The 144,179-nt window shown below is 42.3% G+C and overlaps 2 protein-coding genes across 2 annotated transcripts in view; both read left to right on the plus strand.

Annotated features, from left to right (window-relative positions):
* Positions 1-20,732: 20,732 nt before the first annotated feature.
* LOC132229629 (uncharacterized) lies at positions 20,733-114,479 on the plus strand. Its single transcript, XM_059686179.1, has 5 exons — positions 20,733-20,891; positions 29,235-29,582; positions 49,109-49,456; positions 113,228-113,578; positions 114,412-114,479. Exons 1-5 carry the CDS (start codon positions 20,846-20,848, stop codon positions 114,477-114,479), a joined length of 1,161 nt encoding a protein of 386 aa, XP_059542162.1. The 5' UTR covers positions 20,733-20,845.
* Positions 114,480-141,832: 27,353 nt separating this feature from the next.
* The window catches only part of LOC132229630 (leukocyte surface antigen CD47-like), a 6,695-nt gene continuing 4,348 nt past the window's right edge, over positions 141,833-144,179 (plus strand). The window contains exons 1-2 of the mRNA XM_059686180.1: positions 141,833-141,842; positions 143,411-143,518. Coding sequence (XP_059542163.1) covers positions 141,833-141,842; positions 143,411-143,518 — 118 coding nt within the window. The remainder of the gene's footprint in view (positions 141,843-143,410; positions 143,519-144,179) is intronic.

Here is a 144,179-nt window from a genome sequence, read left to right on the forward strand (position 1 = left end):
TTTGGTGTGAGGATGAGGCTGTGCCGGAACTCCTCCCCGTGTTTATTTTGCACATGCTCGCTTCATGCTCAAGCACTCATCCATCACATCAGAGGGAAATGAAGTTTTTAACCCTGAGTTACGGATAATTGGGTGAGGATAATGTTGAAGACAGCACTGCAGACTGCATAGGAGTCAGTGGGTCTAATCATCAGAACTCTAAAGTCTCTTGTTTATTTGCCATTGGACTAGGAGGCAGCAGCTTTTCAGCTCTGAAAATAGGGAGTTGGGGAAGAACGGGTGTCTTTTCCCAATTTGTATAATAAGAAATGCTTGGTAAGGAGTCCAACTGGGAGAGAGATGATTGGCCGGTGTGCACACTGCAGTCTGGTGCAGTCCCGAGGCCGGTTGACGATGTGCAGACTGGCTGGCTGCTGTTCTCTACAGATCTTGCAGCACCATCCCAGGCACTAACTCTGGATCCTCCTCTGAAAATAATCCTGTTTCATCATAAAAAGACAACTACCAATTCGCTTTCTAATTTTCTGTGAGTTGCCTGTGAAATTCCTCAAGGTTAAAGTGACAACATGTAAGCTGGTAGCTTTCCCAACAAATGGATTGTTTGCCAAGTTTAAGTGTATTTGTTCAAGCTCTCTATGTATTTATTTATGTTTCTACTTATTTAGTTTAAATCCATAATAATATCTCAGCCATTTTTATTAAAAAAATTGTTTGGGGTATGACATAGATTTGATGAAGTGAAAGTTTTGCATTTAATACACAAATTGGCTTGGGCTTTTGAAAGATGGAGCAGAAGCAAAAGATACCCAGAAAGAAAGTAGGCTGAAGAGGCTACAGAAGACCACTGGGTGTCCTGAGGTTATTTGTACACAAATGCTATAGCAGAGCAGAAAACAACAGATATAGAGCAGTGGTAGGGTGGTTGGCAGGTGGGAGTAAGCATGTTGAAGCACATGCACCCTTGCCAGAGTTACCTTAAGGGCAGAGGATGAAACAGTCAGCTGCTGAGGTGATGGCAAGATCATTCATTTGCCAGAGCCACCTTGGGTGCTTTAGTTAACTGTTCTTTGAACAATACTCCAATTTCTAACAATAACTGTTGTGGGGCTCTTGCTATTTATTGTCTTGATTTCTACGTGAGTCCTATACAACACTTCTCTGACTTTTCCTCTTAAAGAAATGGATGTGTACCACTAGCAGTCTGGGATTGGCCCAGCAGCTTATCTCAAGTTCAGCATTTCTTTGCGGTCTTATGTCAGTTTTACCTTTAAAATTGCATGAGAAAATTGCACTGTGCTCATTAGGAGATCTGTACTAATTTTTGTATAAAAATTAATGTTTAATCCTTTGATTAAAGTGAACAACTGAGGAAGCTATGGAACATTTTTCTCCCGGTTGTTTACCATAACTCCTGGGTGATATAATTCTCTGAAGTATGGCCTACGTTTGAGAAACATGGCCTTACAATAAACTTACATTACTTGAGGTTAGCTGAGTGATTGTTTCCTGGAGATTTCAGCAAATACCATGGTTTCAGGGAGATATAAATGCGTGTGGTGTATGTGTGTGAGAAAGAGAGGGAGCAGGACCAAGGAAGTAAGAAATTCATCCCACCTATGTCTTTGATTATAATATTTAATCTCCTTTCAATAATAAAAGAATTATGTTAGTACATCACCCAGCCTGGATAACCGTGGAGCTTATTCCTCTTCCACAACTTCAGAAATCCACTGGAGAATGGCAAGTGGACACCCCTGTATTGAATGATCCCTGTTACAATACACATTTTTGGTTTTTAAAAAATTTTTCATTGATTTCAGATAGAAAGGGAAAGGGTGAGATAGAAACATCAATGATGAAAATCATTGATCAGATGTCTCCTGCATGCACCCTAATGGGGATCAAGCTCACAACCCAGGCATGTGTCCTGATTTGAAATCCAACTGTGACCTCCTGGTTTATAGGTTGACCGCTCAACCACTGAGTCACACCAGCCAGGCCAATACACGTTTTTTTAAAACCTCTTTATTGAGGTATGATTGGTATAAAAACATTATACATAATTAACATATATTACTTGATGAGGTTAGAGATAAGTATACATATGTGAAACCGTTACCTCATTTATGCCATAAACGTATCTACCACCTGCAAAAGTTTCCTTCTGCCCTCTTATTTATTACGGGCTTGTAATAGGAACTATTAACATAAGATCTGCCCTCTTAGCAAATTCTAAAGTATATGATACAGGATCGTTAACTACAATCACATTGCTATTGAGCATATCTCTAGGACTTACTCATTTTGTATAACCAAAACTTTTCACCCTTTGATTAATACCTCTCCCCCAATCCCAGCCATCACCATTCTACTCTCTGCCTCTATGAAATTGACTCATTCAGATTTTTCATATGAGTGGTGTCATGTATCATTTGTCCTTCTGTGTCTGGCTATTTTATTTAGCATAATGTCCTCCAGGTTCACCCATGTTGTTGAAAATGGCAGGATTTCCTTCTCTTTAAGGTTGAAAAATATTTTGTATGTATATACCACATATTCTTTATTTATTCACCTGTCCCTGGACATGTGAGTTGCTTCTAGGAATAATGCTGAAATGAATATGGGAGTTCAGATATCACTTTGAGATTCTGATCTTTATTCCTTTGAACATATATCCAGAAGTGGAACTGCTGGACCATATGGCATTCTATTTTTAACATTTTGAGAAACCTCCAAGCTGTTTTCCATAATCACTATACAAATTTACATTCCTCCCAACAGTGTACAAGGATCCCCCTTTCTCCACAACACAGCGCACTGTCAATAAAAGCCTTCACATCGAAGTCCAATTGGATGACTTTCTGTGTTTTGATAGAAGAGGTTCCTTGAGTTCATTTGCATAAAAGCCAATTTTCCTGCTTGTATCTCCTTCTCTGCTTCCTATGCTGGCCAATGGCATCACTATTCACAAGTCCCAGGAAATCTAACTCCAAAACACCAAGCCTGTCTTCTTCCCTTCACTCTATTGTGGCTTCCTCAGTTCCTCTTCATTATTTCTATGTTTAAGCAACATAATTGGAAAAGTCTTCTCATGGAACTCCCTATTCCCTGTGCCTGGCAGAGCTGTCCCACACAATGGCAGAGACCTAACATCTCATACTCTACTCTAAATCCTTTCTCTGTTCTCTACAAAATGAAGTTCAAACAGGGTGGACTAGGTGCTGCCTGTTCTAACCCTGCCCCTTTCTCCAACCTCATCTCTCACCACACAATATATTGTGCTCTGACTATACCAAGTGACTAGTTTCCCAGAAAAAGTCTTCAGGCCTCTATGCCTTCGCCCAGGTAATTCCCTTTGTCTAGGACTTTGCTACTCAAAGTGTGGTCTGTGCATGGACCAGCAACATCAGCATCACCTGGCAGCTCATTAGAAACGTAAGCTGTCAGGCCTCACCCCAGGCTTAATAGGTCAAAATACACATTTTAACAAAACCCTCCAGTGACTTTTCCATACATTAAAATGTTAGAGTACTGTAAATCCTCACTTAACGTCATTCATAGGTTCTGAGACTTTCAGCAAAATCATATATAACAGAACCAATGTTACCATAGGCTAATTGATATAAGAGCCAAGTCTGTACTGCATCTCATTGATATTATCATGAAATCCTGTTATTTGAGGACCTACAATGCTCTTTCCATCTACTTTGCCCATGTCACTAAGTCCTGCCTTAGAGACTCAATGCTCCCTTCGTATATATTAAAAAAAATGTAACCTGCCCTATACTATGTTGAAATAAATGTCAAAGATAACATGTCTACATTCATAACTTCAAAAATCCAATATAATATTCTAACAGTAAGAATAAAAAAGGCAAGTAATATGAGTATAATGTGCACTGTATTTCTGTATGAAAATGCTGAGAGGCAACTGCTCTCAAAGACACCACAAAGTAATGAGATGTTACCTAGAATCACTGGGCATTCAAATATAAATGAAGATCGGTTCAGGGGCATTGTGTTTTGACACAAATACCTTAAGCAATGACACAGCCAGTGACAACACTTTTCAAGATGGTGAATGACTCTCGGCAAAGTTCCAGAGAGAGAAGAACACAGTCTTCCTTTGGCTCATAGGGAGTCAGATTCCTGCAAAATGCAGGTTTTATTAACACTCTGCAAAGCATGCTTTGTGCTTATATGTGACAATAGTTGGGATGGGGCTGAGATTATTCTAATACCTAGATTTTCACCTACATACATGTCCGGAGGGACACCCAGGTGTCAGGTTGGATGCAGGAGGCTCTTTGGTGTGTAGGCTAAGCCATGCATAGCAGGACATCTAGCACCTTGTGCCTTCATCCAGTAAATGCCAGGGCTGTCCTCCCATCCACCACCAGGAATGCCCCCTAGGATTTCCAAACTCCCAGACGGGGCAATGCCTCTCCTGCTGGCTGCCTGACCCACTTAAGTCTTCCTTCATGCCACATTTTACACAGCTCCCCTCTCCATCCCCAGTGCTTCCCTGGACTTTCCTTCCATGGTGCCCTCTTACTTCCCCTGAACCTAGTTCTGGCCCTGTCCCTTGTACTGTAAAAGGGCAGGTTTGTAGGGAAGGACTGTCTCTTAATTACCTTCCTACCTCGCAGGGTATCAGGGTATGTACTGAAACTGAGTACATCTTCAACAAAGGTTGTTGCACAAATGACTTAAAATAATAATAATTTAAAAATAAAACAAACAATTTGGAGAGCTTGTAGATTAGTGATATTGTCATCCATAATAACTGAATGCTTTGTAATATATCTACTTTGCATAGGAAGATAACATGATAAATATGAACCACATTTGGAAATCTTTCTTTTTTATTTGTTATAACAGCAAGCATTTCTGCACAGTCATTATTGTTTCATTTGGTGCATTCAGTGCCAATTGTTTTGTGCACCGGGCAGCACGTTTCTTTGAAGAATTCACAGTGCGTCAGGACAAAGAGCAAAGTGCATAACTTGGTATATTTAAATCTGATGTTAAGTCTCCCTCCTGACACCAAGGAAAGGAGTGATTAGTTCTGACCAGGGGATTTGGAATGACATCTTCGACATAAAATAGAGCAAAGGATCACATATTGGGACTCTTGTATAAAGTCAGTATGAATAAATATATGATTTATTTATTGATGGCACTTCATTAAAAAAAGAACTATCAATGATTCTTTCTCATCATCTGTTTCTATATCTCTCCCTCTCCCTTCCTCTCTGAAATCAATAAAAAGAAAAAAATTTAAAGGCCCGGCTAGTTTAACTCAGTGGGTGAATGGCAACTTACGAACCAGGAATGAGGTTAGGGTTCAATTCCAGGTCAGGGAACATGCCTGGGAGACATGCAGGAGGCAGCTGATCAATGATTCTCTTTCATCATTGATGTTTTTCTCTCTCCCTCTCCCTTTTTCTTTGAAATCTATAAAAAATATATTTAAAAACATAACAAAACCAAAAAAAAAAACCCAAAAAACAGAAGGCGAGCATTTCCCCAAAGGTTTTTGGTATGGATGGGTAAATTATTTCCCCTTTGCTACACGACCTGGGGTCCTTCTACAGGTCTTAGGTCAACTGTTAAAACTGACCTCCTCAATGGGATCGCATGGTCATAGTCCTCTTGTCAAATAGTCAATGTGAAATTAATGTCAGTGGTTTTTCCCCACTGATATATTGAGTTTGATACTTCTGCTCTGAGGAAATTTACCACTAAAAAATATACTTCTTTATTATAAACTAGAGGCCCGGTGCACAAAAATTTGTGCACTCGGGGGGGGGGGAGGGGGGGGTCCCTCAGCCTGGCCTGTGCCCTCTAGCAGTCTGGGACCCCTCGGGAGATAACGACCTGCTGGCTTAGGCCTGCTCCTGGGTGGCAGAGGGCAGGCCCAATCCCTAGGTGCAGCCCCTGGTCGGGCTCAGAGCAGGGCTGATTGGGGAGTTGGGGCGCCGCCCCCTGTCACACTCAAGGCAGGGTCGATGGGGAGGTTGTGGAGCAACCCCCTGTCACACACAGAGCAGGGCCCATCAGGGGGGTTGGGGCTCTGTACCCTGTCACGCACAGAGCAGGGCCCATCAGGGGGTTGGGGTGCTGCCCTCTATCACCCACAGAGCAGGGCGGATCAGGGGGTTGGGGCACCGCCACTCTCACACTCAGAGCAGGGCCGAGGGGGAGGTTATGGCTCTACCCCGTCACACACAGAGCAGGGCCCGTGGGGGGGGCGGGGGAGCTCCCCCCTATCAGGCACAGAGCAGGGCTGATCAGGGGGTTGGGGTACCTTCCCCTGTCACGAACAGAGCAGGGCGGATAGGGAGGTTGTGGCCCCGCCCCCTGTCACACACAGAGCCGCAGGGCGATCAGGGGGTTTGGGCGCTGCCCCCTGTCACGCTGATCCCGGTGCTGGGAGGCATATTTCCCTGTTACTATATAGGGTAGAGGCCTGGTGCACGGGTGGGGCCGGCTGGTTTGCCCTGAAGGGTGTCCTGGATCAGGGTGGGGGTCCCCACTGGGGTGCCTGGCCAGCCTGGGTGAGGGGCTGAGGGCTGTTTTCAGGCTGGGGGTGACTGAAGCTCCCAAACGCTCCTTTTTTCCTTTTTTTTTTTAATTCTGGGCCAGCTTTACCTTGAGGCTTGGCTCCAGCTCTTAGGCCTCCGGATGAAAGTAGGTTTCTGGCCTTTGCATACAATGTTGCGAATCTGCTGGCTGAAGTTGGGCGTATTTGTTACAGAGTTTCTTAAACTGCCAGCTCAGAGGCAGCGGCAGGCGGGGAACGTTGGTTTCCTCCGTCACTGAAGCAACCAAGCCTCATGTTAGTTTCAAGCTGCCTGGCTGCCGGCCGCCATCTTGGCTGACAGTTAATTTGCATATCTCGCTGATTAGCCAATGAAAAGGGTATCGGTCGTACACCAATTACCATGTTTCTCTTTTATTAGATAGAATAGTAAATAGAATAGGTATTAAATATATTTGTACTTTTTGGGGGTAGTGGTGGTTGTGGGGGTGACAGTAAAAAATTAAAACAAAAAATTCTTTTGACAGTTCTAATGTTTAAGAAGTATCTATCAACACTAATAAAAGAGAAAAATGGTAATTGGCGTACGAGCTACCCTTTTCATTGGCTAATCAGGGCTATATGCAAATTAACTGCCAACTAAGATTGGCAGTTAACTGCCAACTAAGATTGGCAGTTAACTGCCAACAAGATGGCGGTTAATTTGCATACATAGGCACAATGCAGGGAGGCGAAAGGGAAAGCAGGAAGAAGCCCCCTGCCACTGACAGTGATCGGAAACCCAGGGGGGAGCTAAGAGCTGGGGGGCAGGGCAAAGGCGGCCAGTGATAGCAGGAAGTAGGGGTGGAGCCAGCGATGGGAGCTGGGCACGGTCAAAGCTGGCAGTCCCAGGAGCTAGGGGTCCCTTGCCTGGGCCTAAAGCGAAGCCCACGATCGTGGGGCCAGTACAGCTGCGGGTCCCCTCTGCCCGGGCCGGACGCCTCAGCCAGAGGCATCCGGCCTGGGCAAGGGGCCGATCCTGCGATTGCAGGGTGATGGGGGTCAACGCCTGAGGGCTCCCAGTGTGTGAGAGGGGGCAGGCTGGGCTGAGGGACACTCCCCCCCACACACACACCCAGTGCATGAATTTCGTGCACCGGGCCCCTAGTATAATATAAAATCCTAAGTGACAGAAAGACTAAATGACCAGTAGACTGGTCGCTATGATGTGCACTGAACACCAGGGGGCAGACGCTTAACACAGGAGCTGCCCCCTGGTGGCCAGTATGCTCCCACAGCAAGAGCCCCACTCAGCTGACCAATGGGTCCCAGATGCTGGGCTCACGGCTGGCAAGAGCAGCTGTGACTGTGCCAGCCTCTCCCCCGTCTGCAGCAGCGCTACTGAATGGAGGCTGCATGCCCAGTGGGGCTGGGATGAATGGGAACATCATGGTGTCGGGCCTGGGCCTGGGCTCCTCCCTGGCTCCCTTCCACTTTGCGCACTACTACATCCCTCAGGGGATGTTGGACTACCCATTCCAGCTGTGGGCAAACTATGGCCCGCAGGCCGGATCCGGCCTGTTTGAAATGAATAAAACTAAAAAAAAAAAAAAGACCATACCTTTTATGTAATGATGTTTACTTTGAATTTATATTAGTTCACACAAACACTCAATCCATGCTTTTGTTCCGGCCCTCCGGTCCAGTTTAAGAACCCATTGTGGCCCTCGAGTCAAAAAGTTTGCCCACCCCTGCATTAGCCCGATCCCCACAGGTAAGTCTGGGGATTGGGCCGATACCGGCAGTCCAACATCCCCCTGCGCGAGGGTGCAGGCCAGGCTGAGGGACCCCACTGGTGCACTAATCTGTGCACCGGGCCTCTAGTAATATATATATTTGCCTGGATCTCCTCTGTCCCAGCGTATTATGCAACTCCTGGTATGTCTGAGGCACACAACAAATAATTGTTGAATGAAATAATGCCTCTCTACATCCATGAAATTGTCTGTATTTCCATTTGTTCTGAACTTCAAAATTTTTATTAAACTTACTAAGCTTTAAAGAAGTAAAAAATGTTAGGGAAAGGGATTGTGAATAGATTTCCTTCCACTCAGGAGTGAATGTGGTCTTTGAGGCATTGAAGACTCTCGGTCCAGGAAGGCTGTGACCTCCCAAACCTGGCACAAAGGTGCCCCTTTTGTTTTCCTCCTCCTCTTCACTGGCTTCAGGAGCTGGTGTCAGCTGGTGGAGATGGTGCCCGCTTCACACTTGAATGAAATACTCCCTGCCCTCGGTGCTGGGAGCTCCACTCTGCTGCCTCCATCTGCTGCTTCTGATAAATGCTCACATTTTAAATATATTCCTATCAGCTCACTCCCAAAGTGGCTTGCCAGCTCTCCACACAGCAAACAGCCCCACTGGCACAGAGCCCCTTCTTGGGTGGAAAGAATTTGGGCAGAGAGAAGACATATCTCCCAGCGAGGAGAGATGAGAGAGGAGAGGGAGGAAATAGCCCAGAGAAGCTGATGCCAAACACCCTGGGGGTCTCCAGGGGCCATCAGGATGAACTCAGGGCTCTGGGCTATCAACACAGAGGGCCGGGCTGGCGGGTCTACAGTGTGGGCACTCTAAGAGCAGAGTGGAGGTGAAGTGGAAGAAGTTGCTCTGCTTTTTCTCAGAAAATGAATGGAATGTTGGATGTTGTTGGCCTGGTTGGTTGACAGCCCTCTGTTATGACTAACCTCCAGGAAACAAAGGTACCCGGGAATGGCCTCCAGCCCACAAGGCCTCCTCGGGCACATGCACCATTTAAGCGGCTCTTCCAAGTCCCCCTGCTAGTTTCAGCTGGCAGTTGCCTTCCTTCCAGTGTTTCTTCTTTCTAGCAACTGATCTCTAGCCAGCAGTTGCCAATTGCATTAAGGAAAGATGAAGGAATACGGAGTGCAAGGTCTCCCCGAAGATCATGATCACAGCAGAAGCCAGCAGGGTACATGTTTATTTTCTCCCAGTCATGGAGACATAGAATATGAGAGCCAGAAGGGGAGTTAGGGAACATCTAATCCAATTCCTTTACCCTAAAGGCAGCTTAAATTTTCATGTCTCCAACTGACTCCTCTTACCCTTCCTCGTACTTCCCCATTAAACCTTGTCTCTCAACTTTTTACCATTTCAGTAACAGTTACTCCATTTCTCCAGTTACTCAGGATAAAAACCTTGGAGTCATCATTACTCCCACAGCCCATCTCTGATGCAACCTCAAATCCTGCAGACTCTACCTTAAAAATATAGCCAGTATCTGACTCTTCTCACCACCTCCACAGCTGGTCCCACCTACTTTCATCTCTCTGGATTATAACAGCCCAAGGATCAGCATGGGCCAAATCTGGCCTGCCACTTGCTTTTGTTAATTGAGCTTTATTGGAACACAGCCGTACTCATGAGTTCACCTTATGCTACAACAGCGGCATCAAGGAGTTACAACTGAGACCTCATGGCCTTCAAAAAATATTTACCATCTCTAATCAACCTCTTCAATAGACTATTCAATTCTAAGTTGAATAATATCTCATCCCTGTTCAAAACCCTATCACTCAGTGTCTAAGCTAAATTCTTTAAGGGTCTGTGTGAACTGGACCACCCCATGATCCTCTGACCTGATCCCCTACTGTTCTCCTGCCTGCTCATGCTCATTGGACCATATTGTCCACTCCCCCTCCCAGGTCCCTCTACCTCCACCCATCCCTGCTCTTGCTCATACAAGCCAGGCATGCTCCTGGTACAGGACCCTGTGTTCACTGTCCCCTCTGCCACAGATGATCTCCACATTGACATCTGCCCAGCTTGCTTAGTCTCCATTCACTTTTCTCTGAAATGTCATTGTCGAGTGAGCCTTTTCTAAGCCCCTTATTTAAAACTAGAGTCCTGGTGCACATAATTCATGCATGGCGGAGGCAGGTCGGGGTGGGGGAGGAAGTGTACAGGCAGTGTCCCTCAGTCTAGCTTGTGCCCTGTCACAATCTGGGACCTCTCTGGTAGAGTCCCTAGGCCTGGCCGGCGATCAGGGCCTATCAGGGCTTTCCTACCCCAAGCTGCCAGCAGTTGGTCCTGCCCTCCACCCCCTGATACCAGTCACTTCCCTCTGCAAGTGACAGGGTGTGATCACTTGGCTGGCATGGGCCTCCCTCTGCAGGGCAATCACTGGTTGACCCTGCACACCCGGTACAGCATCACTAGCTGGTGGCTTGGGCCTCCCTCTGCAGGGAAATTGAATGCGGGGCTCCATGATGGATCGCCCAGTAGAGGGAGGCCCCGTCCACCTTGGCAGAGCTGTGCGATCAATTGCTGAGCAAAGGGTGCCCTGGGCCTCCCCAAAGAGGGGCAATCGTGAAGTCCCCCTCCCTTTGCCCCCATTGACTGCCCTGCCACCCCGGTGGCATGGGCTTCCCTCTGCTGGGCGATCATGGGGCGATGGCAGGGCCCCAACCAATCGCATCGCACCCACCTTGGCTGGCCTGGCGCCAGTGCATGCCATAGCATGGTCGTCTGGATGGTCATTCTGCTGTTCGGATGCTTGGTCAATTTGCATATTACACTTTTATTATTATAATGGCACTCTTGCCAGGCAGGCATGGCTCAGTGGTTGAATGTGTAGCTATGAAGCAGGAAGTCAGGCTAGATTCCCAGTCAGGGCACATATCTGGGTTATGGGCTGGATCCCCAGTAAGATCAATAACTTTTTCAATAAATAAATAAGTTTTTGGAAGGAGTGATTCTACAGCAAATGTGCAATATATCAGTCACTAGGCAACAATTTCTACAAACACATCTGCTTAGGGAAGAATTGCCAAGAGCTCCAGACACAAATGACCTGTGGATTTGGGGAGGCACTTTATTTCCCATCTTCCCTTTTTCCATCGAATTTCTTACCATATAAATGGTATCCCTGTGCTATTCTTCGAGTCTGTGGTTATAGTTTCTGTAGCATTTCAGATCTCACGCTTCCTTTTCTACCCATCATTATTAAAACATATCTCCCTGGCTTCTATTACCAAAAGACTCTGGCCCATTCCCTTCTAAGCTCATAGATTCATTAAAGTCCAAATACTAATGAATAATAATGACTCCACCTCCTAGAAAATAATTTGCATTTAAACAACTTTCAGTGCCTGAATCCAAAGAGGCCAGGGATGTGGGAATTCCCAGAGGGAAAAAGGCCTGGGCCAGCTGGAGTAGCCATGGAGAGGTCTCGGCAGCAAAATCAAACCTCAGCCCATTGGCAGCGGCCCACTGTGCCTCTACAGGGTGAGACCAGCCACGTATATTTCATTCAGTGTTGGAGCACACAGATGCACAGGGTGTCAATTAGAGGCACTGGGAACATCTTAACTGGCATGGAAATGAGCCTGTCACTTATGATACATGTACACGCTTACATGTATTACTATTGATTCCTTTCCTTCATGATTTGATAGCTTTTCATGTGGCTTACAGGTCCACTAGCACAAAGCTACTTCTTGGGAAGGAAAAGGCAGCTGGATAGGAATAGGACTCAGCCTCCAAAGAGGTGAGGGAGGGAAACGGGGGGTGACTATGGGAGCACATAAAAGCACAAGCATGTTCCATTGGCCTGTGGGGCCATACTTCCCACGCTCCAAATGCAGGGAGGGTTCTGGGGAAGAAAAGATTGAGAAGTGCAACCTTTCCTCCAAAAAACAACAACACCCACCCTGAAAAAATCCTGGTTTCTAAGATTCTGTGCTGTGCAAGGAACGCAGTAGACTTTCTCAGTCAATCCAGTACGGCTAGACAAAATTAAGAGAATCACCTGAACTGCTGCAGAAGAGGAATATATCCATCAGCCCATCTGACTGATTTCTGTATCAGGAGCTGTTCTTACATCTTCGAAAAAGCACTCATGCTCTTTCCATGGACAAGGATGCCTCGTTCCAGGACAGAGAAGATTGAGATGAGGCCTTTCCCTGGATTTACCAGAACCAGCTCCAGGCAGACTAGTCCATATGGCTGTCGTAAAGGAATGAATCATTTTTTGGAATTATGATAGAGGATAAGTCGTTTCTCCCCTACTTCACGTACTGCCAACAGAGGTGCCTCTGAATTCGTCATCTGGTAAAATGTGTATTGATCTCTCATTCCTGCAGAAAATATGCTGCTTTCTTTACTTCCTTCCCTAAACAAAGAGACACAATTATTAAAAAATATGAAAGATTTACACATTTTATTAAAATAGCTTCTTGTAAGTGGAAACTCACAAGAGATTAGCAGAGATCGCAGATACTAAGCACCTTGATGGACATACAAAAACATAGTTTGTAACTACAGGGCAACCAGGTCCTTAAACCACTTCTAAAACCAGGACATATCAAACGAAAGAGATCATCAAGCCACTCAGAAGGACACATTGGTTTCTATCAAGACAGAGGTAGGATATGTGCCCCTTCACGTGAGATGGTACAGAATCCCTGCTCCATGTGAGAGCCTTCCCATGGAGCCACAGGACTCTGTGTTCTAGGCGCTGCCCCCACTGCATACCACTCGTCTTCCCTCCCCCCCAAGGAGCTGTGATGGCCATGGTCTATACAAACTGCCCAGTGGTCCAGGAGACAGCCAGGCTTCCCAGGGACCCTCTGTGTATTCAGTTGGGCCTTTCCCACCAGATCAAAGGGACAGGGTTGCTGATGATATTTTTACCAAGATGGATCACCTCCTCACAGACCACCTGGCCTTACACGGGTGGCTCTCAAAGTCCAGTGTGCACCAGAGTCACTGGAAGACTCCCCACCCACAGATGGCCAGGCGCCACTCCAGAGTGTCTGGTTGAAGAGGTGGGAGGTAGGGCCAGGAATGTGGATTTCTAATAAGCTCCCATGTGCTGCAGGTGCCGCATGTCCAGGTACCACACTTTGAGAACCAGCCCTGTAAGCGCAGTGTCTCTCTACCTTTTTACTTCCCTCCCACTGTTGTGGTTCAGGGGCGCAGTTTGGGGAATTAAGTGGTAGGGGCTGCAGCAGCTGGCATGTGGGGGTCCTCAATCCAGGCTTCCATTCAAGACAGACAGGCAAGTGAAGTTAAAGGGACATGGACTCAGGAACCCTTTTTCATGAATTTCTACACTTGTTTTGTTTCCTTTATAGGTCAACTGGGGTTCTGCTTTGCCACATCCTCGCCCCAGGACTCGGGCTGGGGGAGTACCCACTGTCTGGAGCATTGCAGATTTCCATGGGGCGGGCGGGCGGGAGGGAGTGGCAAATTACATGCTGGGTCTTGATGCTTTTGCCCAGAATTAGCACATTTACTGGCTATAGTGGGTTGAATGGTATCCTCCCAAAGTTAATATCTACTCCCAGAATCTCAAAATGTGGCCTTATTTGGAAATAGGATCTTTGCATATGGATTTAGCTAAGGATCTGGAAATAATATTATACTGGATTTAGGGTGGACCCTACATTTAATGACTTGTGTCTTTATAAGAAAAAGAGAGGACATAGAAATAGAGAAGGCAGCCATGTGAAGGTGGAGACAGACTTCGTAGTGTTGCAGCTTAAGCCGAGAAACTCAGGTGATACAGGACAGGGACTGGGCCCAGAGCAGGTCTGCCTCAGCCAGTTGGTAGTGTGTGGGTTCTTGACTTCTTACAGGAAAGATTTCATATCACAAGACCAGGTAATTTTTAAGCTTATGTTTCTTAAAATAGGGACATTGAAACAAAAGAAGAACTTAGGATAGAAGACGCAATAAGAGAGAGCCTAGGCAGGGCTCCTTTGGCTTTTGAGAAATGATATAGAAAATGCATAGCCATGCTGGGCTGCATGAACTCACTGCAAAATAAAAGTCACAGCGATAGCAGTGAGCCAAGGTGGGGATACTGTTAGCTCAGTGGAAAGTCAGAGAAAAAAAGAGGCCTTAGAGACAGGTTCAGGGGGTAAGCCCAAGATGATCTCCGGCTGCCCACTGCTCCCCTGGTTGCAAGTCCTGCAGGGACTCTTAGAGGTTAGGGGAAAGTAGAGACACAAAGTGTAGGAATGCTCTAGGGAGAGTGCTTAGTGGTGCCTTTGTCTTGAGGCTCCTTATCTTTCTTTAGCTGGTGGAAATCCAGGGGAGGTCTCACGGAAGGGGCTTAAGGTAATATAGCTTTCCAGGTGTGTCATTCAATATGTTGATTTATCAAAATGTACATAGAGAGGGATCGAGTTATTTTCTGGCTAGCTTTAATTTCCAAGGCTTGGACTGAGGCCCTTCTGCCCCGGACGGTGTAAACATTTGCTCTTAAGTGTAATTAGTTAGAGAAGATAAAACCTGGTTATTCATTAGGAGGCTGTAAATTGCTCAGATTATTGGGCCTTGTTTAATTATTTTGTCTGTTTCCCTTATTCCACTTGCCAAGGACTTTCCCTAGCTTCTTAGTGTCCTGCCTCACAAGGATTGCCAAGATCTTTCAGAAGCTGGAATATGGCTCTACTGACATGTTAATGTCAGACATCCAGCTTCCAGAACTATAAGCAAATACATGTCTCTTATTTTAAGCCTCCTTGTTTATGGTAATTTCTCAGAGCCTTATGAAACTAACACTCTGGGCAAGACAAGTCACATTATCCCATCCAATTCCAAGAGGGTGGGATGGATAGTCCCTCTGTGCTGAATAGTCTCCCTCAGATTCATGCTCTCCCCTTCCATATTCTGGCCCTGCAAAGCCAAACTTCAAGAACTGCATAAACAGACTTCTTTCCATTTAACTTCTGGTTGAAATTTGCCCAGAGCAGGAGTTTGGAAAGTGGGTGGCGAATGGAGTCATGGTATTTCCTTGGCCACCTTCCTCTCTGCCAGGTTGCTAGTGGCTGTTCCTCTACCGAAGGCCCCAGCTCCATCCAAGCAGGCCCCCTTAGATTCTCCCTTCTCTCAGGGTTCTCCTAACCACTCCTCTCCTTGCACCTCCAGAACTAGAGATGAGGGGACAACAGCTGTTGTTAGCTAACACTTCTCCTTTTCTTGTCACTTTCCCTTAACCCTGTGCACACTCTAGTAAACAGTTCCTTTATTAATCTCCTCTCAGCATCTTCATTTGGGCATGCCATCTGTTTTCTGCTGAGAATCAGTGGATACACATATTGTGCTATTAGGAGGAGAGCTGGAAACTTGGTGGCCACAGTGGGGACCACCTCACTGAGTTGAGAAGCGGCACTAATGAAGCAACAGAGGGAACTTCAAGCAGAGGGACCGACCACCACACAATTGCTTTGCTTCCACCATTCCTTCTCATAGCAGAGGAAGGAGCCTGAGCTCAGAAGCAAGACATACTCCAGCTCCACCATTTATTACCTGAGATATGAACTCTCAGTTTCTTCACATGCATAATGGCTATAACAATGCTTTCCTTATGGGGCTGTTTAAGGACCTAGGACAAAACTGTGGTAGGAAGAGTAATTCCTCCCACATATTTCCAAGCCCTAACCCCTGGGGATCTTGAAATATGTTGCTTTATGTGGCACCAGAGGCTTGTGGGTGTGATTAAGGTTAGAGACCTAAACATGGGGAAATTATGCTGGATTCCCGGAGGACACCCACTCTAATCACTTGAGTATGTAAGGTAGACGGGGAGGAAGAAGAGTCCGTCATTGAAATGTGGCAGAAGAGGAGGCAGGACAACTGGAGGAGGCTTTAATGCATCATTGGCACTACACACAGCTACCCAAAGCCAGCCTGTCCATGCTGACCCCCTCCAAGATGGCAGCCAGAAGGCAAATGGGGACCTCAGTCCCACAGACTCTGAATTCTGCCAAACGCCTGAATGAACCTGAAGATGGATCTCCCCTGGAGCCTTTTGAAGGGAATGCAGCCCAGGTAACACCTTGATTTTGGCCATGGGAGACCAGAAGCAGAGAAACCATTGCCCTTCTAACCTGCACAACTGTCGCATAATGAATGGGTATCATATTAAGCCCCCAAATTTGTAGTAATTCCTTCTGGCAGCAACGGACAGTAAATACTACAGCATGATGAGGTCCTGGTGCATAGTAAGCACCCTCTACATGCATGTTATGTGTATCCAAAGAGGACAGTTAGGCAAGGTACAGAGAGGCCTTCCCAGGACCTCAAAGATGATGTGCTCTCACAGAAATGCAGGTGCTGCGGTTTTACAACTAACCGAGAAGCTGGCTCTCTCTAGTGCTTTCCAGCTGTGGTGAGTGTGGGCCCCCTACCTGAGCAGCCTCCAGCAACAGCAGCAGGGGGACTGGGAAGAGCTGTGCTTGTGCCTGACTTGGGCAAATCAAGCCTGGCACAAGGACTTCCCCATGGAAATGCACCCTTATCCCTCTGGTAGAATATCCCCTCAGTCCTGCTTCCTACTATTTGGAGTTGCTGTTTCCAATATTTTTCCCTCATGGAAGCACAGGCCAGGAAGATCATTTCATGCTACTGGAGCCTTCCTTCTGTTTCCCTAAGCCAAATCCATCTCTCTAATCACATGCCAATATCTTCCAGCTGCCTGACCATCTAAACCCAGTCCTGGCCTACTGAGCACAGACATTCTTTGCTACACTGCGTTATTTGATGACTGGGGCAACTGTGCTTTTCTGAGTGGGTCAAGTTTAAATAAACCCTAGGCCCTGAGCCAGGTATCAAGGATGTGGGGCCCTCACTGTTGGATGACCAACAACAAAGTGTATAGGAGAACACGTGGACTAAGGGCTATCCGCTGAGCACAGACTTGTGCCTCTGGCTTGAATCAAAATTGTACACACTTGGCCCAATCCCAGTGCCTCTTCAGGGTTTCAGATCAGCAATTGGTGATCCTTTAGACAATAATTTTCCCTGTCCTTCTCAGAGACACATCTCACTATAAGGAGACTGTAATAATAGAAAGTAATATTGATTGTGTGAGTTTTGTGCACCAGGTACTGCTCTATGTAGCTGTAAAAGTGCTAACAGTAAATTCTCAAGGTAATTTAAGAAGTTAATTTCTACTATTTTCATCATTTAGCTTCACAAATGAGGAAAGGAGGGTTCAGACGTGTTAAGTAACTTGTCCAAGGTTAACTGTAGTGCGTGGCTAGAGATGTAAACTCAAACCTGGGCTAAAGTGTTTCTGTAATATTACACATCACATGGATTTTCTTGCTTCATTCAACACACACAGAGCTTTTATGTCTTGACCAAGCACTGTGACAGACCCTGGAAATACAAATATACCCTGGAAACATTTCATTTTCTCCCAGCTAACATGGTAGAATAGGAGACAGATATGTACAAATTAATATATAGATGCATTCTATTAGCATCATAAACAAAGTGCAATGGAAGAGGCAATTAGATGTTATAGAGTGAAAAGGAAAAGTGGGGGGAAAACTTAGGAAGATAGACATCAACAAGAGACAGAGAGAGAAAAGTATCACATACAGTCATGGGCCTCATTATTCCTCATTGCTTTTGTGTCCTCATCACTAAAACGAAGATCATAATACCCACTCCATAGCTGTTATGAAGACTAATTTTGGTAATAAATGGAATGTGAATTACCTCTGTTCAAAATATTCTACTATACAGTACTCTCAATTTCCACGCCCCCCCTCCCCCCCCCCCAAAAAAAAACACCTTAAGTAAAGATAAGAGCACAAAATCTAAATAAAAATGCTTGGAAATGTTAAAAGAGAAACAGAAATAAAAGGTAGTTAGATCCTGGAAAAAATTATCTCAGAGAGAAGGTAATCAAACCTAGGATTCTTGCTCTGGATTCTGTCTCCTAGAATAGGCCTCCTCTTGCCCCACCATCAAAACACCTCCCAGTCTTAACCAGTTTGGCGCAGTGGATAGAGCGTCGGCCTGTGGACTGAAAGGTCCCAGGTTCGATTCTGGTCAAGGGCATGTACCTTGGTTGCAGGCACATCCCCAGTAGGAGGTGTGCAGGAAGCAGCTCATTGATGTTTCTAGCTCTCTATCCCTCTCCCTTCCTCTCTGTAAAAAATCAATAAAATATATTTAAAAAGAAAACAACACCTCCCAGCTATTTCCCAAGAGCTGAGGTGGTCACCCAGATGGCCTCTTCTTATTCACCTGATTTAAGAGTGCTCTATTTTCTCTTTTTTGTTAATCCTCACCAAATGATATTTTTTTCATTGCTTCTTTCTTTCTTTCTTTCTTTCTTTCTTTCTTTCTTTCTTTCTTTCTTTCTTTCTTTCTTTTATTTTAGTGAATGGAAGGTGAAAAGATGGAAGGGAGAGAGAGATAAAGGGAGGGAAAGAGAGAGGGAGGGAGAGAGAAAGAGAGAGAATCATCCATGTGACAGAGACACATCCAGCAATTGCCCTGATGGGGGCCAAGCATCAAACCTGCAATCCAGGTTCATGTCTTTGTCTGGGAATCAAACCAAGGACCCTTCCCCGCTCAAACTGATGCTCTAACCCAGCCGTGGGCAAACTAAGGCCCGCGGGCCGGATATGGCCCATTTGAAATGAATAAAACTATTGAAAAAAAAGACCGTACCCTTTTATGTAATGATGTTTACTTTGAATTTATATTAGTTCACACAAACACTCCATCCATGCTTTTGTTCCGGCCCTCCGGTCCAGTTTAAGAACCCATTGTGGCCCTCGAGTCAAAAGGTTTGCCCACCCCTGCTCTAACCTCTTAGCGACTCCTGCCAGGGCAAGATTACTCCATTTTCTGCACAAAACTACATTAGGCACTTAGCCTCAGCAGCTCCCAGTATAAAACAGAGCATCATTCCAACTCTGAGTGTGAAGGGTGGGGACAGTCCTTCCTGGTCACTCTTCGTTAAGGTGTCCTTTGGTCTCAGGGACGGCTGACAGCCTTATGTAGCCAACCAGCTGCTCTGTGGTGCACAGTGTCCCAATGCTCTAAGTCCGGTGGGTGATTCTTTCATATCCATATAAGCAGCAGTTGGAGGAGAATCCACCAGTCCCTTTGCTAGCCTCAGGGTGTCTAAGCGGCCATTCACATCATGACCATCATAATTATGAACCATTGTGTTAGTGAGATGTCTCTTTTCCTTTCTGTTTTTAATCTTTAAAAAAATATGACTATCAAATTTCACTGGAGCAATGCTTGCCTCCAGTCACATCAACATATTTATTAAACCCCTTCTGTTTGCTCAGTTGAATGGGAAGTCGTAGAGGAGGGAATACTTAAAAAACTCTCCAATTTTAAAGCAATGATAATGTTCAGGGAAAGAGGTTTACACAAGGAAACCATGAACAGTTACATAGTATATAATGCACTGAGAGTGGAAATGTTATTTGCTGGGTTTTATTACTATGAGGATGGAGTCGATGGAGGAGATGCCATGGGTAGAGGATTTGGAGAAGTGGGGTATTGTGGTGGGAAATTGCTTTCTCCTTCAGCAGGTAAGAGAAAAACAACCAAAGGAGCAGACAGACCATGCAGCCATTAGAGTAGCCACCAGAGACTGACTTTGTGACAAGAGAGTTCATCACTTAGGATAGATGTTACTGGCAGTTTTAAAAGGTCTTTGCTTCATTTTGAATGTTGTGCCTGTGTCAGTCAGTGAGATATTGAAGGAAAGTGAAGGGATTAGTCAGAAACCATATATGCACAACACAGACCACTGTGTGGTGATAGCCATAGGTAATGGGGGAGTGGAGTGTAGGTGGAGGTTGTCAGAGGGAAGAGGGAATGGGGACAGAAGGATGCAGAGTGTAGATGATATTTCATTGAGTTGTACCCTTGAAACCTGTATAGTTTTGTGAACCAATGTCACTCCATAAATTCATTTTTTTAAAAAAAATGAAGGCCTTGTTTATACTGTGGCTTGTAGCCACATTTTGAATCACCACCCCCACCCCCACCCCCCACCCCGCCCCCAACAGGAGAGGACAGTGGAGGGAGGATCCTGGGGCCCAGGATGGAGCAAAAGGAGGACAGGAACCTTGGAGCGGGGCGGGGACAGTGAAGACCCTGTGAGCCAGAGCACACACTCCAAGCCTCTCTTGGCCGGAGGGACCAGGACCCTGGGCAGGGATGGTGGTTGCCAAGGAAAGGTTTGCCCTTGAAGCCCAGCATTGGCCACCTCCCTGGAGGGGCCCCGGGTCTCCGCGGAGCCTCAGGGATTATGAAGGAGTCCAGGAATCTGAGGGACTTCAGTCAGCAGCACCTTTGGGGGGGCTGGGAGCAGGTGTGTGATGGCCAGAATGCTGAGCGCGGCCAGCAGCCTGGGCATTGGGTCCTGCTTGTGACGCGAAGCCACTGCAGGATTCTGACTGTGACGCCAGTGGTTGCTCCAGACTCTGCCTTGGCGGTGATGGCAGCAGCCTCTGCCCCTTCGCTGGCGCTATGTGGCCCCTGTTGGTGCTGCTGCTGTTGGGCTTGGCGAGCTGCGGTGAGTGGCCCTGATCCTGGCTCTGCGGATCCCATCTCCTGCCTCCATGGTGCCCCTCTGGCCTCTTCCAGGAGAGGGTGGCTGGTGCGGGACGCACCTTTCACTGCAGGACCAGAGCGAAAGTGGGAGGCCCCGCGGGTACTCAGGCGCCTCCTTCCTTCATTCCCTCTCCCTCCTCTTCATCTTCCCCAGGTGACAGCGGGCTCATCTCCTTCCCCTGCTCTCGCCTCCAGAGGCACCCAGGGAGGAAGACTCCACACCGCGCACCTCGGGCGAAATTTAACTAGAGAGAAAGGGCTCCTTCCTTGGCGAGTGGGTGGCAGCTGTTAGGGTCCCCCTCTTTGGCACCCCTCTTCCCTCCTAGGCGCTTAAATGCACTGGGGATGAAGGCGGGACAGTGGGAGAGCCTGGTCTTCTAGCGATTGAAGTGCGCATTTTGGCTAAGTCTGCAAGATGGTTTTATTTTCCCTGTTTGCCCTCCCACATGAACATAGCAGGTAAGGGAGACATACCTGATACAGTTAAGTTTATTTCCAACACACCATTTAATCAGAAGAATCTTCCCCCGCCCCTTTTTTAGTTTATTAAACCCTAGAAATAGACTTCCTGGAAACTCTCTCAACCTCCTGCCCCACCATCCACTTTAAAACAGTCCAAAGAGCACATTCAAGTTCCCCCCTGTACTTGGGGAACCATTTAACTGCAATGGATTTCGCTTGCATTTGGAAGACAAACACCAAGAATTTGGTGTTTTTCTACACCGAAGGCCTTTTGGCCCCAAGCTGTTGGAAACTATTTATTATGTTTAAAAATGCGTGCTCCATAAAAACTGAGGAAAGCATGTGATTTTTTGGTGTGGTTCTATGGACTATGCCTGTCACATTTCATATGCAAAGACCCTTTTGTTAAGTTTTTCTAAGATTCAAATTGTGTTTGAACAACAGTAACAAGCAATTGTTATATTTAATTCTAGAATTTGAACTTAATTACATTTAAACTGATTGTTAGCCTCCCTGTGACCTCCCAATCCGGGACCCCTCAGGGAATGTCTGAGAGCCCAGTTAGACTCTGTCCGGCAGGCCAGGCGAGGGACCCCACTGGTCCATTAATTTGGGCACCAGGCCTCTAGTTGTTGTATAAAAAACAATGGATTTCTGTGTGTTTAATATTTAGTTATAAAAGGGTACCTGGGAAGAGATGCTAACAGCCTTCGAGCACAAGAAGTTATAAATCAAGGTATTTGAGAGACTGAGTTTAGATTATAGAAGGAGGAAGAGAATTCATGATCTCTTACGTTCATTTGTACTCAGACTTTGATTTTGATTTTGTTACCAGTTGGGGTTATTGCCTAGGACCTTGGTTCTTTTTGTCGATGCAGAAAAGAGTTTAAGGTCAACAAAAAACAAAAGTAAGGCAAAATGGAGTTTATTGAAAATACATTCCACACGAGGTGCCAGTCAGTCAACAGAGTGTGGGAGAAAACAGTGAGAGCAGCCAATGGCAGGGCTGCTGTAGCTCCCAGGGAGTCAGAGGAAAGGGGCCTTGGAGACAGGTTCTGGGGGTGAGCCCAGGATGAGCTGCAGCTGCCCATTTCTCCCCTGGATGCAAGTGTCATGGGGTCCTTTAGAGGTTAGGGGATATGTGCCTGTGGGAAAGCAAGGGAAGGGAATGGCATGGGATTGCTCCCTGGAGGTGGAGTGCATGCTAGAGAGAGCATGGCCCACAGCTCCTGGGTTCTAAAGAGGGATTGTATGTGTGGAGCCTTTCATTTGCATTCAGGGATGATTGACTGAAACTATCTTTCTTCTGGGCATGCCCCTACCCTTAATGTATACAGAAAACCCACAGGGGGTGGGGTCAAAACTAAAATGCAAATATTATTATAATTCGTCCAGAGTTCTAGGAAGGTCACATTGGCATTGAGGTCATGTCCTTTTCCTCTGAGCTTGGGCCCTATACATGCTGGCTCCAAACCTGCCAACTGTCAGTCTGTGCTGCCCTTAAGAGGAGGTCTGAAGAGAAATTTGGTCCAACCCTTGTTCAGGGCAGGCCATGCCCCAGCAAATCATTTAATTTCCTACACAACACTTTCAGATTCATTTACAAATGGCTAATAATCAAATGCCATTTGCTGATAGCTACTAAAGTTTCAGTTGACCTTTGCAGTAAAATAAGTTATCTAAAATGCCCATTCCATCTAATTATAGCCAAACTATATAACACCCTGTATTGGTTTACAAGATGTAGAATGAATTATTATGTGCTCCATCCATCCCCCATGCCCCACATGTCAAATTATACTTTATTTAAAAGCACATCAACATTTTCAGTGGAATTCAAAAACTGGTAAATTAAACCTTACTCAAATAATGAGTAGGTATATGAACTGTCAGTAGTTGAATGATTTTTTGAAGTGAGTTTTTAAAATCAAGGGTATACATGATTAAAAAACAAATTTATTGACTAAGTATAGTAATAATTTGGCTTGCTCTCAATAAGATGTTTTCTTTTCTCCTAAAAATATATTACTTTTAAACACATGTTTCTATTTTGAGGAAGTAACTTCCTATTTAAAAATCCTTATTTATGGGGCCGCCCCAGCGGTTTAAAGGCAGTGTGTTAAAGCATTAAACGAAATGTCTACTATTAGGACATTTGCTCATGGTGTAATCTCTATTTTGGCAGATGTTTTATCTTTGCCACTGAGTTGTTAATGGAGATTTGAAAAGCTAGGTTCTAAATATGAAAAATAGGTGTCTTTCCCAAAATTAATAAATATTCTGAATCCAAAATTATCACTCATATTATTAAAACTGTGTGTATTCCTTAATGTTGATTCAACTGTGGCTAGTATAGGCATTGCTTTTAATACATTAATGATATTTTTGTGACACAATTTTTATAAAGCCATTAACCCAACTTTTAGGTTTTGCTGTCATAACTATTTATACAAGATTTTTAAATTCTATATTTTTATATCTTGTGCCCAATAGAGTGCACTTGGGCTGCCATGAAGCTACTTTCACTTGTACAGCTTTATTTTCTATGATAAAAGAAGAAGAAGAATAGTGTGGAATCAATTTTGCTAAACTCATTGTAATACTAAACTAAAAGTACAGAGCACCCAGTATATTTGATTCTGACAGACCTATATAAACAATAGAACCTGGATTTCCCTTCTGTGTGGTTATGTGGAACTAAGGCAGGAATTAGAGGTGATACCCTCCTCTACTTTCTTCCATACCCATGGAACAGTTGTATATGACTCCATATCTGGTCAACCCAGGGATTGAAAATATTTATGCATATTTCAATATGTGTCACACTGATGGGTTAAAAGAAAAGGCAGGGAATTGGGAGAGTGCAAGGTCTATCAAAACGTTTTTACCTGTTTCAAGCCACATATGAGCCCCCTTGCTATTTTTCATGCACTTTGCAAGGCCTTCCTGGACATAGAGACGAATTTCGGATTCTATGCCTCTTAATAATATAAAATGAAGTTACTAGGTAGCAGGGATTTTGTTGTTTTTAATCCTTCACTGGTATTTAATATATTTTCAGTGCTTAATAAGGCCTTAATACTGGATGTTACTCAATTTAAACTGCCCTTCTCCCTATAATTCTAGCTCAACCACTGCACTTCTTGTAAGGCCACTTTACAATTTAGAGGCTATTAATTTGAGTCAGAACTAGACACTCTGGAGACACCCCACTTTACCCCAGACCTTGTTTGATCTTTATTGAGGAGAGAGCTAACTAAACCCTCTTTTTTTTTTTTAACCTTAATTCTAACCCAATTCAGTTTGAAGCTCCAGTTTTTCATTCCAGGGTCAAGGTCTATGGCAAAACGGATTCATTTCAAGCAGGTATCTTTACTCATTAGCTTTGCTTCATTTACCTTAGTGACTGCTGGGATTTCTTACCCCATTCCTGAACAGCCATTCCAAGCAGACAATTATTTTCCTACTCTACTTCAAAAAAAAAAAAAAGTGGTTATGTGTGGTGTAGAGTCTTTCAACTTCCCTCCCACCATTTCTAAACTTAGCTATATCATCTTAGGTAACATTCATCAGTTTCACCATTCTCACCCAGTTTCAGAAGTATACATATTCACCTTTATAAGGAAAATATCACCTATCTATAGTTCTTTCACTTTCACCACCTAGGAGACCTACCTAATCAATTTAATTCTTCAGTTTTATATCTTAGATCTTTCTTTCTCCATTGGTTCTTTCACCATAGCTTGCAGACATGCTTAAGTTTTACCCCATATAAAAAATAAATAAATACAACAAGAAAGCCCACTGCATGGGAAAACATATTTGCCAATGTTAGCACTGATAAGGGTTTAACCTCCAACATTTATAGGGAACTCATACTACTTAACAAAAGGAAGATAAACAATCCAATCAAAAAATGTCCTTTCAAAAGAGGACATTCAGAAAACCAAGAGACATATGAAAACATGCTCAAAGTCACTAATCATCTGAGAGATGCAAATCAAAACAACAATGAGGTATCATCTCACACCTGTCAGAATGGCTATCAACAACAAATCAACAAACGACAAGTGCTGGAGAGGATGCGAAGAAAAGGGAACATTCGTGCACTGCTGGTGGGAATGCAGACTGGTGAAGCCACTATGGAAGACAGTATGGAGTTTTCTCAAAAAACTAAAAATGGAACTCACATTTGACCCAGTGATCCCACTTCTAGGAATATATCCCAAGAAATCAGAAACACCAATCAGAAAGAATATACGCACCCTATGTTCATAGCAGCACAATTTACCATAGCGAAGATCTGGAAACAGCCTAAGTGCCCATCAGCAGATGAATGGATTAGAAAATCGTGGTACATCTACACAATGGAATACTTTGCTGCTGTAAAAAAGAAGGAATTCTTACCATTTGCAACAGCATGGATGGAACTGGAGAGCATTATGCTAAGTGAAATAAGCCAGTCAATGAAAGAAAAATACCACATGATCTCACTCATTTATGGATAATAAAGACCATTATAAACTGATGAACAAAAATAGATACAGAGGCAGAGCAGCATCGAACAGACTGTAAAACTACAGCGGGTAGGCTGGGGAGGGTTGGGGTGCGGGAGGGGGGGCCGGGTAAGAGATCAACCGAAGGACTTGTATGCATGCATATAAGCATAACCAATGGACATAAGACACTGGGGGTAGGGGAGACTGGGGGAATGTCAAGCGAGGGGGGGAGGAGATATATGTAATACTCTTTGTAATACTTTAAGCAATAAAACAAAATTGTTAAAAATAAATAAATTAATTAATTAAAAATTAATTAATTAATAATTTAATTAAGTAATACAAGAAGAACCAAAAAAATCTTGCCCTGTTCCTGTCAACACAGTTCTTCCAATATCACCTTCTCAATCTGTTCTCTTTGACTGTAAAGTTAATGAAAGAATAATTGCCTCTCCTTTCTCCCCTCCCATTTATTCCCAATGCAGTATGACTTCTCATCCCACTAGTCTATTGACATTTTCCAGATACAGTACCCAGTGATGTAATTTTTCATCTAAGGGCTCTTTGTACTCATCACACTTGACATCTATGTTGCTCATATCAAGAAATTTTCTTAACTATAGTGGAGGTCTTTGCTGAGTCACCTACTTCTCACACTACTACTCACTTCCTTAGTTGGTTCCTTTTTAACTATTTGCCCCATAATCACTGGCATTCTCCAACATTCAATTCTCTGATACCTGCTCTGTTGCTTTGAAAGGATTCTCTGAACAATCATATTTATGCTCATGATTTCAATTATTAGCTATATTCTTGGTCTCTGAAGCTTTCACATACTTAGCAAACGCTCAATAAACGGCAGCTAGAGTTGACTAACTTTGGCTCTTCCTGCAAAATTAAGGAACTCTTCCATCTCTCCTGCAACTGACTTAGTTGAAATTTTGCACTGAAATATGTAGCTTCGTGATTCCATAATCAGGTCTATGGAAGTAAGAAGTGGAGGGTTCTCTTGAAATATGGAAGAAGAACGAATCCTCTCTGATATAAATGTTTGTATTCCTTTCTTGGGACTCAGACTTTAACTTTTTTACATTCATAAGGAATGTAATGAGGCATACTTGCTGGACCCTGGGTTTAATCCATAGGCTACAAAATAAAGACATTGTCCTTGCTTTTCTACCATTTCTCCTAATGGGGAGACCAATTAAATCAAGTATTAATTACAACATTTAGTAACAAGGGTAGTGACAGCACTTGAGAGGGAGTCATGAGAGCAATAAGAAGAGATTGAATACAGTTGCATAGTGGTACGGAAGGGGAACAGGATTAAACATCTGAACTGTGATTTAGAAGGAAGAGCCAAAGTTAGTTACCTCTTTCGGCCATTTATTGAAAATTTGCTAAGTATATGAAAGACATTGAGATAAGAACTGTGTTCCTTATCTCATTAAATCTCAACAAAATCTCCAGGAGGTATATACTATCAATTCCCATCATATAGATGAGGAAGCTGAGGTGCAGTGGTTAAATAATTTGCATATGATTATATTTCTAGAAGGGGCTAAGGCTTGAGCCAATTTCTGACTCTAAAATATGTGTTCTGACCTATATACCCAGAGAAAGGTATGATCCTCTAGGCCGGGGGGACATGTGCAAAGGCATGGACATGAGAAAAATAATTCAGAACCCATGATTTTGAAAAACACAATTGGAAATCCAGGTTTTGCCTGGGGCTTCCTAGTACAGGAATGATGGCTAGAAGTGTAGAGAACTGGGCAGAAGTGAGCTTGTGAACCACAAGCTTGGTTCAGACTGCAAATTCCCAGAAACATAACAATTTGCACCTCCCAGTCAGAGAAGGTTTAGATCATTGTGTAAAAATGTTGTTTTGCCCAGTTTTTAGAGTATTACCTGCATATGTACAGAACAGCATTGTTGAGAGGGCACTTGTCCATGTATTTGCTCCTTTGATACTCGCCACAATTCTGTGATGCAGTCCGGTGTTCATTTCTGATCCTCTTACTTGCAGAGAGTAAACCAAGGCCTAGAAAAGTTACATGAATTGCTTAAGGTCACATACTGACAAGTCACAGGTAGAATTTGTACTCAGGCTTTCTGAACCTTGTTCAGTTCATATTTTACTATGAATCCTAGCATTCAACCCAATGGGCATTTAAAAAGTACTATGTTCATAGAATAATAACATATTATGTTCCTGAGTTTTATTCCCAATTTGTGTAAAGGGAAGAAATTGTAAAGATGAACTGTTAAAGTTGATATTTATATTTGTTAGTGCTTTGTTGTTGTTGTTGTTTTCAGGGAAAATCCAACTAACAACTTATAGAGAAGAGTTAAAAAAATGGCTGAAAAATATAGAAGAGAACTACAATTTCTCTACAATTTGCACATTTTAGGTGAAAGATGAGTGATTGCAATTACCTTCCCAATCTCTATTTTGTAAGGCAACTGGTAGTTTATCCTATTGAGAAGCATTTAATAGTATATACCTACTTATCAGAAATATCTGTTCTTGATTTCAACTGTTTTGTAGCTTTATTTTGAGTGGTTTATGGTTTTTAGGAGGAAGGAATACCTGTAAAATGCATTTGGAAATTATTTTTCTATAGTTTCAATTAAATTTGGGAGTGAGAAAATGCCTTTCAATTGTATATATATCTTTATAGTATTTGCATACCAAATGTCCATTGCTGTCTGTATTTTGCAATGGGATATAACTAGAGAACATTTTTTTGTCCTTAGCATTCTAAGACTTTCCATCTTAGATGTAAGAAGTGATTCATCTGATTTACTTTTTATATTAAAGTACAATATAGCTCAACACATTGCTTGGAAATGCAACCTAAAGATAGAGATAAACTTCATATGGGCTTAGCAAGTTCTGTTTGGAGAGAGTATATAGAAATTGAGACAATATAATATTTGGTTTGATTTTCCGTTCAAAAATTTTCCATGGTAAGAACAATATTTTTCTACGTACATCAGTGAGCAACAATGATTTCTTCAAAGCTTCTGAAGCCAAATATACAACTGCATGTTCCAACACAGGTTGCTGAATTTATTACCAATACTCTTGGTAATGTGTACTGTGTATTACTGAGAATGAATAAAGAATAGTTACAGTGGTGTATACCGTCTTTGCAGGTTAATATTAAAATACATTGTTTCACTTTTTTACCTGGCCTGCCTTCTTGCTATAGCTGCACTGAGTACTTAAGGGGACAATTGAAGCATTGATCTTTTATCTTAAGGATTTGTAACATACCTAAGACCTTACTTTATAGAATTCTATAGTGAAATGAAACTATTTTCTTTTTCTTTTCCAGGTTCAGCTCAGCTAATATTTAATATAACCGACTCTGTAGAATACACCAAAGATAATAAAACTATTCTCATCCCATGCATAGTCAATAATTTGGGGTCAAAGAGCCTTGAAGAAATGTTTGTAAAGTGGAAATTCGGAGATAAACAAATTTTCTACTATGATGGATATAAAGATGAATCCAAGTCCACCAGTGACTTTTCGAGTGCATACATCGTATCAGACACACTGCTATCAGGCAATGCCTCATTGATTATGGACAAGAGCGATGCTGTCCCAGGAAACTACACTTGTGAAGTAACAGAATTAACTAGAGAAGGCGAAACCATCATAGAACTAAAATATCGTATTGGTAAGAATTTCATAATCTTCCCTTTTATTTGTCCTGCAGTAGCCTAATCCTATGAGAAATGAGGCACAATGGGACTAGGGACTCCTTTGAATCAAAAGTAGTTTATGACTATTAATGATTATGTAATATTTAGCAGCTTTACGATTATGACTTTACTTGGTTTACTTTTCATAATAAAACTCCTTTGCTGTGTTATTTGTATATTGTCAGGTTCTCAAACTTTTGTTCTGAGAACTGTTCTGATGGTGTAGAGGTTCAGGCATCATTTAATCTGCATTTCTGTTTGCTGCTATCAAAAGTACTACCTTTCATGTGATTAATTTTCCATGATCTTTTCAATGATGTAGCTTTTTTATTACCTGTACTTTGGTCATCAAGGGCTGACAAATCCCAGCCATGTTCCAGCTGAAAAAAAAATAGATCAGAAAGAGAATCACAAAATCAAAAATCAGGTCATAATGATGTTTCCTTGAGGTTTCCTGCTATGATGTTTGTTCTTTTTCTTGGTCAAGATGAGGGAGAGCTAGGGATCCAAGAATTAATTTGAATTCAGCCTTGGTTATAGCACCATGATTGTGCCCTTCTTCACAGACTTGGGCTGGGGAGTTGCATAAAGCAGTAAAGCTAGCTGAAGTAAACAATCTGCTTCCTTTCTAGTCCTTGACATGCCAGCTGATTACTTTAACCACATACAAGTGCATACTGACTTTCTATTTTGAAAGCTCTATTTAGAACCACTAGACATATTACTGCTCTCAGGATTAGACAAGCCTTTGAGAACCTCTGCTTTAGATGGGATCAGACCATTCAGTTGAATCAACTATTTGCCTTCTATTTTTCTAGTGTTTCCTGTTATGACATTTTTATTACCGGGTTGGGAATGGGGTGTTTATTCTGATGGAATATTTTGACATTGCTTAGGATTAGGAATCAGGACATCTGATTCTTCAACTTAACTATTTGCCTCTAGTGAACTTGAGAAGTTACTTCACTGGGGCCAAGTTACCTCATCTCTACAATGGGGATGGAAAGAGATTCCTGCTTCCATGTATTCTCCAGTCCAACATGAGGTCCCTGTGTACCAGTCCTTTGTAAACCAGAGTACTTTTCAAATGTTAGCTGTCTTCCTGGGACATTTATTTTATGAAGTGAGGTACTGAGGTGTTGAAGCTGGGGTGTCATGACTGGGGTGTCTGTGTGGTGCAGCATGGGCAGGAGATGGCTAAGAGCAGAATTTGGAAGGCTTTTCTGCTCAAAAATCTCTCCTCCATTCAAAATTTCATTAACTCAAAGTGGGGGAGGGAGATTTTGGAATAGAGTGTAGGTCACTGAGCGGAGAATTGTAAACTTGAGACTTAAAGGCCATGAGATGGGATGACGGTGGATGGGAAAGGGATACCAATCTCTGGGATAAAGACAAAGTTTGTAATTTTCTGTGTGATTGTTTTATCTTTGTGTTCAAAGTTCCCTGAAAAAATATGAACTATGCTTACTGTTGGGGCCGTTAAAATGTGAAAGTGATGTTTTGTTGTAGAGAGTGTAGATGATTCTACCATAGGTCTCAGACATTTGGCTGTGCACCCATTTTTATTTTTTGAAAGAGTTATAGAATGACATGAAGTTTCAAAGATTGAACAGAAAAGTGCTGTGTACTCTTACCCAGCTTCCCCCAGTGGTTACATTTTATGTAACAGAAGTTAAATGCCAAAACCACCCAGTTCACAATGTTAAATTGTGTATATATTTCTTTTTCTTTTTATCACATGTGTACATTTCTGTAATGACCACCACAATCAGAATATAGAACTAACCCACTAACACAAATATCTGCCTCATGCAAGCCCTTTTTAGTCACCTGCTCCCTTGCTATCCCTAACCTGTTAAGCACAAATTGTTCTCCATATCAATACTTTGGCCATTTCCAAAATGTTCTGTAAAAGTATGTAACCTTTTTGAGACTGGCTCTTTTTTTTTTTTTTCACTCAGCACAATGCTGTTGAGACCTATTCATGCAACAGCATCATGTAGAAATTTCTCTCTCTCTCTCTCTCTCTCTCTCTCTCTCTCTCTCTCTTTCTCTCTCATATTCCACGCTATGGGTATGTCACACCTTGTTGAACCGTCCACTTACTATATAGCACGTCTTGGTTGTTTTCAGTTGTTTTGTTCTATTGCTCATGACATTTCTATAAATAATCATGTACAGTTTTTATGTGGACATAGTCTTCATTTCTATGGATAAATGCATAGAAGTACAACTACTGGGTCGTACGTATTTATAGGCTTAGCTTTTGAAGAAACTGCCAAACTGTATTCCAGAGTGTTTTTTCCATTGAACAGTCCCATCAGCAACATCCATGTCAGCATCTAGTGTTGTCACTGCTTTGCACCATTTCTTAAGGGAAAAGAAAAAAACTACTCTGCCCCAAATGGTTAACGGAAGCAGGTTCTTGCAAAGTTATTTTGAAAAATTTACTCATCATGTAAATCCTGGGGATTTAGGCAGTGGAATCCATTTTTACTGTTGTGCTTTGTTGCAAATATAGACATAAATGAAAACTAGAAAATGCTTAATAGAGAATTCTACCTAGTAGAATGTGGATTAATGGTAGCCAATTTTTGTTCCCTTTTGGGGAGCACAAGGGCTAAATATGTGAAAATATTCTAAGTGAGATATAGTTTCATATCTCTCTGGTAGCTGTGTAGTCTATAGTACAATGGAAGCAGCACAGAACTTAAATTTAGAATGCTTTTTTTTCTGTACTTCACCATTTTGTAATTTAAGAAAACTTATGGTCATGTGACACAACAATCCTGGGGATGAAATCCATCCTATTCACAGTTCCACCTGAACTGCAAGGGAAAGAAATTATAAAAGGCTGATTGCAAGGATTCTGGGTTTGATGAAATAACTGAGGCTATAGCCAATTCAGTGCCTCAGAAAAGCCATCACAATCCTAAAACGTCAAGTTATAATTTGGCTTGAATTTTAGTGTAACTTTTATTGTGACCTTTGTTTGTGGAAACTGATGTTCTCTGTGTTTGTGAAGGTTTCCCATGCACAGGCGTACCTCAGATATGCTGCAGGTTCAGTTCTAGACCACAACAATAAAATGAGTAATGCGATAGAGCAAGCTGCAATCTTTTTGCTGGTGGAGGGTTTGTCCTTCAATTAGTAAAATGGCAACATCAATGAAGCATAATAAGCAAAGCACAACAAAATGAGGTATGCCAGTATATATTTGAAGAAGCCCACTAAGTTGATTAGAGTGATTTATTCATTTTTTGTTCATCCCATTTTGTACACAGTGGTAAGAGAAATGAAGTGGTGGGTTTTTATAATACTTCAGCTTGGCAACAAAATTTAAATAGTCTCTTAATAACATTTCCTTGCCTTTTCATTAAAGGGGTTTAATCTTCCTGGGAGACACTCGACCTGGCCATGAATTGGGAGAGAGTAATGGGCACAGTTGTCAGAGACAGAGGAGGGAGTGGAATGGATGCCCTTGGTTTATTTTTCCTAATCCTGAGGTGGAATACTATCTGATATTGTTCTTAGTCCTTTTCCACAGTCTCTAAGGGGAACTTAGAGAACTATCTTGCCTCCTTCTCCCGTTAGAGAACAAGAGTAAAAGTCATCTGGCAGTACTACCACACCAACTCAGTAGCTTAATGGGAATATAAGTGGTTTCATAGAAAAAGCTTGGTTTTCTCCCCATAATCTCATTTGGTGTTTGAACATCAGAGTCAACAATCTTCCAACTCTTCTCACCTTAACAAGTTAGACAGATACAGCAGAGATTTGTAAGTGATTTTAAACTGAGAGCAGCATGGGCAACACCCCCATCCCCAAACACACAAACACACACATACACTTACCATGGGGAGTATATTAAAATCTTGGGGTGGGATCTGAGACTGAGGAGTGTGTGAAGTTTGAATAAACCCCTGGTGATTCTGATAGGCTTCATTTAAGAATCACTTAGACCCGTGGTCGGCAAACTGCGGCTCGCGAGCCACATGCGGCACTTTGGCCCCTTGAGTGTGGCTCTTCCTAAGCCTTAGGAGTACCCTAATTAAGTTAATAACAATGTACCTACCTATATAGTTTAAAATATTTGGCTCTCAAAAGAAATTTCAGTTGTTGTACTATTGATATTTGGCTCTGTTGACTAATGAGTTTGCCGACCACTGTTAGGCCATATTTTGTGTTCTGTAATCCCACCCTCTTCTGTCATTGAAATATCTCTCACACTTATTTCTGCACTGAGGCTTGGAGTCATCTAGGCTATTTTGCCATCTAATTCAGGAATTGCTTCTATCACACCCCAGGTTATTGGTCATTCAAACTTTTTACCTACACACTTGAAATGATGAGACTGTTACTTCCTAAAAGTCTCTTATAAGGTCGTTCCAGTTCTGTACATCAAGCTAAAGTTTGCAATTCTGAAAGTTCCCACTTACCAGGAGGGCTATAGTGGTTCTCTCCCGAGTTTATTCTTCTCTAAGGTAAAATCCCCCTCCCCCACCCTCAAAAACCATCCCAGCTAGTTTCCCAAAAGCTGAGGTGGTCACCCAGATGGCCTCTTATTCACCTGACTTAAGAGTACTGCATTTTCTATTTTTGTTAATCCTCACCAGATTATATCTTTCCCATTGCTTTATTTTTTAGAGAATGGAATGTGGAAAGGTGGAAGGGGAGAGAGGGATAAAGGAAGAGAAAGAGAAAGAGAGAGAGAGAGAGAGAGAGAGAGAGAGAGAGAGAGAGAAGAGAAAGAGAAAGAGAAAGAGAGAGAGAGAAGAGAAAGAGAAAGAGAAAGAGAAAGAGAAAGAGAAAGAGAAAGAGAAAGAGAAAGAGAAAGAGAAAGAGAAAGAGAAAGAGAAAGAGAAAGAGAAAGAGAAAGAGAAAGAGAAAGAGAAAGAGAAAGAGAGAGAATGTGCTGGCACATGGAGACACATCCAGCACATCCCTGAAGGGGGCGGGGATCAAACCTGCAATCGAGGTTCATGTCTTTGTCTGGGAATCAAACTAAGGACCCTTCCCCACTCAAACTGATGCCCTAATCACTTAGCGACTCCTGCCAGGGCAAGGTTATTCCATTTTCTGCACAAAACTACATTAGGGACTTAGCTTCAGCAGCTCCCAGTATAAAACAGAGCATCATTCCAACTCTGAGTGTGAAGGGTGGGGACAGTCCTTCCTGGCCACTCTTTAGCGTTAAGGGGTCCTTTGGTCTCAGGGACAGCTGACAGCCTTATTGAGCCAACCAGCTGCCCTGTGGTACACAGTGTCCCAATGCTCTAAGTCTGGTGGGTGATTCTTTCATATCCATATACCCAGCAGTTGGAGGAGAATCCAACAGTCCCTTTGGTAGCCTCAGGGTGTCTAAGCGGCCATTCACATCATGACGATCATAATTATGAACCATTGTGTTAGTGAGGTGTCTCTTTTCCTTTCTTTTTTTTAATCATTAAAATAATATGACTATCAAATTTCACTGGAGCAATGCTTGCCATCAGTCACAGCAACACGTTTATTAAACTCCTTCTGTTTGAGCCATTGAGTTTGAAGTATTAGTAAAGGGAATACGTAATAAACTCTCCGATTTTAAAAATTTGATAATGTCAAAGGAAAGAGGCTTGCACAAGGAAACCATGAAAAGTTACATAGTATATAATGCACTGAGAGTGGAAATGTAATTTCCTGGGTTTTATTACTATGAGGATGGAGTTGATGGAGGAGATGCCATGGGTAGAGGATTTGGAGAAGTGGGGTATTGTGGTGGGAAATTGCTTTCTTCTCCAGCAGGTAAGAGAAAAACAACCAAAGGAGCAGACAGGCTATGCAGCCCATTAGAGTAGCCACCAGATAAATGTTACTGGCAGTTTTATAAGATCTTTTGCTTCAGTTTGAATGTCGTGCCTGTGTCATTCATTGAGATATTGAAAGGAAGTGAAGGCATTAGTCAAAAACCATATATGCATAACATAGACCACTGTGTGGTGATAGCCAGAGGTAAAGGGGTGGGGGTGGGGGGTGCAGGAGGTTGTCAGAGGGTAAAGGGAAGAGGGAATGGGGACAGAAGGCTGCAGAGTGTAGATGATATTTTATTCAGTTACACTCTTGAATCCTGTATAGTTTTGGGAACCAATGTCACTCTGATAAATTTTTTTAAAAAAATTTATTTTTTCTTTACGAAGGTCTTGTTTATGCTGTAGCTCATAGCCACATCTTGAATCTATTTTTTTTTTTCAAACAGGAGAGGACAGTGGAGGGAGGATCCTGGGGCCCAGGATGGAGCAAGAAGGAGGACAGGAACCTTGGAGAGGGGCGGGGACAGTGAAGACCCAGTGAGAGAAGGAACACTCTCCAAGCCTCTCATGGAGAGGGGGGCCACCCTAGTGTGGGGATGGTGGTGGGCAAGGTCTTCACCTCCTGGCTGGGGTCTTGGCTGAGCCTTAGGGAATGAGAAGGAGTCCAGGAATCTGAGGGTCTCCCTTCAGTGGCCACATTGGCTGGGCTGGGAGCAAGTGTCAGTGGCGAGAGCTCCAGAGCAAAACCAATAGCCTGGGCAGTGGGTCCAGCTTGTGAGGGCAGCAATGCAGCAGGGTTCTGACTGTGAAGCTGGTGGCTGCTCCAGACGCTGCCCTGGTGGTGATGGAGGTGGCAGCTGCCCCTTTGCCAGCGTGATGTGGTCCCTGTTGGTGCTGCTTCTGCTGGGATTTGTTAGCTGAGGTAACTGGCCCCTATCCTGGCTCTGCAGATGGAGTCTCTGCCTCCCTGGCACTGCTTGCCCAGGCATGAAAGTTGGAGGCCTACTCGTACTCAGGCTCCCTCCTCCCTCTCCCTTCCTCCCTCCCTCCTTCTCCCTTCCTCTCTTACTCTTTCTCTCCCTCCCTCCCTTTCCCTCCCTTGCTTCCTCCCTCTCCATCCCTCCCTTCTTTCCTCCCTCTCTTCCTTTCTTCCTCCTTTCCTCCTACCCTCCCTCCCTTCCTTCTTTTCCCTCCTCTTCATCTTACCAGGTGACAGACAGCTCATCTCCTTCCCCTGCTCTCAGCCTCCCTTCCTTCCTCCATCTCCCTCCCTCTCTCCCTCCCTCCCTCCCTCCCTTCCTCTCCCTCCCTTCCTCCCTCCCTCCCTACCTCCCTCCCTCCTTCCCTCCCTCCCTTCTCCCTCCTTTCCTTCCTCTCCCTCCTCTTCATTTTACCAGGTTAAAGACAGCTCATCTCCTTCCCCTGCTCTCAGCCTCCAGACACAGGCACCTAGGAAGACTCCACACCTCGCACCTTGCTTGGAAATTAACTAGAGAGAAAGGGCGCAATCAGAGGGGAGTGTTTGGCAGCTGTTATGGTTCCCTCTCTTTGGCACCCCTCTTCCTTACTAACTGCTTAAATGCACTGGGGATGAAGCAGGGGGGGGGGGGCAGTGGAAGAGCCTCGTCTCCTGAGATGGCAGTGCACATTTTGGCGAAGTCTGCAAGATGGTTTTATTTTCCCTGTTTGCCCTCCCACATGAACATAGCAGGTAAGGGAGACATACCTGATACAATTAAGTTTTATTTCCAACACACCATTTAATCAGAAGAATTCCCCCCAACACCCCTATTTTTAATTAATGAAACCCTAGAAATAGACTTCCTGGAAACTCTCTCAACCTCCTGCCTCACCAACCACTTTAAAACAGTCCAAAGAGCACATTCAAGTTCCCCCCTGTATTTGGGGACCAGTTTAGCTGCAATGGATTTTGCTTGAAATAGGAAGACAACTTGCAGTCAAGTGGAATTTGGTGTTTTTCTACACCAAAGGCATTTGGGTCCCAAGCTTTTGGAAACTATTATTTTTTTAAAAAACGTGTGCTCCAATAAAAACTGAGGAAAGCATGTGATTTTTTTTTTTGGTGTGGCTCTATGGTGTGCCTGTCACTTTTCACATGCAAAGACCCTTTTGTTAACTTTTTCTAAGATGCAAATTGAGTTTGAGTAACAGTAACAAGCAATTGTTATATTTAATTTTAGAATTTGAACTTAATTACATTTAAATTGAATATTAGCCTCCCTTTGCTGTTCATAAAGCCTGTGACTTTGGCTATTTTCAAGATGCTCTTAAGACCCTGCTTACCACTCTCCCCATTTTCCGAAAATCATGGGACGTTGGAGCTGTTCATAATCACTATGTCTGTTATCTGAAGGGTTGATATTAGATAAAGTAGTGTTCCCTGTCATTATCATTAACGGCTGGCTCATTGTTGTTACTATCAAAATAACTAAAATAATACTGCTTTCACAAACCTGTTTTCTGATCAAAATGCATGTTGAACCAGATTATAAATTGTGATATAATATCACTAATTCAGATGTAGGCATCAAAAGCTATTCTGAAGAATAAAAATGATAAATAATATATTGTTTTAAAAACAAGGGTCCTGTTTTCTTTCTAATCCTGTAGATTAGAAAGAACTGCTAGAATGTTACTTTTGGGGATAAGATTTCTGTTAGTAATAGTTAAGATCATGTATAATAAGCACTCATTTACATATAATAATAATGTGCTCAAGCTCATATAAAGTCATAGATTTCAGAATTTATGTTATCTTAGTGTACTAAGTTAATAACCTGAAAAAGAAAAGCAGAATAGAGGCCTTATGCACTTGAGCTATGTTAATTCTCTATAATAAAAGCATAATATGCAAATGGATCAAACTGTTGAATGACTGGTCTGTGGGGGGCAGGATCTGTGAGCAGCCTGAGCCAGGCCAAAAAAGGCTTAAGCCAGCAAGGAGAGGGAGGGCACAAGGATGGGGAGGAGGGGGAGCAGCAGAGACCAGCAGTGGCTGAGGGGCAATAGGGGTGGGGGGACGGACAGGGCCAGGGGAGGGGTTCCCCAGATCATCCTTCAGGTTGCATCCCTCAGAAGGAGGCCTGCTGCAGAAGCAGCTATGAGGGGTGGGCCGGCTGCTGGCCTGCCAGTGTGTTCCCTTGATCTGCCACATGGTTACCATCCTCAGAGGGAGGCCAGACTGCAGCATAAGAGGGAGCGGTCCGGAGCCTTCAGTCAGACATCCCCTGAGAGCGCCTGGATTGCAAGAGGGCACAGGCCAGGCTGAGGAATCCACCGCAGAGCACAATTTTTGTTCACAGGGCCTCTAGTTGTTGTATAAAAATCAAATGGATTTCTGTGTGTTTAATATTTAGTTATAAAAGGGCACCTGTGAAGAGATGCCAACAGCCCTAGAGCACAAGAAGTTATAAAGCAAGGTATTTGAGAGACTGAGTTTAAACTATAGGAGGAGGAAGACAGCCCATGGTCTTTTATGGTCATTTGTACTCAGATTTTGATTTTGCTTTTGTTCCCAGTTGGGGTTACTGCCTGGGACCTTGGTTCTTTTTGTCGATGCAGAAAAGAGTTTAAGGTCAACAGAAAATAAAAGTAAAGCAAAATGGGGTTTATTGAAAATACATTCCAAATGAGGTCCCAGTCAGTCAACAGAATGTGGGAGACAAAATGGTGAGAATAACCAATGGCAGGACTGCTGTAGCTCCCAGGGGAGTCAGAGAAAAGGACGCCTTGGAGACAGGTTCTGGGGGTGAGCCCAGGATGAGCTACAGCTGCCCTTTCTCCCCTGGATGCAAGTATCATGGGGTTCTTTAGAGGTTAGGGGATATGTGCCTGTGGGGAAAGCAAGGGGAAGGGAATGGCATGGGATTGCTCCCTGGAGGTGGAGTGCATGCTAGAGAGAGCATGGCCCACAACTCCTGGGTTCTAAACAGGGATTGTATGTGTGGAGCCTTTCATTTGCATTCAGGAATGATTGACTGAAACTATCTTTCTTCTGGGCATGCCCTTACCCTTAATGTATACAGAAAACCCACAGGGGGTGGGATCAAAGCGAAAATGCAAATACTATACAATAAAAGGGTAATATGCAAATTGGCCCTAACAGCAGAATGACTGGGAATCACTGGTCAGTATGACACACACTGACCACCAGGGGACAGATGCTCAATGCAAGAGCTGCCCCCTGGTGGTCAGTGAGCTCCCACAGGGGGAGATCTGCTCAGCCACAAGCCAGGCTGATGGCTGTCAGCATAGCGGTGGTGGTGGGAGCCTCTCCCGCCTCCTCAGCAGCACTAATGATGTCCGACTGCAGCTTAGGCCTGCTCCCCGCTGGCAAGTGGACATCCCCTGAGGGCTCCTGGGCTTCCAGAGGGATATCTGACTGCCAGCTTAGGCCCAATCCCCTGGGGAGCGGGCCTAAGCCAGCAGGTGGACATCCCCTGAACAGTACCACACTGCAAAAGGGCACAGGCTGGGCTAAGGGACCGCCCACCCACCCCCCCCCCAAGTGCACAAACTTTGTGCTCTGGGACTCTAGTATTATTATAATTAGTCAAGAGTTCCAGGAAGGTCACATTGGCATTGAGGTCATATCCTTTTCCTCTGAGCTTGGGCCCAATACAGGCAGGTCCAAACCTGCCAACTGTCAGCCTGCTGGGCCACCTGCCCATAGAGAGGAGGTCTGAAGGCAAATTTGGTCCAACCCTAGTTCAGAACCCCAGGGCAGGACCCACCCAGCCACTCATTTAATTTCCTACACAACACTTTCAGATTCATTTACAAATGACTGGTAGTCAAATGTCATTTACTGGTAGCCACTACAGTTTCAGTTGACCTTAGTAGTAAAATAAGTTATCTAGAATGCCCATTCCACCTAATTACAGCAAACTCTAACCCCCTGTATTGGTTTACAAGATGCAGAATGAATTATTATGCTCCATCCCTCCCTCATGCCCATATGTCAAGTTATGCTTTGTTTAAAAGTACATCAACATTTTTAGTGGAATTCAAAAACTGGTAAATAAAATCTTACTCAAATAATGAGTAAATATATAAACTGTCAGTAGTTGAATGATTTTTCAAATAGTTTTTAAAACCAGGGGTACACATGATTAAAAAACAAATTTATTATCTAAGCATAGTAGTAATCTGGCTTGCTTTCAATAAGATGTTTTCTTTTTTCCTAAAAACTATATTACTTTTAAACACATGTTTCTATTTTGAGGAAGTAACTGCTTATTTAAAAGTCCTTATTTATGGGCCCAACTTCAGCAGGTTAGAGTCAGTGTGTTAAAGCATTATACTAAATGCCTACTATTAGGACATTTACTCATGCTGTCATCTGTATTTTGGCAGATGTTTTATCTTTGCCAGTGAGTTGTTAATAGAGATTTGAAGGGCTAGGTTCTAAATATGAAAAATAGGTGTTTTTTGCAAAATTGATATTCTGAATCCAAAATTATCACTCATATTTTTAAAACTGTGTGTACTCCTTAATGTTGATTCAACTATGGCTAGTATGGGCACTGCTTTTAATACATTAATGTTATTTTTGTGACAGAATTTTTATAAAGCCATTTACCCAACTTTTAGGTTTTTCTGTCATAACTATTTATACAAGATTTTAAAATTCTATATTTTTATAACTTGCGTCTAATAAATACAATGCACTCCAGCTGTCACAAAGCTACTGTCACTTGTACAGATATTTTTCTATGATAGAAGAAGAAGAACAGTGCAGAATAAATTTTGTTGAACTCATTGTAATACTAAACTAAAAAATACAGAGCACCCAGGAAATTTGATTCTGGCAGACCTAGACTGAAACAATAGAACCTCGATTTCCCCTCTGTGTGGTTATGTGGAGGTGAGACAGGAGTTAGAAGTGACACCCTCCTCTACTTCCTTTCATACCCATGGAGCAGTTGTATATGACTCCATATCTGGTCAACCCAGGGATTGAGAATATTTATGCATATTTCAATACATGTCACATGCTGGGGTCCTGTCCCAGCAGGTCCAGGGGTTCCCAAAGGTGTAGACGGAGTCGGCGAAGAAGGAATGACAAGGAGACAGCGTTCAGTTGATCAGCAGCCTAGCCAGGATCTCCAGCCAAATTCTGGTCTGGATCTCCAGCCAAGTTCTGTTCAGGATCTCCAGCGAAGTTCTGGTTAGAATCTCCAGCCAGGTTCTGTGTCCATGTTCTCTTGCTAGGTTCTCCAGCCAGGTTCTGTCCAGGTTCTCCAGCCAGGTTCAGTCACCAGGTTCTAGTCAGGTTCTCTTGCCATGTTCTATCCAGGTTCTGTAGCCAGGTTCTGTCTCTAGGTTCTTCAGCCAGGTTCTCTCGCTAGGTTCTGTCTCTAGGTTCTGTGGCCAGTTTCTGTCCAGGATCTTTTGCCATGTTCTCTCCAGCAAAGTTCCTCTGTCTCTAGGTTCTGTGTAGGTTCTGTGTCTAGGTCCTGTGTCCTGTTGTCTTGTTACATCTGTATTTATACCAGCTGATTCCAATCTTATCAATCTCTATTCCAAAGATTAGGGCGTTTCTTATCTCCATTCCAGGGAGTAAAGATTATGTAGCTTAAGCATGATTGTTCGTAGTTAAAGTGATTAATTACCCGCCTGGCACTTAGTTAAGGGGTTTTATTCCCTCCCTAACTTCAGGGGAAAATCCCTACCTGGGGAAACAACCTTTCTCAGAGAGGTGACCTTGGTTAAAACACATAGTGCCAAGAAGGTGAGGAAACATATTAAGAACAGTATGCCATATATGCCAGGTCCCTTGAAACAGCAAGGATGGACCGGCTCCCGGCAGTCACACTGATAAGTTAAAAGACAAGGCAGGGAATTGGGCAAGTGCAAAGTCTATCAAAATGTTTTTACTTGTTTCAAGCCAAATATAAACCCCCTTGCTATGCTTCATGCACTTTATAAGGCCTTCCTGGACCTACAGACAAATTTCAGACACTATGCCTCTTAACATAAAATGCAGTTACTAGGTAGCAGGGATTTTGTTGTTTTTATCCTTAGGGTACTGAATATGTTTTAGATGCTTGAGAAGGCCTTAATTCTGCATGTTGCTGCCCTTCCCCGTAATTCTAGCTCAACCACTTCAGTTCTTGTAAGGCCACTTTACAATCTAGAGGCAATTACTTTGAGTCAGAACTAAATGCCTTGTGGACACCCCCACTTTACCCCAGTCCTTGTTTGATCTCTGTTGTGGAGGGATCTGATTAAATCCTCTATTATGACCCTAATTCTAACCCAATTGTGTTTGAAGCTCCAGTTTTTCATTCCAGGGTGAAGGTCTCTGGCAAAAAGGATTCATTTCTAGAAGGTATCTTTTTGCTTCATTTACCTTCCTTACTGCTGTGACTTCTTACCCCATTCCTAAACAGCCATTCCAAGCAGTTAATTAACATCCTACTCTGCTATAAAAAATAGTATTTATGTATGGTGTAGAGTGTAGACTCTCTCAACTTCCTTTCTGCTATTTCTAAACTTACCGATAATATCTTAAGTACCCTTCATCACTTTCTCCCTTCTCACCCAGTTTCAGAAGTTTACCTACTCACCTTTTTAAGGAAAAAATCACCTGTCTACAGCTCTTTCACTTCCACCACCTTTGATACCTACCTAATCAGTTTAATTCTTCAGTTTTGCATGTTAGATCTTTCCTTCTTCATCATAGCTTGCAGAAATGCTTAAGTTTTACCCCAAATTAAAAACAATAAATACATACATACGTACAAACATACATAAAAACAAGAACCACCAAAAAATCTTGTCCTGTTCTTGTCTCCACAGACCTTCCAATATCACCATTTTTCTCTGTTCTCTTTGACTATCAAATTTAATGAAAGAATAATTGCCTCTCCTTTCTCCCCTCCCATTTATTCCTAATGAAGTATGACTTCTCATCCCACTAGTCTGTGCAATTTTACAGATACAGACCAAGTGATGTGATTTTTAATCTAGGGGCTCTTTGTACTTATTGCACTTGACATCCATGTTGTTCATATCAAGAAATTTTCTTGATGTCTATAGCGGAGGTCTTTGCTGAGTCACCTACTTCTCACACTACTTCTCACTTCCTTAGTTTGTTCCTTTTTAACTATTTGCTCCATAATCATTGGTATTCTCCAACATTCAATTCTCTGATATGTTCTCTGTTGCTTTGAAAAGACTCTTTGGGCAATCATGTTTATGCTCACAATTTCAATTATTAGCTATATTCTTGGTCTCTGAAGCTTTCACATACTGAGCAAATGCTCCATAAATGGGAGAAAGAGTTGACTAACTTTTACTCTTCCTGCAAAATTAAGGAACTCTTTCATCTCACCTGCAACTAACTTATTTGAAATTTTGCATTGAAATATGTAGCTTCATGATTCCATAATCAGGTCTATAGAAGTAAGAAGTGGAGGGTCCTCTTAAAATATTGAAGAAGTACAAACCCTCTCTGATAAAAAATTTTTGTATTCCTTTCTTAGGATTCAGACTTTTAACTTTTTTACATTCATAAGGAATGTAATGAGGTATAGCTGCTGGACCCGGGTTTAATCAGTACGCTACCAAATGAAGACATTGTCCTTGCTTTTCTAACTTTTGAGCCTAATGGGGAGCCTAATGGGGTTAAACCAAGTATTAATTACAAGATTCAGTATTAAGGGTAGTGACAGCACTTGGGAGGGAATAATGGGAGCAGTATGGAGAGGATCAATAAAGTCGAGTAGTGTTGGGAAGGGGAACAGGATTAAACAACTCAAGTGTGCTTTAGCAGGAAGAGCCAAAGTTAATCACCTCTAGCTGTCATTTATCGAGCATTTGCTAAGTATATGAAAGACATTGAGATAAGAACTTTGTGTTCCTTATCTCATTAAATCTTAACAAAATCTCCAGGAGGTATATACAATTACTACACTTTATACAGATGAGGAAGCTGAGGTACAGAGGTTAAATAATTTGCCTAAGGTTATATCTGTAGAAGGCGCTAAGGCTTGAGCCAATGTCTGACTCCAAAATATGTGTTCTGACTTATACACCCAGAGATGTGTCAGGGCCTCTAGGCTGAGGGAACTAGTGAAAAGGCATGGACATGAGAGTACATATGCATAGTCATGGAATTTTAAGAAAGTTATTATAATTGGGCCTTAGTTTGGAAATGAGGAAGGACAGGAGGTGGGCTGGACAGGGCCTTGAAGGACCTAGCTTGCATTCCATGCTAATACACTTACAATTTAGGCTGAAAAGAGAGAAGGGTGTTGTTAAATTATAGTGATCAAAAACGTGCAGATTTGCATTTAGAACATTTTTCTGGAACCCTGAAAAATACACTGGTTCTGAGATAGGGAAATGTGGAGGCTGGAATCAGGGAGCTACTTAAATGGCAGTAGTTCAAGGGAGAAATGAGGAATGTCTAATTCATTCATACAACAGACATTGCATTTACTAACTATTAAATAGGCTCAGTCCACCAAAAATATCCATGGCTAAAAGAGGGAAGAATCCAGCATGATTGTTAGGCCCAGTCTGGTTGACTGGTAGATAAGACAAAATACTTTAAGGAGGGTAGGAATACCCTCCTTAAATACTTTGTGGGGAGGGTAGGAAGAGGGAATATTGATTTTTGGACATGTCAACTTTGATGTAACAGTACTAGGTCCAAGTAGAAATGTTCAGCACACAGTTGGCTTTCCCAGGTCTTGAGAAGAAAAGTGGAACCTGGTTAATTAAAAGTGTGTAGGTAATTAAATCCATGAATATGGGTAAATACTGGGGAGGGGGAGGCAGTGCTGACTATGAAGCCTTTAGGAACACTAACATTTATTGTCAATCACAGAATAGGTTTCAATAAGGAAAGGAAGCTGGGATGGGTGAACAAACAGTAGAAGGAAATTCAGAATCCAGGTATATATGTAGAGGCCAAGGGACAGGCACAAGGAAGGAGCTGCCCCCTGGCTCAAGAACTGTAGAGAAGCTGAGATAGAAAGTGAACCGTACAGATGTGATTTTTCACAAGGGATTGTTGGTGGTTTTGGCAAGAGCTGTTGTAGTGAAGCTGAAGGTCAGAGATGGCGGCCAGGTGGCAGAGACTTAAGAAATCATACAAAGTGAAGAAATGCTTTTAGGGTATTATTTTGTGTTGCTAGGGACAAGAGAGACAGAAATGAGCAATTTCCTCAAGTTCATGAATGTTTGACATGTTTTTAAATGTTTAAAAACAAAGAAAAGCAAAACCTATGTAAATGGAATAGGGGCATGTGGGAGGCTGATAATCAACCAGGAAAGTCCTTGAGGAGATTGATGGGTGGGGAGGCAAAAATAGAAACTACCTCTCAGGTAAAGGGATTCATTTCTGGAGAGGAGAAATGGGGGTGAGAGGAGAGGGAAGTGTGGATTGCTGGGGTTGCAGGTCAATTTTAAGGTGAGGATTATTAGAAGCTCTGGCTTCTCATCTGGCATCACTGATGGACTCAATCTGAATTAAGAAATAAGAGAGGGCTGCTTTGGAGAGTATGGAGTAAGCTCCTACAAAAGGAGAGAGATTTAAGAGCTGTTACAGAGGAGAGAAACTTTACATGGAACAAGTGTAAAAAGATTGAGGACCACCCAAGTGGGCCGGAACTATGACACTTTTCTGTTGTTCCCCAGGTAGCAACACACATTTTCTTAGAAACCTGTAAGACTGATTCCTGTGCCCTCCTGCCCTTCCAGAGCACTTTGCTCATACAGGAAGGAAGACACGTAATCCCGTGTTATAAAAAGTGCATATCATTCCCCCAAGTGAGAATTGGAGCTTTGAAAAGATATTTCACACTCCGGTGCTCCTCCTCCCCCACTTTCATTGTATCCGCACATCCTATCACAATGTTTCTGATCAGTTAATTCTCAATAAATGTTTGCTGCATTTTTAAAAATTCTGAGCCATATATTGAGCCTTTTTGCAACCACATGTTGGCCGTCTTCAGGACTGTGGAAGGAGATGGTTAGATTGTTGATTGGTATTCACAGAGATTGTAGAACCCAATATTTTTGGCATTTAATATAAAATAATTTTCCATTTTATCTTTAATTTATTTGTAACGCTGGCATCACTGATGGTTGTATTAATACCTTTCTATCTGATTTAGACTATTGTAAGCTTATCATTTTTCAGAATTTTTTTATTCATGTTAATTACTTGTGTTATTTTATTTGTTCTGTTTCAAACCTTTCCTTCCCTTTTTTGTTTCATCAGAAGGCAGTAGGCAAAAGAGAGAAAACCCAAATCAGATATTTTTATTACTTACAGAGTTTAAATAAGTGTTAATAGAAGATGAAGTTGTGGTCAACAGCTGGTAGAGTGACACTTTTGGACTACCCTTATTTATTAATTATAGTGCAAGGTTCATTCAAGTTAAGGCTTATCCAGGTGAATTTTATTTGAAATTAATTAACAGCACTAATTCTATTTAAATGGTTTCAGCTTTAAGATTTTTATATATTACAACAAATAATGCAGTGCAATTAGTACTTCCTGTATTCTGTCGTAATCCATTCTCTAAGCATAAGTTATGAAATTGTTGAATAAGCAAGCTATCAACATGGTAAGACCCTCTTGGCTTTTAAAGAACATTGGGAGAAAAGACAGACATAGGCAATCAGTAATGCTGAAATGAATTCATGAATATATGCAATCGGTCAACATCCTTAGGTAAAATAAAATATAATTGTTCAACCCTCTCTTCCACCAGCTGGAAATCAATTGCAGAACAAAGTTTATTTCTCTCTCTATGGACCGGAGTAATTTGCATTACTGTCCAAGTTCTACAACTTACAAAACACAGTGAAAGGCACAGGCCCCGCCCCTACATAATCAGATATTCCCAAAGGATCTGTCAGGCAATGCTCAGATCCCCAATGAAAGAACATTAATCCTTTTGTCCATTTCAAAATTGTGCAGCAAATTTTCTGACACTTTGCTTCTTTTCTAATTCCAACATCACAACCACTTTCTTCTCTCCTTGTTGTGCACTATAACTGCCCTCTTAATGTTACATTGTCAGGGGAATTAATTCAGAACGCCATGATTTTGAAAAACGCAATTGGAAGTCCAGGTTTTGCCTGGGGATCCTAATATAGGGATGGCTAGAAGTGTAGAGAACTGGGAAGAAGTGAGCTTGTGAACCACAAGCTTGATTCAGACTGCAAATTCCCAGAAACATAACAATTTGCACCTCCCAGTCAGAGGTTTAGATCATTGTATAAAAAAGCTGTTTTGCCCAGTTTTTAGAGTATTACCTGCATATGTACAGCACAGCATTGTTGAGAGGGCACTTGTCCATGTATTTGCTCCTTTGGTACTCGCCACAGTTCTGTGAAGCAGTCCAGTGTTTATTTCTGGTCCTTTACTTGCAGAGAGTAAACCAAGGCCTAGAAAAGTTACGTGAATTGCTTAAGGTCACATACTGACAAGGGACAGGTAGAATTTAAACCCAGGATTTCGGAACCTTGTTCAGTTCATATTTCACTATGCATCCTAGCATTCAATCCAATGGGCATTTATTGAATACTATGTTCCTAAAATAATAAGTTGCTATGGCCCTAAGTTGTATTCCCATTTTATATAGGAGGAAGAAATTGTAAGGAAGAACTATTAAAGTTGATATTTATATTTGTTAGTGCTTTGTTTCTTTCAGGGAAAATTCAACTAGCTACTTAGAGAGGAGAGTTAATAAATGGCTGAAAAATATGGAAGAGAACTACAATTTCTCTACAATCTTGCACATTTTAGGTGAAAGATGAGTGATTGCAATTACTTTTCCATCCCCTATTTTGTAAGACAACTGGTAGTTTATCCTATTGAGAAGTGTTTAATAGGATATACCTACTTAATAGCAATATTTGTCTTTTATTTCATCTGTTAGGTTTATATTGAGTGGTTTATGGTTTTTAGGAGGAAGGAATACCTGTAAAATGCATTTGGAAATGGTTGTTCTATAGTTTCAATGAAATTTGAGAAGATGCCTTTCAATTGTATATATCTCTTTATAGTATTTGCATACCAAATGTCCATTGCTGTCTGTATTTTGCAATGGGAGATAGAGAATATTTTTTGTCCTTAGCATTCTAAGACTTTCCATCTTAGATGTAAGATGTGATGTGATTCGTCTGATTTACTTTTTATATTAAAGTACAATATAGCTCAAGGCATTGCTTGGAAATGCAATCTAAAGATAGAGATAAACTTCATATGGTTTAGCAAGTTCTGTTTGGAGGGAGTATATAGAAATCGAGACAATATAATATTTGGTTTGATTTTCTGTTCAAAACTTTTCCATGGTAAGAACAATATTTTTCTACGTACATCTGTAAGCAACAATGATTACTTCAAAGCTTCTGAAGCCAAATATATGCCTGCATGCTCCAACACAGGTTGCTGAATTTATTACCAATACTTTTGGTAATGTATGCTGTGTATTACTGAGAATGAACAAGGAAAAGTTACAATGGTCTCTACCATCTGTGCAGGTTAATATTAAAATAACTTGTTTCACTTCTTCACCTGGCCTGCCTTCTTTCTGTAACTGCACTATTTACTTAAGGGGACAATTGAAGCATCGCTGTTTTATCTTAAGAATTTATAACATACCTAAGACCTTACCCTATAGAATTCTATAGTGAAATGAAACTATTTTCTTTTTCTTTTCCAGTTAAAACTCAGCTATTATTTAAAACAATCAAATCTGTAGACTACACCAATGACAATAAAACTATTCTCATCCCATGCTTAGTCACTAATTCAGAGGCAAAGAGCCTGAAAGAAATGTTGGTGAAGTGGAAATTCAAAGACAAATACATTTTCACCTATGATGGAGAGAAAAATGAAGCCCACCCCAACAGTGAATTTTCGAGTTCATACATCGTACCAGACGCACTACTAACAGGCAATGCCTCTTTGATGATGGACAAGAGCCATGCTGTCCCAGGAATTTACACTTGTGAAGTATCAGAATTAAGTAAAGAAGGCGAAACCACCATAGAACTAAAATATCCTGTTGGTAAGAATTTTATAATCTTCCCTTTTATTTGTCCTGCAGTTACCTAATCCTATTAGAAATGGGGCTAGGGACTCCTTTGAATCAAAAAGCAGTTTATGACTAATAAGTGATTATGTAATGTTTAGCAGCTTTAAAAATTATGAGATATGAGATTTACTTGTTGGTCTACTTTTCATAATAAAACTCCTTTGCTGTGTTATTTGTGTATTGTCAGGTTCTCGAACTTTTGTTCCAAGAACTGTTCTGCTGTTGTAAGGGGCCTGGTGTCATTTAATCTGCATTTCTGTTAGCTGCTCTCAAAAGTACAGTCTTTCATGTGAATAATTTTCCATGATCTTTCCAATGATGTAGCTTTTTTCATTACCTGTACTTTATTCAAAGGCTGAAAAATTCCAGCCATGCTACAGCTGGAAAGGATAGATTAGAAGGAGAATCATGAAGTCAAAAATGACGTCGCCATGATGATTCCTTGAGGTTTCCTGCTATGGTGTTTGTTCTTTTTCTTGGTCAAGATGAGGGAGAGCTAGGGATCCAAGAATTAATTTGAATTCAGTCTTCGTTATAGCACCATGATTGTGCCCTTCTTCACAGACTTGGGCAGGTGAGTTGCATAAAGCAGTAAAGCTAGCTGAAGTAAACAATCTGCTTTCTTTCTAGTCCTTGCCATGCCAGCTGATTACTTTAACCACATACAGGTGCATACTGACTTTCTATTTTGAAAGCTCAATGTAGAGCCACTAGTCATAGTACTTCTCCAGGATTAGACAAGCCTTTGAGAGCTTCTGCTTTAGATGGGATCACACCATTCAGTTGTATCAACTATTTGTTTTCTATTCTAGCGTTTCCTGTTATGAAATGTCTGTTACCAGATTGGAAATAGGGTGTTTATTCTGATGGAATATTTTGACATTGCTTAGGATTAGGAATCAGGACATCTGATTCTTCAACTTAACTATTTGCCTCTATTGAACTTGAGAAGTTACTTCACTGGGTCCAAGTTACCTCATCTCTACAATGGGGATGGAAAGAGATTCCTGCTTTCATGTATTCTCCAGTCGAACAAGCATCATGAGATCCCTATGTACCAGTCCTTTGTAAACCAGAGTACTTTTCAAATGTTAGCTGTCTTCCTGGGACATTTATTTTATGAAGTGAGGTACTGAGGTGTTGAAGATAGAGTGTCATGAGAGGGGTGTCTGTGTGGTGCAGCATGGGCAGGAGATGGGTATGAGCAGAATTTGGAAGGCTTTTCTGCTCAAAAATCTCTCCTACATTGGAAATTTCATTAACTCACAATGGGGGAGGGAGATTTTGGAATAGAGTGTAGGTCACTGAGAAGAGAATTGTAAACTTGAGACTTAAAGGCCATGAGATGGGATGAAGATTGATGGGAAAGGAATGCCAATCTCTGGAATAAAGACAAAGTTTGTAATTTTCCGTGTTATTGTTTCATCTTTGTTTTCATAGTCCCCTGATAAAATATGAACTATGCTTACTGTTGGGCCGTTAAAATGTGAAAGTGGTGTTTTGTTGTAGAGAATGTAGAAGATTCTACCAGAGGTCTCAGACATTTGGCTTGAACCCATTTTTATTTTTTGAAAGAGTTATAGAATCACATGAAGTTTCAAAGATTGAATGGAGAGGTCCTGTGTAATTTTACACAGCTTCCCCCAGTGGTTACATTTTATGTAACAGTAGTTAAATGCCAAAAGCAGACAGTTCACATTGGTACAATGTGTATATATTTGTTTTTCTTTTTATCATTTGTGTACGTTTCTGTAATGAACACCACAATCAAAATATAGAACCATTCCATTAACACAAATACCTGCATCATGCAAGCCCTTTATAGTCACCTGCTCCCTTACTATCCCTAAGCTGGAAAGCGCAATTTGTTCTCCATATCAATACTTTGGTCATTTCAAAAATAAATAAATAAATAAATAAATAAATAAATAAATAAATAAATAAATAAATAAATAAATAAATAAATTACACACACACACACACACACACACACACACACACACACAGCAACCAGAACTGAGGAACTACCAGCATTACCGGAATGACTAGTGGCTATGACCTGCACTGGGAGGCCAACCAGCCAGATCCAGGCAACAATCAGCACTCCCACCCTCCCTGCTCAATGCTCCAAGCTGGCAAGGCCCTGATCAGCCACTGCAACACATTGATAGGGGGTGGGGCTTTCTGGCCAACTGCACCCGGCCCCGCCCCCCCCTGCCTGCCCTGCCCAATCTGCCCCCATTGAGGCAGGCCTGCAGGACCCCACCCATGCATAAATTTGTGCACTGGGCCTCTAGTGTTAAATATAAGTATGTAACCTTTTTTAAAAAAATATATTTTATTGATTTTTTACAGAGAGGAAGGGAGAGGGATAGAGAATTAGAAACATCGATGAGAGAGAAACATCGATCAGCTGCCTCCTGCACACACCCTACTGGGGATGTGCCAGCAACCAAGGTACATGCCCTTGACCGGAATCAAATATGGGACCTTTCAGTTCACAGGCCAATGCTCTATGCACTGAGCCAAACCAGGTAGGGCTATGTAACCTTTAGAGACTGGCTTTTTTTTTTAAATTAAGCACAATGCCCTTTATATCTATTCATGCAACAGCTTCATGTAGCAATTTCTCTCTCTCTCTCTCTCTCTCTCTCTCTCTCTCTCTCTCTCTCTTTCTCTCTCTCTCTCTCTCATTCCACGCTATGTGTATATCACACCTTATTGAACCATCCACTTACTATAGCACGTCTTGGTTGCTTTCAGTTGTTTTGTGCTATTACTCATGACATTTTTATAAATAATCATGTATAGTTTTTATGTGTACATAGTCTTCATTTATCTGGATAAACACATAGAACTACAACTACTGGGTCGTATGTAAGTACATGCTTAGTTTTTGAAGAAACTGCCAAACTGTATTCCAGAGTGGTTGTTCCATTGTTCATTCCCATCAGCAACATAGGAGTGATGTAGTTCCCCCACATCCTTGCCAGCATCTGGTGTTGTCATACATTTGCAACATTTTTTAAGGGAAAAGAAAGAAACTCCTCTGCCCAAAACGGTTAATTGAAGCAGGTTCCTGCAAAGTTATTCTGATGAATTTACTCACCATGTGAATCCTGGGGATTTAGGCAGTGGAATCCATTTTTACTGTTGTGTTTTGTTTTGTTTTTTTGTTTTGTTTTGTTTTTTTGCAAATATAGACATAAATGAGAACTAGAAATTGCTTAATAGAGAATTCTACCTAGTGGAATATGGATTAATGGAGGCCAATCTTTATTCCCTTTGAGGGAGCACAAGGACTAAATATGTGAAAATATTCTCATTGAGATACTTTCATATCTCTCTGGTACCTGTGCAGACTATATATAGTACAATGGAAGCGGCATAAAACTTAAATTTAGAAAGCTTTTTTCTGTATTTCACCATTTTGTAATTTAAGAAAACTTAGGTAAGGAATTCAACTTTTCTGGTCATTAGTATTATGTATAAAATGGGGATATTATCTTCATCAAAAGATTGTTTGGAATGTAAATATGTTTGTCTTACTTTCAAAAGATTAATGAGTGCTTACTATGTGACAGGCACTATACTAGGCCCTTTGGATTTAATGGTGACTAAATCAGGATCCCTGATTTCAGTGAAGTGATAACAGTTTAAATAAGAGGAATAAAATGACATAAAATTTATTTGAGCACATGCCAGATGTTTTATATAGGGTCCCATGACTTCAGGAACCTTGGAAGATTGATATAGGTCTTAACATTCAACAGCAGAGAGATTTAGGGTTCTTGTTCAAAGTCAGAGTCATAGCCAGGACATTAACCTAGTTCTATCTTCACAACCCAGTATAGTTTCTGTTAAAACACGTTGTACACAATCGAATACTAAATGTAATCCTATCTAATAATAGACAAACATGGTAATTGACTATACCTCCGCTACACTTCCCATTGGCTAATCAGCAGGATATGCAAATTAACTGCCAACAAAGATGGCCGCTGGCAGCCACGCAGCTGAAGCGAACACGAGGCTTGCTTGCTCCAGTGATGGAGGAAGGCATGGTTCCCTGCCTGCCATGGCCCAGCTCTGAGCTCCAGAAGCAACAATGTTTCAATTATAGAAGCCAAACAAACCCCAGATACCTGCTTTCAGCCAGCCACGGCCTCAGAGCTGGAGCCGGGCCTCAGAGCTGGAGCCGGCTCTCAGCTCCAGTGACAGCTATAGAAGGTAAATAAATCCCAGATTTTAAAAAGAAAAAAAGAGGCTGGGAGCTTCAGTTGCCCGCCAGCCTGAAAACAGCCATCAGCCCCTCACCCAGGCTGGCCAGGCACCCCAGTGGGGAACCCCACCCTGAAGGGGGTGTGACCAGCTGCAAACAGCCATCAGCTCGTCATCCACGCTGGCCAGGCACCCAAGTGGGACCCCTCACCTTGATCCGGGACACCCTTCAAGGCAAACCAGCTGGCCCCCACCCATGCACCAGGCCTCTATCCTATATAGTAAAAGGGTAATATGCAAACTGACCCTAACAGCAGAAACACTGGGAATGACTGGTCACTATAACACACACTGACCACCAGGGGGCAGACGCTCAATGAAGGAGCTGCCCTCTGGTGGTCAGTGAGCTCCCACATGGGGGAGCACTGCTCAGCCACAAGCCATGCTGATGGCTGTCAGTACAGCAGTGGTGGTGGGAGCCTCTCTGCCTCCTCAGCAGTGCTAAGGATGTCCGACTGCAGCTTAGGTCTGCTCCCCGCTGGCAAGTGGACATCCTTTGAGGGCTGCCGGGCTGCCAGAGGGATGTCTGATTGCCATCTTAGGCCTAATCCTCCGGGGAGCAGGCCTAAGCCAGCAAGTGGTCACCCCCGAGGGGTCCCAGACTGCGAGAGGGCACAGGCCAGGCTGAGGGACCCCCTGCCCCCGAGTGCACAAATTTTTACACACCGGGCCTCTAGTGAATAGTTATAAAATCTGTCATTAATGTCTATACTCATATTATCAGTAATACGATAACTTGTGAGCTTAAGATTTTGCATTTTTCCAAGTAAGCTCCTAGTGTTTATGTTTAAGGCCAGTTCAAGTTCAGCTGAGATTCCGTTTCCATCATTGTCAACATGATATACATTATGTTCATGATGTTGACATGAAGGCATTGCAAGATCCTTATGTTAGTTTTCTAGTGCTGTGTAACAAATTCACCAGCTTTAAACAGCTCCCGTCTATTAGAGCACAGATTCTGGTCACGGTGTGCCTGGGGTCTAAAAGAAAGGCGTTTCCAGGCTGTATTCTCAAATGGGTACTGTTCCAAGCTCACATGTTTGTGGCAGAATTTAGTTCCTGGTGATTGTAGGACTGAGGTCCCTGTTTCTATGCTGGATGTCTGCTCTGGACTTTTCTCAGATCTTAGAGGTTTCTCATTCCTTGTCATACAGCCTCTTCCACACTTCAAGCCAGCAAAGGAATGCCATCCTCTCATTGAACCCTTCTGACATGTTGTATTTCTTAAGCCAGGAAGAGCACAAATCCTCTTTAGGGCTCACTTCACTAGGTCAGTCCTCTCCAAGGACAATCTCTTTTTCTTAAAGTCAAATGATTGAGGATCTTAATCACACCAAGCAAAATCCCTTTGGTCATGTGAGACAACAATCCTGGGGATGAAATCCATTCTATTCACAGTCCCACCTGAACTGCAAGGGAAAGAAATTATAAAAGGCTGATTTGACCTAGCCGGTTTGGCTCACTGGATAGAGTGACGGCTTGGGGACTGAAGGGTCCCAGGTTCGATTCCGGTCAAGGGCATGTATCTTGGTTGCAGGCACATCCCCAGTAGGGGATGTGCAGGAGGCAGCTGATCAATGCTTCACTCTCATCGATGTTTGTAACTCTCTATCCCTCTCCCTTCCTCTCTGTAAATAATCAATAAAATATATATTTTTAAAAATAAATAAAAATAAAAAGCTGATTGCAGGGATTCTGGATTTGATTAAATAACTGAGGGTATAGCAATTCATTGCCTCAGAAAAGCCATCACAATCCTAAAATGTCAAGTTAATATGTGGCTTGAATTTTAGTGTAACTTTATTGTGACCTTCGTTTGTGGAAACTGATGTTCTCTGTGTTTGTGAAGGTTTACCATGTTCAGGCGTACCTCAGATATGCTGCAGGTTCAGTTCCAGACCACAACAATAAAATAAATAATGCAATAAATCAAGCTGTAATCTTTTTGCTGGTGGAGGGTTTGTCCTTCAATTAGTAAAAACGGCAACATCAATGAAGCACAATAAGCAAAGCACGATAAAATGAGGTATGCCTCTATATATTTGAAGATGCCCACTAAATTGATTGGAGTGATTTATTCATTTTTTGGTTATCCCATTTTGTACACAGTGGTAAGAGAAATGAAGTGGTGGGTGTTTATAATATTTCAGCTTGGCAACAAAATTTAAATAGTCTCGAGGGTGATTGCTGGAGCAGCGAGAAGGCTGGAGAAGGGAATGGGGACTGTGAAAAGAACGGGGAACAGGGGCCACACGGAGAGCTTCAGAGGAAAGGGAGATCCGAGTGACAGCTCCCAGACCCCTGGAGGGATCCAGCCAGTGTTTGTCTCAGCTCTGCCCTCTGCCAGCTTCGGATCGATACTTCATACTTCGCTTTTCTTGCCTATAAATTGGACTGTCAAACCCCGCGTCGTGGCTCGGTGGTTGAGCATTCACCTAGGATGCCCAGGTTGTGGCTGGATTCCCAGTAAGGGTTGTGCAGCCTGATGTTTCTCATTGATGTTTCTCTCTTTTCCTCTCCCTTCATCTTTTCCCCCTAAAATCAGTAAAAACACTAGAAATACAATAAAATAAAATTAGCCCAGCCAAAAATAAATAAATTAAATAGTCTCTTAATAACATTTCTTTGCCTTTTCACTAAAGGGGTTTATCTTCCTGGGAGCCACTGTACCTGACCAGGAATTGGGAGAGAGTAATGGGCACAGTTGTCAGCGATAGAGCGAGTGGAATGGCAGCATGGATGCCCTTGGTTTATTTTTCTTATTCCTAAGCTGGAATACTAACTGATATTCTTCTGAGTCCTTTTTAAGCTTTATTTATTTATATATTTATTTAGTGCCATTGAAGTTTAGAGCTCAAGGGAACCTTAGGGAACTATCTTGCCATCTTCTCCCATTGGGGAACAAGAGTAAAGTCATCTGGCAGTACTACCACACCAACTCAATGGCTTAATGGGAATATAAGTGGCTTCATAGAAAAAGGTTGAGTTCCTCCCCATAATCTCATTTGGTGTTTGAACATCAGAGTCAACAATCTTCCAACTCTTTTCACCTTAACAAGTTAGAGACAGTAACACATTCACGTAAATTACAGCAGAGATTTGTAAGTGATTTTAAACTGAGAGAATCATGGACAACAACCCCATGCCCAAACACACAAATACACACATATACTTACCATGGGGAATATATTAAAATCTTGGGGTGGAATCTGAGATTAAGGAGTGCGTGAAATTTGAATAAACCCCCGGTGATTCTGATAGGCTTCATTTAAGAATGGCTTAGACCATATTTTGTGTTCTGTAATCCCACCCTCTTCTGTCATTGAAATATCTCTCACACTTATTTCTACACAGAGGCTTGGAGTCATCTAGGCTATTTTGCCATCTAATTCAGGAATTGATTTTATCACACCCCAGGTTATTGGTCATTCAAACTTCTTACCTACATGCTTGTTGGAATGAGACTGTTACTTCCTAAAAGTCTCTTATAAGGCCGTTCCAGTTCTGTACATCAAGCTAAAGTTTGCAATCCTGAAAGTTCCCACTTACTAGGAGGGCTATAGTGTTTCTCTCCCAAGTTTATTCTTCTCTAAGGAAAAGCTCCCCTCCCCACCATCAAAAACCATCCCAGCTGGTTTCCCAAGAGCTGAGGTGGTCACCCAGGTGGCCTCTTATTCACATATTTAAGAGTACTCCATTTTCTATTTTTGTTAATCCTCAACCAGATCATATTTTTTCCATTGCTTTTTTTTTGTTAGAGAATGAAAGATGGAAATGTGGAAAGGAGTGAGGATATGGGGAGGGAAAAAGAAAGAGAAAGGGAGAGAGAGAGAAAGAGAGAATCATCCATGTAACAGAAAGACTTTCTGGTACTTGCCCTGACGGACGCAGGGATCAAACCTGCAATCCAGATACATGTCTTTGTCTGGGAATCAAATCAAGGACCCTTCCCTGTTCAAACAGATGCCCTAACACAGTGATGGCGAACTTTTTGAGTTCGGCGTGTCAGCATTTTGAAAAACCCTAACTTAACTCTGGTGCCCTGTCACATATAGAATTTTTTTGATATTTGCAACCATAGTAAAACAAAGATTTATATTTTTGATATTTATTTTATATATTTAAATGCCATTTAACAAAGAAAAATCAACCAAAAAATGAGTTCGCGTGTCACCTCTGACACGCGTGTCATAGGTTCGCCATCACAGCCCTAACCACTTAGTGACTTCTGCCAGGGCAAGATTACTCCATTTTCTGCACAAAAGTACATCAGGTACTTAGCCTCAGCAGCTCCCAGTATAAAACAGAGCATCATTCCAACTCTAAGTGTGAAGGCTGTAGACAGTCCTTCCTGGTCACTCTTCGTTAGGGGGTCCTTTGGTCTCAGGGACAGCTGACAGCCTTATTGAGCCAACCAGCTGCTCTGTGGTGCACAGTGTCCCAATCCTCTAAGTCTGGTGGGTGATTCTTTCATATCCATATACCCAGCAGTTGGAGGAGAATCCAACAGTCCCTTTGGTAGCCTCAGGGTGTCTAAGTGGCCAGTCACATCATGACCATCTTAATTATGAACCATTGTGTTAGTGAGGTGTCTCTTTTCCTTTCTTTTTTCAATCGTTAGAAAAATAAAACAATCAAAATCAATGGAGCAATGCTTTCCATCAGTCACAGCAACACATTTATTAAACCCCTTCTGTTTACCTTGTTGAATGGGAAGTCTTAGAGGAGGGAATACTTAAATAACTCTGATTTTAAAGAAATAATAATTTTGAGGGAAAGAGGTTTAACACAAGGGAACCATGAACAGTTACATAGTATATAATGCACTGAGAGTGGAAATGTAATTTCCTGGGTTTTATGACTATGAGGATGGAGTTGATGGAGGAGATGCCATGGGTAGAGGATTTGGAGAAGTGGGGTATTATGGTGGGAAATTGCTTTCTCCTTCAGCAGGTAAGAGAAAAACAACCAAAGGAGCAGACAGGCTATGCAGCCCATTAGAGTAGCCACCAGAGACTGACTTTGTGACAAGAGAGTTGATCATTTAGGATAAATGTTACTGTTAGTTTTACAAGATTTTTTGCTTCAGTTTGAATGTTGTGCCTGTGTCATTCAGTGAGATACTAAATGAAAGTGAAGGGATTAGTCAAAAACTCTATATGCATTAACACAGACCACTGTGTGGTGATAGCCAGAGCTAAAGGCACGTGGGTGGAGTGGAGGTTGTCAGAGGGAAGAGGGAATGGGGACAGAAGGATGCAGAGTGTAGATGATATTTCATTGAATTGTACACTTGAAAACTGTATAGTTTTGGGAACTAATGTCACTCCAATAAATTCATTTTTTTAAAAGGAAGGCCTTCTTTATACTGTAGCTCATAGCCACATTTTTTTCAAACAGGAGAGGACATTGGAGGGAGGAACCTGGGGCCCAGGATGGAGCAAGAAGGAGGAGAGGAGCCTTGGAGAGGGGCGGGGACAGTGAAGACCCAGTGAGCCAGAGCACACACTCCAAGCCTCTCATGGAGAGGGATGCTGGACCCTAGTGCTGGGATGGTGGTGGGCAAGGTCAGGCTTGCCCTTGAACCCTGGCTTTCTTCACCTCCTGGCTTGGGGTCTTGGCTGAGCCTTAAGGAACGTGGATGAGTCCACGAATCTGAGGGTCTCCCTTCAGTGGCCACATTGTCTGGGCTGGAAGCAGGTGTCAGTGACCATAGTTGTTGGTGTGGCCTGCAGCCTGGGTGGTGGGCCCAGCTTGTGGTGGGCGGCAAGGCAGGGTTCTGGCTGTGAGGCTGCTGGCTCCCCCAGACACTGCCCTGGCTCTGAAAACAGAGTTGGCCCCTGTTGGTGCTGTTGCTGCTGGGCTGGGCGAGCCTAGGTGAGTGGCGGGGATTCTGGCTCTGAGGGCCCGAAGGTTGTGCACTGTGCCTGGCTGGTCCCTCAGCTCCCTGGACTGGGTGGCCAGTGCTGGAGCATGGGCCCTGCACCCCCGGGGTACTTACAGCCTTCTTTCCTTCCTTCCTCCCTCCCTTCCTTTCTTCCTTCCCCCCTACCTTCCCCTCCCTCCTCTTCACCTTCCCTGGTGAAGACAGCCAGCTCATCTTCCTTTCCTTGCTCTGGGCCTTCAGACACAGGCACCAGAAAGACTCCACACCAAGCACCTCAAGCTGAAATTAACTAGAGAGAAAGGGGCGATCAGAGGTGAGTGGGTGGCAGCTGTTGGGGTTCCCTCTCTTTAGCACCCCCTTCCCTCCTAGGCACTTAAATGCACTGGGGATGAAGAGAGGGGAGAGGGGCAGTAGGAGAGGCTGGCTTCTTGAGATGGAAGTGCACATCCTGGCAAGTCTGCAAGATGGGATTTTTTTTTTTTTTTCTGTTTGCTCACCCACATGAACATAGGAGGTAAGGGAGACATACCTGAAACAATTTTTATTTCCAACACACCATTTAATCAGAAGAATCTCTTGCCCCCCCCCCCTTTTTTAAATTTATGAAACCCTAGAAATAGACTTCCTGGAAACTCTCTCAACCTCCCGCCCCACCAACCACTTTAAAACAGTCCAACGAGCACATTCAAGTTCCCCCCTGTATTTGGAGGAACCTTTTAACAGCAATAGATTTCCCTTCAAATATGAAGACAATTTGCAGTCAAGTGGAATTTGGTGATTTTCTAAGCCAAAGGCATTTTGGCCCCAAGCTTTTGGAAACTATTATTTTTTAAAAAAACGTGTGCTCCATAAAAACTGAGGATGTGTGTGTGTGTGTGTGTCTATAGGCTATGCCTGTCACATGTCACATGGAAAGACCCTTTTGTTAACTTTTTCTAAGATGCAAACTGAGTTTGAGTAATAGTGAAGCTCAACTGTTATATTTAATTCTAGATTTTAGACTTACTTACATTTAACTGATTATTATCCTCCCTGTGCCATTCATAAAGCCTTGTGACTGGCTATTTTCAAGATGCTCTTAGGATCCTGCTTACCACTTTCCCCATTCTCCAGAAATCCTGGGACATTGGAGCTGTTCATAATCACTATGTCTATCATCTGAAGTGTTGATATTAGATAAAGTAGTGTTCCCTGTCATTATCATTAATGGCTCATTGCTGTTGCTACCAAAATAACTAAAATAATACTGCTTTCAGAAAACTGTTTCCTGATCAGAATGCATATTGAACCACATTATAAATTGTGATGTAATATCACTAAATCAGACTGTAAGCATCAACCGCTATTCTGAAGAATAAAAATGATAGGAGATCCATGATGGTGGCCGATGGAATGGCAGTCAGAAAGATAGAATGAGCGAGTGAGAGCCAAAGGAGAGTGGGTGGATGTATGGGGAGTGTACGTATTTGTGAGTGAGGGACAGTTATATTCCATGGGACTGGCAGGGACTGGCAGACAAAGATTCCCTGGCCATGCAGCCTCTACTACTGCTGAAATCTCTCCCAGAGTGGCTGGCTCTCCCGCAGAGACCATGCCATCTTGAAGGGGAGAGCGGCTATGATTAGAAGCCTAGCCTTTCCTTCATCTGGGAAGACCTTGGATACCTCCCAAGACCCTGCAGCCACAATGCCCAGGGACCAGCTGCCTCAGCTGCAAACCCATGAACACTGAGACTCCAGCCTCCCCGGCCGTGGGTGCCTAAAAATTTGTCCAGGGGAGACAAGGTGGCAGCTAAAAACGCGAATTTGTCCTGCACCTTCTCACAGAGCAGATAGAAGAAACAGCTGAATCGAACAATATCCACCCAGAATTGGCAAATTAAACACAGCTGGTGAAGCAATCTGTGGACAGGAATGTCAGAGATAGCCTGGAGAGAGGTGGGATCTGGGATCCGGGCTGGAGGGAGAAATGCATGCAGCCAGGACTAGAGTTTCAAAGGGAGACTGTGCCCCACAAAATCAGCGGCTCTTGGGGTCAGTGTAGCCCTCAAATGCGGAAGGGGGTCCACAGGGCTGCTGGCAGTGGGGGGCTCTAGATCTAAGCACACAGCCATGGGAGACTGCACCCAGAAAGGCAGCCTCAAGTTCTATACTGACCACACAGTACCAGGGGTAGAAAGACATGAGGCGGTGCAGTTTCTTTGTCCTTATAAACTCCTTTCTTTTACTTGCTAAACCCAGTGCATAGGATCTTTCAATTAAAAATACTCACCAAGATGGCAGGGGAAGGTGGTTTTTGTGGAAACTGGAGAGCAGAATAGGGAGAGACAAGCAGAAAACCAACTCTGGAACAGTCCGTCCCTCCAATGCAGTCTTGAGCCTGGCAGGGACAGGAAGAGTCTAAACAGCCCCAAGGAGCCCTGGGGGATTGGGTTGATGGGGCCATTTGGTCTCAGAAAGTAATACAGAAACACTGCCACCTAGAGACTGTGTCAGAAATAAACGCTTGTGTAAATACAACTGAAGGCAGGCAAAGAAACAGAGTGAGCAGAGTGATCCCACCTGCTTGAAACCGAGATTATGGTTTATGACACAGAGGAGCGTTGGATTGCTGAGAACTTCAACATTGTGCTGACTACCAAACAGGAAACAGATACGCCAAGTCAAACAGTAGAGAGGGGGTCTTAAACCAGTGCCCATTGGTCACTGAAGCTCTGCTGAAGTGAATGAACTGCAATACTTCACTTTTTTATTTTTTATCTTATACTTAAGAAACTAAAATTTTTTCTTCAATTTATTTTACTTTTTATTTTTATCATTATTTCACTCTATCTCAATTTTTCCTTTATGCCAACACTTTCTTCCTCACTTTTCCCCTTTTTCATGTTTCTCTTCCCCTGTTCCTGCTTTAGTTTTTCTCTATCCTTTCTTTTTACTCACTGTTAAAAAATGATCTTATTCATATGTCTAATTGTCTCTCCCCTGCTCCAAGTCCATACACACTTCTCTTTTCTCTTTCTTCACTAGCCAATTTTTTTTTATTTTTCCTTCTTTTCACTTTCTTTCTTTATTGTTGTTTGTTTGATTATTTGTTAGATTGTTTTTTGTTTTTTATTTTTTTATGCTTCTGTTTTTCTTCACCTCACTATTTCTTATCTTCTACTAATAACTTAATCAGTTTCAATCACCAACTCAGGCCTATCTGCTCTCTATTCTCTTTTTCTAAAAATAGATGAATACATAGATAGATAGATTAGATAAAGGGAAAATATATATATATTTTATCAATTTACTTTATTTTTTAAAATATTTTGTTCTTTTCTTTTCTTCTTATACACTCATTCTCTTTCTACCTCCTCTATACTGAATTCTGGACATTTTTTCATTCATTCAATTCCTTGAGCTTACCTTCTGGAAATGAGCTCTGTCTCATCAGATTCAGCTCCCCTCCTTCTTTTCTGTGTGTTTGTTGTTTGCAATTTCTTTGGATTAGTTGTTGGGTTTTTGGAGTTTTCTCCCCATATACATATAATTTTTCCACTTCTTTTTCTTTTCTCTCTTACCTTTTTTCCTTTTCTCAATGTCATTTTATCACTCTTTTATCTCCCATAATTCGCTTTTCTCTGGTGGTCACCTTTATTTGGGGTTATTGGTATCATGAATGAATTCGTGTTTTGTGCCCTCTGTGTTGTGTCTTGTCAAGTTGTATTTTGGGTCTTTAAGTCAATGTGGTAGAGAGTGAGCCACATATGAGACAACCTGAGGAGAGGGAACATGGGGAGACAAATAACAGCCCCCATACAAAAGAAAAAGAAGGAATTACTGGAAAAGGAGGTAAATGAAATGCAGACAAGCAGTTTGTCAGAGAAAGAATTCAGAGCAATGGTCTTATGGATGCTGAAAAGGATGGAAGACAAATTCAACAACATGTGTAAGAACCAAGAGGAAATGAAGAACTAAGAAGTAATGGAGAATGACATAACTGCAATTAATAAAACAATAGAAAGCATCAACAGTAGACTAGGAGAAGTTGAGGACTGCATCAGTGACTTAGGAGACAAGGTAGGAAAAAAATCCCAATCAGAGCAGCAACTGGAAAAAAAACCAAACTTTAAAAACAGGAGGAGAGCCTAAGGGAGCTTTGGGACAACACAAAATGAAACAACATCTACCTAATAGGGGTGCTAGAAGGAGAGGAAACTGAGCAAGGAATAGGAAACCTGTTTGAAGAAGTAATGACAGAAATCTTCTCTGATATTGGGAAGAAAACACTCACACAACTCCAAGAAACTCACAGAATCCCAAACAAGATAAACCCAAAAATACCAACAACAAGACACATTATAATTAAATTGGCAGACACTAATGACCAAGTAAGAATCTTAAAGGCTGCCAGAGAGAGACAAAAAGTTATTTATAAGGGATCTCTCATCAGACTATCACCTGATTTCTCAACAGAAACACATAAGGCCAAAATATATGGGGCACATTGAAAGCAGTCTTGAGAGAGAAGTTAATAGCTCTACAGGTCTACCTCAAAAAACAAGAAAAAATGGTAATTATCTAACCCTACAACTTAAAGAGTTAGAAAGAGAGCAACAAGAAAAGCCCAGCATAAGCAGAAAGAACGAAATATTAAAGATTAGAGTGGAAATAAATGACATAGAGACAAATGAACAAAACAAATAAACAAACAAGAAAACAATACAAAATATTAAAACCAAGACCTGCTTTTATGAAAGGATAAACAAGATTGATGAATCTCTAGCCAGACTCACCAAGAAGCAAAGAGAGAGGGCCCAAATAAACAAAATCAGAAATGGAAGAGGTGAAATAACAACCAATCCCACAGAAATACAAACGATTATGAAAAAATAATATGAACATTTTGTCTATTCCAACAAAATGGATAACCCAGATAAAATGGACATATTCTTAGAAAAATACAAGCTCCCAAAACTCAACCAAGAAGAGTCAAAAAACCTGAATAGGTTGATAACTACTGAAGAAATTGAAACAGCAATCAAAAATCTTCCAGCAAACAAAAGCCCTGGTCTGGATGGCTTTATAGGGGAGTTCTACCAAGCATTCAGAGAAGAACTAAAACCTATCCCCCTCAGACTATTCCAAAAAATCAAGATGAAGGCACACTTCCAAGCTCTTTCTATGAATCCAGCATTACCCTAATTCCAAAACCAAATAAAGACACTGCAAAAACAGAGAACTACAGGCCAATATCCTTGATGAACAAAGATGCTAAAATCTCCAACAAAATTCTAGCAAGTCAGATTCAGCATTACATTAGAAAGATCATACACCATGACCAAGTGTGATCTATTCTGGGGATACAAGGATGGTTCAATATCCGCAAATTAATAAATGTGATACATCACATAAACAAACTGAGAGACAAAAATCACATAATCATATCAATTGATGCAGAAAAAGCATTTGCAAAATCCAACACACTTCCTTGATAAAAACTCTCAGCAAAGTGAGAATAGAGGGATCATACCTCAACATAATAAAAGCCTTATATGACAAACCTACAGCCAACTTTATACTCAATGGCCAAAATGTAAAACCATTTTCCCTAAGAACAGGAATAAGACAGGGATGCCCACGTTCACCACTCCTGTTCAATAAAGTACTGGAAGTACTGGCCACAGAAATCAGAGAAGAAGAAGAAATAAAAGGCATCCAAATTGGAAAAGAAGAAGTAAAGCTGTTCTTATTTGCAGATGACATGATACTGTACATGCAAAGTCCCAAAGAATCCATAAAAAACTACTAGACTTAATAAATGAATTTGGCAATGTAGCAGGATACAAAATTAACACACAGAAATCTATGGCCTTTTTATACACCAATAATGAACTCACAAAAAAGAAACTAAAAAAACAAGTCTATTTACCACTGCACAAAAAACATTAAGATACCAATGAATAAACCTAACTAAGGAGGTAAAAGACCTATACTTGGAAAACCACAGGGCATTGAATAAAGAGATAGAGGAAGATATAAACAAATGGAGGACATACCATGTTCATGGATTGGTAGAATCAACATCATTAAAATGTGTATACTACCCAAAGCAATCTACAGATTCAATGCAACCCCATGAAAATATCAATGGCATATTTCAAAGACCTAGAATAAACACTCCAAAAATTAATCTGGAATAAAAAAAAAACCCTGAATATCCATAGCAATCCTGAGAAAAATTAACAAAGTTGGAGGGATCACAATACCAGATATCAAGCTATATTACCACACCATGGTCCTCAAAATTGCCTTGTACTGTCACAGGAACAGGCATATAGACTAATTGAACAGAACAGAGAACCCAGAAATTAACCCAAGCCATTATGCTCAATTAATATTTGACAAAGGTGGCAAGACCATACAATGGAGTCAAGACAGTCTCTTCAATAAATGGTGCTGGGTAATTTGTTCAGATATATGCAAAAAAATGAAACTAGATCACCAACTTACACCATATACAAAACCAAACTCAAAATGGCTAAAGGACTTAAATGTAAGATGGGAAACCATAAAAATCTTACAAGACTCCATAGGCAGAAAAATAGCAGACATATGTCATAGCAATATCTTTACCAACACAGTTCCTAGGGCAATAGAGACTAAAGACAAAGTAAAGAAATGGGACCACATCAAAATAAAAAGCTTTTGCACAGCAAAAGAAACCATCAACAAAACAGTAAGAAAGCCCACTGCATGGGTGAACATATTTGTCAATGCTATTTCAGATAAGGATTTACTCTCCAAAATTTACAGAGAATTCATACAACTTAACAAAAGGAAGATAAAAAAAAAATCCAATAAAAAAATGGACAAAAGACCTGAATAGACACTTTTTGAAAGAGGACATACAGAAGGCCCAGAGACATATGTAAACTGCTGCAGTCTTTTTGCAGCAAGGGTTCAGGAATCTGGAGAAAGGCTGTGCATAATTGGAGAGAGACTAGACAAGAAATATAAATTTGGAAGGCATTGGGGGAAGCCAGACAGAAACCCTTCTCTAGTGGAATGGGCTCTCTGTCCAGACCAGGGGTGGGCAAACTTTTTGATTCGAGGGCCACAATGGGTTCTTAAACTGGACCGAGAAGGCCGGAACAAAAGCATGGATGGAGTGTTTGTGTGAACTAATATAAATTCAAAGTAAACATCATTACATAAAAGGGTACGTCTTTTTTTTTTTTTTTTTTTTTAGTTTTATTCATTTCAAACGGCAGTCCTGCCAGCAGGCGTATTTTGCCCACAGACCCATGGCTTTTTATTCACACATTTTGCCCTTTAGCAAAGCAAATATACATATCAAAGGTAAAGTTTGGTAAACAATAAAGGATTATCAGGTTAGGGGAATTGCCCTCAGCTGTTTGGCAGCAAGTAATAAATAATATGCAGATCTTCTGCCCTGCTGAAGATGTCTATCAGCCTTCTCAGGAACTTCTCACATTTATTATGCTAACTACTGTTCTTAGCCCCAGTATATGCCCTTTTTTGATTTCATAAATTTAACAAGAATGTATGCCATTTGCAGAGCTCGGGTCCTTTTAAGATTTTTAAATTCAATGGAAAGGATTGAGTTCTTTCATGTCCTTTTAAATAGCTGTCAATCATCAAAGGAACTAGTTTGCAGTAAGCTCCTTTCTGGGCCATTAGTCCTTTGAGTCCCCTTTCCAATCACTGTGCAACAGTTTTTTATGGGTTCCCTTCTTAATCACTGTCCAACATTTTTTTATGGTTTCTCTTCTCAATCACTGTCCCCTGTAACATGACAGCAATGGTACTCTAGTTCTGGATGGTGGACAATGGAAATGCAGGTCTGACCTTTTTTGGTTTGGTCCTGGTCAACCTGCAGAGACACACAGCTGATGACTGCTAGTATGGCAAGGCGTCTTTACCATCCCCAATCTCTGGACTGTCTCTCCTCTGTCTCATCAGCGTGTTGCTTGGGGCCACTGCCATCTGTGGCTGGAGTAGTCTGGTCAGTTCCTCTCTCAGATCCATTGTTGCAGGAGTTTTCTGGAAATATATAAGTATATCTTCATCCAATGGTTCATAAAGGGACCTTTCTATAAAGTAGACTTGGGATCTTTACATTTTGCCAAACCATTTCCCTTTGGCTTATTTTGACACCATGGGTGTCTTCCTATCAGCATTACAAGTGAAAAAAATTAAAGTAATTAAGGCTTGATGTAGTTTATTTACAAGAGATTACTCTACTATCCCCCCTTTTTTGTTTTAAATTGCAAGGACATTTTTTGCTTGCTGTACAATATTTTGGCTTTTGAAAACCCAGCAATGCAGCCTTGATAGCTTTTAATTCAATTATTAGTACAGAAGCATGACTGCTCTGAATGCATTGCAGGATAAGCAGCTTTACTATGAGATGAACCATCAGTAAAAAATTAGTTACTTCTCCAGGAATAGGTTCCTGCCTAGTACAACTAAGTTCTTCTGAAAACTTACTTATTTCAACTTGCCAATTTAAATCAGTCTGAAATAAGACTTATTTTCTAACTTTATTTGTCCTTGGGTGTTGAGAGTAAAAGATACTAATTGAATTTCTGCTATCATCTTTGAGTATATCTACATAAGCTTTATTAGGGAGGCAAAATGTAAATTATTTACTTTTCTTTTTGAGGCCTAATACATTGACTTTTAATTACAGTTTCTAAATATTTGAAGGGCACTTCCCTTTATTTCCTCCCAGAGTAATTTTTAGGCCACATTTAGAGAGCTTCTTTTAAAACTTTTGTTCTTACTTTTATTTTTTAAAATATATTTTATAGATTTTTTACAGAGAGGAAGGGACAGAAATAGTCAGAAACATCGATCAGCCACCTCCTGCACATCCCCCACTGGGGATGTGCCCACAACCCAGGTACATGCCCCCAACTGGAATTGAACCTGGGACCCTCCAGTCCACAGGCCGACACTTTATCCACTGAGCCAAACTGGTCTCAGCTGTTCTTACTTTTAAACAAAGCAACACACTTGGTTGCTTTTCAGATGCTGGCTAATACTGCCATGCCTACATTTTAAGTGACCCTTTTTTCTTATGGTGACTCATTAATGATCAGATTTAATGCTTGAATAATAATCTTCAGTTTACCCTATAAATAGTAGTGGAAGAGATTTTAAAAGTTCTCCTTTTTATTAAACTTAAAATTTACTTTTAAACAGCATTCTTTTTGGCTAGTTCTCGTTTGCATACATATGCAAATTTTACATTGGCCTTTGTTAAAGACAACTGCTTATAAAAACATTGGCTTCTCATATAACTGAAACTATATGAGACCTTGATTATATTTTAAAAAGCTAATTATTAATTAAAGTTGGCATCTTTATTGAAAAAGCAAGGTAAGCAAACTTATAGGTTTGACCTATGAAGTACAGATGCCATCCTAGCCCCCAGCCTATTTAAAATAGCAGGCTACCTGAGGGCTTTTGTTTTTTAAAATTCTGTGCCTGAATAACCTGGTTCTACTTAAGAAATATTCAGCAACTTGACCTGCCCTCCCTTAGAGGTTAAGACCTTTATAACATTTAAAATATATATATAAATAAAATATAGTTATTAATTTTTATTTCAAAAAGCTTTCCACATGATATCAAGTATATTAGATCGGCCTGATTCAAAAATATTTCTTTTAAGGAGAATAAATCCTTGAATCATTCCAGGGCCTGCCAGGAGCCGGTTCATCCTTGCTGTTTCAAAGGACCTGGCATATATGGCATACTGTTCTTAATATGTTTGCTCACCTTCTTGGCACTATGTGTTTTAACCAAGGTCTCCTCTCTGAGAAAGGTTGTTTCCCCAGGTAGGGATTTTCCCCTGAAGTTAGGGAGGGAATAAAACCCCTCAACTAAGTGCCAGGCGGGTAATTAATCACTTTAACTATGAACAATCATGCTTAAGCTCCATAATCTTTACTCCCTGGAATGGAGATAAGAAACGCCCTAACCTTTGTAATAGAGATTGATAGGATTGAATCAACTGGTATAAATACAGATGTAACAAGACAGCAAGACACAGACCTTAGAAGACAGAACCTAGAAGACAGAACCTAGACAGAGAACCTAGACACAGAAGCTAGACACAGAATCTACACACAGAACCTAGACACAGAACCTACACAGAACCTAGAGAGAACATGGAAAAAGATCCTGGACAGAACATGGCTACAGAACTTGGCTGGAGAAACTAGACAGAACCTGGCTGAAGAACCTGGCCACAGAACCTGGCTACAGAACCTGGATAGAACATGGCAAGAGAACCTGACTAGAACATGGCGACCGAACCTGGCTGGAGAACCTGGAGAACCTAGCAAGAGAACATGGACACAGAACTTGTCTGGAGATTGTGGCTAGAGATCCTGGCAAGGCTGCTGATCAACTGAACGCTGTCACCGTGTCATTCCTTCTTTGCCGACTCCGTCCATACCTTTGGGGACCCCTGGACCTGCTGGGGTTGGACCCCAGCATCTGGCGCCCAAACAGGGACCTCTAGGTAAGCACCCCGCACTCGGGACGGATAGGACTCCACCGTAGGAAGAGGGTGGATAGTCTTCGCTGACTCCGTCCACACCTTTGGGAACCCCTGGAACAGGATTCCCCTAGGTAAGCCCCCCCCCCCCCATTGAGAACCCCACACTCGGGATGGATAGAACTCCACCAGGGTACTGCAGACCCCCCTACAGAGGATAAGTAGGGTAAGAAGGTGGATAGTACAGAACTTAGATTGACAAGATGTGCCATACTGAGTCCAAAGAAAGAAGACTCTGTATTGATTCTTAGATTGAGAAGATGTGCCATACTGAGTGCAAAGAAAGAAGACTCTGTATTGATCTTTAGATTAAGAAGATGTGCCATACTGAGTCTAAAGAAATAAGACTCTGTATTGATCTTTTAACACATATGCTTGCTAGCAGAGGAATTAAGGTTACTCCCAGTCAGACAGAACGTTTTATACAAGAAGTATGTCCATGCTTTTCTGAAGAAGGAAAGGTAAATGTAAAGGCATGGGAGGAGGTAGGCCCAAGGAGCCTTATCCTTAACGCCACTGCAGCCTTTCAACCCTGGGAAAGTGCAGGATTGGCAAGCTCTCCCTGTGGTGATAGATCAGGACTCAGGTAATAGCGGAAAGTGCCAATCCTACTCTTAAAATGGATACAAGAGAGCATTTGGGGTTTTTCTTTTTAATGCCTGCTTTTAAAAAATAAAAAAAGGGGGAATTTGCCAGGAGCTGTTTCATCCTTGCTGTTTCAAAGGACCTGGCATATATGGCATACTGTTCTTAATATGTTTGCTCACCTTCTTGGCACTATGTGTTTTAACCAAGGTCTCCTCTCTGAGAAAGGTTGTTTCCCCAGGTAGGGATTTTCCCCTGAAGTTAGGGAGGGAATAAAACCCTTCAACTAAGTGCCAGGTGGGTAATTAATCACTTTAACTATGAACAATCATGCTTAAGCTCCATAATCTTTACTCCCTGGAATGGAGATAAGAAACGCCCTAACCTTTGTAATAGAGATTGATAGGATTGAATCAACTGGTATAAATACAGATGTAACAAGACAGCAAGACACAGACCTTAGAAGACAGAACTTAGAAGACAGAACTTAGAAGACAGAACCTACACAGAACCTACACACAGAACCTGGACACAGAACCTACACAGAACCTAGAGACAGAAGAACTTCGCTGGAGAGAACATGGCAAAAGATCCTGGACAGAAACTCGAGACAGAACCTAGAGACAGTACCTAGAGACAGAACCTGGCTGAAGAACCTAGAGACAGAACCCGGCTATAGAACCTGGCTGGAGAACCTAGCAAGAGAACATGGACACAGAACCTGGCTGGAGATCCTAACCAGAACTTCACTGGAGATCCTGACCAGAACTTGGCTAGAGATCCTGGCTAGGCTGCTGATCAACTGAACACTGTCTCCGTGCCATTCCTTCTTCGCTGACTCCGTCCACACCTTTGGGGACCCCTGGACCTGCTGGGGTTGGACCCCAGCAACGGCCCTTGGATGTCCCAAGGCTATCTCTACATTAAAATCTTGAAATTTAACTTGGAAAGACTATCAAATATATATATATATATATATATATATATATATATATATATATATATATACTAATAAAAGAGAAAAATGGTAATTGGCGTATGACGATACCCTTTTCATTGGCTAATCAGGGCTATATGCAAATTAACTGCCAACTAAGATTGGCAGTTAACTGCCAACAAGATGGCAGTTAATTTGCATATGTAGGCACAATGCAGGGAGGCGAAAGGGAAAGCAGGAAGAAGCCCCCTGCCACTGACAGTGATGGAAACCCAGGGGGGAGCTAAGAGCTGGGGGGCAGGGCAAAGGCGGCCCTGGGGCTGCCTTTGCCCTGCCCCCCAGCCATGATCGGAGAATCAGGTGCCTTTTCCGCCCTGGCCAGTGATAGCAGGAAGTAGGGGTGGAGCCAGTGATGGGAGCTGGGCACGGTCCAAGCTGGCAGTCCCAGGAGCTAGGGCTCCCTTGCCTGGGCCTAAAGCGAAGCCCACGATCGTGGGGCCAGTGCAGCTGCGGGTCCCCGCTGCCCGGGCCGGACGCCTCAGCCAGAGGCATCCGGCCTGGGCAAGGGGCCGATCCTGCGATTGCAGGGTGATGGGGGTCAACGCCTGAGGGCTTCCCAGTATGTGAGAGGGGGCAGGCTGGGCTGAGGGACACTCCCCCCCCCTACCCAGTGCATGAATGTCATGCACCGGGCCCCTAATATATATATAACAGAAACATGCAAATTGGTGTCACTCCGCTACACCCACCAGCCAATCAGAGCGACTATGCAAATAACCCAACAAAGATGCAGTTAATTTACATAAACAGGTGCAGAGTGAAGACTAAAGGCTCTGGCTGGAGTGAAGACTGAAGACTGAAGAGGCTTGGCTTCTCCACTGCTGCCAGACCAAAGGCCTGGGTCCCAGGTGCTGGAAGAAAACTGGTGCCAGCAGCCAGGGGAAGGAAGGCCTATTGCACGAATCTTTGTGCAACAGGCTTCTAGTATATATATTTGAGGCCTGATGTATGAAATTTGGGCACGGGGCGGGCGGGGGGGGGGGGGGGCGGGGGGCCGTGGTTCCCTCAGCCCAGCCTGCACCCTCTACAATCCAGGACCCCTCGGGGGATGTCCAACTGCTGGTTTAGGCCCAATTTAGTTTAGGCCCAATCCTGAGGAGTCAGACATCCCTCTCAAAATCTGGGACTACTAGCTCTTAATTGCTCACCTACCTGCCTGCCTGATTGCCCCTACTGGCCCCGCTGCCAGCCTGATCACCCCTAACTATCTCTGCCTGCTGGCCTGGTTGTCCTTAACAACTCCTCTCTGCCTGCCTGGTCACCCCTCACTGCCCCCACTGTCAGCCTGGTCACCCCACACAGCCTATTGATAAGTCGTTTGGTCGCCCTTCACTAACCCCCCTGCCAGCCTGGTCTCCCCAAACAGCCTGCTGTTCAGTTGTTTGGTCAACCCTCACCAACATCCCTGCTGTCCTGGTTACTGGCCTGGTCACACCACACAGCCTGCTGTTCAGTTGTTTGATCATCCCTCATTAACCCCTCTGCCAGCCTTGTCGCCCCACTCAGCCTGTTTGGTCATCTATTAGGTCATCCGTTTAGTTGTGATGGCCCTGGCTCTTTATATATATACTAGGGGCCCGGTGCACGAAATTCATGCACTGGGTGTGTGGTGGGGGGAGTGTCCCTCAGCCCAGCCTGCCCCCTTTCACATACTGGGAGCCCTCAGGTGTTGACCCCCATCACCCTCCAATTGCAGGATCGGCCCCTTGCCCAGGCCTGACGCCTCTGGCCTAGGCGCCCGGCCCGGGCAGCGGGGACCCACAGCTGCAGTGGCCCCGCGATCGTGGGCTTCGCTTTAGGCCCAGGCAAGGGGCCACTAGCTCCTGAGACTGCCAGCTTTGACCGTGCCCAGCTCCCATCGCTGGCTCCACCCCTACTTCCTGCTATCACTGGCCAGGGCGGAAAAGGCACCTGATTCTCCGATCATGGCTGGGGGGCAGGGCAAAGGCGGCCCCAGGGCCGCCTTTGCCCTGCCCCCCAGCTCTTAGCTCCCCGCTGGGTTTCCGATCACTGTCAGTGGCAGGGGGCTTCTTCCTGCTTTCCCTTTCGCCTCCCTGCATTATGCCTACATATGCAAATTAACCGCCATCTTGTTGACAGTTAACTGCCAATCTTAGTTGGCAGTTAATTTGCATATAGCCCTGATTAGCCAATGAAAAGGGTATCGTCGTACGCCAATTACCATTTTTCTCTTTTATTAGTGTTGATACTAGAGGTCCAATGCATGAAATTCATGCACAGGAGGGGGGGTCCCTCAGCCCAGCCTGCATTCTCTCCAATCTGGGCCCCTTCAGGTATCAGGCCTAAATAGGCAGTCAGACATCCCTCTCACAATCTAGGACCACTGGCTCCTAACCACTCACCTGCCTCCTGCCTAATTCCCCTAACTGTTCCCCTGCCTGCCTGGTCACCCCTAATGGCCCTCCCCTGCCAGCCTGGTCACCCCCAACATGCATATTGCTGGGGTCTCTCAGTCCAGCCTGTGCCCTCTTGCAATCTGGAAGCCCTCAGGGGATGTGAGCCTAAGCCAGCAGTCAGACATCTTTAGCTCTGGTATGGAGGCCTGAGAGGCTCCAGCCACTGCTGCTGTGCTTGCCAGCTGTGAGCCCAGCTCAGGGCTTCTGGCTGAGTGGCACTCCCCCTATGGGATTGTACTGACCACCAGGAGGCAGCTCCTGCATTGAGCGTTTGCCCCCTGGTATCAGTGTGCATCATAGCAACTGGTTATTCCACTGTTTGGTCTATTTGCATATTAGCCTTTTATTATATAGGATGGGAGGGACTGACAGAGGTCAGAGGGGAAGGGGATGGACATAGACAAAAGTGTGGTGATGGCCAGAGGTGGGGGCTGGGTGAAGGAGGGTAAAGGCAGGGGGGAATGGGAGACATCTATAATAGTGGCAACAGTAGAATAAAAACAACAATGATACACCATTATACTACATACCTATTAGGAAAAAAAAGATACATTATGAACTATGTATTTACTACTTTTATAAAATTAAAAAATTTAAAAGAAATAATTTTGTCCAGAAAGGGATGTTGTTAAAATGTCGTTGCAGTTGTTTTTGTTTTGTTTGTATTTTTATGATAAAGCTAAGGAAGCTTCAGAGCCCCTGTGAGGGCTGGATATGTTCTGGGGGAGAGATCAAGCAAGTTGCAACCAGCAGCATTTTGGATAACCTGCCTGAAATGATTTAAAAGAGAAAGGGACAGATTCCTCAAGCCTATAGTTGTTTGTAATTTATTCTCTTATTCTAAATAAAGTCATTTTTTGAACCTTATTTAAAAAAATCCCCCTCCCCAAAAATTAGTCCTTCAGTTTCAGTAAAGTTTAGGCCTCACAAAACCTGTGTTAGTGCCTGAGGGTTGGAGTCCCCAAAGGAGTTCAGATTCATTCATTTTATTTATTTGCTCCTTTTAATTCTTGTTCTAGAGCTGTGATGGCGAACCTATGACACGCGTGTCAGAGGTGACACGTAAACTCATTTTTTTGGTTGATTTTTCTTTGTTAAATGGCATTTAAATATATAAAATAAATATAAAAAATATAAGTCTTTGTTTTACTATGGTTGCAAATATCAAAAAAATTTCTAGATGTGACATGGCACCAGAGTTAAGTTAGGGTTTTTCAAAATGCTGACATGCCGAGCTCCAAAGGTTCGCCATCACTGTTCTAGAGGGAGAGTGAGGACAGCTTTTTACTCAGTAATTTTTATAATAAGAATTGTATTGGAACCTGCTCCTTTGGCTGTTTATAGGTTTACCTTGCCAGAAGTCACAGACACTTTAAGCCCTTTGAATATAGGGACAGAGTTGTATTGTGTTTCTATAATACAGGCACAAAGTTAATACAACTTTTATAAATATTTGTTGAAAAAATTGATAAATTTCAGTGCCATGAGGCATTACTTTTTCTTCTGCTCCATCTCTTTACTGAGACTTTTGTGCAAAGCATAAGGCTGAGGGGATGAGCAGGTAGAGTGGAGTAAAGTTGCTTCTTCCAAACCCTGGATCCCATACTTTGATTTTACATAGTAGATGCATTTCTGAATGACATTTTGAACTGGGTGTATTAGATTTTGTTAATATCAACTCCTTTACTCTTTATTTTTAATGATGTTTAAACATTTTGTACTATGAGGTGCAAAGTATTTTGCTTATTTCAAGAATCTTTGTGCATTCTTTCTGTAGTAAAGTGAATTATCAACATGGTAAGTCTATTGGGGGGGGGGTCTGCTTAAAATGGGGCACACCAGTACTAAATTCCGTTCTAACAATGACTAATTCGCACACCATGTGTGGAGTTAGATGGCTGTTGGACATAACCATTTTTTTTTTTTGGTCCCTATGCTCCCACAGCACCTGCTTCAATCAGAGGCAGTGTCTTGACCCTTCATGACCTCTTTGTCATGGCGTCCTTGGGGCGTCTACTGCCTGAGACCTTGGCAGTCTGCTGGGCGTAGACCTTCCCAAGATGGTGACAACCCCCTCGGCAGAGGTGGAGCAGGGAGGCCAGGCAGGCTGGCTGAACCCTACAGAGTCACATGGATAGCTTCCCTCCTCCTCTCCTCTCCTCGCATGCTGGTGGGCTGATGGTTGATGGCTGAGGGGAGCGGCAGCCACTGGCAAGGCCGGGTGCGGGCTCGCAAGGGTGGGGAGCCTGAGGTGCCAGTCCCGGCTGGGCAGGTGGGCACTTCTTCCCAGGGTTTTGGAGGGAGGGTACTGGGGGCAGAGATGCGCTCCAGCTTTAGCACTGGGACGAGCTGGAAAGAAGGGAGGCTGTCCCCTCCCCCACTGCTGGGTGGGATATTCCGGAGGAGGGGCTATGGATCCCTAGCCCAGACCCACCCTCCCAGGGGCACGTAACTGGCTCAGGTGCCTCCAAGGACTCCGGAAGGAGCATCTGGGCCTGCCCTGCAGTGAGTCCCTGGCTCTGGTGTCTGAGTAGCGGGCTGGCAGCAGGTGGCAAGAGTAGATGGAAAACTGCCCCTGGGCCTGATAGATGAGGCATGCAAAACTTCTGCCCGGCAGCGCCAAGGCCGCAGAGTTGTAGCGGATAACAAAGTGCTGGCATCCGTGGCCTCAATGCTGACGCAGCAGTCTGAGAACCTGGCAGGGTGCGGGGTGCGCCTCTCCTGCCTCTGCCTGGCACGGGCTCCAATGAAACACCAGTGCGGGGAGCTCAGGGGCTGGCCCAACCTGAGCCGCTCACTCCTAGCTGCCCGCCACAGCTCGCCAGTCCCCTATGGGCTGGGGGGAGGCGACCAGTTGTCCGTTTGGTCATTTTGGACATTAGAGACTCTAGCTCTTTATATGGATAGATATCTCAAAGATTATATTATATACTTTTTATAATTATTCTAAAAGATATTAATTAAATTTAAACTGGTTTTTATATTAAAAATTTGGCTCAGATCATAGAATGTATTCTCCTTTTTTAATTAGACCACAATATATTTTTCTCCCAACTTAATTTGAACTTTAAACTCTTAGAAGCCTTAAATTTTAGCTGGCAAGTTAAATACTTAGCATTTCTTAGATTAGTAATACTCTCACATTTTTAAGAATATATTTCAAATAAAATACAAGATATATGTAATTAATAGATTCAATTCTGTCTTCTAGATTTTTTTATATGAGGAAAATTCATATTGATATTTCAGTATTTTGTCATTTCAAAATACCTAGATATTTAATGATTTTTATTATTTAATTCAGCAAACTCCAAGGCTTTAAGTTGTTAAAGACCTTGGGAAATTATGTTTAGAGGGGGTGGGGGAGGGAAGCAAGCTTCCAGGTTGCTCTGCTTGAATGTAAAATCGCCACATTTTTTCTGCTGGGGGAAATGCTACCAGCCCTCTCCTTCATCAAAGAGTGAAGCCAGTTTCCCCCAGGGCTACTGGACCTTCATTATCAATATACCTATACTTATCCTTGAGAAGCTCCACTACAAATCCTTCATTTTAGTTACATTTATTTATCCATGTTTCAACAATTTTGAGATTCTAAAGACAATTATTATTATCTAAGGCATTTACTCTGGCAAATTCTGTAACAGAGATAACTTACTGATTTTCAATGGCTTTAAGGTTAACTTTGGAATGCAGTCTATTATTTTTCAAAAACTGCCCTCTACTATGGAAATACCAATCGTATTGCCCAAATCTAGCCTCTATTTTTTCTTTGGGTCATTTTTGACATCTTTTTGAGAAAAAACAGTCTTGGGTTTATTCTGTATCATCTGTAAAGAGATTGAGTCAGTTTAATGAGCCATCCAAGATCGGACGGGGCACGCCAATCTCTTAAACCAGGCCTTTTCTCTCTATGAGTACAGAAATCCCAGACACATCCCTTAAATTGCACCAAATTTTAATTGATGGACTGTGAAATAAAAAAAAATGGCAAAAATGAGACTTTTTAAAATAGGAGTGGGAGTCCATTTTATAGGATCACCATGTGTCTCCCCACCCCTACATCTTGTTTGCTCTGGGGAAATTCAGTAAATGGTCTGACTGTATAGATTTCATTTCTTACTGAATTTAAGGCATGCTTAATAAACTGACAATAAACACATTAAACCAAAAAAAATTGACAGATCAACAAACATATAGATAAGAATTAGTAAATCATAGCACTTTTCCTGAAAATTTCTCTCGGTAGCATTGACTACACTTTAAAGTTATTTAGCTAACATCTGCTTGTCTGAAGCAAGGTGTCATACAGTAATTTTTAAACAAAGCATCAGAGTCCCCCTGTGAGAGAGCTGACAGCTCCACCCTCTCTAGCTGCCTAGTCTCTCCACACTAGGGGCAGAGGATCCAGCGGCTTTTTAGTGATTATGGACTTTTGATGCCCAATACAAATTAGGCATTTTGCAATTTGAACAAGACCCCCCCATAGTTAAATATGACAACAGCACTCGTTTTCCTTGAGCCTGATTTAAAAGAGTACCTTTTGACATTTTAATTTCTCTATAATTTTGCTTTTTAGCTGAATTCTTCCCCATTATGGCCTGGCTTGAAAAAGACGTCCTTGCCCAGTTTGTATCGTGAATTCCAAAGCTTGGTGCAAGCTTTATGTGCAATCTCCCCACCGAATTTACCGGTAAACCCACCTTTACCAGTGATCCTTAAACTCTTGCTTCGCTCAGGCTAATAATCTTCTTCTCCAGATGTCCCTTGTTGAGCACCATAAATGCTGCAGTCTTTCTGCAGCAAGGGTTCAGGAATCTGGAGAAGAGCTTTGCATAAATGGAGAGAGACTAGACAAAAAGTATAAATTTGGAAGGCATTGGGGGAAGCCAAATGGAAACCCTTCTCTGATGTAATGGGCTCTCTGAATGTCTGGACCCACAGCTTTTTATTCACACATTTTGCCCTTTAGCACAGCAGATATACATATCAAAGGTAAGTTTTGGTATACAGTAAAGGATAATCAGGTTAGGGGAATTTCCTTCAGCTGTTTGGCAGCAGGTTATAATATGCAGATCTTCAGCCCTTTTGAAGATGTCCATCAGCAATTTGAGGAACTTCTCACATTTATTATGCTAACTACTGTTCTCAGCCTCCAGCAGAAAACAGGCTCAAAGTCACTAATCATCCAGAGATGCAAATCAAAACAGCAATGAGATACCATCTCATACTTGTCAGAATGGTTATCATCAACAAATCAACAAACAACAAGTGCTGGTGATGATGTGGAGAAAAAGTAACCCTCATTCACTGCTGGTGGGAATGCAGACTGGTGCAACCATTGTGGAGAACAATATGGAGTTTCCTCAAAAACTTAAAAATAGAACTAGCATTTGACCCAGTAATCCCACTTCTAGGACTCTATCCCAAGATACCAGAAACACCAATCAGAAAGGATATATGCACTCCTATGTTCATAAAAGCACAATTTACAATAGCTAAGATTTGGAAACAACATAAGTGCCCATCAGCAACTGAGTGGATTAAAAATAGTGGTACATCTACACAGTGGAATACTATGCCACTATATAAAAGAAGGACTTTTACCATTAGCAACAGCATGGATGGAACTGGAGAGCATTACGCTAATTTAAATAAGCCAATTGAAGAAAAATAAATATCACATGATCTCACTCATGGGATATAATGGTCAATATAATTTGATGAATAAGAATAGATCCAGAGCAAATGACATGGGAGTTGGGGGCATTTAGAGAGCAACCAAAGGACTTGTATGCATGCATATTTGCCAATGGACACACAGGGACTGGGGCTGTGAGAGCTTGCCGTCAGGAGTGGGAATGGCGGTGGGGGTCAATCGGAGAAAAAGGAAACATATGTAAACTTTAGACCATAACAAAAAAGAATAAAAATGAGCAATCATATATTGTTTTAAAATCAACGGTCCTGTTTTTAAGTAGATTAGAAAGAACTGCTAGAATGTTACTTTTGGGGATAGGATTTCTGTTAGTAGTAGTTAGGACCATGTATAATAAGCACTTATCTATACTAATAATAAAGGAATATGCAAATTGTCCATGACTTCATCACAGTGACGACCGAACAGCAGGCTGCCTGGGGTGACAAGGGTGGCAGGGGGGTAGTGAGGGATGACCAAATGACTGCACAGCAGGCTGTTTGGGGCGACCAGATCTGCAGGGGAGTTAGTGAGAGACGACCAAACAACTAAACAGCAGGGGGTAGCTGGGGGTGACCAGGCCAGTGGGGGGGGGGGGTTGTTGGGGGCAACCAGGCTGGCAGAGGGTCAGTTGGGGGTGACCAGGCCAGCAGGGGCGGCAGTCAGGGGAGACCAGGCCGGCAGGAAGAGGAGGTTAAGGGTGATCAGTCTGGCAGCGGGGGCATTAAGGCCGATCAGTTTGTTATTTTTTATTTTTTATTATTTTTTTTTCTTTTTTTTTTTTTAATTAAATCTTTATTGTTCAGATTATTACATTTGTTCCTTTTTTTTTTCCCCCCATAACTCCCCTCCTCCCAGTTCCCGCCCCACCCTCCGCCCTCACTCCCCACCCACTGTCCTCATCCATAGGTGCACGATTTTTGTCCAGTCTCTTCCCACATCTCCCACACCCCTTTCCCCCCCAAGAATAGTCAGTCCATTCCCTTTCTATGTCCCTGATTCTATTATAATCAACAGTTCATTCTGTTCATCAGATTATTTATTCACTTGATTCTTAGATTCACTTGTTGATAGATGCATATTTGTTGTTCATAATTTGTATCTTTACCTTTTTCTTCCTCTTCCTCTTCTTAAAGGATACCTTTCAGCATTTCATATAATCCTGGTTTGGTGGTGATGAACTCCTTTAGCTTTTCCGTATCTGTGAAGCTCTTTATCTGACCTTCAATTCTGAATGATAGCTTTGCTGGATAAAGTAATCTTGGTTGTACGTTCTTGGTATTCATCACTTTGAATATTTCTTGCCACTCCCTTCTGGCCTGCAAAGTTTCTGTTGAGAAATCAGCTGACAGTCGTATGGGTATTCCCTTGTAGGTAACTGAGTTTCTTTCTCTTGCTGTTTTTAAGATTCTCTCTTTATCTTTTGCTCTTGGCATTTTAATTATGATGTGTCTTGGTGTGGTCCTCTTTGGATTCCTTTTGTTTGGGGTTCTCCGCGCTTCTTGGACCTGTAAGTCCATTTCTTTCACCAGGTGGGGGAAGTTTTCTGTCATTATTTCTTCAAATAGGTTTTCAATATCTTGCTCTCTCTCATCTTCTGGCACCCCTATAATTCTGATGTTGGTACGCTTGAAGCTGTCCCAGAGGCTCCTTACACTATCCTCGCATTTTTGGATTCTTTTTTCATTTTGCTTTTCCGGTTGGATGTTTTTTGCTTCCTCGCATTTCAAATCATTGACTTGATTCTTGCGCTCCTCTGGTCTGCTGTCGGGCGTCTGTATAATATTCGTTATTTCAGTCCGTGTGTGCTTAATTTCTAGTTGGTTCCCCAATATAAGATCGAGGGTCTTATTAGTTTTCGTGTAGATCTCATTAAGTTTATCGGCAGCTTCTAAACAGTTCTTGAGAGACCTTAAAAGTGTGGTTCTGAACTCTATTTCTTCCATTGACAATTTTGTCCTGTTTCTTTGTCTCCGCATTTTGTTATGCTTCCTTGGTGCACCCCCTAGTGGTCTTTGTTCGCAGTCTTATAGTTAAATCTTGATTGTTGTAGCTAATTCCAGGGAGGGTTTGACCTCCAGGCCAAGTGGCTATGAGAATCAGCTGTGTCAGCAGTGAGAGAACTTCTGTCCTCTAGGGAGGTGCTAATCTAGCCTTTGCCTGAGGCTATCCGGCAAATGCCTCTGTGCAGGGCTTGGGCGGGGCGGGTCGCACAGGATCAACAGGGTGGGCCGGAGAGAGCAGTTATGGCGGCTCTCAGTCCTGTCTCCAGGGGCTCTGCCTCTCTGAGTCCCAGCACCCACTGCAAAGCTCGGAGAGAAAGCTGCACTCGCTCTGACCGAAGCCAGACAGTCCCGCTTCTCCCGTTTGAGTCTGGGTCCCTAAAGACTCGCCCGGATCTGGTGCTCAGAGTCTGTGACTCCCTCCCGATTGAAAACAACAACCACGCCCTCCGCCGCCAGCCCGCTCCTTGCACTCCGCACCTCAGAATTTGACTTCAGCACTGCGCCTCCTCTAAGTGTCCGTATGCGTTTCTCTTTCCTCCTAGTTGTAGGACTTCCACTCAGCCAGCGTTCCTGTGGTTCTGGGTGATGTCCCTTCCGTTTTTTGGTTTCACTTTTGAAGTAGTTGTTCAAAGCAGCAAACTCTGGCGTTAACCTATGCCGCCATCTTGGTTCTCCAGTTTGTTATTTTTTAACTATTTGCTCCATAATCATTGGTATTCTCCAACATTTAATTCTCTGATACCTGCTCTGTTGCTTTGAAAAGATTCTCTTGACAATCATATTTATGCTCACGGTTTCAATTATCAGTTATATTCTTGGTCTCTGAAGTTTTCACATACTTAGCAAATGCTCAATAAATGGCAGCTAGACTTGACTAACTATGGCTCTTCCTGCCAAATTTAAGGAACTCTTCCATCTCACCTGCAACTCACTTAGTCGAAATTTTGCACTGAAATATGTAGGTTCATGATTCCATAATCAGGTCTATAGAAGTAAGAAGTGGAGGGTCCTCTTGAAATATGGAAGAAGCATGAATCCTCTGTGATACAAATTTTTGGGGGTACTCATTTCGTTGGATTCACACTTTAACTTTTTACATTCATAAGGAATGTAATGAGGCATATTTGTTGGACCCTGGGTTTAATCCATAGGCTACAAAATAAAGACATTGTCCTTGCTTTTCTGCCCTTTCTCCTAATGGGGAGACCAAATAAATCAAGTATTAATTACAACATTTAGTAACAAGGGTAGTGACAGCACTTGAGAGGGAGTCATGGGAGCAATAAGGAGAGGATGAATACAATTGCATAGTGTACGGAGGAAAGACAGGATTAACCATCTGAACTGTGATTTAGAAAGAAGAGCCAAAGTTAGTCACCTCTAGCTGCCATTTATTGAAAATTTGCTAAGTATATGAAAGACATTGAGATAAAAACTTTGTGTTCCTTATCTCATTAAATCTTAACAAAATCTTCAGAGGTATGTGCTATCACTTCCCATCATATAGATGAGGAAGCTGAGGTGCTGAGGTTAAATAATTTGCCTGAGGTTATATCTCCAGAAGAGGCTAAGGCTTGAGCTAATGCCTGACTCCAAAATATGTGTTCTGATGCATACACCCAGATAAGGTTTAGGGCCACTAGGCTGGGGGAACATGTGCAAAGGCATGGACATGATAGTATATAGGCATACACATGGGATTTCAAGAAGGTCATTATAATTAGACCTTAGTTTGGAAATGAAGAAGAATAGAAAATGTAGCTGAATAGGGCCTTGAAGGACCTAGTTTGTATTCCATGTTAATACACTTACAATTTAGCTTGAAAAGATGGAGGGGGGTTGTTAAAATATAGTGACCAAAAGAGTGCACATTTGCATTTAGAACATTTTTTTTCTGGAACTGTGGAAAATACACTGGGGCTGGGATGGGGAAATGTTAAGGCTGGAGTCAGAGAGCTAATTCAAATGCAGTGGTTCAAGGGAGAAATGAGGAATATCGAATTCATTCATACAACTGGCATTGCATTTAGAAACTATTAAATAGGCTGAGTCCACCAAAAATATCCACGGCTAAAAGGAGGGAAGAATCCAGCATGATTTTTAGGCCCAGTCTGGTTGACTGGTAAATAATAGAAAATACTTCAGGGAGGTGAGGATTTTTGGGGAGGGTAGGAAGAGGGAATATTGATTTTTGGACATGTCAACTTTGATGTAACAGCACTAGGTCCAAGTAGAAATGCTCAGCACACAGTTGGCTTTCCCAGGTCTGAAGGAGAAAGGTGGGACCTGGTTAAATAAATGTGTGTAGGTAGTTAGAACCATGAATATGGGTAAATACTGGGGAGGGGGAGACAGTGCTGACTATGAAGCCGTTAGGAACACAAATATTTATTTTGATTCATGGAATAGGTTTCAATAAGGAAAGGAAGCTGGGATGGGTGAACAAACAGTAGAAGGAAATTCAGAATCCAGAGATCTAGTGTAGAGGACAAGGGACAGGCACAAGGAAGGAGCTGCCCACTGGCTCAAGAACTGTAGAGAAGCTGAGATAGAAAGTGAACCGTACAGATGTGATTTTTCACAAGGGATTGTTGGTGGCTTTGGCAAGAGCTGTTGTAATGAAGCTGAAGGTCAGAGATGGCGGCCAGGTGGCAGAGACTTAAGAAATGAAACAAAGTGGAGAAATGCTTTTAGGGTATTATTTTGTGTTGCTAGGGACAAGAGAGACAAATATGAGGGATTTCCTCAAGTTGGTGAATATTTGAGCATGTTTTTAAATGTTTAAAACCACAACAAAAGCAAAACCTAAGTAAATGGAATAGGGGCATGTGGGAGGCAGATAATCAACTAGGAAAGTCTTTGAGGAGATTGATGGGTAGGGAGGCAAAAATAGAACCTACCTCTCAGGTAAAGGGATTCATTTCTGAAGAGGAGAAATGGGGGTGAGAGGAGAGGGAAATGTGGATTGCTGGGGTTGCAGGTCAATTTTAAGGTGAGGATTATTAGAAGCTTCTGGTTTCTCATCTGGCATCATTGATGGAATAAATCTGAATTAAGAAATAAGAAAAGAGGGCTGTTTGGAGAGTATGGAGTAAGCTCCTGCAGATGGAGAGAGGTTTAAGAGCTGATCCAGAGGAGAGAAACTTTACATGGAACATGTGTAAAAAGACTGAGGACCACCCAAGTGGGCAGGGACTGACACTTTTCTGTTGTTCCAGAGGTAGCAACACATATTTTCTTAGAAACCTGTAAGACTGATTCCTGTCCCCTCCTGCCCTTCCAGAGACTTTGCTCATATAGGAAGGATCACACTTATGTAATCCTGTGTTATGAAAAGTGCATATCAAGCCCTCAAATGAGAATTGGAAGCTTTGAAAAGATAATTCATACCCTGCCCCCCATCATTGCATCCACACATCCTATCACAATGTTTCAGATCAAGTAATTCTCAATAAATGTTTGGTGCATTTTTAAAAATTCTGAGCCATATATTGAGCCTTCTCTGTAACCACATGTTGGCCGTCTTCAGGACTGTGGAAGGATATGCTTAGGTTGCCTATTGGTATTCACAGAGATTGTAGAATCCACTATTTTTGGCATTTAATATAAAATAATTTTACATTTTATTTTTAATTTATTTGTAATGCTGGCATCACTGATGGTTGTATTAATACCTTTCTATCTAATTTAGACTGCTGTAGGCATATCTTCATTTTTCAGAATTTTCTTACTCATGTTAGTTATTTGTGTTCCTTTATTTGTTCTGTATCAAACCTTTTCTTCACTTTGCTGTTCAATCAAAAGGAAGTAGGCAAAAGAGAGAAATCCAAAATTAGATAACTTTAAGCACATTAGTGTTTAAATAAGTTTTCATAAAAGATGAAGTTGCGGCCAATAGTTGGTAGATTGAGACTTTTGGACTACCTTTATTTATTTTTTTTTCATTATTGATTAAGGTATTACATATGTGTCCTTATTCCCCCATTTCTCCCCCACCCCTTCCACTCATGTCCTCATCCCTCTGGTGTCTCTGTCCACTGGTTAGGCTTATATGCATGCATACAAGTCCGTTGGTTGATCTCTCCCCCTTACCCCCACCCCCCCCTACCTTCCCTCTGAGGTTTGACAGTCTGATACATGCTTCTCTCTCTCTGGATCTGTTTTTGTTCATCAGTTTATGTTGTTCATTATATTCCATAAATGAGTGAGATCATGTGGTATTTATTTTTCTCTGACTGGCTCATTTTGCTTAGCATATGTTCTCCAGTTCCATCCATGCTGTTGCAAATAGTAAGAATCCCTTCTTTTTTATAGCAGCACAGTATTCCATTGTGTAGATGTACCACAGTTTTTTAGTTCACTAATCTGCTGATGAGTACTTAGGCTGTTTCCAAATCTTAGCTATGGTGAATTGTGCTGTTATGAACATAGGGGTGCATATATCCTTTCGATTGGTGTTTCTGGTTTCTTGGCATATAGTCCTAGAAGTGGGATCACTGGGTCAAATGGGAGTTCCATTTTTAGTTTTTTGAGGAAACTCCATAGTGTTCTGCACAGTGGCTGCATCAGTCTGCATTCCCACCAGCAGTGCACCAGGGTTTCTTTTTCTCCGCATCCTCTCCAGCACTTGTCATTTGTTGATTTGTTGTTGATAGCCATTCTGACAGGTGTGAGATGGTACCTCATTGTCGTTTTGATTTTCATCTCTCAGATTAGTGATTTTGAGCATTTTCTCATATGTCTCTTGGCCTTCCTTATGTCCTCTTTCAAAAAGTGTCTATTTAGGCCTGTTGCCCATTTTTTGATTGGGTTGTTTATCTTCCTTTTGTTAAGTTGCTTAATTATAGTGCAAGGGTTATTCAAGTTATGGATATTCCAGGTGAATTTTATTTAAATTTTATCATCAGCACTAATTCAATTTAAATGCCTTCATCTTTAAGATTTTTGCGTATTACAACAAATAATGCAGTGCAATTAGTACTTCCTGTATTCTGTTGAAAATCCATTCTCTAACCATAAGTTATGAAATTGTCGAAAAAGCAAGCTAGCAACATGTTAAGGCCATCTTGGCTTTTAAAAAACCTTGGGAGAAAAGACACACATATAGGCAATCAGTACTACTGAAATGAATTAGTGAATATATGCAATTGGTCCACATGCTTAGTGAAATAAAATGTAATTGTTCAACCCTCTCTTCCACCAGCTGGAAATCCATTGCATAACAAAGTTTATTTCTCTCTCTATGGACAGGAGTAATTTGCATTACTGTCCGTGTTCTACATAATCAGATATTCCCAAGGGATCTGTCAGACAATGCCCAGATCCCCACTGAAAGAACACTATCTAGTCCTTCTGTCCATTTCAAAATTGTGCACCATATTTTCTGACACTTTCCTTCTTTTCTAATTCCAACATCACAACCAGTTTCTTCTCTCCTTATTGTACACTATAGCTGCCTCCTCAATGCTTCTTTCTCAGGGGAAATAACTCAGAACCCCAAGATTTTGAAAACACAATTGGAAATCCAGGTTTTGCCTGTGGCTTCCTAGTACAAGAATGGCCAGAAGTGTAGAGAACTGGGCAGAAGTGAGCTTGTGAAGCACAAGCTTGGTTCAGACTGCAAATTCCCAGAAACATAACAATTTGCACCTCCCAGTCAGAGAAGGTTTAGATCATTGTGTAAAAATGCTGTTTTGCCCAGTTTTTAGAGTATTACCTGCATATGTACAGCACAGCATTGTTGAGAGGGCACTTGTCCATGTATTTGCTCCTTTGATACTCGCCACAATTCTGTGAAGCAGTCCGGTGTTCATTTCTGATCCTTTACTTGCAGAGAGTAAACCAAGGCCTAGAAAAGTTACGTGAATTGCTTAAGGTCACATACTGACAAGGGACAGGTAGCATTTATACTCAGGCTTTCTGAACCTTGTTCAGTTCATATTTCACTATGCATCCTAGCATTCAACCCAATGGGCATTTAAAAAGTACTATGTTCATAGAATAATAACATATTATGTTCCTGAGTTTTATTCCCAATTTGTGTAAAGGGAAGAAATTCTAAGGATGAACTATTAAAGTTGATATTTATATTTGTAAGTGTGCTGTTTTCTCAGGGAAAAATCCAACTAACAACTTAAATAGAAGAGTTAATACATGGCTGAAAAATATGAAGAGAAATACAATTTTTCCACAATCTTGCATATTTTAGGTGAAAGATGAGTGATTACAGTTACTTTCCCAATCCCTATTTTGTAAGACAACTAGTAGTTATCCTATTGAGAAGTGTTTAACAGAATATACCTACTTAGTAGTGATATCTTTTCTTGATTTCAACTGTTTCTTAGCTGTATTTTGATTAGCTTATGGTTTTTGGGAGGAAGGAATACCTGTAATATATATTTGAAAATTGTTGTTCTATACTTTCAATGAAATGTGGGAGTGAGAAATTGCCCTTCAATTATATATAACTCTTTATAGTATTTGCATACCAAATGTCCATTGCTGTCTGTATTTTGCAATTGGATATAGGCAGAGAATATTTTTTCTCCTTAGCATTCTAAGATTTTCCATCTTAGAGGAAAGATACGATGTGACTCATCCGATTTCCTTTTGATATTAAAGTACAGTATACCTCACCACAATGCTTGGAAATGCAACATAAATATAGAGATAAACTTCATATGGACTTACTAAGTTCTGTTTGGAGGCAGTACATAGAATTTGAGACTGAATATAATACTTGGCTTGATTTTCTGTTAAAAACTTTCCCATAGTAAGAACAATATTTTCTGCATACATCAGTGAGCAACCATAATTACTTCAAAACTTCTGAAGCCAAATACTACACCTGCATGTTCCAACACAAGTTGCAGAATTTATTCCCAATACTCTTGTGCACTGTGTGTTTCTGAGAATGAATAAGGAATAGTTACAATGATGTCTACCACCTGTGCAGGTTAATATTAAAATAACTTGTTTTACTTTTTCACCTGGCCTGCCATCTCTCTCTTATGCTGCGCTGCTTACTTAAGGGGACAATTGAAGCATTACTCTTTTATCTTAAGTATTTATAACATACCTTAGACCTTACTCTATTGAATTCTATAGTGAAATGAAACTATTTTCTTTTTCTTTTCCAGTTAAAACTCAGCTACTATTTAATACAATCAAATCTGTAGAATACACCAATGACAATAAAACTGTTCTCATCCCATGCTTTGTCACTAATTCGTAGGCAAAGTGCCTTAAAGAATTGTTTGTGAAGTGGAAATTCAGAGATAAATACATTTTCTTCTATGATGGAGAGAAAAATGAATCCCACCCAAAAAGTGAATTTTTGAGTTCATACATCATACCAGACGCACTACTAACAGGCAATGCCTCTTTGATAATGGACAAGAGCCATGCTGTCCCAGGAATTTATACTTGTGAAGTATCAGAATTAACTAGAGAAGGGAAAACCACCATAGAACTAAAAATATGTTGGTAAGAATTTTAAAACCTTCCTTTTTATTTGTACTACAGTAGCCCTAATCCTATTAAAATTGTGCACAATGAGGCCAGGACCTCCTTTGAATCAAAAAGTAGTTTATGTCTAGTAAATGATTAAGTAATGTTTAGCAGTTTAAGATCTTGAGTTTTAATTGCTCTTCTACTTCTCATAATAAAACTCCTTTGCTGTGTTATTTGCATATTGTCAGGTTCTCAACTTTTGTCTAAGAACTGTTCTGCTGGTGTAGAGGTCCAGGCATCATTTAATCTGCATTTATGTTTGCTGCTATCAAAAGTACTATCTTTCATGTGATTAACTTTCCATGATCTTTCTAATAATGTAGCTTTTTTATTATCTGCACTTTGGTCAAGGGCTGACAAATCCCAGCCATGCTCCAGCTGGAAAGGTTAGATTAGAAGGAGAATCACAAAATCAAAATCAGGTCATAATGAAGTTTCCTTGAGGTTTCCTGCTATGATGTTTGTTCTTTTTCTTGGTCAAGATGAGGGAGAGCTAGGGATCCAAGAATTAATTTGAATTCAGTCTTGGTTATAGCACCATGATTGTGCCCTTTCTTCACAGACTTGGGCTGGGGAGTTGCATAAAGCAGTAAAGCTAGCTGAAGTAAACAATCTGCTTTCTTTCTAGTCCTTGCCATGCCAGCTGATTACTTTAACCACATACAGGTGCATACTGACTTTCTATTTTGAAAGCTCTATTTAGAACCACTAGTCATATTACTGCTCTCAGGAATAGACAAGCCTTTGAGAACCTCTGCTTTAGATGGGATCACACCATTCAGTTGAATCAACTATTTGCCTTCTATTCTTCTAGCATTTCCTGTTATGAAATGTCTATTACCAGATGGGGAATAGGGTACTTATTCTGCTGGAATATTTTGACATTCCATCTGATTCTTCAACTTAACTATTTGCCTCTATTGAACTTGAGAAGTTACTTCACTGAGTCCAAGTTACCTCATCTCTACAATGGGGATGGAAAGAGATTCCTGCTTTCATGTGTTCTCCCGTCTAACAAGCATCATGAGATCCTTTGTGTACCAGTCCTATGTAAACCAAAGAACTATTCCAATGTCAGTTGTTTTCCTGGGACATTTATTTTATGAAGTTGAATGAGTTGTTGAAGCTGGGGTGTCATGAGAGGGGTGCCTGTGTGGTGCAGCATGGGCAGGAGATGGTTAAGAACAGAATTTTATAGGTTTTTCTCCTCAAAAATCTCTCCTACATTGGAAATGCCATTAAACTCACAATGGGGGTGGGTGATTTTGGATTAGAGTGTAGGTCCCTTAGAGGAGAATTGTTACCTCAAGACTTAAAGGCCAGAATATAGGATGAAGATGGATGGGAAAGGAATACCAATCTCTGGGATAAAGACAAAGTTTGTATTTATTTATTTATTTATTTATTTATTATTTATTTTTGTTTTGTTTTGTTTTTTAATAAGGAAAATTGAAAGCATCTTCTTAAATATCCAATAACCAGAAAATTTTAAAAATTAGATTAGATACAAAATGTTAATATTGGGAATCTCTGGGTATAGTACAGAACTTCATTAAAAAAACTTTGGGGTCTGATGCTGTTATGAACCGATGTTTGTGTCCTTTAAGGCTCATTCATTGCAGCCCATGTGGGGCTGGGGCTTTGGGAGGTGACAGGTTTCTGTGAGGTCGGGAGGGTTGGGTCACCCCGATGGGATTAATGCCCTTCGAAGAGGAGGAAGAGACATTCCAGCTTCCTCTCTGCACCACGTGAGGACACAATGAGAAGCCTGCCACCTGCCAGCCAGGAAAAGGGCCTTCACCAAGAATCGCATCTGCTGGCACCTTGATCTGGGACTCCCAATCTCCAAAACTGGGAGGAAATGTCATTGAAGCCAGTTCAGTTCAGCCCCCTCAGCATCTCTCACTTCCCTGTGGAAAGTGCATGCAGGCAAGGCTTCCTTTAAGAGGCAGGGCCCAGAGCTCCCTTTGGCTCCTGGAGCAAGAAAGCTGGTGGGTCTATGCTGTAGGCCTTGCCTTTTAGGTTTGGGGGAATGGTGTGGAGGGAAGAGTAGAAAGCTTTTTATTTCACACTTAGAGTTTTCTCCTATGTAGACAGTCCTAGCAGAGCATCCCAGAGGGAGATCTGGGCACGCATCCTAAACTCCCAACAAACTCCTTAGTTCATACTTTATCAAGGCACATTGGGGGAATTTGCCCAAATTATCTGTTAGTCTTTCCATCAGATCACCATCTGAAAACATCAGGTCTTTTGTTTCTTCTCTTTTTTGCATGCACTTTGGCATGGGCATCTCTGTTCCAATCTCTTTGTTGTCCTTTGCTCTTCAGGTCATACTGCCCCGAGCTCTTCCCCTGTTTATATACTCATTGTGCCTAAACCCAGCTTAGTCTCATTTTCACATTTGTTTTATTTTATTTATTTGTTCTTTAGTTTATTGATTAAGGTATTACATGTAACTTTCTGTGTGATTGTTTCCTCTTTGTTTCCAAAGTCCCCTGATAAAATAAGAACTACGCTAGCTGTTGGGGCCATTACAATGCAAAAGTGGTGTTTTGTTCTAGAGAATGTAGACGACTCTACCAGAGGTCTCAGACATTTGGCTGTGCACCCATTCTTTTTTTTTTTTTTGAAATAGTTATAGAATCACATGAAGTTTCAAAGATAGATCAGAGAGGTGCTGTGTACTCTTATCCAGCTTTACCCAGTGGTAACATTTTATGTAACAGTAGTTAAATGTCAAAACCACCCATTTCACAATGGTACAATGTGTATATATTTCTTTTTACCACATGTGTACATTTCTGTAATGACCACCGCAATCAGAATATAGAACTAACCCATTAATACAAATATCTGCCTCATGCAAGCCCTTTATAGTCACCTGCTTCCTTACTATCCCTTACCTGGTAGCACGATTTGTCCTCCAGATCAATACTTTGATCATTTCCAAAATGTTTTACAAAAGTATGTCATAATTTGAGACTGGCATTTTTTTTTTAGTCAGAAAAATGCCCTTAGATCTATTCATGCAATAGCTTCATGTGGCAATTTTTCTTTCTCTCTCTCTCATCTTCCATGCTATGGGTATATCACACCCTGTTGAACCATCCACCTACTATAGCACATCTTGATTATTTTCAGTTGTTTTGGCTATTTCTCATGACATTTCTATAAACAATCATGTACAGTTTTTTTATGTGGACATAGTCTTCATTTCTCTGGATAAATATATAGAATTACAACTACTGGGTCATATGTACTTATAGGCTTAGTTTTTGAAGAAACTGCCAAACTGTATTCAGAGTGGTTGTTCCATTGTACATTCCCATCAGCAACATATGAGTTATCTAGTTCCCCCAAATTCTTGCCAGCATCTTGTGTTGTCATAATCTTTCCTGATCCCCCTAACTGCCTGTCTGCACTCCCCTCCTAGCCAGATCCCCCTAACTGCCTATCTGCACTCCCCTCCTGGCCTGATCCCCCTAACTGCCCATCAGCTCTCCCCTCCTGGCCTGATCCCGCTAACTGCCTATCTGCACTCCCCTCCTGGCCTGATCCCCCTAACTGCCTATCTGCTCTCCCTTCCTCTCCCAGCCCTTCAGACCCCCAATGCAGGCATGCTGAGAGCTCTCTGCTGCAGCCCCTCCCCCGTCCTCATTGATAGTTATGTGACAGCATCCTGGCCAATTTGCATATTCCTCTATTAGTATAGATGTTGACATGAAGGCATTGCAAGATCCTTATATTAGTGTTCTAGTGCTGTATAATAAATAACCACAATGTAGCAGCTTAAATCAGCTCCCCTTTATTAGCTCACAGATTTGTAGGTCACAGTTCTGGTCACAGTGTGGCTGGGGTCTAAAAGAAAGGCGTTGTCCACGCTGTATTCTCATATGAGTCCTGTTCCAAGCTCACATGATTGTGGCAGAATTTAGTTCCTGGTGGTTGCAGGACTGAGGTCCCTGTTTCTATGCGGGATGTCTGCTGTGGGTTTTTCTCAGATCCTAGAGGTTGTCCCATTCCTTGTCATACAGCCTCTTCCACACTTCAAGCCAGCAAAGGAACGTCATCCTCTCATTGAAGCCCTGTGACATGTTGTATTTCTTATGCCAGGAAGAGCACAGATCCTCTTCAGGGCTCACTTGACTTGACTAGGTCAGCTCTCTCCAAGGACAGTCTCTTTTTCTTAAAGTCAACTGATTGAGGACCTTAATCACACCAAGCAAAATCCCTTTGGTCATGTGACACAACAATCCTGGGGATGAAATCAATCCTATTCACAGTCCCTCCTTATTTCCAAGGGAAAGAAACTATAAAAGGCTGATTGCAGGGATTCTGTCATGTTGCATGCTTCAACTTCATTAATTTCCTTTCTTGGCAACTCCTCATTGTCTTTCCTCTGGGTGTTGTGTCGTCTCTTCATTCTGATTATCTCAGGATGGTTCAAACGAGTTGCGTGGGCCTGGGCCGTGTGCAGTGGGAGCCTCCCACTACCCTAGAGTCACTGAAGAGTTCTGACACTAAGATGTGTGGTTGTTGTGGGTTGGTGGGAACCAGGATCACTCAAGGATCAGTGTTGTCAGCTCTCAGTGTGGCCTCGTCCACGCCCTTAGAATCAGGGACCCTGCCTGCACCATGCTGAAACAGAGACCCCCCTGGAGGGTGTTGAAAACCAGAGCCCCTAGCGTGTGCCAGGAGTCAGAGTTCCCCAGGAATCCAGTATCAGAGTCTCTGTTGCATCGCGCGACCTTGCCTTGAGAATCAGGGTCCCTGTGTGCCCTTGCACCAGGAATTGGAGTCACTGGCTCTTAGTATGAATGCACAGGGAATCAGGATCTCAGGCGCAGGTGATAAGAAACACAGTCAAGTCACTGGTGCTTGGTGCTGCCTCCTGCCCAGAGAATCGGGTCCCTGGGCCTGTGCTACTCAGGACAAATTCCCAGTGTTCCAGCGTTTGCTCCCAGCCCAGGGCTCCTGGAGCAGGCAGTGTGAGCAGGACCAGATCCCGGTGTTCGCGCAATTGCTCCCAGCCCAGGGCTCCAAAGCCAGCAGTGCAGTTAGGACCAGTTCCAAGGTGCTCCCGCACTTCCAGGCTAAAGTTCCTGCAGCGCTGAGGCCCTGGCAAAGGGTGGGTCTATCAGTTAGTTACTCTGGCACTGCCAGGGAGCCTGCAGGAAGGGGGGATGGGCTCTGTTACTCAGGGATCTGCCCCAGGGATTCCTGAACTTTTGGTGTCCGCAGGTCTGTAGCTGTGGTCACAGGTCTCTGTCCCCAGTGGCTGCAGGGTCCTGGTATGCATCTGAGATCAGACTGGGTGGTGCTGAGGCCAGGATCCTAGTCTCAAGCAGCTCTGTTTCCCCTGATTGCAGGGATTCTGGGTTTGATGAAATAACTGAGGCTATAGCCAATTCAGTGCCTCAGAAAAGCCATCACAATCCTAAAGCGTCAAGTTATAATTTGGCTTGAATTTTAGTGTAACTTTTATTGTGACCTTCGTTTGTGGAAACTGATGTTCTCTGTGTTTGTGAAGGTTTCCCATGCACAGGCGTACCTCAGATATGCTGCAGGTTCAGTTCTAGACCACAACAATAAAATGAGTAATGCGATAGAGCAAGCTGCAATCTTTTTGCTGGTGGAGAGTTTGTCCTTCCATTAGTAAAAAGGAAACATCAATGAAGCACAATAAGCAAAGCACAATAAAATGAGGTATGCCTGTATATATTTGCAAAAGCCCACTAAGTTGACTGGAGTGATTTATTCATTTTTTTGGTTATCCTATTTTGTACACAGTGGTAAGAGAAATGAAGTGTTGGGTGTCTTATAATACTTCAGCTTGGCAACAAAATTTAAACAATCTCTTAATAACATCTCCTTGCCTTTTCACTGGAGAATTTTGTCTTGGTGGCGCTGGAAGCAGGACCGTGGGTGCGCGATAAGATTCTGTAGACAATGGGAAGCAAAGGAGCGTTCACCCCGCTCAGGGTCTTGATCATCCTTTCTGTCCTCTATGATTCAGGTCATAGACTGCAGTGCTACACCTGTGTCAACCCCGTTGGTTCGTGCACTGTCATCAACAACTGCACAGTTGATTTTGATGCATGTCTCTACGTCAGAGCCAAAAAACGAACACACTACCAGTGTTGGATGTTTGAAAACTGCAACTACAACTACCTCTCAAATAACGTAGGAGAGAAGACTATAGAGTACGAATGCTGCCAGAAGGACCTGTGTAACAGAAACAGTGGGCCGACCATAACAGGGACCATCGCTCTGCTGGTGACTCCACTGCTCACAGCTTTCTGGAGACTTCTTACCTAAATCAATACCAGGAGAGATTCTCCTAACTCCCTGCTCCTGTGTAGTCCTTATTTCCTTTGCTGTCACAAAAGCTTTCTATTTTCTACTGAATTCTGATGGGAAAGAACAAAACTAGCTTGGATGAGAGAGAGAGAACCGGAAAACCAGTCCTACTTGCAGAGAAGGCCCCTCTGAGGGAAGAAGTTTAGGAGGGAAGCACGTGCCATGTTAGCTCGGTTAGTTCCTGCTGCTTCCTCTGCTGGCTGCAGTAATAGCTTGACTAGATTCTCTGCAATTGTCAGTTACTTCCTTGCTTATTCCTTGGATGTAGTTACCAGTATGATCAGTGCTTTTGGGCAGGGACTGGGGGGCGGGGGCGGGGGTTGGAGCAGAGGGGTTCTTTTCACCAATCTCTCTCACAGGGGATGCTTTCATACCCTCCTTTTAGGGCCCCTGTGTTGCCATGTAGCATGATAAATGTTCCAGATGTGGGCTGTTGGGGGCAATGAGATTCTAAATGCAGAATGATTGGAATGAGTGTTATATTCTCAACTAGAAGGTGTCTGGCAGAGTAGGAGGTAAGCTTTCCAGGTGGCAGGGCATAGAGGCACCAGGTCTGCCTTTAGAGAGGTACCAGTGGATGAATCTGAATTTTCTTCTTTTCCTAAATTTTGTATGGGCTTTGCTGTCTTTCCCTAAAAACAACTTAAACACATCAGTTAATGGTGTGTTAAAACAATTCCCCTCCCCTTTTCATTAGAGTGATGACATATTTTCGCTCTGTCACTCTGTTCAAGACTAAATATTTGAACATTCTTTGCTACAAATGATTTACAGTATCATGTGCTTATTTTGAGTGGGAATACCTTTATGTGTATGTGTATTGTAAGAATGCAGTGGGAAGATGTCATCATGAACAGCAACAGGTCCACAGGGATGTTCTACCTGCTGACATCAAGCCTGTTGAATCCTAGCTGACCTGGCACAGATTACGTAATGTTCATTTGTAAAGGCTGTTAGCATCCTCACAAATGTCATGACTTTGAGAAGCTCTATCAGTTTCCTAAAGAGAGAGACCCCTTTTCAGGAGGGCAAAGTTTTGCCTTTGTGTGTGTGTGTGTGTGTGTGTGTGTGTGTGTGTGTGTGCGCGCGCGAGCGCGCTGATGAATAATTCTCAAGATCTGGTAGACTTAATAATATTTATATTCTTATAATCTTATCTGCTTTTCACAGCATGGCCTGACCTGCCCAAGAAAGTGAGATTTCTTGATCAACATTTTTATAAAAAATGCCTTGATTATGTAATCTGTGTGATAAAGTGGAATGAATGATGCCTTTTTGAAAATAAAATATAATTTAAAAATAACAGATTTTATCTTCCTGGGAGCCACTCTACCTGACCAGGAATTGGGAAAGAGTAATGGGAACAGTTGTCAGTGATAGAGTGAGTGGAAAGACAGCATGGATGCCCTTGGTTTATTTTTCTTAATCGTGAGGTGAAATACTAACTGACATTGTTCTTAGTCCTTTTTAAGCTTTATTTATTCTTTTTAGTTCCATTTAAATTTGGGAACCTTAGAGAACTAACTTGCCATCTTCTCCCATTGGGGAACAAGAGTAAAAGTCATCTGACAATACTACCAAACCAACTCAACAGCTTAATGGGAATATAAGGGGTTTCATAGGAAAGGGTTGGGTTTCTCCCCTTAATCTCATTTGGTTTTTGAACAATCCTCCAACTCTTCTCACCTTAACAAGTTAGAGTCAGGTAACACATTCATGTGAATTACAGCAGAGATTTGCAGCAGTGATTTTAAACTGAGAGAATCATGGACAACACCACCAACCTGCTCCCCCCGCACCCCAAACACACAAATACACACATATACTTACCATGGGGAATATATTAAAATCTAGGGGTGGAATCTGAGATTAAGGAGTGCGTGAAGTTTGAATAAACCCCTGGTGATTCTGATAGGCTACATTTAAGAATGGCTTAGACCATATTTTGTCTTCTGTAATCCTACCCTCTTCTATCATTGAAATATCTCTCACACTTATTTCTGCACTGAGGCTTGGAGTCATCTAGGCTATTTGCCATCTAATTCAGGAATTGTTTCTATCACACCCCAGGTTATTGGTCATTCAAACCTTTTACCTACATGCTTGGCATGATGAGACTGTTACTTCCTAAAAGTTTCTTATAAGGCCGTTCCAGTTCTGTACATCAAGCTAAAGTTTGCAATCCTGAAAGTTCTCACTTACTAGGAGGGCTATAGTGGTTCTCTCCCGAGTTTATTCTTCTCTAAGGTAAAATCCCCCTCCCCCACCATCAAAAAACATCCCAGCTAGTTTCCCAAGAGCTGAGGTGGTCACCCAGGTGGCCTCTTATTCACTTGACTTAAGAGTACTGCATTTTCTATTTTTGTTAATCCTCACCAGATTATACTTTTCCCATTGCTTTTTTTTTAGAGAGAATGGAAGGTGGAAATGTGGAAGGGAAAGAGGGATAAAGGGAGATAAAAAGAAAGAGAGGGAGGGAGAGAGAAAGAGAATCATCCATGTGACAGAGACACATCCAGCACATGCTCTGAAGGGGGTGGGGATCAAACCTGCAATCCAGCTACATATCTTTGTCTGGGAATCAAACCAAGGACCCTTCCCTGCTCAAACTGATGCTCTAACCACTTAGCGACTCCTGCCAGGGCAAGATTGCTCCATTTTCTGCACAAAACTACATCAGGTACTTAGCCTCAGCAGCTCCCAGTATAAAACAGAGCATCATTCCAACTCTAAGTGTGAAGGTTGTGGACAGTCCTTCCTGGACACTGCTCAGCTTTACAGGGCTCTTTGGTCTCAGGGACAGCTGACAGCCTTATTGAGCCAACCAGCTGCCCTGTGGTACACAGTGTCCCAATGCTCTAAGTCTGGTGGGTGATTCTTTCATATCCATATACCCAGCAGTTGGAGGAGAATCCAACAGTCCCTTTAGTAGCCTTAGGATATCTATTAAACCCCTTCTGTTTGCAGGGTTGAATGGGAAGTCTTAGAGGAGGGGATACTTAAAAAACTCTCCAATTTTAAAGAAATGATAATGTTGAGGGAAAGAGGTTTACACAAGGAAACCATGAAAAGTTACATAGTATATAATGCACTGAGAGTGGAAATGTTATTTCCTGGGTTTTATTACTATGAGGATGGAGTCGGTGGAGGAGATGCCATGGGTAGAGGATTTGGAGAAGTGGGGTATTGTGGTGGGAAATTGCTTTCTCCTTCAGCAGGTAAGAGAAAAACAACCAAAGAAGCAGACAGGCTATGCAGCCCATTAGAGTAGCCACCAGAGACTGACTTTGTGACAAGAGAGTTCATCACTTAGGATAAATGTTACTGGCAGTTTTACAAGGTCTTTGCTTCATTTTGAATGTTGTGCCAGTGTCAGTCAGTGAGATATTGAAGGAAAGTGAAGGGATTAGTAAAAAACCATATATGCATAACATAGACCACTGTGTGGTGATAGCCATAGGTAATGGGGGAATGTAGGTGGAGGTTGTCAGAGGGAATGGGGAACAGAAGGATGCAGAGTGTAGAGATATTTCATTGAGTTGTACACTTCAATCCTGTATAGTTTTGGGAATCAATTTTATTCTGATCAATTCAATTTCTTTCTTTTTCTTTAAATAAGGCCTTGTTTATACTGTGGCTTGGAGCCACATTTTGAATCCTTTTTTTTTTTTTTTTTTAAACAAGAGAGGACCCTGGAGGGAGGGGCGGGGACAGTGAAGACCCAGTGAGGGAAGGAACACACTCCAAGCCTCTCTTGGAGACGGGGGACTTGACCCTAGTGGGGGGATGGTGGTGGTGGAGGCAAGGCTTGCCCTGGAAGCCTGGCCTTAGTCACCTCCTGGCTGGGGGTCTACGAGGAGCCTCAGGGAATGAGGATCAGTCCCTGAATCTGAGGGGCTCCCGTCTGCAGCAACATTGGGGGGGACTGGGAGCCGGTGTGCCGCGACCAGAGCTGCAGAGCTTGGCCAGCAGCCTGGGCGGTGGGTCCTGCTTGTGACAGGCAGCAACGCAGGGTTCCGACTGTGACGCTGGTGGCTGCTCCAGATGCTGCCCTGGCGGTGAGGGTGTCAGTGGCTGCCCTTTCGGGAGCGATGTGGCCCCTGTTGGTGCTGCTGCTGCTGGACTGGGCGAGCCTAGGTGAGTGGCCCGATCCTGGCTCTGTGGATGGAGTCTCCACTTCCTCGCCGCCTCCCGGGGGTTTGCCTTGTGCCATGCTGGCCCCGCAGCTCCCTGGAGAGGGTGGCTGGTGCAGGACGCCTGGGCCCTGCACGCCTGGGCGCAAAAGTTGGAGGCTCACCGGTACTCAGGCGCTTCTTTTCCTTCTTCCCTTCCCTTCCCCCTTTCCCTTCCCCCTTCCCTTCCCCCTCTCCCTCCTCTCCCTGTTCCCCCGATGACAGCGGACTCATCTCCATCGTGTTCTCCCCGCCTCCACACGCACACACCAGGAAGACTCCACACAGCGCACCTCACGCAGAAACTAACTAGAGAAAAAGGGCGTGATTGGAGGCGAGTAGGTGGCAGCTGTTAGGGTCCCCCTCTTTCGCACCCCTCTTCCCTCCTAAGCGCTTAAATGCACTGGGGATGAAGGCGGGACAGTGGGAGAGCCTGGCTTCTTGAGATGGAAGTGTGCATTTTGGCAAGTCTGCAAGATGTTTTGTTTTGTTTTTTTCCTGTTTGCCCTCCCAGGTCAACATAGGAAGTAAAGGAGGCATAACTGATATAGTTAATTTTAATTTCCAACACACCATTTATTCAGAAGAATCTTTTGTGTCCCTCCCCCTCTCCCGCCCCTTTTTTAGTTTATTAAACCCTAGAAATAGACTTCCTGGAAACTCTCTCAACCTCCTGTCCCACCAACCACTTTAAAACAGTCCAAAGAGCACATTCAAGTTTCCCCCTGTATTTGGGAACCAGTTTAGCTGCAATGGATTTCGCTTGAAATACGAAGACAACTTGCAGTCAAGTGGAATTTGGTGATTTTCTACACCAAAGGCATTTAGGTCCCAAGCTTTTGGAAACTATTATTTTTTAAAAACGTGTGCTCCATAAAAACTGAGGAAAGCATGTGGTTTTTGGTGTGGCTCTATAGGCTATGCCTGTCACATTTCACATGCAAAGATCCTTTTGTTAACTTTTTCTAAGATTCAAATTGAGTTTGAGTAACAGTAACAAGCAGCTGTTATATTTAATTCTAGAATTTAAAGTTAATTACATTTAAACTGATTATTAGCCTCCCTGTGCTGTTCACAAAGCCTTGTGACTTCAGCAATTTTCAAGATGCTCTTCAGACCCTGTTACCACACTTTCCCCATTCTCTGAAAATCCTGGGACTTTGGAGCTGTTCATAATCACTATGTCTGTTATCTAAAGCAGGGGTCCTCAAACTACGGCCCGTGGGCCACATGCAAATACAAATATTGTATTTGTTCCCGTTTTGTTTTTTTACTTCAAAATAAGATATGTGCAGTGTGCATAGGAATTTGTTCATAGTTTTTTTTTTTAAATTATAGTCCGGCCCTCCAATGGTCTGAGGGACAGTGAACTGGCCCCCTGTTTAAAAGTTTGAGGACCCCTGAAAGGGTTGATGTTAGATAAAGTAGTTTTCCCTGTCGTTATCATTAATGGCTCATTGCTGTTACTATCAAAATAACACTGCTAAAATAATACTGCTTTCAGAAACCTGTTTTCTAATCAGAATGCATGCAGAACCAGATTATAAATTTGTGATATAATATCACTAAATTAGACTGTAGGCATCAAAAGCTATTCTGAAGAATAAAAATGATAAATCATGTACTTGTACTGTTTTCAAGTAGATTAGAACAAATTGCTAGAATTGTACTATTGGGGATAGGAATTCTGTTAATAATAGTTAGGATCATGTATAATTAGCACTCATTTACATATAATATTAATGTGATCAAGTCCCAACAGAGTCATAGAATTCAGAATTTATGGTGTTTTAGTGTACTTAGCTAATAACCTACAAAAGAAAAACAGAATAGAGACCTTATGCACTTGAGCTGTGTTAATTGTTGTATAAAAACCAATGGATTTCTCTGTGTGTTTAATATTTAGTTATAAAAGGGCACCTGTGAAGAGATGCTAACAGCCTTAGAGCACAAGAAGTTATAAAGCAAGGTATTTGAAAGACTGAGTTTAGACCAGCGGTTCTCAACCTGTGGGTCACCTAAGACCATCGGAAAACACATATATAATTACATATTGTTTTTGTGATTAATCACTATGCTTTAATTATGTTAAATTTGTAACAATAAAAATACATCCTGCATATCAGATATTTACATTACAATTCATAACAGTAGCAAAATTACAGTTATGAAGCAGCAACGAAAATAATTTTATGGTTGGGGGTCACCACAACATGAGGAACTGAATTAAAGGGTTTTGGCATTTGGAAGTTTGAGAACCAAATGCCATGACCCTTTAATACAGTTCCTCATGTTGTAGTGACCCCCAATTTCATTGTTACAAATTGAACATAATTAAAGCATAGTGATTAATCACAGAAACAATATGCAATTATATATGTGTTTTCCAATGGTCTTAGGTGACCCCTGTGAAAGGGTCATTTGACCCCCAAAGAGGGCGCGACCCACAGGTTGAGAACTGCTGCTATAGAAAGAGGAAGACAGTCCATGGTCTTTTACGTTCATCTGTACTCAGACTTTGATTTTCCTTTTGTTCCCAGTTGGGGTTACTGCCTGGGACCTTGGTTCTTTTCATCGATGCAGAAAAGAGTTTAAGGTCAACAGAAAATAAAAGTAAAGCAAAGTAGGGTTTATTGAAAATACATTCCACATGAGGCACCAGTCAGTCAACAGAGTGTGGGAGACAAAATGGTGAGAACAACCAATGGCAGGACTGCTGTAGCTCATGGGAAGTCAGAGGAAAGGGGCCTTGGAGACAGGTTCTGGGGGTGAGCCCAGGATGAGCTGCAGCTGCCCATTTCTCCCCTGGATGCAAGTGTCATGGGGTCCTTTAGAGGTTAGGGGATATGTGCCTGTGGGGAAAGCAAGGGGAAGGGAATGTCATGGGATTGCTCCCTGGAGGTGGAGTGCATGCTAGAGAGAGCATGGCCCACAACTCCTGGGTTCTAAAGAGGGATTGTATGTGTGGAGCCTTTCATTGCATTCAAGGATGATTGACTGAAACTATCTTTCTTCTGGGCATGCCCCTACCCTTAATGTATACAGAAAACCCACAGGGGGTGAGGTCAAAACTAAAATGCAAATATTATTATAATTCGTCCAGAGTTCTAGGAATGTTACATTGCCATTGAGGTCATGTCCTTTTCCTCTGAGCTTGTGCCCAATACAGGCAGGTCCAAACCTGCCAACTGTCAGTCTGGGCTGCCCTTAGAGAGGAGGTCTGAAGGCAAAGTGGGTCCAACCCTTGTTCAGGGCAGGCCATGCCCCAGCAACTCATTTAATTTCCTACACAACACTTTCAGATTCATTTACAAATGACTGGTAGTCAAATGCCATTTACTTGTAGCCACTACAGTTTCAGTGGATCTTCGTAGTAAAATAGGTAATCTAGATGTCCATTCCATCTAATTACAGCAAACTCTAACCCCCTGTATTGGTTTACAAGATGCAGAATGAATTATTATGCTCCTTCCCTCCCCCATGCCCCATATATCCAATTATACTTTGATTAAAAGCACATCAACATTTTCAGTGGTATTCAAAAACTGGTAAATAACACCTTACTCAAATAATAAGTATTAAGTATATGAACTGTCAGTAGTTGAATGATTATCTAAAGTGAGTTTTTAAAATCAAGGGTGCATATGATTAAAAACAAGTTTGTTGTCAAATTATAGTAGTAATCTGGCTTGCTTTACGAGACCAGTGTTCTAACCCATGAACTAACTGGCTTGCTTTAAATAACATATTTTATTTTCTCCTAAATATATATTACTTTTAAACACATGATTCTATTAAAGAAGTAATTGCCTATTTAAAAGACCTTATTTATAGAGCTGCCCCGGCAGTTTAGAGGCAGTGTGATAAAGCTAGAAGCCCAGTGCAATAATTTGTGCATGGGTGGGGTCCGGCGCCCCTGACCCTGATCTGAGTGTGGGGAGCCTATAGGGGCTGGAGCTGGCCAGAGGGAGGGCTGTTAGTGGGCTGGGCCAGTCCCCTGGTCAAACTCAGGTGGAACTCCTGGTGGAGGGGACAATTTGCATACTATCCTTTTATTATTTAGGATGCCTACTCTTAGGACATTTGTTCATGCTGTCATCTCTATTTTGGGAGATGTTTTATCTAAACCACTGAGTTGTTAAAGGAGATTTGAAAGGCTAGGTTCTAAAGATGAAAAATAGATGTTTCCCCAAAATGAATAAATATTTTGAATCCAAAATTATCACTCATTTTATTAAAACTGTTGGTATTCCTTAATGTCAATTTAACTGTGGCTAGTATAGGCATTGCCTTTAATACATGAATGTTATTTTTGTGACACAATTTTTATAAAGCCATTTACCCAACTTTTAGGGTTTGCTGTCATAACTTTTTATACAAAATTTAAAAATTCCATATTTTTATATCTTGTGCCCAATACAGTGCACTCAGGTGTTCATGAGGCTATTTTCACTTGTACTAGTGCAGATATATTTTCTATGATAAAAGAAAAAGAAAAATAGTGTATGATTAATTTCCTGAACTCGTTGTAATACTAAACTGAAAAATTCAGAGCACCCAGGAATTTTGATTCTGATAGACCTACACTGAAACAATAGAACTTCGATTTCCCCTCTGTGTGGTTATATGGAGGTGAGACAAGAGTTAGAAGTGACACCTTCCATACCCATGGAGCAGTTGTATATGACTCCACATCTGGTCAACCCAGGGACTGAGAATATGTATGCATATTTCAATACGTGTCACACTGATGCGTTAAAAGACAAGGTAGGGAATTGGGCAAGTGCGAGGTCTATCAAAATGTTTTTACCTGTTTCAAGCCAAATATGAGTCCCCCTGCTATGCTCCAAGCACTTTGCATGGCCTTCCTGGACCTAGAGACAAATTTCAGACTCCATGCCTCTTAGTAACAAAGTGCAGCTACTTGCTAGTAGGGATTTTGTTGTTTTTATCCTTCAGTGGTACTGAATATGTTTTAGATGCTTGATAAGACCTTAATTCTGGATGTTGCTGCCTTTCCCCATAATTCTAGCTCAACCATTTTAGTAGTTTTAATAAGGCCACTTTACAATCTAGAGGCAATTACTTTAAATCAGAAATAAACGCACTGTGGACAACCCCACTTTACCCCAGTATTGATAGATCTCTATTGTGGAGGGGTATGACTAAATCCTCTTTTTTGACCCTAATTCTAACCCAATTGTGTTTGAAGCTCCAGTTTTTCATTCCATGGGTCAAGGTCTATGGCAAAAAGGATTCATTTCTAGCAGGTATCTTTTTGTTTCACTTACCTTCGTGACTGCTGTGACTTCTTACCCCATTACTAAACAGCCATTCCAAGCAGATAATTAACATCCTACTCTGTTACAAAAAAATAGTATTGATTTATGGTGCAGACTCTGTCAACTTCCCATCTACCATTTCTAAACTTACCAATAATATCTTAGGTAACCTTCATCACTTTCTCCCTTGTCACCCAGTTTCAAAAGTATACCTATTCACCTTTTTAAGGAGAAAATCACCTGTCTACAGCTTTTTAAATGTCCACCACTTTGGAGACCTATGTAATCAATTTAATTCTTCAGTCTTTTATCTTAGATCTTTCCTTCTCCATTGGTTCTTTCACCGTAGCTTACAGACATGCTTAAGCTTTACCCCAAATAAAATAAATAAATAAATAAATAAATAAATAAATAAACCTATATGTATATAAAACCCTAATATGCAAATAGACAGAACAGCAGACCAACCGAACAACCAAACAGCTGGTTGCTATCACGTGCGCTGACCACCAGGGGGCGCGCACAGAACATGGCGGGCCTTGACAGCAGGCAGCAGAGTGTGGAACATGGTGGGCATTGGCCGTGGTAGGATAGTGGAGCAGGTGAGCAGGGGCACCAAACCAAGGTGGGGCACCAGTTGCTGTCATCGGGGTGAGCCTCTGATAGTTACTGAAAATTCTTTGCTTTCATGTTCCCTGGTCCTGCCGAGTGCTCACACCTGCTGCTGATGCTGGCCCTGCTCACACCCACTGCTGGCTCCAGTCCTGATCACTTAGCACCATCAATGGGTGTGAGTGGCAGTTGCTGGCCCCGATTGCTCCTGAGGGCTTTTCCACCTCCCCCTGCTCCTGAGGGGTGATTGGTACAGCAGCCACCACTCGCACCCATTGCTGGCACCAGCCCCAGTCACTCTGCACCATCAGTGGTGCAAGCAGGGCTGGTGCCATCAATGCATGGGAGTAAAGGTGGCAGGAGAGGGGCTGTCAGCAGACAGGGGACCGGGGACCACAGTGGGAGGGGCTGGGCAGGGCATGGAGGATGGGTTGAAACCCCACCCCCATGCCCACCACAGCCTTTTGGCCCACAGTTCCTTTCAAGGTACACGAATTCGTGCACTGGGCCCCTAGTAAATGAATGAATGAATGAATGAATGAATGAATGAATGAATAAATAAATAAATAAATACAAGAAGAACCAAAAAACCTTGCCCAGTTCCAGTCTCCACAGTCCTTCCAATATCACCTTCTCTCTCTGTTCTCTTTGACTGTCAAATTTAATAAAAGAATAATTGCCTTTTTTTTTTCTTGCCTCCCATTTACTTTCCAATGCAGTATGATTTCTCATCCCACTAGTCAGTTGACATTTTCCAGATAAAGTACCAAGCAATGTAATTATTAATTTAGGGCCTATTTGAACCTATCTCACTTAACATCTATTGTGTTCATGTCTCCACTTGATGTCTGTAGTGGAGGTCTTTGCTGAGTCACCTACTTCTCACACTACTACTTTTTTAATTTTTTCCTTTTTAACTATTTGCTCCTTAATCATTACTATTCTCCAACATTCAACTCTCTGATACCTGCTCTGTTGCTTTGAAAAGACCCTCTTGGCAATCATATTTATGCTCATGATTTTAATTATCAGCTATATTCTTGGTCTCTGAAGCTTTCCCATACTTAGCAAATGCTCAATAAATGGCAGCTAGAGTTGACTAACTTTGGCTCTTCCTGCCAAATTTAAAGAACTCTTCCATCTCACCTGCAATTGACTTAGTTGAAATTTTGCACTGAAATATGTAGCTTCATAATTCCATAATCAGGTCTATAGAAATAAGAAGTGGAGGGATCTCTTGAAATATGGAAGAATAATGAATCCTCTTTGATACAAATTCTTGGGTATTACTTTCTTGGAATTCATACTTCAAATTTTTTACATTCGTAAGGAATGTAATGAGGCATACTTGCTGGACCCTGGGTTTAATCCATAGGCTACCAAATGAAGACATTGTCCTTGCTTTTCTACTTTTTAAGCCTAATGGGGAGACTGGTTAAATCAAGTATTAATTACAAGATTTAGTAATAAGGCTAGTGAAAGAACTTTAGAAGGAGCCATGGAAGCAATGAGAAGATGGATATGGTTGCATAGTGGTAGGGAAGGAGAACAGGATTAAACATCTGAACTGTGCTTTAGCAGGAAGAGCCAAAGTTATTCACCTCTATCGGCCATTTATTGAAAACTAGGGGCCCGGTGCACGAAATTCGTGCACTGGGTGTGTGTGTAGGGGGGGAGTGTCCCTCAACCCAGCCTGCCCCCTCTCACATACTGGGAGCCCTCAGGCGTTGACCCCCATCACCCTCCAATCGCAGGATCGGCCCCTTGCCCAGGCCTGATGCCTCTGGCCTAGGCGTCCGGCCCGGGCAGCGGGGACCTGCAGTGGCAGCGGGGGGCGCTGCGATCGTGCGGGCTCTGCCCCTGCCCCTGCCCCTGCAGGACGCCTCTGGCTGAGGCGTCCGGCCTGGGCAGCGGGGACCCACAGCTTCAGCGGCCCCGCGATCGTGGGCTTCGCTTTAGGCCCAGGCAAGGGACCCCTAGCTCCTGGGACTGCCAGCTTCGACCGTGCCCAGCTCCCATCGCTGGCTCCACCCCTAGTTTCTGCTATCACTGGCCAGGGTGGAAAAGGCACCTGATTCTCTGATCATGGCTGGGGGGCAGGGCAAAGGGGGCCCCAGGGCCGCCTTTGCCCTGCCCCCCAGCTCTTAGCTCCCCCCTGGGTTTCTGATCACTGTCAGTGGCAGGGGGCTTCTTCCTGCTTTCCCTTTCACCTCCCTGCATTGTGCCTACATATGCAAATTAACCGCCATCTTGTTGGCAGTTAACTGCCAATCTTAGTTGGCAGTTAATTTGCATATAGCTCTGATTAGCCAATGAAAAGGGTAGCTCGTACGCCAATTACCATTTTTCTCTTTTATTAGTGTAGATTTGCTAAGTATATGAAAGACATTGAGATAAGAACTTTGTGTTCCTTATCTCATTAAATCCTAACAAAATCTCCAGGAGGTATATGCTATCACTTCCCATCATATAGATGAAGAAGCTGAGGTTCCGTGGTTAAATAATTTGCCTATGATTATATCTCTAGAAGGGGCTAAGGCTTGAGCCAATGTCTGACTCTAAAATAGGTGTTCTGACCTATACACCCAGAAAAGGGTATGGTCCTCTAGGCTGAGGGAACATGTGCAAAGGCATGGACATGAGAGTACATAGGTATATCCATGGGATCTCAAGAAGGTCATTATAATTAGATCTTAGTTTGGAAATGAAGAAGAACAGGAAATGTAGCTGAACAGGGCCTTGAAGGACCTAGTTTGTATTCCATGCTAATGCACTTACAATTTAGCCTGAAGAGAGTGAGGGGGGTTGTTAAAGTATAGTGAGCAAAATAGTACACATTTGCATTTAGAACATTTTTTTCTGGAACCCTGTAGAATACACTGGGGCTGGGTTGGGGAAATGTCCATGTTGGAGTCAGGGAACTACTTAAATAGCAGTGGTTCACGGGAGAAATGAGGAGTGTCTAATTCATTCATACAACCAGCATTGCATTTAGGAACTATTAAATAGGCTGAGTCCACCTAAAATTCTCTATGACTAAAAAGAGGGAAGAATCCAGCATGATTCTTAGGCCCAGTCTACTGGTCCATAAGAGAAAATTCTTTAGGGACATGAGGATTAGTGGGAAAAGTAGGGAGAGGGAAAATTGACATTTGAACATGTCAACCTTGATGTTACAGTACTAGGTCCAAGTAGAAATGCTCAGCACACAGTTGGCTTTCCCAGGTCTTGAGGAGAAAGGTGGGACCTGGTTAATTAAAAGTGTGTACGTAGTTAGAACCATGAATATGGGTAAATACTGGGGAGGGGGAGGCAGTGCTGACTATGAAGCCTTTAGGAACACTAACATTTATTGTGCATCACGGAATAGGTTTCAATAAGGAAAGGAAACTAGGATGGCTGAACAAACAGTAGAAAGAAATTCAGAATCCAGAGATCTAGTGTAGAGGCCAAGGGACAGGCACAAGGAAGGAGCTGCCCACTGGCTCAAGAACTGTAGAGAAGCTGAGATAGAAAGTGAACCGTACAGATGTGATTTTTCACAAGGGATTGCTGGTGGCTTTGGCAAGAGCTGTTATAGTGAAGCTGAAGGTCAGAGATGGCGGCCAGGTGGCAGAGACTTAAGAAATGAAACAAAGTGAAGAAATGCTTTTAGGGTATTATTTTGTGTTGCTAGGAACAAGAGAGACAAAGATGAGGGATTTCCTCAAGTTGGTGAATATTTGAGCATGTTTTTAAGTGTTTAAAACCACAACAAAAGCAAAACCTAAGTAAATGGAATAGGGGCATGTGGGAGGCTGATAATCAACCAGGAAAGTCCTTGAGGAGATTGATGGGTAGGGAGGCAAAAATAGAACCTACCTCTCAGGTAAAGGGATTCATTTCTGAAGAGGAGAAATGGGGGTGAGAGGAGAGGGAAGTGTGGATTGCTGGGGTTGCAGGTCAATTTTAAGGTGAGGATTATTAGAAGCTCTGGCTTCTCATCTGGCATCACTGATGGACTCAATCTGAATTAAGAAATAAGAAGAGAGGGCTGCTTTGGAGAGTATGGAGTAAGCTCCTACAAAAGGAGAGAGATTTAAGAGCTGTTACAGAGGAGAGAAACTTTACATGGAACAAGTGTAAAAAGACTGAGGACCACCCAAGTGGGCCGGAACTATGACACTTTTCTGTTGTTCCCCAGGTAGCAACACACATTTTCTTAGAAACCTGTAAGATTGATTCCTGTGCCCTCCTGCCCTTCCAGAGCACTTTGCTCATACAGGAAGGAAGGCACGTAATCCCGTGTTATAAAAAGTGCATATCATTTCCCCAAGTGAGAATTGGAGCTTTGAAAAGATAATTCAAACTCCGGTGCTCCTCCCTCCCCAGTTTCATTGTATCCGCACATCCTATCACAATGTTTCTGATCAGTTAATTCTCAATAAATGTTTGCTGCAATTTTAAAATTTCTGTGTCATATATTGAGCCTTTCTGCAACCACATGTTGGCCGTCTTCATGACTGAGGAAGGAGATGGTTAGATTGGTGATTGGTATTCACAGAGATTTTACAGTCCAATATTTTTGGCATTTAATGTTAAATAATTTTACATTTTATTTTTAATTTATTTGTAACGCTGGCATCATTGGTGGTTGTATTAATAGCTTTCTATCTGATTTAGACTGCTGTAAGAATATCATGGTTTTCAGAATTTAATTACCGTGAAAATTATTTGTGTTATTTTATTTGTTCTGTTTCAAACATTTTCTTCACTTTGCTGTTCCATCAGAAGGCAGTAGACAAAAGAGAGAAAACCCAAATTAGATAATTTTATTACTTATAGTGTTTAAGTAAGTGATTATAGAAGATGAAGTTTTGGTTAACAGTTGGTAGAGTGACACTTTTGGACTACCCTTATTTATTAATTATAATGCAAGCGTTATTCAAGTTATGGCTTATCCAGGTTAATTTTATTTGAATTTTATTAAGAGCACCAATTCTATTTAAATGGCTTCAGCTTTTATATTTTTTGTGTTTTACAAAAGAAATAATGCAGCGCAATTAGTACTACCTCTATTCTGCAGGAAATCATTCTCTAAGCATAAGTTATGAAATTGTCAAATAAGCAAGCTAGCAAGATGGTCAGGCCATCTTGGCTTTTAAAGAACATTCAGAGAAAAGACACACATATATGCAAATAGTGATGCTGAAATGAATTAGTGAATATATGCAATTGGTCAACATCCTTAGGGAAATAAAATGTAATTTTTCAAACCTCTCTTCCACCAGCTGGAAATCCATTGCAGAACAAAGTTTATTTCTCTCTCTATGGACAGGAGTAATTTGCATTACTGTGCGAGTTCTACAACTTACAAAACACAGTGAAAGGCACAGGCCCCTACAAAATCAGATGTTCCCAAAGGATCTGTCAGATATTCCCCAGATCCCCACTGAAAGAACACTGATCCTTTTGTCCATTTCAAATTTGTGCACCATATTTTCTGACATTTCCCTTGTTTTCTAGTTCCAACATCACAAGCATTTTCTTCTCTCCCTGTTGTGCACTGTAGTCTCCACCTCAATGCTTCTATCTCAGGGGAAATAACTCAGAACCCCATGATTTTGAAAAACACAATTGGAAGTCCAGGTTTTGCCTGGGGATCCTAATACAGGGATGGCTAGAAGTGTAGAGAACTGGGAAGAAGTGAACTTGTGAACCACAAGCTTGGTTCAGACCTCAAATTCCCAGAAACATAACAATTTGCACCTCCTAGTCAGAGGTTTAGATCATTGTGTAAAAATGCTGTTTTGCCCAGTTTTTAGAGTATTACCTGCATATGTACAGCACAGCATTGTTGAGAGGGCACTTGTCCATGTATTTGCTCCTTTGATACTCGCCACAGTTCTGTGAAGCAGTCCGGTGTTCATTTCTCGTCCTTTGCATGCAGAGAGTAAACCAAGGCATAGAAAAGTTACGTGAATTGCTTAAGGTCACATACTGACAAGGGACAGGTAGAAATTGTACTCAGGCTTTCTGAACCTTGTTCAGTTCATATTTCACTATGCATCCTAGCATTCAACTCAATGGGCATTTATCGAATACTATGTTCCTAAAATAATAGTGTGTTGCCGAAACCAGTTTGGCTCAGTGGATAGAGTGTCGGCCTGTGGAATCAAGGGTCCCGGGTTCGATTCCAGTCAAGGGCATGTACCTGGGTTGCAGGCACATCCCCAGTGGGAGATGTGCAGCAGGCAGCTAATCAATGTTTCTCTCTCATCGATGTTTCTAACTCTCTATCTCTCTCCCTTTTTAAATATATTTTAAAAAATAAAATAATAATGTGTTATGACCCTGAGTTTTATTCCTAATTAATATAGAAGGAAGGAATTGCAAGGATGAACTATTAAAGTTGATATTTATATTTCTTAGTGCTTTGTTTTTTCAGGGAAAATCCAACTAACTACTTATATAAAAGAGTTCATAGATGGCTGAATAATATGGAAGATAACTGCAATTTCTCCATAATCTTGCACATTTTAGGTGAAGGATGAGTGATTGCAATTACCTTCCCAACCCCTGTTTCATAAGACAACTGGAAGTTTATCATATTGAGAAGTGATAAGTAGAATATACCTACTTATTAGCAATATCTGTTCTTGATTTCAACTGTTTCTTAGCTTTATATTGAGTGGTTTATGGTTTTAGGAGGAAGGAATACCTGTAATATGCATTTGGAAATTGTTGTTCTGTAGTTTCAATGAAATGTGGGAGTGAGAAAGTGCCTTTCAATTGTATATATCTCTTTTTAATATTTGCAAACCAAATGTCCATTGCTGTCAGTATGTTGCAATGGGATATAGCCAGAGAATATTTTTTTCTCCTTGGAAATGCAACCTAAAGATAGAGATAAACTTCATATGGGTCTAGCAAGTTCTGTTTGGAGGCAGTACATAGAATTTCAGCCTGAATATAATATTTGGTTTGATTTTCTGTTCAAAAATTTTCCATGGTAAGAACAATATTTTTCTGCATACATCACTGAGCAACAATGATTACTTCAAAGCTTCTGAAGCCAAATACTACACCTGCATGTTCCAAAACAGGTTGCTGAAATTTTTCCCAAGACTCTTGGTAATGTGTACTGTGTATTTCTGAGAATGAATAAAGAATAGTTACAATGGTGTCTACCATCTGTGCAGGTTAATATTAGAATAACGTGTTTCTCTTCTTCACCTGGCCTGCCTTCTCTCTGTAGCTGCACTGCTTACTTAAGGGGACAATTAAAGCATTGCTCTTTTATCTTAAGGATTTGTAACATTCCTAAGATCTTATGCTATAGAATTCAATAATAAAATAAATCTATTTTCTTTTTCTTTTCCAGATAAAACTCAGCTATTATTTACTACAATTGAATCTGTAGACTACACCATTTGCAATGAAACTCTTCTCACCATCCCATGCTTAGTCACTAATGTGGAGGCAAAGAACCTTGGAGAAATGTTTGTAAAGTGGAGATTCAGAGATAAACAAATTTTCTTCTATGATGGAGATAAAAATGAATCCAATCCCACCAGTGACTTTTCGAGTGCATACATCATACCAAACGCACTACTAACAGGCAATGCCTCTTTGATGATGGACAAGAGGGATGCTGTCCCAGGAAACTACACTTGTGAAGTAACAGAATTAACTAGAGAAGGCGAAACCACCATAGAACTAAAATATCGTATTGGTAAGAATTTCATAATCTTCCCTTTTATTTGTCCTGCAGTGGCCTAATACTATGAGAAATGGGGCAAATTGGGCGAGGAACTCCTTTGAAAGAAAAAGTAGATTATGACTAACAAATGATGATGTAATGTTTAGCAGCTTTAAGATCATGAGTTTTATTTTTTTTCTGTTTTTCATAATAAAACTCATTTGCTGTTTGTTATTTTCATATTATCGGGTTCTCATACTTTTGTTCGGAGCACTATTCTGCTAGTTTAGGGGCCCTGGTTTCATTTAATCTGCATTTCTGTTTGCTGCTCTCAAAAGTACTATCTTTCATGTAATTAATATTCCATGATCTTTCCAATGATGTAGCTTTTTTTATTACCTGCACTTTGGTCAAGGGCTGACAAATCCCAGCCGTGCTCCGGCTGGAAAGGTTAGATTAGGAGAATCACAAAATCAAAAATCAGGTCATAATGATGTTTCCTGCTATGGTGTTTGTTCTTTTTCTTGGCCAAGATGAGGGAGAGCTAGGGATCCAACAGAATTAATTTGAATTCAGCCTTGGTTATAGCACCATGATTGTGCCCTTCTTCACAGACTTGGGCTGGGGAGTTGCATAAAGCAGTAAAGCTAGCTGAAGTAAACAATCTGCTTTCTTTCTAGTCCTTGCCATGCCAGCTGATTACTTTAACCACATACAGGTGCATACTGACTTTCTATTTTGAAAGCTCTATTTAGAACCACTAGTCATATTACTGCTCTCAGGATTAGACAAGCCTTTGAGAACCTCTGCTTTAGATGGGATCAGACCATTCAGTTGAATCAACTGTTTGCCTTCTATTCTTCTAGCGTTTCCTGTTATGAAATGTCTATTACCAGATTGGGAATGGGGTGTTTATTCTGATGGAATACTTTGACATTGTTTAGGATTAGGAATCTGGATATCTGATTCTGCAAGTTAACTATTTGCCTCTATTGAACTTGAGAAGTTACTTCACTGGGTCCAGATTATCTCATCTCTACAATGGGGATGGAAAGAGATTCCTGCTTTATGTATTCTCCAGTCTAACAAGCATCATGAGATCCCCCGTGTACCAGTCCTTTGCAAACCAAAGTACAGTACTTTACAAATGTTAGGTGTCATCCTGGGACATTTATTTTATGAAGTTGAATGAGTTGTTGAAGCTGGGGTATCATGAAAGGGGTGTCTGTGTGGTGCAGCATGGACAGGAGATGGCTAAGAGCAGAATTTGGAAGGCTTTTCTGCTCAAAAATCTCTCCATATTGAAAATCTCATTAACTCACAGTGGGAGAGGGTGATTATGGAGTAGAGTGTAGGTCACTGAGAGAATCGTAAACTCGAGACTTAAAGTCCATGAGATGGGATGAAGGTGGATGGGAAAGGAATACTAATCTCTGGGATAAAGACAAAGTTTGTAATTTTCTGTGTGATTGTTTCATCTTTGTTTTCAAAGTCCCTTGAAAAAATATGAACTCTGCTTACTGTTGGGGCCGTTAAAATGTGAAAGTGATGTTTTGTTGTAGAGAGTGTAGATGATTCTACTAGAGGTCTCAGACATTTGGCGGTGCGCCCATTTTTATTTTTTGAAAGAGTTATAGAATGACATGAAGTTTCAAAGATTGAACAGAAAAGTGCTGTGTACTCTTACCCAGCTTCCCCCAGTGGTTACATTTTATGTAACAGAAGTTAAATGCCAAAACCACCCAGTTCACAATGTTAAATTGTGTATATATTTCTTTTTCTTTTTATCACATGTGTACATTTCTGTAATGAACACCACAATCAGAATATAGAACTAACCCATTAACACAAATATCTGCCTCATGCAAGTCCTTTATAGTCACCTGCTCCCTTACTATCCCTAACCTGTTAAGCACAAATTGTTCTCCATATCAATACTTTGGCCATTTCCAAAATTTTATATATAAGTATGTAATCTTTTGAGACTGGCTTTTTTTCAGTCAGTGCAATGCCCTTGAGATCTATTATAGATCTGTTATAGACCCCTATCTATTATAGACCCTAATCATGTCATGCAACAGCATCATTAGCTATTTCTCTCTCTCTCTCTCTCTCTCTCAATCTCTCTCTCTCTCCATGCTATGGGTATATCACGCCTTGTTGAACCATCCACCCACTATAGCACACCTTGGTTGTTTTCATTTGTTTTGTGCTACTGCTCATTACATTTCTATAAACCATCATGTACAGTTTTTTATGTGGACATAGTCTTCATTTCTCTGGGTAAATGCATAGAACTACAACTCCTGGATTGTATGTGTGTATAGGCTTAGTTTTTTAAGAAACTGCCTAACTGTATTCCAGAGTGGTTGTTCCATTGTTCATTCCCATCAGCAACATATGAGTGATGTAGTTCCCCCACACCCTTGCCAGCATCTGGTATTGTCATAGTTTTGCACCATTTTTTAAGGGAATAGAAAGAAATTCTTCTGCCCAAAACGGTTAATTGAAGCAGGGTTCTTACAAATTATTCATCATGTGAATCCTGGGGATTTAGGCAGTGGAATCAATTTTTACTATGTTGTGCTTTTTTTATTATTTTTTTTTTTTTTGCAAATCCTATATAATAAAAGCCTAATATGCTAAGTGTCTGGTCGTCCAATCATCCATTCAACTAATGAAAGCATAATCCTATACTAATAAAAGAGAAAAATGGTAATTGGCGTACAACCGATACCTTTTTCATTGGCTAATCAGCGAGATATGCAAATTAACTGTCAGCCAAGATGGCGGCTGGCAGCCAGGCAGCTGAGAATAGGAGGCTTGGTTGCCCCAGCGATGGAGAAAGTCAAGGATCCCCGCAGCTGCGGGGCTCTGAGCTCCTGAAGCAACAACTCCAAAAGATACAATGTTTCAATTATAGAAGCTAAAAGATGGCGGTTAATTTGCATACTCAGGCTCCAAGCAGAGCAAGCCAAACAGCCCTGAAGCAGCAGGGCAGAGAGGCCTCCCGGGCCTGGGATCAGCGGAGCCGAGAGGCCTCCCGGCCCCGGTGATCAGCTGAGTCCAGAGGCCTCCCGGCCCCTGTGATCAGTGGAGTCAGAGGCCCCGCATCAGCGGAGCAGAGAGGCCTCCCGGCCCCGGTGATCAGCGGAGCCGAGAGGCCTCCGGGCCAGGGATCAGGGGAGCCGAGAGGCGTCCTGGCCCTGGGATCAGCGGAGCAGCGAGGCTTCCCAGCACCGGGATCAGTGTGACAGGGTGCGGAGCCCCAACCCTCTGATCGGCCCTGCTCTGTGCATGACAGGAGTGGCGCTGCAACCTCCCTATGGACCCTGCCTTGAGTGTGACAGGGGGTGGTGCCCCAACCCCCCAATCGGCCCTATCCTGAGCATGACTGAGGGTGGCATGGCAACCTCCCAATCCGCCCTGCTCTGTGCATGACAGGAGGCGGGGCCCCAACTCCCCAATGGGCCCTGCTCTGAGCCCGACCAGGGGTTACACCTAGGATTAGGCCTGCCCTCTGCCACCCGGGAGCAGGCCTAAACCAGCAGGTCCTTATCTCCTGATGGGTCCCAGACTGTGAGAGGGCACAGGCCAGGCTGAGGGACCTCCTCTCCCAACCCCGAGTGCACAAATTTTTGTGCACCGGGCCTCTAGTCAACACTAATAAAAGAGAAAAATGGTAATTGGCGTACGAGCTACCCTTTTCATTGGCTAATCAGGGCTATATGCAAATTAACTGCCAACTAAGATTGGCAGTTAACTGCCAACAAGATGGCGGTTAATTTGCATATGTAGGCACAATGCAGGGAGGTGAAAGGGAAAGCAGGAAGAAGCCCCCTGCCACTGACAGTGATCGGAAACCCAGGGGGGAGCTAAGAGTTGGGGGGCAGGGCAAAGGCGGCCCTGGGGCCGCCTTTGCCCTGCCCCCCAGCCATGATCGGAGAATCAGGTGCCTTTTCTGCCCTGGCCAGTGATAGCAGGAAGTAGGGGTGGAGCCAGCGATGGGAGCTGGGCACAGTCGAAGCTGGCAGTCCCAGGAGCTAGGGGTCCCTTGCCTGGGCCTAAAGCGAAGCCCACGATCTCGGGGCCGCTGCAGCTGCGGGTCCCCGCTGCCAGGGCCGGACGCCTCAGCCAGAGGCATCCTGTAGGGGCAGGGGCAGAGCCCGCGTGATCGTGGCGCCCCCCCACTGCCACTGCAGGTCCCTGCTGCCCAGGCCAGACGCCTAGGCCAGAGGCGTCAGGCCTGGGCAGGGGGCCGATCCTGTGATTGGAGGGTGATGGGGGTCAACGCCTGAGGGCTCCCAGTATGTGAGAGGGGGCAGGCTGGGCTGAGGGACACTCCCCCCACACACACACCCAGTGCACGAATTTCGTGCACCGGGCCCCTAATCAATAATAAACATATTGAGTCTCTGCCATGTACAGGGCAAAATGCTGGAATCTGGAAAGCTACTATCTCTAAGATAAGAACTGATAGTGTTGTTATATTCTGGGGATGACTGTGAACATTTACCAGAGTTTAGCATTATAAGCTTAACCCAAGAAATGTGTGACTAGCATTATGGTGTGAAAGCCCACAAGGATCCTCACATGCGGATATAGTGGAGATTTTGAAAGGGATCATTTCAGAGCAACACCAGTGCTTGACTTGTGCACTATTCAGAAGTGTTCCTCACCCAGCAAGTCTTCCAGTCTAGGCAAACTCTGAAAAGCTTTCAGTGCATATACCTGGCTTTATTGTTACAGGAGAAATTTCATCAATAAAAATATGGCCTTAAGCATTGATCAGATGCAATTAAACGTAATTTTTAAAAGTTCTCAGCAAATTTCATTAGAAGTTTTAATATCACAATTTCCTTTCTATAGGATGGGTAGCTGCATTTTCATTGTTTGGGTAACACATGTTCCACTTGATAGAAGCTTCCTTACTACCTAAAGCTCCTCATGTTACTTTTTGTCAGCAGTCATTTTAAGACTAATTATTTACGAATTCATCCTCTGTTCCAGAGTAAGTTTCAGAAAAGCTCAGGCTCACATCTGTCTTACTCTTAGGTCACAATAAGACCAAGGGTAGGGTACCCAGTACTACTTCCTCACTCCTGTCCCCTGAGTCAGTCTTTACAGGAAGATAACTCTTCCTTTGAGGTAAATTCTTGGCACATTACACATACAGGCAATCACTACAGGACCCCATAATAATAACTGTAGTTAGTGTTCACTGAGCACTTTGAGGGGTCAAGCTTTGTTTTTAGCCATTTTCATATCTTAATTTTTTTAACAGTTAACTACAGTCCTTCAAAGTGTCATTGTAGCCACTGAAGAACAGAAAGGTGTTATACTGTCCAAGATCACACAAATTACAAGTTAGAATTGTGTTTCAAACCCAGGAAATGTGGCTGTGGAGCCCTTTTCTTAGCTCTTGGGGTATACTACCTCTTTCCATAATCACAGATTAAGGAAAATGTGGTGGAAAATACTTAACTTTTTTTTTGTTTCATTAATATTTGTTATTTAATTAAATATATCTGTAATTATTTATGTATTTATATAAGACCACAGTTTTAACCTATTATTTTAATTTTCCATCTCCACAATAAATAACACTGTTGATCATTAATTGGCTGGACATAAATTTATGATAATAAATATTAATCATGATTTTTGTGGGGTTTTTTTCTTCCCAGCTTTATGGTTTTCTGCAAATGACTATGTGCTTACTATTATTTTCCCAATGTTGGCTGTCCTTCTGTTCTGGGGAAGTGATATTGTGAGTAAGTACTTGTTTCTATTTTCATTTATGTTTTAGTGATGAAATTGTCATTTTAAGGAGGCAATATTGGTGAAATATTCTATTTAAGTTGTATTAGGAAATGTGATAATGTCATAAATAAGAACAAACAGAAACAGTGTTTGACACTGGCCTGCAATAGAGATTTAAAGGCATAGCAGATCTACCTAATACATAGTCACAAACCTAAATAGGAAAACAAAATGAGGAGACAAAGAAACAACCCCCAATGAAACAACAAGAGAATTCTCCAGAAGAAGAGATAAATGAAATGGAGATAAGAAATTTATCTGATACAGAGTTCAGAATAATGATGGTAAAGATTCTAAACAGCATGGTAACTATGAAAACAGAAATAAAGAATGACATAGCACAAACAAAGAACACATTGGAAGGAATACACAGAAAATTAAGGGAAGTTGACAACCAAACCAGTGAATTGGAAGACAGGGTTGAAAAAAAATCACTCAATCAGAGGACCAAAAATAAAAAAAATAAAACAATTAAAAAATAGGAGGACAGCTTAAGAGAGCTGTGGGACAACATGAAACCAAACAATATTCAAATAGCAGTGCCAGAAGCCAATTCTAACATGTTATAATTTCAAGAGTTTCATCGAAAGGTTGATTGAACTTGGGAACTCAACAAGGGCTGAGTCACATATGTTGTCACCTGTTGGGAATGACTGATGGCATTTCTCTAAACCCAAAAAAGGATGATTGCTTGCTGCCAGACAGCTCAGGTCATCTTAATCTACATGTTATTGCCTCCTACTGGCCAAACACCTGAATAGCCATAGGCTAATTCCCCCATTGTGACAATGCCTCTGTATAGGAAACCCTAACCCTTTGAAGTGTATATCTCTGCCTCGCCTCAGGACAATTTGTGTCAATAAAAAGCATGGGGTCCTGAGACAAGGAGATCTTAGTTCTTTTTAGCTAAGCTCCTCTGACTCCCATATGGCTTTCAAAATTATATTTCGTCTCTGGACTATTTAAGTTACACACAGCCTTTCTCCAGATTGCTGAACCTTGCTTAATGCCGGAACAAGAACCCAGGCATAGTAGGTGTGCCAGAAGAGGCAAAAAGGGATTAAGGGATAGAGAATGTGTTTGAAGAAATAATGACCAAAAACTTCCCTAACCTGGTAAAAGAAAATGTTAAACAAATACAGGAAGTACAGAGAACCACAAGCAAGAAGAACCCAAACAGGCCCATGCTCAGACACATCATAATTAAAATGCCAAAAGTTAAAGGCAAAGAGAGAATCTTAAAGGCAGCAAGAGAAAAGCAAACTGTTACCTACAAAGGAGTTCCCATAAGGCTGACATCTGATTTCTCATCAGAAACTCTACATGCTAGAAGGGAATGGCATGAAGCACTCAAAGTAATGAAAAGCAAGGATCTGAAACCAAGATTAGTATATCCAGCAAGGCTATCATTCAAAATAGATGGTGAAATAAACAGCTTCCCGGGGGGTGGGGGGGGGGGGGAGGCTAAAGGAGTACATCACCACCAAGCCAGCATTACAAGGAAGGCTCAGTGACTGTTGTAACAAGGAGAGAAATAGAGAACCTAGGCATACAGAATTAAAATGGCAATAAATAAGTACCTACCAATAATAACCTTAAATGTAAGTGGATTAAATGCTCCAATCAAAATACATAGGGTAGCTGAATGGATACAAAACATGACCCAACTATATCCGATCTACAAGAGATCTACCTCAGAACAAAAGACTCACACAAGATGAGAGTGAAGTTATGGGAAAAATTTTTCCATGCAAATGCAAAAGAAAAAAAAAGTTGGGTTAGCAATACTCATGGCTGAGAAAATAGACATCAAAATGAAGGCCATCACAAGAGACAACAAATGTCACTATATATACTAAAGGGATTGATCCAACAAGAGCATATAACCTTGGTGAACATATATGCACCTAATATAGGAACAACTAAATATATTTTAAAAATACTTATAAAGAACTTTAAGAGAGAGGTTGACAACAACACAGTTATAGTAGGGGAGTTTAACACCCCGCTGACTTCACTGGGTAGATTTCCTGACATCAAATTAACAAGGAAACAGTGACTCTAAAGGACACACTGGATCAGATGGATTTAATTGACTTTTGTAGAACATTTCACCACAAAGCTACAGAATATACATTATTCTCAAGTGCACATTTATCATTCATAAAAATAAACCACATGTTAGGGCATGAAACAAGTCTCTACAAGTTGAAGAAAATTGAAATCATATCAAGCATCTTCTCAGATCACAGTGGAATGAAACTAGAAATCAAATACAGTAAACCCCCCCCCCAAAAAAAAAAAAAATTCAAACACATGGAGCCTAAGTAGCATGCTAGTAAACAATGAATGGGTTACCAACAAGATCAGGAAAGAAATAAAAAAAACATACTGAAAACAAGTGAAAATGAACACACAACAATCCAAAATCTCTGGGACACAGCAAAAGCAGTACTGAGAGGGAAGTTCATAGCACTACAGACCTACCTCAAAAAACAAGAAAAACTTTTAATAAGTTATCCAACCCTACAACTTAAAGAATTAGAAAGAAAACAACAAGAAAAGCCTTAGTAAGTAGATGTAAGGAAATAATAAAGATTAGAGCAGAAATAAATGACATAGAGACTAGATTAAAAAATAATAATAATAAAAATAAAATAATACAAAAAAAATCAATGAAACCAAGAGCTGGTTCTTTGAAAGGATAAACAAGATTGATGAACCATTAGCCAGACTCATCAAGAAACAAAGAGAGAGGCCACAACTAAATAAAATCAGAAATGAAAGTGGTGATGTAACCACTGACACCACAGAAATACAAAGAATTGTAAGAAAATATTATGAACAATAATATACCAACAATTTGGACAATATGGATGAAATGGATAAATTCCAAAATAAATGCAATCTTCCAGAACTGAATCAGGAAGAATCAGAAAACCAGAATAGGCCAATAATAACTGATGAAATAAAAGCAGTGATTAAGAAAAACTCCCAGCAAACTAAAGTCTGGGTTAGATGGCTTCATAGGGGAGTTTTACCAAACATTCATAGAAGAATAAACACCTATCCTCCTCAAATGATTCCAAAAAATCCAAAAGGAAGGAATACTTTCAAGCTCTTTTTATGAGGCCAGCATTATTCTAATTTCAAAACCAGAGAAAGACACTACAAAGAAAGAGAATTATAGGCCAATATCCCTGATGAACATAGAGGCTAAAATCCTCAACAAAATATTAGCAAATTGCATTCAGCAATATATTAAAAAGATTGTACATCAAGACCAAGTGGGATTTTGTCGAGTGTTTCCTTCCATGACTCGCGTGGAGTATGGTTCAGTATCTGAAAGAGGAGCCGTACAATAAATGAGAGAAAAAGACACGAGATAATTTTGCAATATTGGGGGACCAGGCGGCAAGTCCCGAAGGACTTCCTCTCTGTGCTCAGGCCTCACCAAGCTTTTTTTTTGATCTGGGATGCACCCATAGCATAGCCCTAGGCAGGTGACCCCCTGCAACAGGCAGACTAGCCCATCAGCAAGGATTTACATAATAATAAATGGGGGAGTAGTTTCAGCTACCACTGTCTGGACAAACAGAGGTGGCGCCTAGCTCAGACCTTTGGGAGGGCTTCAAAGGCACCCAGCCTTCGGGGGTTCTCTGTCTATGCTTATCAGATAGTGAAGGCAATAAACAGTTTCCCACAGGATTTATTCTGGGGTTGCAAGGCTGGTACAAAATTCTTAAATCAATAAAAGTGATACATCACATAAGCAGATTGAAAAATAAAGATCATATGATCATATCAATAAATGCAGAAAAAGCATTCAACAATATCCAACACACATTTTTTAAAATTTAATTTTATTATTTTTTAATACTCACCCAAGGATATATTTTCATTGACTTTTAGAGAGAGTGAGAGAGGGAAAGACAGAAAGAAACATTGATGTGAGAGAAACACATCTATTAGCTGCCTCCCACATGTGCCACAACCAGGGCCAGGGCCTGGGAGGAGCCTGCAGGTAAAGTACATGCCCTTGACCAGAATTGAACCTGGGACACTTTATTTTTTAGGCCGATGCTTTGTATACTGAGTCAAACCAGCTAGGGCCCAACACCTATTTTTAATAAAAACTCTCAGCAAAGTAGGAATAGAGGGAACATACCTCAACATGATAAAGGTCATACATGACAAACCTACAGCAAACATCATATTCAATGTGCAAAAACTAAAACCATATCCCCTAAGAACAAGAATAAGACAGAGATTTCCACTTTTACCACTCTTATTCATCATAGTACTGGAAGTCCTAGCCACAGCGAGCAGACAAGAACAAGAAATAAAAGGTATCCAAATTGGAAAGGAGGAAGTAAAACTCTTATTATTTGCAGATGACATGATATTGAACATAGAAAACCCTAATGACTCCATCAAAAAACTACTAGATTTAATAAATGAATTTGGCAGGATACAAAACCAACACCCAAAAATCGATGGCTTTTTTATACACCAACAAAGAATTCTCAGAAAGAGGAACTAAAAACAATCCCATTTACCAGTGCAACAAAAAAATTAAGATACTTAGGAATACAGTTAACCAACGAGGTAAAACACTTGTACTTGGAAAATACAGGCCATTGAAAAAAGAGATAAAGAAGATATAAATGAGTGAAAGAATATTCTGTGTTTATGAATTGGTAGAATCAACATCATTAAAATGTCCATACTACCCAAGGCAATCTACAGATTCAATGCAATATTTTACAGATCGAGAACAAATACTCCAAAAATTTATATGGAACCAAAAAAGACCCCAAATAGCTGCAGCAATCTTGAGAAAGAAGAAGAACAAAGTAGTACCAGATATCAACTTATACTACAAAGCTACTATAATCAAAACAGTCTGGTATTGGCACAAGAACAGGCATATAGATCAATGGAACAGAACAGAGATCCCCAAATTTGGCCCAAGCCATTACACTCAATTAATATTTGACAAAGGAGCCAAGAGCATACAATGGAGTCAAGACAGTCCCTTCAATAAATGCTGATGGGAAAATTGGACAGATACATGGGGAAAAAAATGAAACTAAGACCACCAACTTATACCATACCATACAGAAGAACAAAACTCAAAATAGATAAAAGACTTAAATGTAAGTTGGGAAACCATAAAAATCCTAGAAGAAATCTAGACAGCAAAATTTCAGATATCTCTCATAGCAATATGTTTATAGATACATCTCTTAGGGCAAAGTAAACTAAGGAGAAAACAAACAAATGGGACTACATCAAAATAAAAGCTTCTGCACAGCAAAAGAAACCATCAACAAAATGAAAAGGGAACTCACTGTATGGAAGAACATATTCGGCAATGATACATCTGATAAATGGTTAATATCCAAAATATATAAGAAACTCATACAACTTAACAAAAGGAAGACAAACAATCCAATTTAAAAATGGGCAAAGGACCTAAATAGACACTTCTCCAAAGTGGACACACAGATGGCCAAGAGACTTATGAAAAAATGCCCAGTCACTGATCATCAAAGAGATGCAAATTAAAATAAAAATGAAATATCATCTCACACCTGTCAGAATGGCTACCTTCAACAAATCAACAAATGACAAGTGTTTTTGAGGATGTGGACAAAAGGGAACCCTAGTACACTGCTGATGGGGATGCTAACTGGTGCAGTCATTATGATAAACAGTATGGGGTTTCCTCAAAAAATTAAATATGGAACTACCATTTGACTTAGTGATCCCAATCTAGGAATGTATCCTAAGAAACCCAAAACACCAATCAGAAAGAATGTATGCACCACTATGTTCATAGCAGCACTATTCACAATAGTTAAGATCTGGAAACAGGCCAAGTGACCATCAGTAGATGAGTGGATAAAAAAGCTGTGGTACATTTATACCATAGAATACTATGCAACAGTAAAAAAGAAGAATCTCTTACCCTTTAAGACAGCATGGAGGGACCTGGAGCATTTCACTTATTAAGTGAAATAAGTCAGTTAGAGAAAGACAAGTATCACATGATCTCACTCGTATGTGGAATCAAATTAACAAAATAAACTGATGAATGGAGTGGATCCAGAGACATGGAAGCATTGAATATAATGCAAAATCTTGGAGATAAGGGGGAGAAGTGGGGTGGGTGGGAGGTAATCCACCAAAGAACTTATATGTATATATGCATAACCCATGGACTCAGACAGTGGGTTGGTGAGGGCATGGAGTGGGGGTCGGTGGTGAGCTGGAGGGGGTCGATTAGGGAAAAAGGGGACATATGTAATACTTCCACAATAAAGATTTTTAAAAAACAATATACAGTTTTAATATTAATATTCTCCTTGAAGTATATATTATCTCTCATAATTCGCTGCAGTTCCTAAGAAGTTATTTTTAAAGAATGAATAGTGGATATCCTAATAATAACATACCTAAAACTCCTGCTGATTTTAATGTATACAGAGCTTTTACACACACATTATTGGTGAGTAGATGGTCACAGCTTACATTTCACTGTTAAGTAGGATTTTGCAGTTCTGAGCATTAAGACTTCCCTCTCTTTATTTTCCCAGTTTGAACTTCTCTGTATACATGTGTGCATCTTTGGAAAAGCCCAGTTTGAACCATGTTGTCATCCTTACTGTGCAATTCTGCAGCCCCTAAGGAAGTAGCCCCAGGAGGGTGTGTTCTTTGATCAGGTTTTGCTGGAATAGCCATGTGTCTAAACTTCTCAGGGCAGATCTTGGTGCAGCATCAGATGTAGCATGAACACTGTAGAATTGTCACTGCTAAGTAGAAAGGTGGCATTCTGGTTGATGATTAGGCTCAACCAGGTACAGTTGACCCTCAAACAACATGCGGTTAGATTATGTGGGTCTACTTATATTTGGATTTTTTTCAGGAAATACTGTACGTGTATTTTCTCTTCCTTATGATTTTCTTAATAACATTTTCTATTCTCTAGTTTCTTTACTGTAAGAATATAGTATATAATACATATATCATACAAAATATGTGATAATCAACTGTTAATTTTATCCATAAAGATTCTGGTCAACAATAGGGTATTAGTAGTTAAGTTTTGGGGGAGTTTAAAGTCATATGTGGATTTTTTACTGCACAAGGTGGGGGTGTCAGCTTTCCTAACCCCTGTGTTATTCAAGGGCCAACTATATTTCCACATCAGTTTAGTAAAGGAAATTTACTAAATTAGTGAAGTTTTGAGGTGACATTCTAAAACTTTTAAATCTTTAACCTGTAAGAGTTATTCCCTGTCTCCCAACAGTGCACTGAAAGTCAGTCATTGAAGGCCACTAAACATTTACAAAAGGCAAGGAGTAAAAAATGCTGATTTTGTTTATTTATTTCATTCTGCAACCTTTAAAACCAGTTAAAACTAGTAAAATATTATAGCAGATTGTCCTGTTGTAAATTTCATGATTTTTACTCAGAAGTTTAAGGCATGTATATCTAATATATATATATATATTAAAGGATAAGCGATCATTCAACCATTCGACTGGTAGCTGTGACGTGCACTGACCACCAGGGGTGAGACGCTCAACGCACAGGCATGAAAACATGGGACAGACTGATGAATCTCAGAGGGCAGGGGGAAGAGGAAGAGCAGGAAGAGATTAACCAAGGATCTTATATGCATACTAGAGGCACAGTACATGGATTTGTGCACCAGTGGGGTCCCTTGGCCTGGTCTGCAGGGATCGGGCCAAATCTGTCCACCAGGATTCCGACATCCCCTGAGGGGTCCTGGATTGTGAGAGGGCACAGGCCAGGCTGAGGGACCCAACTGGTGCACAAATCCCTGCACCAGGCCCAAGCTGGCAGTCAGACATCCCTCTGGAAGCCCAGGAGCCCTTGGGGGATGTCCACTTACCAGCAGGGAGCAGACCTAAGCTGCAGTAGGACATCCTTAGTGATGCTGAGGAGGCGGGAGAGGCTCCCGCCACCACCACTGTGCTGGCAGCCACTAGCCTGGCTTGTGGCTGAGCAGATCTCCCCCTGTGGGAGCACACTGACCACCAGGGGACAGCTCCTGCATTGAGCATCTGCCCCCTGGTGGTCAGTGTGTGTCATAGTGACCAGTCATTCCCAGTCACTCTGCTGTTAGGTTCAATTTGCATATTACCCTTTTATTATATAGGATAGAGGCCTGGTGCATGGGTGGGGGCCAGCTGGTTTGCCCTGAAGGGTGTCCTGGATCAGGGTGTGGGTCCCCACTGGGGTGCCTGGCCAGCCTGGGTGAGGGGCTGATGGGGTGTTTGCAGCTGGTCACACCCCCTTCAGGGTGGGGGTCCCCACTGGGATGCCTGGCCAGCCTGGGTGAGGAGCTGCTGGCTGTTTGCAGGCTGGTCAAGCCCCCCCAGTGGGGAACCTCACCCCATGGAGGTTTGGCCAGCCTGGGTGAGGGGCTGATAGCTGTTTTCAGGCTGGCCACACCCCTTTAAGGTGGGGGGTCCCCATGGGGTTGCCTGGCCAGTCTGAGTGAGGGACTGAGGGCCGTTTTCAGGCTGGCCAAGCCCCCTGGCGACAAAAGCTCCCAGCCTCTCCTTTTTTTCTTTTCTTTTTTTATTCTGGTATTTATTTACCTTCTATAATTGAAACTTTGTAGCCTTGAGTGGAGCTCAGAGCCAGCCAGGGAAGGCGGGAAGCTTGGCTTCCTCCATTGCCAGGGGAAACCCAAGCCTCCTGCTTGCTCCAGCTCCATGGCCACGGCTGGCTGAAAGCAGGTATCTGGGGTTTATTTATCTTCTATAATTGAAACTTTGTTGCCTTGAGTGGAGCTCAGAGCCGGCTGCGGCAGGCAGGAGGCTTGACTTCCTCCATCACTGGAGCAACCAAGCCTCCTGCTTGCTCCAGCTCCGTGGCTCCCGGCCGCCATCTTGGTTGGGTTAATTTGCATATAGTTGCTTTGATTGGCTGGTGGGCATGGCTTAAGGTGTAGCAAAGGTATGGTCAATTTGCATGTTTGTCTTTTATTAGTGTAGATGGAAAGGGGGATGACTGGGTATATATTTTAAGGGTTCTCCTCAATGGATGGCACTCTGTAAATGATTTATGATTTCAAAGGCAAAAAAAAGGGGGAAGCTTTTAGCTAACAGTGACAACTGTCATGACATGTCACAACTGACGTTTAAAATGGTGTCTAAATTCCTGTGGAAATTTTCTTACAATTTTGAAAGGCCTTTTATATCAAGCAAAAGGCTGGTATAGCATCAAGACCTCATCAGTCTTCCTAATCAGTCTTCCCTGATTTAGGGAAAGCCTTGAACCCTAGTAGCAAACCCAGACATTAAGACCTCTGTCATATAATTTTGGGTAGAGACTTGCCTTTTTTAAGATTATAAAATAATTTCAGAGTGTGATTTGTTGCAATTGGATTGACTGCAGTTTGCTGATCGTAGCATTCTCATTAATAACATTATTTTCAGTGGATTTAACCAGGAGTGAATCTGTTTCTGTTAACCATGTTTTGACAAAATAAGATTTATAATTCTTTTTCTGACTTAAAAGTAATACATATCACTTTAGAAAACCTTATACAATATAAGAATTTATAGAGAAGAAACAAAAATAATCTAGAATCCCACAACCTAGAAATAAACTATTGGTCTAGTATAGTGAATTTTCTACTTTCTTTTCTGTCTTTTTTCTATGTATCTTTGTTACCTTTCTTTAAAAATGAAAAATGATAAATGCACTCATATAGCTTATATAGTTTTACATCCTCATTCTTCCCCTGCACATGTTTTCAGAAATATTCTTATAGCTGCCTCTATGTTCTACTTTCATGGATATACTGTAATTTACTAAACTCTCATCTTGACGGCTATTAAGGATGTTTACAGTCTTTTTTGATATAGAAAAGTAAAGCTGCTAAAGATATGTAATACTGTAAATGACACAGATATTTTAAGGCTTTTGATACATACTTCCAAGTGTTTTCTAGAAACATTGCATCAATTACTACTGTAAATGAGAATACCTGACTTTCTCCACACAGTCCTGACATCTTTATAATTCTGAAATCTTTGCTAATTTGATGGATGAAAAACATCCTGTTTTAATTTTCATTTTTGTGTTAATGAGGTGAATGTTCTTTTTTATATTTATTCTACTGGTCATGTTTTAAAGAATATGCTTATGAACCTAAATATTTTGGTGACAATATTTTATTTAGATTCATCTTAGAATAAATAACTGTGGTGTGTGTGTAAGGCACATATTTATTTGATTCACTCAGCTTGGGCTCAGATTTGAAGGTGTTTATAAAAGTGTCACACAAACATTTGTGGAGTCCTTGTGCTGTGTGATGGGCACATTGTAAAGTACTATCCACCTTGGACTGGTATGTCTATTTCTTTTACCAGGTCAGAGAAGTTTTTCATCACTATTCTTTCAAATAAGTTTTCAATTTCTTGCTCTCTCTCTTCTCCATCCAGCACCCTCATGTTGGGAATATTAATAAGCTGATGTTGTCCCAAGAGGATCCTTACACTGTCCTCACTTTTCTCCTCTTTTCTCCTCTTTTCTCCTCCTCTTCTCTTCTCTCCTCTCCTCTTCTCTTCTCTTCTCTTCTCTTCTCTTCTCTTCTCTTCTCTTCTCTTCTCTTCTCTTCTTTTCTTTTCTTTTCTATTCATTTTTCTTTTTGTTGTTCTGATGGGATATTTTCTGCTTCCTTATCTTCCAAATCCCTGATTTGATTCTCTGCTTCATTTACTCTACTGTTAATTACCTGTAATGTATTCTTCCTTTCAGTTATTGCATTCTTCATTTCTGACTGGTTCTTTATGTTGTCTATCTCCATTATGTTTCCTATCTCTTTGTTGAAACTCTCACTGAAATATTTGAGCATCCTCATAACCAGTATTTTGAACTCTGCAGCTAGTAGATTGCTTGTCTGTTTTGTTTAGTACTTTTCTGGAGTTTTGTTCTATTCTTTAATTTGAGACATGTTTCTTTCTCTCCTCATTTGGGTAGTCTCCCTATGTTTGTTTCTATGTATTAGGTAGAGTGGCTATGTCCTCCAGTCTTGGCAGAGTAGCCAAGGTGTCCTGTAGTGCTCAGTGGCATAGCATCCCCTGTCACCCAAGATAGACTCTCCAGGTGTGCCCCCTTTGTGGGCTGTGGGCACCCTTCTGTTATAGTTGAGCTTTGATTGTTATTGGCATGTCATTGGGAGGGGTTTACCCCCAGGACAATCAGCTGTGAGGACTGGCAGCAACCACAGCACAGGATCTGCTGTGCAGGACCCAACTCCACAGAGCAAGACACACTTCATCAGAGCTCTGGTGCCTGATGAGTCTGCCCCTTGAGTGTGTCTCTGGTGGAAGTTGTTAGGTGGTGCTTCTGAAGCTGGCCACCTAATACGCTAGGTCTAGTAGATGCAGGCCCTTTTGCCTGTGCCTTGTCCAGGGTCTTCCAGCATGAGGTACAAAGCAATGTGCAGACTGCTGTTACTTGTGCTGAGCTTGGAGGTGTCAAGGCTGCCAACCACTAGTGCTGCATCTGGGGCCGCTTAGTAAGAGGCACGAGGCACACTGAGGCCAGATGCTGCTTGTTTTGGGCTTGTGAACATTTGAGAGATTTTAAAAAAGTTTGAAGCATGAGCCCAGACAATCTGTTTGTATGGAAAAGCCACTGGAAAGGGCTTGGGTGAGCCTGCAAGTTGGATGGGACTGAGTCTCAGGGAATCACCAGCATGGGGCTAGCAGTGTGAGCTAGTCTGATGGAGACACAGATATGGGGCTCACCTGCTGGTTCTTTGTGGGCAAAGTCTCAGCAAAGGAGCAAGGGCTGCTGCCAGCACTTAGGTCTGGGGAAAAGCTGACTCTTTAGCCCTGCCCCTAAAGGCAGACTGCTGGGGTCCAACCCCAGCAGGTCCAGGGGTCCCCCAAGGTGTGGACGGAGTCGGCGAAGAAGGAATGACACGGAGACAGCGTTCAGTTGATCAGCAGCCTAGCCAGGATCTCTAGCCACAATCTCCAGCCAAGTTCTGGTTAGGATCTCCAGCCAGGTTCTGTGTCCATGTTGTCTTGCTAGGTTCTCCAGGTTCTCCAGCCAGGTTCTGTAGCCATGTTCCCTCGCTAGGTTCTCTAGCCAGGTTCTGTCCAGGTTCTCCAGCCAGGTTCAGTCACCAGGTTCTAGTCAGGTTCTCTTGCCAATTTCTGTAGTCAGGTTCAGTCCAGGATCTTTTGCCATGTTCTCTCGCTAGGTTCTGTCTCTAGGTTCTGAGGCCAGTTTCTGTCCAGGATCATTTGCCATGTTCTCTCCAGCGAAGTTCTTCTGTCTCTAGAGAACGTTCTGTGTAGGTTCTGTGCCTAGGTTCTGTCTCTCTTGGTTCTGTGTTCTAAGTTCTGTGTTCTAAGTTCTGTCTCTTTCTGTCTTGTTACATCTGTATTTATACCAGTTGATTCAATCCTATCAATCTCTATTACAAAGGTTAGGGCGTTTCTTATCTCCATTCCAGGGAGTAAAGATTATGTAGCTTAAGCATGATTGTTCGTAGTTAAAGTGATTAATTACCCGCCTGGCACTTAGTTGAGGGGTTTTATTCCCTCCCTAACTTCAGGGGAAAATCCCTACCTGGGGAAACAACCTTTCTCAGAGAGGAGACCTTGGTTAAAACACATAGTGCCAAGAAGGTGAGCAAACATATTAAGAACAGTATGCCATATATGCCAGGTCCCTTGAAACAGCAAGCATGGACCGGCTCCCGGCAGCAGACAATTCAGCTTCTCATTGTATGTGTCTGACACATATTTGAAGCTTCACTCTAAAGCTAGAGTTTAGAACCAAGAAGTCTTTGCATGGGCTCTTTCATAGGAACTGCCTGGGACTCCAGGAGCCCTTTGTCTCCCTCAGACACAATCCTCACTGGTTTTCACAGCCAGAAGTTTTGTAGACTTTTCCCCCTGGTGCTAGAATCCTGGACTGGGGGACCTGGTGGGGCTAGGCCACCTCCCACCTCAAGAAGGACCTGCACAGTAGAGACATCCCTCCTGATTTTTATCGACTACGTGTGGGTGTGGTACCAGCCCATTCCTCCTCTCTACCCTTCCTAACATCTCCATATGGCTCTTTCTTTTATATCCTTAGTTGTAGGACTTCTGTTCAGCTAGATTTCAGGCAGTTCTTAATAATGGTTGTTCTGAAAGTTAGTTGTAGTTTTGATGTGGTTGTGGGAGGATGTGAGTGCTGTGTTTACCTATATACCATCTTGACTGGAACTCAGGTAATCTACTTTTTAGAGTGTATTGTCTTATGGCTCCTAAAGTATAAATAGTAACTCTGCCTCATGATTTTCACATTATACTACTAGATTTCTAGTACTCCATAACTTGTTTGATGACCATGTATGGTCTGTACTTGACCACAGGAGGTTTCTCTCAGTGGTTTTTCTAGTTCTGCATGTCAATCTTTTGGTACTCCAAGATACCACCTGGACCTTCATAGGTCAAGCATTCAGTAAAGACAGCAGCTTATGCTTTCACTTGGAGGAGAAAGAGTTTCCTTATACCAGAACAGTATCTTGAACTGATCTCAGGGGGCCTTTGATCCTGCTGAGGATGAAGCCTGAGAAAACTCCTGAACTCCTGAAGCCAAGCCATATATGGTAAGTACTAGACCACCTTTCAAAGACAAAGGTATCCTACGGGGAAGTGTCCCTAAATACCTTTGCTGTTAGCTTTAACTTATGAACTTATAAGCTCAGTCTTATGCTTAGCAAAGAGCTTACAGATGACTGGAATCAAACACTGAGCTTTAACCAGAGAAACAAATCTCTGACAGTGCTGCATTTCAGGCACTTTGTTTTGTTCTGACTCAGTTTCCCATTCCACTAACAATTAAGTTCCTGCTTGGTTTTCATGGTTCTTCTTCCTCACTCTTTGATAGTATAACAAGTTCTTCCCACTATTGAGATGTTTGATAAATGATTTCAAGCACTGCTTATCAAGACGTCTTGTTCCTGCAAGATTAAGGTTCAACTCCACCTCAATATCTGGCTAACATTTTCAAATTCTTTGAGATAGGTATATCTAGGCTTGCCTTTCCCTTCACTGAACTTTTGCTGTTTACAAGAAATCTTTGCATTGCACAAACCTGGGAGACCATAAGCATGATCATGTAAGGCAAAACTATAAATCAATCTAATAATAAATATGAAAAATTACTTTTGTGCCATGACCTCTAAATTCTTTTGTCAAAATATTAAAAACCCTCTATTGTATACCTGAAATTAATATAATAGCGTATGTCAAGTGTAACTGAAAAAAAAAACCTCTCAGTACCAGCTTTATTAGGAAATGAAACAATAATAAAAATAATATTTAGTACATGATAAATTAAAACATTACAAACATTGAAAGTGTTTTATCAAGAGTGATTTAAGCAATGCTTGCCTTCTTGTCTCTGAATACAAAGCAAGCATCCTTTCTATGCTTGGGGAATTGTCGTACTTCAAAGTTCAGATCAGCTTCCAGCATTTTGTCCTTCGCATTTTCAGTGTCATAAACTATCTCTAAGCTTTCCTTCCATATAAAGTTTTTTCCCCTTCCTTCCTTCCTTCCTTCCTTCCTTCCTTCCTTCCTTCCTTCCTTCCTTCCTTCCTTCCTTCTCTCTCTCTCTCTCTCTCTCTCTCTCTCTCTCTCTCTCTCTCTCTTTTCTTTCTTTCTTTCTTTCTTTCTTTCCCTAAAGATCTACATATGTCTCCTCCCACCCCCTTAGCCATTCCACCTCAGGCAAGCCTCCACCACCCCAATGTCTGTGTCCATTAAAAAAAAAAATGATTTTGAAGAGAGAGGAATGGAGAGGAAGAGAGAAGGGGGCAGGAAGGGAGGGAAAGAGAGAGAAACATCAATGATGAGAGAGAATCATTGATCGGCTGCCTCCTGCACCCCCATACTGTTGATCAAGGCCACAACCTGGGCATGTGCCCTTGACCGGAATCAAACCTGGGACCCTTCAGTCCAAAGGCCGATGCTCTATCCACTGGTTCAAACCAGCGAGGGCTATGATGTATTCTTAATCTGAGATGCATTACAGCTAACCAGTGACTAACTGCTTAGTGAGGGAAAATCTAAAGGTCATGCCTTTGAGCCGAAACCGGTTTGGCTCAGTGGATAGAACATCGGCCTGCAGACTGAGAGGTCCCGGGTTCGATTCCGGTCAAGGGCATGTACCTTGGTTGCGGGCATATCCCCAGTGGGAGATGTGCAGGAGGCAGCTGATCTGATCGATGTTTCTCTCTCATCGATGTTTCTAACTATCTCTCTCCCTTCCTCTCTGTAAAAAATCAATAAAATATATTTTTTAAAAAATAAATAAATAAAAAATAAAGGTCATGCCTTTGAGCAGGCATTTAATTCTTAGAATTTGGGGTTTTGTTCCTAGACTATGGTATGTATAGGTCTATAGGGGCTTATCAAATTCTGTCTTCAGAGTTTCATGTAAACTAAGATGATAGTTATCATTTGATCTTCAAATTGACCTGCTAATTGCACTAGATTTCATGAAGCACAACCTGCATTCTATCTTTTATGTACTTTATATCAGTGACAAGGAAAGGAGAATTATACTGGAGTATCTGTTTCTAACATTAGCTGTTTCTTCAGGTGACCAGAGGGACATACCATTTCTTCAATCATATGAACATGAAAAATTATATAAAGGGACTTTCTTAGGCTTAGAGCAGCCCCAGACCTTTTATTTAACTGTAGAAGATCTGGGAGTAACACTTTAGGTCACTCACTTCTTCCCTGTCCCAAACACCCACACTCACTCACACATTAGAACTAAGGGCCTTGAGGCAGCACTTGGAATAGTGATCATCACATAATAGGTGCTCAATCAATTATTTTTTTAAAATGTATTATATTGATTTCTCACAGAGAGGATGGGAGAGGGATAGAGAGTTAGAAACATCAATGAGAGAGGAACATCCATAAGCTGCCTCCTTCACACCCTCCACTGGGGATGTGCCCATAACCACGGCACATGCCTTTGACCAGAATCAAACCTGGGACCCTTCAGTCCACAGGCCGACACTCTATCCACTGAGCCAAACCAGCTAGGGTGTCAATCAATTTTTGAATAAAGTAATCTACTTGTACCTTGATTTGGTTGAGATGGACTAATAAAAAGCCATGGTACATTGTAACTACATAATAAATATTTGTAGAATAAATGAAGGAAGCAACCTAGCTCATTCTGAGATGTAGCTGGATAGATTTAGTTATTTTATAGATAGTATAAGAGGAAAAACTTTAGAATTCCTAATTTTTTCACAAAAATCTAATATTTTCTCCCAATGATTTTGGTCTTCCTGTGTCAGGTAGCACTAAGGTTATAAGATTTGTTTAAAAATGTAAACACTGACACCACCGCACGATGGTGAGCTTGTGGAGCAACAGGAACCTTTTCCATTGCTGGTGGGAGTGCAAAATGGTACAACCACTCTGGAGAACAGTTTGGCAATTTCTTACAAAATTATCTTTTATATGATGATCCAGCAATTGTGCCCATTGATATTTATCCAAAAAGAGTTGAAAACTTAAGCATATGGATATTAATAGCAGCTTATACATGACTGCCAAAACTTGGAAGCAACCAAGATGTTTCAGTAGGTGAGTGTCAACATGCATTGTAATACACCCAGATAATAAGAAATGAGCTATCGAGCTATGAAAGGACACGGAGAAACATTAAATGCATATTATTAAGTAAAAGAAGCCAATCTGAAAAGCCTACATACTGTATGTTTTCCAACTACAAGACATTCTGGAAAAGGCAAAGTGGTGGAAACAAAACATCAGTCATTCCTAGAATTGGGTGCAGGCAGAGTGCATAGGCAGAGCACAGAGGATTTTTACGGCAGTGAAAATACTCTGTATGATACTATGATGATGGATAGATGTAATTTTGCATTTGCCCAAGCCCATATCATGTACAACCCCTAAGGCAAACTATGGGCTTTGGGTAATTATGATGTGTCAATGTAGGTTCATCTTGGTAAAAATAGCATCATTCTGGTGGCTGATGTTGATAATGGGGGAGTTATGCATGTGTGGGGGCAGGGTGTATAGGGGGGTGGTCTTTACCTACCTCTAAATTTTGTTGTAAATCTAAAACAGTGCTTTAAAAGTATTTAAAATGTGTAAATACTGCTATTTCTCATATTTTATTTTGTGTATTGATTTCAATACTTTTAGTTGAGGGGAATGTTTTAAAGCATAGATATTTTTTAAATTACATAGTCTTGCCAAAAAGCCTGAAAATCATACTAGGAAGTTTGGTAAGAGCCCATTAAGAACACATTAAATTATCTTTATCTTAATGCCAAGTGTTTGTGTCATTACTCGAGTTTATTTTCTTTGTTTATATTTAAAATTTTTATAGATGTGATAAATAAGGATAAATATACCTATTAAAGGACAAATAAAGATCACCCAAAAAGGTTCCTTGTGATAACTGAGTTCTATGGCATATATATCAGATTGCAAACCCTTTTCTCTACACTGAAAGAAATGTCAACTGGACTACAAAATATCTTCTCCCCACTTTCTGTGAGATGTGCTAAAATGTGGCCACTGTGGCAGAGGAAATGAGTTAAAAGAAACTAATTTTAAATGATTCCCTAAACAAAACATGGAGATAGATCCTCTTTCACTGCCTATGATTATTTAAGTAGATTTCACTAATATATTTGTTAGAAATAGTTGCTTAACTTATGGGAGTTGGAAGTATCCTTGAAAATATTTAGTAGTTGAACCCATCAACAGAAACTAAAACTACCTCCAATATTTATATGCAAAGGTTTTGAAAAGGTTGTTCTATAGTAGAACACTGTCAATCATAGTATTATATGGTGTTTTATTTTTGTTGTTACTGTTGGTATTATTTTTCTCCCATAACTCTTCTAAGCCTGAAGAGGTTGAATTTTATATGAGAATCAAACCCTTATTAAGTCAGCCTTTTTGAGTGAACTTCTACTGTACTCTAAAGGTGAATTCTTGCTGCTTGATCTTAGTAGTTCTTTTATGTATTCGATTAAGCCTGGGAGAGTGTCTTTTGAATGTTTAATTGTGAAGTGAATTTGAAACAGCTTCTGTTTCATCGTCCTTTTGTAGAACTTTCAAGCTCTATTTAGACAACAATATGCATTGATTTGAAAGGAAAAATTGACATATGTCTAAGTTTATTTTTCTATCTATGTCTGTGCCTTTTGTAACCTATACACTGAATTTTTTAAAAATATATTTTATTAATTTTTTACAGAGAGGAAGGGAGAGAGATAGAGAGTTAGAAACATCGATGAGAGAGAAACATCGATCAGCTGCCTCCTGCACACCTCCCACTGGGGATGTGCCCGCAACCAAGGTACATAACCTTGACCAGAATCGAACCTGGGACCTTTCAGTCCTCAAGCCGACGCTCTATCCACTGAGCCAAACTGGTTATGGCTGAATTTTACCCTCACTAGTGTTTGAGTCTAGAAAATAGGGAATCTGTTCCCTGTTCTAAGGCAGTGACATGACTGAGTCATGGTCACAACTTATGTAACTGAGGGGTAAGTTCCAAGCCTGGATAGATCAAATGGAAGCTTGGGGAACTTGCCATATTGTTTTTAACTCTTTCCTGATTAATGTGGATTCCTGAAGTTACTCAGCTTCAGGATTGATGAATGATTACCTCTCCATCTCCCCTAATGAGAATAAAGTGGAGGTTTACAATTTAAAGTATGAATATATAGTGTTTCAGGTGCCATTGGTTATTATATAACCCTAGGTTATAATACCTTAAAATAGATGTTAGCATGGCATTTAGGGGATTATTTGTTGTTCTTACTGTATTTAATCTGTTTGTCATTTTAGTGGAAGCAAATTTAATGCTAAATATAACATTTTTTTAAAAAATTGCCCTCTCAGGATATTAATTAATCACGCACTGAAATTCTCTCTGTTACTCTGTTACTCAGTCTGTTTTTAGGTTACTTTGAAGAACTTTTATGGTAAAAAGTTAATTTTACTATTAACCAAACAAAACCCTTAAGGTGAAGATTTAGTAAAAGAAATAATATTTCTAGACATATCTATTAGATTATTCTTTCCAGAAGGTACCAAATACTTGGAAATAGAGCTAATGAGTCCTGTTGACTTTTTGTAGTTTATTTTTTTGAAATTACTAAGGGCCCAGTGTATGAATTCATGCACCTTGAAAGGAACTGTGGGCTGCTAGGCTGCAGTGGTCACAGCCCATCCTCTGTGCCCCTGCCCAGCCCCTCCCATCTCGGCCTCCAGTCCCTTGTCTGCAGGTAGCCCTGCTCCCATTGCCACTGCTCCCACAGGCTGATAGCACTGGCCTTACTCACACCTGCTGCTGGCGCCAGTCCCAATCGCTCTGAGCTGTCAGCAGGTGTGAGTGGTGGCTACTGCCCTGATCATCCCTCAGGAGCAGGGCGAGGTGGAGAAGCCCTCAGGGGCGATTGGGGCCAGCTGCCACTGCTAGTACACACTGACAGCACTGAGTGATCAGGACTGGTGCTGGGCGCCGGCAGCAGGTGCGAGTGGTGGCTCTGGTGCCAGCTACAGGTGCAAATGGGGCTGGCTCTGGCAGTGGGTTTAAATAGCAGCGCTAGCAGTGGGTGCTAGCAGGGCCTTTGCCAACAGCAGTTGCAAGCGGTGGCTCCTGGCCCCAATTTCACCTCAGGAGCAGGGGGAGATGGAGAAGCCCTGAGGAGCGATCTGTGCCAACAGCTGCTGCTTGCACCCATTGATGGCACCAAGCAGTTGGGGCCAGCATCAGGTGCCAACAGCAGGTATGAGTGGCAGTTCCAGTGCTGACGGCAGGTGCAAACGCCAGTGGGACTGCAGCACACAGGAACAAAGAATTTTCAGTAACCACCAGAGGCTTGCCCCAATGACAGGAACCAGTGCCCCACCGTTGTCTGGCACCCCACTCACCTGCTCCACCATCCTGCCACGGCCGATGCCCACCATGTTCTGTGCTCAGCCACCTGCTGCCAATGCCCACCATGTTCCGCGCATGCCCCCTGGTAGTCAGCACATGTTGTAGTGACTGGTGGTTTGGTTGTTCTGCCATTCGGTCTATTTGCATATTAGGGTTTTATCTATATACTAGAGGCCCGGTGCACGAAATTTGTGCAATGAGGGGGCTGTCTCTCAGCCCAGCCTGCACTCTTTCCAATCTGGGACCCCTCGAGGGATGTCCAACTGCCCATTTAGGCCCAATCCCTGCAGTTGGACTCCCTCTCACAATCCAGGACTGCTGGCTCCCAACAGCTCACCTGCCTGCCTGATTACCCCTAACTGCTTCTTCCTGAAAACCTGATCACCCCCTATCCACTCCCCTGCCAGCCTGATCGACGCCTAACTGCTCCCTTGCCAGCCCGATCGCCCCTAACTGCCCTCCCCTGCTGGCCTGGTCACCCCCAACTTCCCTCCCCTGCTGGCCTGGTTTCCCCTAACTGCCCTGCTCTGCTGACCTGATCTCCCACAACTGCCCTCCCCTGCAAGCCATCTTGTGGTGGCCATCTTTGACCATATGGGGGTGACCATCTTGTGCGTTGGAATGACCGTCAATTTGCATACTGGTTATAACTAATTAGCATATCTGGGATAATTAGCATATCCCTATCTTATAAATACTAGAGGCCCAGTGCACAAAAATTTGTGCACTCAGGGGGGAGGGGGGGTCCCTCAGCCCGGCTTGTGCCCTCTTGTAGTCTGGCACCCCTCGGGAGATAACGACCTGCTGGCTTAGGCCTGCTCCGGGGTGGCAGAGGGCAGGCCCAATCCCTAGGTGCAGCCCCTGGTCAGGTTCAGAGCAGGGCCGATTGGGGAGTTGGGGCACCGCCCCCTGTCATGCACAGAGCAGGGCGGATTGGGAGGTTGCGATGCCACCCTCAGTCATGCTCAGGGTAGGGCCGATTGGGGGCTTGGGGCACCGCCCCCTGTCACACACAAGGCAGGGTCGATGGGGAGGTTATGGCGCCACCCCCTGTCATGCACAGAGCAGGGCCAATGAGGGGGTTGGGGCGCTGCCCCCTGTCACGCACAGAGCAGTGCCCATCAGGAGGGTTGGGGCTCTGTACCCTGTCATGCACAGAGCAGGGCCCATCATGGGGTTGGGGAACTCCCCCCTGTCATGCACAGAGCAGGGCCAATGAGGGGGTTGGGGTGCTGCCCCCTGTCACGCACAGAGCAGTGCCCATCAGGAGGGTTGGGGCTCTGTACCCTGTCATGCACAGGGCAGGGCCCATCATGGGGTTGGGGAACTCCCCCCTGTCATGCACAGAGCAGGGCAGATCAGGGGGTTGGGACGCTGCCCTCTATCACCCACAGATCAGGGCTGATCAGCGGGTTGGGGCGCCGCCATTCTCACACTCAGGGCAGGGCCGATGGGGAGGTTATGGCTCTACCCTGTCACACACAGAGCAGGGCCCGTGGGGGGGCGGGGGGGTTGGGGCGCCATACCCTGTCACACACAGAGCCGCAGGGCGATCAGGGGGTTGGGGAGCTCCCCCATATCAGGCACAGAGCAGGGTTGATTAGGGGGTTGGGGCACCTTCCCCTGTCAAGAACAGAGCAGGGCAGATAGGGAGGTTGTGGCCCCGCCCCCTGTCACACACAGAGCCGCAGGGCGATCAGGGGGTTTGGGTGCTGCCCCCTGTCACGCTGATCCCGGTGCAGGGAGGCCTCGTGGCTCTGCTGATCCCGGTGCTGGGAGGCATATTACCCTTTTACTATATAGGATAGAGGCCTGGTGCACGGGTGGTGGCTGGCTGGTTTGCCCTGAAGGGTGTCCTGGATCAGGGTGGGGGTCCCCACTGGGGTGCCTGGCCAGTCTGGGTGAGGGGCTGAGGGCTGTTTTCAGGCTGGTGGATAACTGAAGCTCACAATCGCTCCTTTTTTTTTTTTTTAAATCTGCGCCAGCTTTAGCTCTGAGGCTTGGCTCCAGCTCTTAGGCCTCCACTGCTGAAAGCAGGTTCCTGGTTTGTTTGGGTTCTATAATAGAAACACTGTTTCAACTCCAGCTCTGAGATCCCGGCTGGCTGAAAGCAGGTTTCTGGGGTTTTGTTTAGCTTCTATATTTGTAACAATGTTTCAAACTGCAAGCTCAGAGGCCGGCAGCCGCATCGGGGAACGTTGGAGTCCTCTGTCACTGAAGCAAGCAAGCCTCATGGTAGCTTCAAGCTGCCTGGCTGCTGGCTGCCATCTTGGCTGGCAGTTAATTTGCATATCGCCCTGATTACCCAATTGGAAGGGTAGCGGAGATACGGCTAATTACCATGTTTCTCGTTTATTAGATAGGATAGGATATAATGAGCCAGAGGCCTTCACATCTGAAACAACCTAACAGACGACCGAACAGGCTGAGTGGGGGAACAAGGCCGGCATGGGTGTTAGTGAGGGATGACCAAATGACTGAGCAGCAGGCTGTGTGGGGCGACCTGGCTGGTAGGGGGCAGTGAGGGGTGACCAAACGACTAAAGAGCAGGCTGCATGGGACAGTGAGGCCAGCAGGGGGGACAGTGAGGGGTGACCAGGCCAGCAGCGGGAGCAGTTTGGGGCAAGCAGGCTGGCAGGGGGAAGAGTTAGGGGTGACCAGGCTGTCAGAGGGGGGCTGTTGGAGGAGACCAGGTTGGCAAGGGTTGGCAGGGACTATGCTGCTGGTGGTGGCAGTTAGGGGCAATCAGGCCAGTGGGGAGGGGAAGTTGGGGGCAACCAGGCCAGAAGGGAGGCCAGTTAGAGGTGATCAGATGGGCAGGCAGAGATGGTTAGGGGTGATCAGGCTGGCAGGGGGGCCAGTTAGGGTGATTAGGCAGGCAAGCAGGTGAACAGTTAGGAGCCAGCAGTCCTGGATTGTGACAGAGATAACCGGCTGTCAGACATTCCCCGAGGGGTCCCGGATTGGACAGGGTGCAGGCTGGGCTAAGGGGGAACCGCCCCCCCCCCCCGCCCCCTGCACAAATTTTGTGCTCAGGCCTCTAGTCAATATATATAAAAGCCTAAGTGACCAAAGGACTGAAAGACCAATCGACCATTCGAGATGATATGCACTGATGACCAGGGAGCAGATGCTCAATACAGGAGCTGCCCCGGGTGTACTCCCACAGGCAACCTCTCAAGGCTAGCCAATCTTCCGCAGTCTGTCCCACTGGCTGGCCAGCCAGATCAGCCCTAATAGGGCTGGCTGGCCAACCTCCCATGGTCGCTCCCCCTGGCCACCAGCCACGATTGGCCCTGATCACCACGCAGGCCGAGGGACCCCACCTGTGCACGAATTCATGCACAAGGCCTCTAATATATATATATATTAGTTGAACAATCTAAGCATTCTCTTCCTTCAGGATATCAAGAGGGTGTGATTAGTCCAATTTTATTCTAGTTTTTCAAAATAAAATATATAGATTTCCAGATGTTTATCATTTTATGTAAGGTGGAACAAAGTTCTCTTTTTCTCAGTATTACCAATTGTCCAGTTATTTCCCATCAGCATTATCTATATCAGTTGTAAGGCTGAGGCAGTTTTACTCTTCAGGGGACATTTCACAATTGATACAACTGGGGCTGTTACTGGCATGCAGTTTGGAGGGAGGCAGGGATGCTACTAAACCTTCTAAATGTGCAGAGCAGCCCCCTTCCACCATAAAGATTTATCTGGCCCTAATGTTAATAATGCCCCAATTGAGAAAGTATGATGTATATGACTTCATCTTTAAATTGTAAGGTAATAAAAGCATCACCTGTAAATTCAGCATCCATATTTATACGGCCGTGACACTATTTAGTCATTGACGGACTTATGAAAAAGATTTGAGGTGGCTGCACATGATACAACTGAGTTATTCCTCAAAGGTTGTTCAATTATAGGAAGTTATCAGTTTGTGTCTGCACTTTTAAGTTACAGAAATGGCTTCACTTCTTGAGATTGAGTTCATGGAATTCTTTCTGTATTTTTTTTTCTTTTAAGCACTTAAATATAATTCCAGTATTACGAAGGAGAAAATCATCATTTTATCTGTGGCTGGACTAGTTCTCAGTATATTAGTCCTTGTTGGAGCCGTTTTCTTCATCCCAGGTAAGAGGTGCAGTTACTATGAGGGAAGTCATGGTTGATAAGGTTGAGAACATTGTGGGGGGTAGAACTCTAGGGGAGAATCCATTCCTTGCTTCTTCCGTTTTCTGGTGTTTGCAGGCACCTGCAACTCCTTGGCTTGTGGCAGCGTAACTCTAATTCCACTCTTAAAACTCCTGTGCATCTCTCTTCCAAAGACACTTACCATTGAATTTAGGCCCCACCTCGTTAATCTAGGATAAATTCCTTCTTTTAAGAACCTAAACTAATTCATATAATGTAATGGTCCACTTTGGCTCTATAAATTAACGTTCACAGCTTCTGGGAATTAGGAGGTAGGCTTATGTTTGGAGCCACCATTTAACCGACTGCAAAGGCAAACTTCATCAGGCCAGACATGGAAGTGGGAATGAACACGGGAAACAGATCAATCTGAAACTGCATTTGCCTTTGGAGGATGGGAATGGGATTGGGGAATAAGGGTATGCAGCACATGGAAAGAACAGCAGGGATAGGCTGGGACTCAAAGTGTAGATGTAGAAAGCCTACGTTTTATTAACAAAATACAATATGGGTGTAATGTTTAGGACCAGAAATTTGGCAGTTCTCTTTGCAGCTGAAGTTAGTGAGGGTGTGGGGAGGAAAGGATGAATTAAGAAGACAG

Source organism: Myotis daubentonii, chromosome 3, assembly GCF_963259705.1.
Source record: "Myotis daubentonii chromosome 3, mMyoDau2.1, whole genome shotgun sequence".
Classification (NCBI taxonomy): domain Eukaryota; kingdom Metazoa; phylum Chordata; class Mammalia; order Chiroptera; family Vespertilionidae; genus Myotis; species Myotis daubentonii.

Bases quoted from the DNA above. Each gene is read 5' to 3' on its own strand.
- LOC132229629 (XM_059686179.1), top strand. From the start codon at position 20,846: ATGTGGCCCCTGTTGGTGCTGCTGCTGTTGGGCTTGGCGAGCTGCG. The intron at 20,892-29,234 runs GTGAGTGGCCCT...TTTCTTTTCCAG, and splicing joins GTTGGGCTTGGCGAGCTGCG to GTTCAGCTCAGCTAATATTT. The intron at 113,579-114,411 runs GTAAGAATTTCA...CTATTCTTCTAG, and splicing joins AGAACTAAAATATCGTATTG to CGTTTCCTGTTATGAAATGT.